This window comes from Pelodiscus sinensis, chromosome 13 (genome assembly GCF_052426305.1).
Source record: "Pelodiscus sinensis isolate ZL-2025 chromosome 13, ASM5242630v1, whole genome shotgun sequence".
Lineage (NCBI taxonomy): Eukaryota > Metazoa > Chordata > Testudines > Trionychidae > Pelodiscus > Pelodiscus sinensis.
Genome location: NC_143064.1, coordinates 44,754,526 through 44,872,007, shown reverse-complemented (window position 1 = coordinate 44,872,007; position 117,482 = coordinate 44,754,526). Strand labels below are relative to the sequence as shown.

General features: G+C 50.1%; 4 protein-coding genes and 1 long non-coding RNA gene across 7 annotated transcripts in view; 3 read left to right on the top strand and 2 right to left on the bottom strand.

The window, feature by feature from the left end:
• Positions 1–1,720: 1,720 nt before the first annotated feature.
• Positions 1,721–46,515, top strand: LOC102450226 (uncharacterized). Its single transcript, XM_025178669.3, has 22 exons — positions 1,721–1,851; positions 3,122–3,247; positions 6,266–6,427; positions 9,288–9,377; positions 11,428–11,567; positions 12,498–12,642; positions 14,175–14,285; positions 19,295–19,433; positions 19,995–20,128; positions 22,820–22,886; positions 24,744–24,926; positions 26,160–26,293; positions 28,319–28,403; positions 30,488–30,694; positions 31,897–32,012; positions 32,960–35,956; positions 37,687–37,986; positions 38,536–38,645; positions 41,061–41,107; positions 42,513–42,568; positions 45,825–45,882; positions 46,307–46,515. The coding sequence occupies exons 1-22, from the start codon at positions 1,744–1,746 to the stop codon at positions 46,444–46,446; spliced, it is 5,655 nt and encodes a 1,884-aa protein (XP_025034454.3). The 5' UTR covers positions 1,721–1,743; the 3' UTR covers positions 46,447–46,515.
• An 823-nt stretch (positions 46,516–47,338) lies between these two features.
• ARL13A (ARF like GTPase 13A) lies at positions 47,339–66,214 on the bottom strand. Its single transcript, XM_075896749.2, has 9 exons — positions 65,766–66,214; positions 62,602–62,672; positions 59,188–59,437; positions 57,410–57,515; positions 56,990–57,195; positions 55,882–55,975; positions 55,561–55,768; positions 51,180–51,278; positions 47,339–49,208 (listed from the first exon to the last, which is right to left on the bottom strand). The coding sequence occupies exons 1-9, from the start codon at positions 65,822–65,824 to the stop codon at positions 49,132–49,134; spliced, it is 1,170 nt and encodes a 389-aa protein (XP_075752864.2). The 5' UTR covers positions 65,825–66,214; the 3' UTR covers positions 47,339–49,131.
• Positions 66,215–74,148: 7,934 nt separating this feature from the next.
• LOC149523668 (uncharacterized) lies at positions 74,149–86,567 on the bottom strand. The gene is made up of 4 exons (XR_016350573.1): positions 86,159–86,567; positions 78,847–79,105; positions 77,325–77,464; positions 74,149–77,219 (listed from the first exon to the last, which is right to left on the bottom strand). It is a non-coding gene; the product is annotated as an uncharacterized LOC149523668 (long non-coding RNA).
• XKRX (XK related X-linked) lies at positions 78,404–103,341 on the top strand. 3 transcript variants are annotated; one of them, XM_075896747.2, is made up of 4 exons: positions 78,404–78,687; positions 90,673–91,562; positions 95,833–96,092; positions 101,865–103,341. In XM_075896747.2, exons 2-4 carry the CDS (start codon positions 91,228–91,230, stop codon positions 102,608–102,610), a joined length of 1,341 nt encoding a protein of 446 aa, XP_075752862.1. In that variant the 5' UTR covers positions 78,404–78,687; positions 90,673–91,227; the 3' UTR covers positions 102,611–103,341. The 3 variants fall into 3 exon arrangements, with proteins under 3 accessions (XP_075752862.1, XP_089637786.1, XP_006137495.2); XM_089781660.1 differs by lacking the exon at positions 78,404–78,687 and adding an exon at positions 90,181–90,268; XM_006137433.3 differs by lacking the exon at positions 78,404–78,687 and having other exon boundaries at positions 90,506–91,562.
• A 4,428-nt stretch (positions 103,342–107,769) lies between these two features.
• Positions 107,770–117,482, top strand: part of NOX1 (NADPH oxidase 1) — a 10,589-nt gene continuing 876 nt past the window's right edge. Inside the window, exons 1-13 of the mRNA XM_006137429.5 lie at positions 107,770–109,624; positions 111,595–111,690; positions 112,096–112,206; positions 113,136–113,220; positions 113,699–113,844; positions 113,961–114,142; positions 114,462–114,597; positions 115,462–115,554; positions 115,741–115,976; positions 116,099–116,261; positions 116,504–116,650; positions 117,097–117,221; positions 117,466–117,482. The exon at positions 117,466–117,482 is cut by the window's right edge and continues 876 nt beyond it. Of these exons, the coding sequence (XP_006137491.3) occupies positions 109,580–109,624; positions 111,595–111,690; positions 112,096–112,206; positions 113,136–113,220; positions 113,699–113,844; positions 113,961–114,142; positions 114,462–114,597; positions 115,462–115,554; positions 115,741–115,976; positions 116,099–116,261; positions 116,504–116,650; positions 117,097–117,221; positions 117,466–117,482 (1,582 nt within the window). The 5' untranslated portion in view covers positions 107,770–109,579. The remainder of the gene's footprint in view (positions 109,625–111,594; positions 111,691–112,095; positions 112,207–113,135; positions 113,221–113,698; positions 113,845–113,960; positions 114,143–114,461; positions 114,598–115,461; positions 115,555–115,740; positions 115,977–116,098; positions 116,262–116,503; positions 116,651–117,096; positions 117,222–117,465) is intronic.

Genomic DNA, 117,482 nt, shown 5'->3' with positions numbered 1-117,482 from the left:
GTGTTTGTATTACAAGAGCTCCTAGCCCCATTGTGCTCCTTGTTGTGTGTAAACAGCCCTAAAGAGCTCTGGGTGCTGGAAGCCCTACACCCAACCCTGGAAGGCAGAACGGAAGCGCCCCCCTCCTTTCTCTCATTAACACTCTGGTTTGGCAGGATTTACTTTGCCTCACAGGGCTAACTGAAGTGGCCCCCGCCTGTGGTATGGCTACAGCAGCTGGAGCCCTTGCTCTCTGGCTGGTTCTGTCCAACATAGAAAACCTGTACATGCCACAGCTGAGCTACTAGTCCCTCCTCTCCAGCCAGGGCTCTGTGCTTCTCACGGGTGCCAGACGGGGTGCAGGTTGCTTGGAAAAGGTCAGGAAGAGACACCACCACACTTCTCCAGAAATGGGAGAAATACACTTGGAGGATCCCTGTATCCACAGGCCTCAGAAATGGGAAGGTTTTGCATTATGCCAACCAGTGTCACCCTACTAGTATCATTGTTACGGGGGAGATAAACCAAGTACCCCCAGCAGCTGCCCCACTCATTGCCAGGGAGAGTAGAACTGCTGCCTGAATCACCTTGGCGGCCGACAGGAGCGGTGTTGGCTAGTCTACCCAGCCGAAAGGGAACCGGCCTAGAGGAATGGTCTCCGGCCCCCACCCACTTCCATCATCAGGGTTTGTCTCAGCCCCGTAGGAGAAATAAAATCAACTAGAATGTGAGTGCAAACAAACAGGGTATTTATTCGACAGTTCCAAACAAAGTACATGAGAGTTAAACCAAAGGATTAACAACCAAGGACCCCCACAACTAAAGGTAAGTAGCAAGAAGTGTGATGTCTGACTGGGACACAGGTGAGTTCTCCCCCCTTCCCCCACCAAGGACAGGACCCTGTAAGGAAATGTAGGATTAGGGAATCGCTACCATGTCCTGCAGCTTGAGCACCCTCCCGGCAGCAAGACAGCTCCGGATCCCGTCTCCAGATGGTATCACCACTAAGGGGTCATCCAGCAAGATTAGCTCTTCTCCGGCAATGGTTGGCTCGCTCCCTCTCCCTATGTCATCGTGGGTGTATGCGTGTCCTCAGAGAGGAGGGATGGCAGCTGGTAACGCACCCCTTGTGTGAGGGTAACTCACCTCCCACCACGACCAGACCTATACGCGTGGTGCTGGTATGTACCTCTAAGCAGCTCCAAACTCTGCCACTCAGAAGGGCAGCCCCTTAGAACAGCTGGGCAGCCCTTAAACAACCTGTTGTTTCTGGGCAGAACCCAGGTCAGGGGTCCGTCTATAGTTTCCCACCCAAACATCCAAAGAGCGTGAAAGTGCCTTCAGGGGAGGAAGGAGAAGGCTGCCAAGATGGAGTCCATGTTGTTGTCTGGACTTTCCAAGGTGGTGTACCAGAAATTGTTAAGCACCAGAATCTCCCCTCCCCCCACAGCGGCAAGCTACAAATCACACAGGAGTTCGGTGCCACAGCCTGCTTTCCCTAAGGGCAGAGCACTGTGGATGGGACATACCACCCTCTGAGGGCTCGCCGGTGACACAGCAGTCCGTCATTCTGGAACAGGGAGCAAGTCTGCTCCATGACTCTGTCCCATGAACTGGGGAAAGCCCCATAAAGCGCCCGGCTTGAGGGAAGCCAGGTGATTGTGATAGAACACTCGCCGGGCAGGCGTGCTCAGCAGTTCTAGAACAGCTGCTCAAAGGCCCCCGTTGGGGCCACAGCGCGGAGGTGGCAGTTGGAGGTCAGAGATGGCAGGTCTCAGCCGGAGGATGCTGAAGGCGGCCATGGAGCACTATCTCTCTGCTGGCTCCCAGACTGCAGATGAGGTGTTGAGGCCAGAGGAGAAGCTGGGAGAGGTGAGTGCCAGGCACACAGAGAGGGGTGAGGCCAGGTGGAGAAGCTGGCCTGGAGGCATAAGGCTTTCCTATGGAACTGTCCGTAGGTGAGGCAAGGGGGCATGGGAGCGGGCACTGTGAGGTGCAGGTGGGCAGTGCAGGAGGCTGGTATGGAGTATGGTCTCTCTGCCAGTTCCTAGACCATAGCTGAGCTAGCAAGGGGGTGAGGGAGAAGAGATGGGGTGTAGATTTTGGCTTTCAGGGCTGGGGTTGGGAGAGGAGGCGGTGAATAGGAGTCCAGGGGAGGGAAAAGTGATTAACGAAGTGAACCGTGATGCTTGTGGCTGGCACTTCCCTCCCAGCTGCCACGCCCCACTGGTTCCTGAATGTAATGATAAACATCTTTACAAATGTGCCTTTGCTTCATGGGTTGCTCTGAGTTTACTCTTCGTGTCACCTGTTGTTACAGATCAGATTTTAAATAAAGACTTGGGGGTAGATACATGGCTGGTCTCACTTAATCACACTCACCCACAGCTGCAAGGTACTTCTACCCACCAAGCTCAGGCGGCTTCATATCAGGCCTTTAGCCATTTCAGTTCCTGATGTGAGGGTAGTCAGCACACAGATGCCTCAGTGCCCACAACTGCACCTGCAAATTCTGTGCTCAGAAAGGATATGTCTACACTACATGGCTCCGCTGACGGAGCCGTGTAGATTTGTTTATTGGGCAAAGGGAAATGAAGCGGCGATTTAAATAATCGCCACTTCATTTAAATGTACATGGCTGCCGCCCTGAGCCGACAAACAGCTGATCAGCCGTTTGTCGGCTCAGCACGCTAGTCTGGACGCTCCCCTGCCGACATCAAAGCCCTTTGTCGACCGCCCCGGTAAACCTCATCCCATGAGGAATAACGGGGCGGTCGACAAAGGGCTTTGATGTTGGCAGGGGAGCGTCCAGACTAGGGCGCTGAGCCAACAAACAGCTGATCAGCTGTTTGTTGGCTCAGCATGGCAGCCATATAAATTTAAATGAAGCGGTTATTTAAATCGCCGCTTCATTTCCCCTTGCCTACAACCCTCATTACATGGCTCTGTCGATGGAGCCATGTAGTCTAGACACAGCCAAAGAGAGAGCCGCCTTTAAATCTCTCACCCTTCGAGAGCTGGGCCCTTTGTTCCGTGCTAGAAACTCTTGTTGGAGTTGTGACCGGGTGGTCTGTGATCACTGCAATGCAAATGATTTACTGACGTGTCAGCCTGGAATGCCATGACTGTCTTCTCTTTCTAGATCAGTCACAGACAACACCTACTGGGCATAGGACCTACCCAGCTCTTGGACATGCCACTTGGTGCCAAGCTCCCCTTGCTCCCAGGCTCCAATACGTTGTTCTACCGCACAAATCTGGGTGAAAAGGTAAAAAAAACATTGCATATGGAAAGGGAAAAACAATCTCAGTTTCCATACCCCTCACTCCTGCCACTACACGTGCAGGGTATGAACAGCATGGAGCTCTGTATGTCAACAGTGTGCTACACCATGTGAAGGACAGCACATAAAAACATGGGTGGCCAATGCATCATTCAGTTATCCTAGCAAAATAGAGTTTCTCAAGCAACATAGAATAGCCAAATACATAGATTTGTTGTGGCTTTAACAGACAGAATGTCCTGGTATTTCTGAGCCAAGTTATTGCTCTTGAGTACTTATTCAGAAGGAAAAGATGCTGAAAGTAATCAGTGGAAACCATCAAATCCATGTCACTGGAAAAAGGAAGGAATTCCAAGTCGTAGTGCTCCCTGAGACCCAAAAGGCAGCAGGGCTTAGACCCAACTCAAGAGTTTTTATCATTATGTAGCCACTTAGAAGCCCTGGTTAGAAGGAAGTCCTGTGATCATGCCCTTTGTAGAGCAGGGGTCTCCAACCTTTTTAAGGATGAGATCACTTTCTGAATGTAAGTGCAATCCAGGATCCACCTCAAACCCAAACACCCTTGTCCCACCTCCTTCCTGCCCCTTCTCCAAGGCCCCGCCCCTGCTCACTCCATCCTCCCTCCCTCCCCCATCCTCACTTTTCTCAGGCTGGGGGCAGAGGGTTGGGGTGTGAGAGGATGCAGACACTGATCTTGGGCTAAAGGGTCTGGAGTGTGGGAGGGGTTCTGAGCTGAGCCTGTGGCAGGGAGTTAAGGTGCAGGAGGGGGTTCAGGGTGCAGGCTCTGGGAAGGAGTTTGGGTGCAGGGGGACTCATGGCTAGAGCAGGGATGCAGAAGGGATTCAGGACTGGGGCCAGGGTTCGGAATGCAGGCTCCAGCTGGGTGCTGCTTTCCACAGGTGTCGCCTGGGTGGTGGTGCAGGGGGCTAAGGCAGGCTCACCCCTCCCCCGGTCCTGTACCACCCCCAAAAGCAGCCAGCAAACATTTTCCATCCCTGCCCCCCCTGCTCTGTGGAGATGGGGTACAAGGTGGGGGAGGGACACCCTGACATCAGCACTTCCCCCTCTTCTTCCCATGCCCTGCACAACACGCAGGAGGATCCCGGGGGGCAGGGAGGCGGAATCACCTCCAAGGTAGAGGGCAGGAGCAGCACAGCACTGCTGAGAGAAGCAGATCAAGTGCAGGCCCTGGATAGCCTCCCGGCCAAACCTGTCAGGATCACCCATCAAAGGTTCCAAGATCTACCAGTAGATCCTGATCTACTGGTCGGTGACCAGTGCTGTAGAGGAAGGCTACTGGCCATGCATTATGGACAGTGCCAGTGCTTTGGCTGGAATTTTCCACCGAGCCTAAGGAATTTGGATACTTAAGGATCCTTTGAAAACCCCAGCCTACATGCCTACAGGGATACATCTCAGTTACAGGATATACCCCAAATCTGTAATAAGGGGTCAGCACTACCAATTCTGTGTCCTCTCTTCTAGGCCAGCGTCAGTGTTCACGGAAAGCTCAGACGTAGCGGTCTCTGTGCACAGCCTGGGAAGACATGTGTTCTTCTTTCTGGAACCACTATCCATGCCTCAGTGGTTGGAGTGCTGAAATCTGTAGGGCTCATGAGAAGCTAACCAAGGTGCCGGCTTGTTCCTCAGCAGGCATCTGAAATAAGGAGACACCCTGGTAGACATTGCTTAGCTCAGAGTTTTCCCACCCCTGGATTTGATTCAGAATAGCATAAGTCTGGTGAAGAGGGTTTGTCAGCTTGCTACAAATGTTAGCTCTTTTGATCTCAACAGTATTCGCAATACTGAATGGTCCTACTACACAGGAATCAACCTGAGTGGAGCCAAGCTACGCAGGGACTCCCACATTTCATGCAGGTGGAAAAAGGTCTTGGAGCACCTCTCTGCCTTGGTGGCAGTCAAGAGCTATCTTCAGCTGGGCCCTGACTTCCCACTTCCACTAGCACATGTTGGGATCAGCACAGATACATCCACTCTCGGATGCAGAGACCACACAGATGGGCTCCATACCAGCAACAGTAACTACACACACACACACATGCCCTAGATAGGAGAACACGCCTGTCCATGTTGACTAAGCACTTTGGGAGACTTAGTGTACCAAAAGGTGGCTCTGGTCCTTGTCAGATCTCCTCTCTTCTCACTGTTTTCTTTTTCCTCCTACTGGTTTACAGTCCCAGCCTTCTTCCCCAGTCAGTCTCAGTTCCTCTACTCCCCACCACCACATCAGAGGTCAGTGTCCAACACCCTCTCTCAGCCAACCAGCTCCAGATTCCTCTGTGTTTCCCCTACTGTCTCCCAGGACAAGTCTTCTTGTGCAACCAACCTCAGTTTTCACTTTATATATTGTTTTCAAGCAACGTATTGAAAACTGAAGAAAAAGAACATCAGAAGAGTTTTGCCCGTAGTGTTTTTTTGGAATGGCTACAGAATATTATATTAACTCAAAAGAGTTGAATAAAATATTAGGGTCTGATTTTCAAACCAGGTTTTCATTTTTGCAGGTCTGGGCTTTCACCTACCACGAACAGCATCCACAATTTTGCCACTGCAGTGAAAGACATGAAGAATTTCCAGAGAAAGACCTGAACAGTTTGCAAATGCACCATTGGGCACCATTCATTACTGGGGCAAAATTGTGTCTATAAGAGTAAATTTTGTAAATGTCAGTAGAGCAACTGAAATTTTCTATAAATATCCAAAATCATTAGTCATTGCTGTTCCACAGCCACTAGAGCAGTCATCCAAAAAGCCAACAAATTTAAAATTAAGACAGGTTATTCTCACATTAAGAATACCACAAATAAAGCATTCTTTTGCCTGAGTAAAAATCATACCTAGTGCAACTCCTGAAAGCAGAAACTAATCCAACCCCTGTTGTTTGAAAGTGTTGACTGGTATGTTTAGGAATGGTGAAACTTCTTTATCTCTTTTTCAGATAGGTGTTACTCTGTTAATATTTTTGAATATGTATTTTCACAGCTTTATCAACCACCTAGTGGCTTTGACCTTGGTGATCCTTACTGTCACTTAATGACTACAAAATACAGAAGTCTACATGATCCACATTTGCGTTCCTATTATAAGCGTAAAAATAATCTACGGCGATTAAAGAAAGGAGGTTATGTCACCAACGACAATAAAGTAGGTTAAATAACAAACGTGATGAGAGCTTCAGAGGGGTAGCTGAGTTAGTTTGTTACTGGAAAAACTTAAAAAACAACTAATAATCTAGCAGCGCCTTAAAGACTAACAAAATATGTAGATGGTATCATGAGCTTTCATGGGCACAGCCCACTTCTTCAGATGAATGTTTATGTAAATTGCATTTTCAAAGCACTCGGCGCAGGTCTAATTCTGTTCCCATTGAAGGTAAGGGCAGCTCTCTTTTGGATTTTCATGGAAACAGAGTGAGACCAACATTCACCACTTTTGAAATTCCCATCCCTATTATTTTAGAGTTTATCTTGCCTTCCTAGAAAACATATGTAGCTAGCATCAGTGGTGGGTAAATGGTCAGACAGGCAATACAGAGCCACCGTGCTGCAAGGTGGGAGTATGTTACTTGGAGAAGAAGCATCATGTCCCCTTAGCCATCAGTGGTGGCTATCACACCAGCCAGCTGGGAGTTGGAAATGCTTCATTTTCTGCTGGGGTGCGGTGTGTGGGTCAGGGTGCATCTTTCCTATTGCTGTCTATGGACAGATTCTGTCTGGCAGTTTCAGCAGAGGGGCTCTGTCACGGGTTCATCTGAACCAGTGGAGCATTGCAGGAAACAAGTTGCTCCTTTTAATTTTCCAGCTCAAGAGTCCACTTGGGTTCTAAAGACTGGTTTGCCTCAGGGAATTTCACTGGCTTGGTCAAGAAGTGTAGTCAAAGGTAGGCCCCACACCAGGCCGAGCTTTTAGTTTAAGATGGGGAAGTCTTTCCTCCTCTGTCCCAGCTTCACGCAAAACTACCCCTGGAAGAAGCAGCCTGCCCTTTTTACCCCAATTGGCTTTTTCCTTCTCTGGCCCTTCTGGCCACTGGAGGACCAGTTCTCACTAGTTCTACAAACACAAGATCCTGGGTGGCCTTTCTAGGCCACCTCTTTAACTCACCCCTCTTTTCCCCTAGAAGAACATTTTCCAGCATGAGTCTAAAGGCTCAAACTCCTGGTAGTACCCTCCACAGATACAAAATTTGTATCTGCATCCATAGCTGCAGAAATGAGCTGAGGCTATCCACATCCACATCTGCAGATATAAAGTGGATATCTGTGGATTCGTGGGGCTCTAATCAGAGGCTCCCTATTCCTTCTCCCCGCCTGCATGCACATGTGCCACAGGGCATGTCTACACAGCAAGGCTAAACTCGAAATAAGCTACACAACTTGAGCTATGCTAATTGTGTAGCTTAAGTGGAAATAGCTTATTTCGACTTTTGCTGCTGTCTATATAGCAGTTATTTCGAGACAGAGCATTCTTCCCCCAACCTCCCTTACTCCTTGTACAAGAGGGTTACAGGAGTCGGAGTAAGCAGTCCTTCAGATCAACATTATGTCGAAATAACTGCTTGTGTGTAGATGCGGACTATGTTATTTTGGAGTAACTGACATTATTCCGAGATAGCACTGCTGTGTAGACATAGCCACAGAGGGTAGGACTGAGCTCACAATGTCTTGGTGGAGCCTTGCCATACAATACTGTGTGCTGTTTTCCTTCTTGGTGTGCCTAAAGTGAAAATACAAGTCATCATTTGCACTGGCTCACACATTCATTTGCAATCAATGGTACTGAAGCATGTGTCTAAAGTTAACCACGTGTGCTTTGCTGAATCAGGCCTAGTTTCTGAGTTTCCGATCATACTTATAGGGAAGTGCAAGAAAAATTGTTAATATCACAGTGATCGAGTTGCAGAGGTAAATCTGAGAGTTTTTAAGGCTGACCCCTAGAGGTAAAAAATCTGACATATTATTTAGAAGACTAAGAAAGCAATAATTAATTATTTCCGGTAAAACCCATCCAACACTATCACTAAGAGCAATGTAGAGTTATAGGGTCATGATCAGTCCATTGAAGTCAATGGAGTTGCTCTCTCTTGCTCCAGACTTGAATTTAATTCTTAAAAAGTACAGGGACAAATGAAAAGCAGTGTACAATTAGAGCAGTGTAAAGGGGTTTTAGTGTGACAGAAGTCAGACCTAAGAAAGCAAAAGGGGAAGGGTTTAGGTAAAAGACCCACCAGCCAGTGCTCAGTATTATGGACAGACAATTCACAGAGCTCATATGGATATTGATTGTTGCCCAGCTTGGACATGACATAGTTCTTGTACCTTTCCCTGTTGACATATGGAAGTCGTGTTCACATTCCAAAGGCCAAGAGGCCTAAAGCAAACTTGACATTTTGAAGGAAAGATGATGTAACCACCTGCAATTTTATCTTTTAAATAAAGCTACACAAAAGATTTGTTTTTAGAATGAGAATTATTTGCAGGCTTTCTTTTCCCTTTGAAATAAGAGAATACCATAAATAACGTCCCTTTTCTCTGTGCAGTTTTGTGACCAGTTCTATAGCCTCCTTTTTTAAAGGCAGCAGACTTTATCTTATAATAGTCTGGTGAGAAGGACCCATGAATGTGACAACAGCCGGAGAAGGAGATGCTATGTCAGATAGCCTAAGAGCTTTTCTTTTTAAACTCTATAAAATATAAAGCTGTAGCAAAAGCTCTAAGCCTAATCCTGTACAAATTAATTCTATGACCACACCATCAAGCAGAAAGAGGGGAAATTAAGGAAAATCAGAGAAAGCTTTTACACTTGCTTTATAAGGCTGGATCCAAAAGACCTGCATGCATGATCTCTCAGCGGTCACTCTTTTGAAATAAGTCTGTGGCTTGCATAGCAGCAAATTCTCCAGTGGGAAATTGACAGTAGTAGTAATATGCATTTGCCATGAAAGTATTTTGATTCATGCCTTTATATAGTAAATAACCATTTTCTGTGCAACATCTTTTTCTTGTTAGGTTGTGTGTACACTAAAGGAGTTCAATGAATACCGGCAGTATCTGACAACCCTCAAGATAGAGTTTGAAAAAAGTTATATGAGAGAACAAGTAAGTTAATTAAAGTAATTAAAATTCTGTTTTGTTTCAAAACCAAACACAAAATAGCAGTCCACTAAAAAAATTGCAATTACCACAGAGCCTCCCAAAGGAGTTGACTAAATGGTTAATTCTGAATTATGAAGCCAGTGCATAGCAGAGTACATGGCTTACAAAGGTGATATCTGAGCACGGTTCATAACTCCACTCTTTTTTATGGCAACCATCTGGGCTGAAAGATAATGGTGTAAGCAGCAAAGCGGTTCAGTTATTGCAGATCATGCAGCCACATTGCAAGGGGTGTGACAGCCCAATTCTCGAGTGACAGTCCAGGCCCAAAGCCAGACGGTGAGGCTGGCACATCCTTAGTGCCTGAGGCCTGCTGTGCTTTCCTCTTCATGTTTTTCTCTCAACCACCTTGCTTCAGCCCCATTGAATGCATTGCTAACAACTTGAAATGGGAGGGTCTTGGCAGCTGATTGACAGACAACATGCTAGGAATTGGTTCCACAGCTGAAGCTTTAAGGGTAAAAGGCGAAGCTCGTAGTACTTCTGCTCTACTCCCCAGCTGCCTCCCAAGCCTGCCTGATGTACTCAAAAGCACAGTAGAGCCCCTGAGGCAGCAGGTAACTATTAATAAAACCAAGAAAGGGCAGCACTAAAGATCAGACCTCTCAGAAGTCTGAAAGGTGCGTCTACACTGCAGGGCTTAACCCGAAATAAGCTACACAAATTGAGCTACGTCAATTGCGTAGCTTATTTTGAAATAGGGAGTCTACACAGCACTTATATCGAAATAGAGCACTCTTCCTCCGACTTCCCTTACTCCTCGCACAATGAGGGTTTCATGAGTCGGAGTAAGACGTCCTCCAGCTTGACAGTATTTGGACACTATTTCGAAATAACTGCCTGCTGTGTAGACGCGGACTAAGTTATTTGGGAATAGCGCTAGTTATTGTGAAATAGCGTTGCAGTGTAGACGTATCCACGCTGCCCAGTTTGACGGCAGTCACTCAGAGAGGAAGGGTTCCTCCTGGGTACGCGGCAGACATTTACAGAAAGGGAGTGGAAAGAGCCCCAGAGAGCTCTGAGGGCTCAGGGTGGGGCAAAGAGCCCCGGGGGGAACAAACGGACAGGGCAAAGCTGTGGTCACTGAGCTGTGGTTGCTCATTCCCAAAGGGGAGCATGCCACAGAAGTGCAGCAGCCTATTGTCACCAGGGCCCCCAGGCCAGGGCACCGCAGAGGCCTGGACCAGGCCCCAGCACTGACACAGGCCTCTGCCCTTCAGGTGCTCTAGCGTGTCAGTCCAAACTTATGAGGCTCCGCCCTCCAGCAGATCCCCAGTAAGTCTTCCCTTCCTGGGGCTGCCGATAAAGGAAGCAAACACAGACTCTCAGAGTAGCTCTCAGACGGCTTCCGCAAAGCGGTGGGCCCATCGAAGCTCACCGGCGAGCATAAAGCAATGGTCCTATCACAGGGGGTTGTGCACTAGGCCTACGCTCAGCGGGCAGCTAAAGAGTTCTTGCCCTCTGGTCAGTCAGCCCATTCTCCTGGCTGATCCTGTCAGCAGCTGCATGGGGTTTCTCCCCTTTAAGCTCGTCTGACCAAGAGTTGGTGGGGCAGGTCCGCCTGAGCCACACTAGCTCGTTAACTCTGTGGGGCCCAGCATGGAGTTTGTATACCCCATCACACCAAGAACTGCATATACATCCCTCCTTTCCATGTCATTTTGGTGGCAAAGGGGAGGGTTCAGCCCTCGGCACGTTACTTTTCTCTTAAGTATTTTGAGTTTCAGTGCAGAGATAGGTGCCTGTAGAGTGACCAGGTGTCTGGTTTTTACCAGACACCTGGCCGAAAAGGGATCCTTCCAGCCCGCTACAAATGAGCGAGCCAATGAGGGAGGGTGAAAGTGAGCAACAGAGGGACGGGGAGTGGAGTGAGCCTGGTAAGACCTTGGAGAAGGGTGTTCGGTTTTCTTTGGTAAGAAATTTGGCAGCCCAGGTGGCTGGTGAAAGCATTAAAGCTTTAAATAAAGCCCTAAAATCCATTCTTCATTTTCAGAAAATGCTTGAACAACAAGTGACAAAACTACAAGATCCCTTTCTGCTTCCTGAGGGTGCTGACACCTCTCACTTCAGAGAGTGGCTGCTCCAAGAAGAAAGAGAAAATTTACAAGACCGAGAAAGACAGATAAGGGACAGGTAACAAAGAGACAAAATAGTTTAGAAGTTGGAAGTGGCTGTGGGGGCCTGCATGCAACTCCATGCAAGGTTGGGGCCTTAGTTTTATTTTATAACCTTTTAAATTATAAAAGAACAAGAAGTTTTACCTGGTGTTGCTCAGGCCTTTAATTCAAATACTTTTTTTTCCCATTTAAAATCATTGTTCTGGGGTGAGGGTGGGGATGAGGGATTCAGTATGCAGGCTGACCCAGGGAAAGGACAACCCCAGCCCTCTCTCAATGCAGCAACTTGGGGCCATGTGAAAAGCACCTCTCCTTGGCTGCTGAAAGTGGGCACTGCCAGGGGAGTGGTGCATGTCCCCCAGCTGGGGGACAGACAGACACACAGACAAACAGACAAACTTTCTGAAATATATAGTAGATAGCTATCCTTTTCTCCGCTCTGGCCCCCTGCTGGTCCAATGGGGTCCTGGCTGTCCCAGTCTCATCTCTGGCGCCTCTCAGCCTTCCTGTGGTCATTCTACAGTACACCTGTCCCTCCTACCAGACCCCTTCCTTTCCATTTTATGAGAAAATCGATTCCAGGCACATCCCATAGTCTTGGCACAAGCAAACCTTTACCTTTTTTTATATTATGATAAGAAGAAAGCTGCACACCAGATTTGCTTTTCTTAGCTCTTACCATTTAGGAGGAGTTCTTGAACAAATGGACTCATAGCCAGACAGATGCACATTTCTAAAATACATAGTAAGAAGATTAACTGTATTGGAATTGTTAATTTACTGGGTATGAATTATGTTAGATATTTGTGAAGTCAGTTGTAAATTCCTCATCTGACTTAAGCAAACAGAAATCAGACAAAGAATATAGCAGGGATTGAGCAGAAAACTGACTAGGTAAGGTGATTCCAGCTGATTCTTACCAGTGATTTACATTTTTTCTTTAAAGATATGTACAAATGATTAATAAAGAATTGGAAAAAATTAAGTGTATTGCAGAAGAAAAACGACTCCTTCGACAGGCTGAGGAAGAGAAAAAGCAACGTGAAAAAAAGAAAAAGAAACAACCTATTCTTCATATAAAAATGGAGGAGGTTAGAAACAAGAAATTGAAAGACACCATACAATTTATACGTACACAAACACACACCTTCATGAAATTGCTATCAATTTTAATTATTTGTCAGTTGACAAGAAGTTTGCCAGCCAGTCTATGAAGAATTTTAAAAAGTTGACGAACGTGGCTCCAATCATGCACATATTTATGCATGTGCTTTATGTTAAGTGTCTGAGCAGTACCATTGGATTTGATAAGGCTGCTCACATGCCTAGTATTAAACATGTGACTAAATGTTTACAGGATCCAGGTCTATGCTGGAAGTAAAAAAGAATCTGTAAATATTTAAGCCCAACAGGCAGAGTTACATTTCAGTACTTTATGGCCCTGATTTCTAGACACTGTTCTTTTTTAGGCCTGCTTTTTGCAGGCTCAGATCTTACCACAGGGGTGGGGAATAATTTTTAAAAGGGGCGGGGCCTTGGGCAGAAGGGGCGGGCCAGGATACTTCTAGTGCTTCCCCCCTACCCTGATTGGCCTAGGCTGGGGGAGCGCGAGACGTCCCCTCTCCATCCCTGCCCCGCCCCCTAGAGAGAAATACCAGCTGTTTTTAAACAGCTGGTGTTCCCTCTAGGCACCTAGCAGGAGGAGACCTCCTGCGCTCTCCCTGCCCCCAGACCAATCAGGCCCGGATTGGCCTGGAGGCAGGGAGCACACAAAGCTCATCCTCCCTGCCAAAAGTGCGCGACAGCTAGAGATAAAAGCTGGTTGTTTAGCTGGCGTGTGTCTCTAGCCACCATGCGCTCTTGCGGGAGCAAGGAGACTTTGCGCGCTCCCCTGCCTCCAGGCCCTGATTGGCCTGAGGGTAGGGGAGCAGTAGGGTGGCTGCAGGCTGGATGCACTGGCTTGGCGTGCCAGATCTGGCCTGCTAAGGGCCCTTTGCCCTCCCCTGTCCTACCATCTAGTTATGTACCTGGCGTGAAGTCCTGGCTCCTATAAGGCCCAATTCCCAGTGAATTCAATGAGGCAGGATTTCACCCCAAATTTCAGCTCACAAACGGGTGTTTAGAAAACTAAATAACAGGACTGGTGCTTATGACAATCTGTAGGGACAAAGTGAATACAAATAGCATTTTTCTAGATACGGAATTATGACTACAAGCAAGGCGATCACGCTGCACCGAACAAGGTGTTCCTAGAGCTCCATAGTCCAAGTGTCAGAGCATGTAGCTTTGCAAGTCAGGGATTCTAAACAGATCGTAGCTGAAAGAAAAATCATGAAGAATGCTTGGCATTCTGCTATCCCACCAGCCCCTGCCAAGCCAATAATATTTCTACTGTTTGTAGAATTTAGTATGTTGGGGAAATAATTTTATAGGTATCAAAATTATCACTGTGGCTACATCATTGACTGCAGTGATCTGACTGTAGGAATGATTTTGGCCAAAAGTGTTTAAAATGTATAGATAATGAACAGAAAAACGTTAAACAAAGCAGCAGAGGAGTTGTACACACAAAGTAAAATGTGCATATAATTATTGCATGATAAGATACATCTATGATCCCTAGGAATGGAAGCAAAAAGAGATGTTACTTCTGCTGAAAATTGGTGAGGATGTGAAACGAGAAGCAAGAATTGAGGAACTGCGAAGGAAGAGAAGAGAAGAGAAAGCTAAAAAGGTGAAGAGAAGAGAAAGCTAAATTTCTTTAGAATTGACGTGCCACATTATATATAACTTTTACCTATATGGTGTTAAAATATAAGCTTTTTAAAATCTCATGAGGACTTCCCAGTGCTACATTGGGTCCCAAAGCCAAATACATGATTAACCTCACACATGGTCAGGAATTCCATTTACTTCAGTTGTTAGTGACTGTAGTGTACTTTTTGGTTTGCTGTAATTGACATTGGCAATCCGCTATGACAGGGATGTCAGAACTTTATAGACTAAGGGCAATCTTCTGACTTTCTGTTTGACACTTGTCAACTGGCACTTCTGTTCTTCTGGGTTCTCTGCTGTGTTCATTGATGTCCAGAAGGAGGCACTGGTGTATAGCATAGTGATAGAAATGTAGCCGTGTTAGTCTGGGGTAGTTGAAGCAAAATGCAGGACAATGTAGCACTTTAAAGATTAACAAGATGGTTTATTAGATGATGAGCTTTCGTGGGCCAGACCCACTTCCTCAGATCAAATAGTGGAAGAAAGTAGTCACAACCATATATACCAAAGGATACAATTTAAAAAAATGAACAAATATGAAAAGGACAAATCACATTGCAGAACAGAAGGGGGGTGCGGGGGGGGTGGGAAGGGGGAGGAAGGAAGGTAAGTGTCTGTGAATTGCTGATATTAAAGGTAGGGAGAGTGGGATGTTTGTGAGTTAATGGTATTACAGGTGATAATTGGGGAAACTGTCTTGGTAATGGGTGAGAAAGTTCAAAGACTTGTTAAGTCCTTGTTGGTAAGTGTCGAATTTTAACATGAATGACAGTTCAGAGGATTCCCTTTCAAGTGCAGATGTAAAAGGTCTTTGTAGCAGAATGCAGGTGGCTAAGTCATTTAGAGAGTGTCCTTTCTGGTTAAAGTGGCAAGAAACTGTTTTCTCTTTGTGATCTTGTCTGATATCTGTTTTGTGGGCATTAATCCTTTGGCGAAGTGTCTGAGATGTTTGTCCAATGTACATAGCAGACGGACACTTTCGGCACATGATAGCGTAGATTATATTTCTGGATGCGCAGGAATATGTGTTCTTGATCTTATAACTCACTTGGTTAGGTCCAATAATGGTATCAGCAGAATGAATATGTGGACAAAGCTGGCAACGGGGTTTGTTGCAAGGGAAGGTACCAGGGTTGGTATTAGTGTGGTATGTCCTGTGGTGGTCTGTCTTGTCCCGGGGTCTCTCTTTCTGCCCCACGTCCCCCACAAACTGGATACAATTTTGTGGTGACCTTGAGGCTTTTTTTCGCCGCCTCCGTCTCCGAGAATATTTCCAAACCACCACTGAACATCAATCTGACCTACCAGATCCCCCCTACCAACACCAAAGGAAAAATAATTCTAGGTGGACTCCCCCTGACGGTCGGAATTACAATCTGGATTTCTATATACACAGCTTCCGCAACAACGCACAGACTGACATTATTCGCAAACGACAACAAGCGACACACAATCTTAGCCGCGCTGAACACCATGCCATCCAGAGTCTCAAAAACAACCTGGACATTGTAATCAAACCAGCTGACAAAGGGGGTGCTGTGGTCATTATGAATAAGGCCGACTATAACCAGGAGGCAACCAGACAACTCTCGAACACCACATTTTACAAACCTCTCCCCTCTGATCCCACCTTGGACTACCAAAAGAAACTACACTGTCTCCTTAAAAGCCTCCCCACAGCTACTCGGGAACAAATCCTCACAGAATCACCTTCTGACCCCCGACCAGGATTGTTCTATCTACTTCCCAAGATCCATAAACCTGGGCACCCCGGACGTCCCATCATCTCTGGTATTGGCACGCTCACTACTGGTCTATCCAGCTATGTAGACACTCTTCTCAAACCCTTCGTAACCAATACCCCCAGCTATCTCCGAGACACTACTGACTTCCTAAGGAAACTACAAAACATCGATAACCTCTCCAATAATACCATCCTTGCCACCATGGATGTAGAAGCTCTATATACCAACATCCCACATGAAGACGGTTTACAAGCAATTAGAAACACTATCCCAGAGGACACTACTGCCAACCTGATAGCAGACCTATGTAACTTTGTTCTCACCCACAATTATTTCCGGTTTGAGAACAACTTATACCTCCAGATCAGCGGCACAGCCATGGGTACACGCATGGCCCCACAGTATGCTAACATCTTTATGGCTGACCTAGAACAACGTTTCCTCAACTCCCGTCCCCTTTCACCCCTCCTCTACCTACGGTACATCGATGACATCTTTATGATCTGGACACATGGCCAAGAAACACTGGAGATATTCCACAGAGATTTCAACAACCTACACCCCACCATCAACCTCAGCCTGGACCATTCTACTCGAGAGATCCACTTCCTGGACACCACCGTACAAATCAACAATGGAAAATTAGACACCACTCTCTACAGAAAACCCACTGACTCATACAGTTACCTACATGCATCCAGCTCCCATCCAGAACACACCACACGATCCATCGTCTATAGCCAAGCCCTTCGATACAACCGCATCTGCTCTAACCCCACTGACAGAGACCAGAAGCTTCAGGATCTCTACCAAGCATTTATAAATCTCAACTACCCACCCAGAGAAACAAAAAAGCAAATTGAAAGAGCCAGACGAATACCTAGAAACCATCTACTTCAAGACAGACCCAAGAAAACCAACAATAGAACACCACTTGTCATCACCTACAACCCCCAACTTAAACCTGTCCAACACATTATCAATAAACTACAGCCTATATTGGAACAGGATACCATACTCAAAGAGGCTCTGGGAGACAGACCCATAGTCTCCTATAGACAACCACCTAACCTCAAGATGATTCTTACCAACCACCACAGGACATACCACACTAATACCAACCCTGGTACCTTCCCTTGCAACAAACCCCGTTGCCAGCTTTGTCCACATATTCATTCTGCTGATACCATTATTGGACCTAACCAAGTGAGTTATAAGATCAAGAACACATATTCCTGCGCATCCAGAAATATAATCTACGCTATCATGTGCCGAAAGTGTCCGTCTGCTATGTACATTGGACAAACATCTCAGACACTTCGCCAAAGGATTAATGCCCACAAAACAGATATCAGACAAGATCACAAAGAGAAAACAGTTTCTTGCCACTTTAACCAGAAAGGACACTCTCTAAATGACTTAGCCACCTGCATTCTGCTACAAAGACCTTTTACATCTGCACTTGAAAGGGAATCCTCTGAACTGTCATTCATGTTAAAATTCGACACTTACCAACAAGGACTTAACAAGTCTTTGAACTTTCTCACCCATTACCAAGACAGTTTCCCCAATTATCACCTGTAATACCATTAACTCACAAACATCCCACTCTCCCTACCTTTAATATCAGCAATTCACAGACACTTACCTTCCTTCCTCCCCCTTCCCACCCCCCCGCATCCCCCTTCTGTTCTGCAATGTGATTTGTCCTTTTCATATTTGTTCATTTTTTTAAATTGTATCCTTTGGTATATATGGTTGTGACTACTTTCTTCCACTATTTGATCTGAGGAAGTGGGTCTGGCCCACGAAAGCTCATCATCTAATAAACCATCTTGTTAGTCTTTAAAGTGCTACATTGTCCTGCATTTTGCTGGTGTATAGCAGGTTTCTTTGTTTTTTTCCTCATAGGAGCATTTGAAGTTTCATTCATTTCCAAGGGCTAGCCTCCACTAGAACCGGATGCAGCAGCACCACTGTAGCACTGCTACAGCCCATGGGAGAGAGATCACCCTTGGCATAAATTATTCTACCTCCCTGAGCAGCGGGAGCTATGCTGGCAGGAGAGCTTCTCCCGCTGACATACCACTGTCCACACCAGTGCTTAGATCCATGTAATTTACGTCGCTTGGGAGATGGCTTTTTTATACTCCTGAGCAACATAGGTCATACTGAAGTAAGCACTAGTGTGCACAAGCCCCACAATTATATTTTTGAATTAGAGTGACCACCCGATATTATCAGAACCATCCCAAAATTAGGGGCTTTGTCTTATGTAGGCAATTATACCACCCACCCTCTAAAAAAAAGTGTGCTGATTTTCCACGTGCTATCTGGTCACCCTAGAAGGTCACCCCAGTATTCAAAAGCATTCCCTCCTTTTAATGTTTCAAAATGATGCGCATATTAGAGTATATTTTTTTAGTATTTCTCATCCTTACACAATACAGTTCATTTAATTTTCAGGGTATAACAACCAAGAAAATATAACTATATTATATCTTCTACATTTAATTTCAGAGATTTCAGGGATTACAATAGAATAAGAGACATCAAATTAAAGGAAGACATTTTATCTAAATGTAGAGACAATCTGATTCCCAATCTCATCTCTGTAATTTACTTTCTTTGTAGCTTAATTAACTCTAAATTCGCAACATGTCCCCTTAAGAAAATAATCCTACAAGCTTGTTTGATTTTGGAGACTAACCTCTGTAATGAGACAGAAAGGAACTCCAATTAACACATTTGTAAATTAATGAGAGATTCTTGACACAGTGACTAACAAACATTCCCATTTCGGTTCCACTAGGAATTCAGACATTGATTTAAATGTATTTAGGTTTTTTTTATAGACTGTATGTCACATGTATTGAAATTGGAGTTACACTTCTATTGTCCAAGTCTCTAAGTGGGGTTAGTGTTGGATAGGCACTTTAGGGAGCTGATAGATAGATATTAATTGTTGGTGTTATTAATTAATAGTGACAGATACCAGATTTTTAATTTAAAAATTAGATGGAGCCATGGGTATTAAAAGTCACTAATACATTCAAAGTACGTTTAATGTCTCTACATATCATACTGATAATTAATACGTTGATTGATAAAATGTTATAAAAGTTTGTTCAAACTTTTATCAAAATACACTAAAGAACATTCTTTTGCTTTATGTAACAATCTTGTGTTAAATGTCTCTAACATTTTTCTTAAAATATTTTAGAAACGAATAGTGCTAGAGAAAAAAATGGCATATCACCTGAGAAAATTGCAAGAACATGCTAATCAAAGGGTAGAATTTGAAAGTCATGTAAAGTGCCTGAATACGCTGTTATCTGAAGACCCAAGGATTAAAAATCAAGGTATGTATAAGCATCATGTAATACAGATAATGTGCAGAATTGCCATTTGCCTCTATCTTGTCTCCCAGGCCAGCAAATATGGTTACTTTACTACCACTTCCAAAATGTCACCCTATCTCTGAGTCCCTTTTAGAGGAATTCCTCAATTAGTAGAAAGAACTGAAAAGAGAGTGGAGGGGTATGGGAAGTAACCCAGTAGACACGGTTTTCTAGAAGATTCCTGCTTTGTGCACTAGGTACACACTTATGCCAAAGGCATATAGGAGATATCTAACAAGCTGGCAGAACGCTGGTAAGATTAACATATTTCAGAGAGACAACTGAAGTAAAGAAGGACAAGAGACATGTAAAATATTGTAAATTGCATAAATTGAGAAGTGGTGTGGTGGAAACAAATCTTTATTGTTACTTAGTTAAGAGGGTTGGCATAATTTGCATGTGGTGCCTCTATTTGTCAGGAGTACGTTTCTGACAATTCTTTTTGCATTCCCATAATCCCACTTCCTCTATAGAACAAGGTATTTGACATTATTTATTGATCACTTTGGGTTTTTCTCTCAGGCAATGGTGCCATGAGTCCCTCTCGTCGCTCTTCACTTCTTAACAAAGAAGAAATTTCAAAATCATCACTTTCTTCAGTAACATCTCAACCTACCTCTGATGCTGTCATGAGCAAGACCAGCAGCTCCTTAAAGGTAGGAAGCCACCTCCCGGACAGGTCTCAAATGTAAAATTAAAGCTCACATGTTGAAGCATGTAGACGTGTTTTGTATCTAAAGGCTACATGTTGTTTATTCATAGATTCAGAATGAAAGACCAGATCATCTAGATGAATCTCCTGTGTATCCCAAGACATTAAGTTTCACCAAGTTACCTCTGTGTTGGGCTTAATAGCTTCCTTTTGATTATAGCATAACTTCCAAAAAGACATCCAGTCCTGATTTTCATTCATCAACAGATTGAGATTCCACCATGTCCATGTTTTGTTCCAATGATTAATTCCTCTCACTGGTTAAAATTTCAGAGGTAGCCGTGTTAGTCTGTGTCAGCAAAAACAAGGAGTCCAGTAGCCCCTGAAAGACTAACAGTTTATCATGGTATAAGATTTCACGAGTTACAACTCACCTCAGCAGATTGCAGCTCACAAAAGCTTGTGCCATAAAGTTTAGTCTTTAAAGTACCACTGGTACCACTGCGCATGGGCAGCGCATGCGCAGATCGCTCTGTGCATGCGCAGATCGCCTGAACCCGGCTCTTCCGGGTTACAATCTACTCGCTACGGGTGAGTAGATTGTATTATCTGTCGAGCCCTGTTGATTAACATTTGTATCTAACTTCTAATTTGAATTTGTCTGGCTTCTGCATAGAGCTATTAGTTCTCATGATACTTTTCTCTGATAGATTAAAGAGCCCTATATTACGTTTTTTCTCCTCGAAGAAACTTATGCCCTAATCAAGCCACATTTCAATGTTCTTTTTAATATGCAAAACATATTGAACTCTGTAAATCTCTCATTGGAAGTCATTTTCTCTAACTCTTAATACTTTTTGTGGCTCTTTTTTGCACCCTTTCCTATTTGTCAAAATTCTTTTTTAAAAAGTGTACAGCAGAACTGGATGCAATAATCCTGTATCAATCTCATTAATGTCATATATGGAGGGAAAACTCATTTCTTTACTCCTACTCACTATGCCCCAGTTTACACATCCAAGGATCACATTAATGCTTTTTTTGCTACAGCACTGCACTGGGAGTTCATGTTGAGTTGATTGTCCAGTGTTGTGACCCTTAAATCATAGAACCTTGGGGTAAGAAGGGACCACAAGGGTCACTTAGTATAATCCCCTATAAAGATGCAGGATTTGTTATGTCTAAACCATTCAAGACAAGTGGCCGTCCAGTCTCTTCTTGAAAATCTCCATTTAAGTAGCTTCCACAACCTCCCTTGGCAGCCTGTTCCATTGTCCCACTGTGCGGAACTTTTTCTAAGATTTAATCTAAATCTGCTATGCTGTAATTTGAACCTGTTGCCTATTATCCTGCCCTCTTTGTAACTTACCTCTGGATCCTTTCCAGCTTCCTCTACATCCTTTTTAAGCACTGGGGACCAAAACTGGACACAGTACTCTAGCATAGGCCTAATCAGCATTGAGGAGAGCTGTACTGTCACCTCCCAGGTCTTGCAAACAATGCATCTCTGTTAACACCACCTAAACTTGTATTTGTTTTTTCCCCCCAGCAGCTTTGCATTGTTGACTCATGCTGAGGTCAAGGTCCACCACAACTCCCAGATCCTTCTCAGCAGAACTTCTGCAAGCTAGTTATCCCTCATTCTGTATTTGTGCATTTGTTTTCCTCCATAATTGCAGCACCTTACATTTGTCTTTGTCACTTGATAATTCCTTGTTTTGTTCATTCCCTCTGAGGAACTTCTTTGTAAAAGGGAATTAGAAATGATCATAAATAGCAGCTGCTAACGAGAGTCTGACTTACCTGAAGAGTGAGGAAAGGGTTAAGCTACTGGAGATGCACCTGAGGGAGGGGTCTTGGGCATTCAGCCAATGAAATGCAGATAGGAATTTAAAACCGAGAGAGAGGGGGTTTTCTTTCTCTCTTCTTTGTTTGAGATCAGAACAGTTTTTTCCAGGTATGGAGGGAGACAGGCTTTCCCAGGAATGGACTTCTTGAAATGTGTAAGTAGGGAAAAGTTTAGATAGTTTGTCAGGTTTTATTGTTTTCCTTGTTTGTAGGTTTGGAAATCATGTTTGAGCTGGCTAATTGTTTTTCTCTTTTGTAACTAAGGATTATGACCCAGGGATTTTCCCTGAGTCTATTTCACTCCATGGCTATTTAACATCCAGTCATTTACTATGCTTGCAACAATAGTTTGATAGTAAAAGTTTTTTCCTTTTTGTTCTGATTAACTGGTATAGGTTGATTGTTGTGCCTTAAGTTTGCAGTTACCTAGGGGGAGAAGAGCCCCATTGTTCTCTGAAGGATTCCCTCTGTTTTTCCAACTCCAAGTAAAATGGAGTATGGGGAAGGGGAGGAGGTTTGTCTTAGGGAAGGGATTCCCAAGTGATTTGGAAAGGGTTTATTTTATGTCTTTAAGTACTCTTGGGTGGTGGCAGCAAATTTTTATTTTTTGTCTTGGATCTCAGGAAAACTGAGACCAGACAAGTTTATCTCTGGGAGTTACAGAGACAGGTTATACAGAGTTTATTCTACTAGCCAGCCCTCCATCTCTACACTCAGAGTGTCAGGTTGGGGAATCGAGCCATGACAGAACCCATGAATCCTGTTTGTACATGACTGATGTAAGGTAGGGAAACATTTGCAAAATTCATAATACATCATTGTTTCTTCTACATGTTTTATTTTGCAGAAAAATGTATACTCTGATATTGATGAGAAACTTTTGGACAAAGAGCCAAGTAGGGAATATGAACTGGGTAAGTCAGTGGTCTCCAACCTTTTTACACCCAAGATCACTTTTGAAGTCTCAGAACAGGCAAAGATCTACCGCCCCGCCCCTTCCTTGAAGCCCCGTCCCTTCCTTGAAGCCCCGCCCTCTCTATTCTCCTGTCCATCACTTGCTATCCCCAGCCCTTGTACACTCTGTTAAACAGTTTTTTTAAATTATGCAATATATAAAATTAAAATCACATTTATAGTTATGAAATAAATGGTCTGTTTTTAATTCATGCTATTTAAATGTCAAATGAAGCATTTACAATTATACATTTTGTTCTCTGCTATTTCGTAAATCTAAAATCAAGTATTGATAATTATGTATTTTTTCTTCCAATAACAAAGTCTCAGTGTGAAACCTGTGACTGAACAGTATCTGCCAGTGTCTTGAAGTCTGGGTTGTAGTCTGAGATTGCTAGTCGTATACAGTCCATCAGATGGGCATCTGTGATCCTGCGCTCAGCCTGGGAAGCTTGCTCCAGCACAGTTGGAGTTAGACACAGCCTCCCTGGGCTGAGCGCAGGGCAGCCGGGCTGGAGGGAAGAGAAGTGGCTGCCCGGCCAGCTGGCCATGGCGCTCAGCCAGGGTGCACCAAGCTCCACGTGGGCAGGCGCAGAAGAGAAGCCGCCAATCAGATGGTGTGCGGGGCAGCCTCTTTCAGCTGAAAGCCACAGTCAGCTGGTTGGGGTGTTTCATCCCTCCCAACCTCCGAGCTCCCACCATTCCTCGCAGCTACTCACCTGTGTTGTTGCTCGGTGAGTAGCTGCTCCTCAAATAAGGAAATCTAATGTAAATGTACTTTGCATGCGCGCAGTTCAGAGAGGGCTCAAGAGCTAATCTTAGAGCCCCTGAGATCTACCGGTAGATCGCCACAGCATATTTAATATTCCTGTGCTATTAGGCTTGGAGCTGTTAAAGCTAACACAGGTACATGTGGAAGGAGACAGGGCCCATATTCAGGTCCACAACCATGCTCTCCAAGTGCAGTTTGCTCCTTTGTGGATGGCCAGTGCTGGGACTGCATCACCTAAGTAATGAAGATTTAAATAGAAACTCAGTGGTACATAGGCCTTAGCTGGCATTCTATGGTGGTGTAAATTTCACTAAGGGTACGTCTAAATTGCAAGGATCTATCGGAAAAAGATACACAAAATGCACTCTGCATTTTGTGTATCTTTTTCTAATACTTTTGTCAGAAAAGGCTTTTCCGAAATTTGGCCCATCTAGACTGGGCCAAATTTCAGAAAAAAAAAACCCTCTTTCAAAAGCCCCCCATCATCCTTGTGGAATGAGGAATACAGGGGCTTCCGGAAAAAAAAGTGGAAGAGCAAACACATTCCCTGGCTGCAGTGGAGTTTTTTTGGGATACTTCTGGTATCCCGAAAAAACCCTGCAGTCTAGCCATACCCTAAGTGAATATACTGTGCACCACAGACGTTTTTACTTGCTGTCTATCAAATAAATCCAAATTAATGTAATTTCTTTGTTTGGCTGAATTTCCTTTTTCTAAATACCTAGAAAATTCCATACCAAAAACTAAACTAAGGTTGAAATAGCAAAATGAAGCACCCCTTACTTCGTTTTGTGTGTACAGTCAGTTTACCTTGATTTTAATACATATGGATGAGTTAAGCTAATTACCTATCCCAATAATACATAGAAAACCATAGAAAAGTCCTTCATCTTTCCTTTTTGCCTAACAGAAAATCCAGTTTCTGAATGAATGTATTTGAAGATAAATGCGTGAAAAAATGAAATAGCACCCGTCTGTTTTCTCCCTGCAGTAAATGCTCCAGGCCAGGTAAGTAAACCAATAATCTTTTTCTCCTCTACCTCAGGCCAGTCCCCCTTGCCCAGAAGCAGCAGCAGCATCAATGACAAACTTTCTGTATCTGCCTCTGGGGAGTATTCCCAACAAGCAACCAGTAGCACTCTCGGTGATCTTTCCATCTCTGCCTCCGTGGAGCACTGCGCAGAAGCAGTCAGTAGCAGCACGAGCAAACTCCCCATTTCGTCCTCTGGTAAGTGGCCCTCCATTATGGAAGGATGCCAGTCTCTGCCATCGGTACTGTTGAAAGTTTCCATTAAAAGCCCATTTTTGATGCTCACTAATGGTACCGCAACTGACTTAAATAGCACAGTATAAATATTCAAAAGCATGGTACATCTTTGAGTGTCACTTTTCTTAACCATGAAAACGCTTGTATTTCAACGACCATGATAAAAATTTTGAACAACTATAAAATTAATGTTATATTGTCCTTTGGAAGTTGCTAATTCTGATGTCTGTGTTTCCAAAGACATTTACATACTCCCTAAAGCAAAGTGAGACAAAGTCTTACAAATGAAAAAAAAAAAGGCATAAACCATGAAGTGGTAGAGTATTGTACAGTAGTTGTATTTTCATGTGATTTATGAACATTCTGTATAGTTCACTCATTGTTCTGTTAGTACAGCACCTAATACCATGGGGTTCTGGACCATGAATGGAAGGTCCTAGGAGCTACCACAATACAAACAAATAATAATGACTTCTCCCTTTGTGAGTAACATACTCATCTCATACTCATCACCATAGACTTTTTTAAAATCGTTTTCAATTCTCACATCTTTCTATATATAATACTAGTTGATTTACCCAGCATTGCTCAGGTCGTTAACGCAAATAAGTTTTATTTTTCTTCATTTAAATCATTGTTCTGGGGTGGGGTTGAGGATGAGAGGTTCAGTATGCAGGTTGCCCTGGGGAAAGAGGACCACCCCAGTGCTCATTCACTGCAGTAGGTAAGAGCCAAGTGAGAAGCACCTCTCCATGGCTGCTGCAGCTCTATCAGGCACTGCTGGGAGAGAGGTGCATGTCCCCTAGTGGGGGGACAGAAACCCACAGATGGACACACAGACATAGTCTATGAAATATAGAACAGACGGCTGTCCTTTTCTCCATCCATCCCCTACTGGCCCAGTGGGGTTATACCTAATCCCTATCTCTGACCCCTTGCTGCCTCCTGTGGTCATTCTGCAGTGTAACTATCCCTCCTGCCAGACCCCTCTCTTTCCATTTTATGTGAAACAATTGAATTCCAGGCACATCCCATTATCCTGACACAACTAACCCCTGACCTTGTTTTGAGCTGTGATAAAAGGAAGCTCTTACCATTGAGGAGGAGTTCTTGAACAAATGGACTCACAGACACACATTTCTAAAATATATAGTAAGATTCAGAAAGTTGAAAATTATTCTTAATTTTCCCCAGGAACTAATCTCTCTCGTCAACCTTCAGTTGATGGAAAAATTTGTACGATAACTTCACTCTCTTCAGTAGTCTCTCAACAAGGCTTTGATGAGATTGCTAATAACGTCACCAACGAAAAAAGAAAATCTCTTCGGGTATGAAATGATTGTACTTATTGATCTCAAATATAAAGCGAGAAGTAACAGATTGTTGGATGCATGTCGCTGTTTCATGTATGAAATTTATTGAGCTTGTATAGTCTTAGCATGCTGGTCATGTTCAGTCTTTAAAGAAATGCTGTATTCGTGTTAGTTTTGTGATGCACATTTGTTTGGAAGGAAGCTGTTGCAAACTGCATGGGAGTTTGCTTGCTGCTGTAATCTCTCACACTAAGGTCAACTCTTGTGGCATTGTTTCTTGTGGTAATCAGGCACTGGTGACTTCTGAAACAGGATTTGCCTGCATGTTCTTTGTGACTGCTTCTGTTCATGGATTAATGTATATAGTGTTAATAAGTCACACTAAGAATCTACCCAAATTCCATATTAATGATTTCTCCTTCAATGGGAAGTAAACCTACAAGGTACATAGATCTGTTACTACTTGGTTAAGAGTTGACAGTGTTTTCCAAAGGGACTTGATGCAATGGGGGGGAGGAATAGCTCAGTGGTTTGAGCCTTGGCCTGCTAAACCCAGGGTTGTAAGTTCAATCCTTATGGAGGCCATTTAGGGATTTGGGGCAAAAATTCATTAGGGATGGTACTTGGTCCTGGTGGGAAGGCAGGGGACTGGACTCAATGACCTTTCAAGGTCCCTTCCAGTTCTAGGAGACAGGCAATCTCCATTAATTAATAGATCTGCACTCTGTTGATTCCGTCTGCCCCTGATGTTTCAGACTAGATTAGTTCAATTTTGGGAGCCAGCTCTCCAGGAAGGTATTGATGTGAACAGGGTGTTGAGCTATGCATTGTGCAAGGAGAAAGACATTTGGAGACTCTCCCTGGTCACCTGTAACTCTTGGGGACAGGTCTATCAAGGAATCTATGACTCATTACTCTGCATTCAGATTTATCTGATGCTGGTGTCTTAATCTGGGGATTTCATGGCTCATTGTCTTGGACAGATGCTAGTGCTGATGGCATTATGTCACCAGTGTGGCAATTGCCCAGTGCTCCTCTCGAAGAGCATTCAGAAGATCTGAGGAAAGAACCAATTCAAACTTAAAACTCCACCACTCTTTAGGTTTCCCTCCCACAAGACACTGTTGAAAGGCAAAGCCATCCCTCTTTTTTTGCTTGAGAATAAGAGAGAATTTCGGGTCAGCACAAGAAAAGATATTTAGTTCTCAATGTTTTTATCCCCCAAAGGAAGGGTCATTTTAGAGCCATTCTGGATCTTCAGAACCTCATTACATTTCTCAGTTGGGAGAAGTTCATTAGGGGGATTCTCAATCCTGTAATTCCCTTGGCGAATAGTTAGGGTTGCTTTGGTGCTCTTGCCCTTCAGAACACCTACTTTCATCTCTGTGAAGCTCCCCCATGGAAAACTTCTTAAGTCCATTGTTGGAACTAGCCACGCCCAATACAAGCTCATCCCTTTCAGGCTGGCTTCTTTGTCAGAGGCTTTAACAGAGCACAGCAGTAGGGGCTGCCCACTTTTAAACAGGTTTTCCAGATATTTCCTGACTGTAATTACTGTATTGTAAACGGATCCTACTCGGAGTGATTCAAGCTCTATGGACTTGCTCCCGTTTTGAGAGTTTGGGCCTGCACTCACATTTTAATATGCATTGGAACTAGAGGACTTCAGATTCTGATTTCAACCTGCTTTGGTTTTTTTGCAGCTCTTTTGTCCCACATGTTACAATGGAGTTAGTCTTCTACGGGCTTAGTTTCTACACAGATTTAGAATTAGCTAGGCACGTTCTGAGACAAGCAAAAGGTGCAGACTGTGTCATTAACTGTGAGAGATTATTAGATTTTTAATTTGAAAACCAGAAGAAACCATAGGTATTAATAATTTCTAATTCATTCAAGGCATATTTGATGCCTATACCTAGCACAGTGGTGTCTACTATAAAAGTTTGAATGGAAACACATCGGAATATCATTGCACTTACATCTTTTCTTTTGCTCTATGCCATCCCTTTAAAAAGTTCACATTTTTCTTAAATCTCATAGAAACAAGAAGAGCTGGAGAACACCATGGAGCTACAGGAACATGATTATCCCAGGGAAGAACATGGAAATCACAAAGAGGGCCTAGGTGAGCTATTATGGGAATACCGAGAAATGAAATCCCCAGGTCTAAAAGCATAAGATAATAAGTGCAGTCACTGCAACTGATGTTGCCTCTGTTTGTAGGTATGGTCACATTAGTACCACTTCCAAAATGCCTCCTTTCTCCGGCAGCTTTTGTATAGGGATTCCTCAATCAACGGAAAGAGCTGAAGACTGATTGAGGCAACTTATCCTTTTATATCTTCCTAATCCTGCAGGAGGGTGAAGTACGGCCAAGTAGTCCCAGTGGACCCTGCTGTCTACGGGATTTCTACCTGTGCACTAGGGACTTGCCTCTACCAGATGTACAGGGGGTCATTTTTTGAGGAGTAACGTTACTTCGAACCAAGGGGTTTGGTGCGTCCCAGCGCGCACTTTCACTTTCGAAACAGCTGTTGATCGTAGTAATGAGTCGGCAAGATCATGCTAATGAAGCGCAGGATATTTAAATCCCAGCTTCACTGACTATTTCGAATCCCTACATTTGCATCCCTAGGGTGCCAGTGTAGACATACCCTACCTCTGCTCGTGGGGCTGAACTGCTTTCAGCACTTGCTGTGCTTAAGACCCTTTCCCCACAAGAAATGGTCCATCGGAGGGAAATAAATGTCAATTTTGATTTTTTTATTATTTAAAAATGATTTGACCTCGTGACATTTGGCACCTCGGCTGGGAGTGGAGCTGGCTGCTGGACTCCATCTGTAGGTTGACATTTGCCTCTTAGTGCTGTGGGATCCCTTTTGAGTGTGACTTGGTTTATTTGGCCTTGAAAAACCCTCCTGGCACATGGGCACAGACTGGCACAAAGGTGAGTGGATTTAGGCAATCTTCAAAGCTTGCTGCATGCAGTACGCCTAGCTGAGCCAAACATGCATCTCAAAGGACTCAAGAGCTGTGTGGCTTATTCTCCCATGGGCTGGTAAAAGTGACCCTTCTCTGGTCTCTCCTTTCAACCTAGAAGGAGCACAGCGCTGAGAACTGGGTGGGCCTGAATTCTAGTTCGATTTCTTCCAAGGGCTGGCCTGAATTCTGTGAACTTTACAGTCTCCCTGGAGCTGTGCAAAATTGTTTTGACAATTAGTTTATCTGCAGAAAAATAGTCTTTCCGGTGGCTGAAAACACATGTGAATTTGGCAACTTGTTTTGGCTCCAAAAATGAAAAAGTGCAAACAAAATCTAAACCTTTTGTTGCATCATTTTTTCAATGACATGTTTTGACTTTGTTTCAAAAATAGCTAGATTTATTGTTTAAAAGCCACAGCTTATGGCTGCTCTCTCAGGCCGAGAGCTGCAGCACCCACTTCTAGACTCAGCCCTCTAGCTAAGTCATCGGCCGTGTTTCCAGGAGTACGCATCTCTGTCCAACAGTCCAGCCACTTCCCTGTGGCAAGTGCCGGAGACCTGGGTCTTCCTACTACTCTAGGCCCCAAATCAGGCATCCTGCAAACAGCAGCCTCCTACGGGTCCTCTGTAACTTGGTCAATGCTGCTCTATTTCCCTGGCCCAACACCTTCTTAGCCCTTATTGCAGGGTCTCAGCTGCTTAGCCTTGGGAGCCAGCCACTGCTCTGTCCAAGGTGCTCGCAATCTCTCAACCCTCTGGGACACAGGCCTCACTCCCTGGACTCCGAGCAGCAACTGAACTAGTCTGCCCTGCAGCTCCCTTTTTAAATAGGGGCCTCCTCCTATTGGCTGCTCTCCTATTGGCTGCTTCCCGCACAGCCCCTCTCCTATTGGCTGCTTCCCGCACAGCCTCCCCAAGGTTCTGCCCCACGTTGGCAGAGAAGGAATTAACAGACACTCCAGCACTCTAGAGCTCTGTGTACATACACTGTATATCCATGTTTGTTATTTATCTTGATTTTGTACATATGGATGGGCGAATTTAAGTATCTATACCAATTTTGCCTCCAGTTCTTAGAAAAGTTAATAACTTTTCCTTTTTGCCTCACAGCAAAATGAATACATTCCTTTCTGGAAAAATACTTTGAAAGTCAAACAGTGACATTTCCCTTTAGTAAATGCTCCAGCCATCTTAGACAAGCTTTGATAATCTGTTCTTCTCTCTCAGGCCAGCCTGCCTTGCACGAAAGCAGCAGCAGCATCAATGACCAACTCTATTTATCTGCATCTGGAGAAACCCCCCTGCAAGGAACTAGCAGCTACACTAGCAAAGTTTACACCGGCGGTCCCAGCGAGAGCAGCAGACCTGAAAACAGCAACCTTTCCGTCTCTGCCTCTGTGGAGAGCGGTGAAGAAGCAGGCAGTAGTGACGCAGGTATGCTGCCCTTTGCTTGCTCTGGAGTGTGGCCCTCCCTTGTGGAAGAATGCTAGTCCCCATTACAGTTATCACTTAAACAAGCTTTCCGTTTGCATGCCAATTTTGATACTCACTCCTGCACATTCAATTCTGCCAAAGCTGCCTTCACTGTAATGGCACAGATTTATGTCATTGTAAACATTTCCAGGTTGTATGAGGCAGATGGGGCCAGATTCTTGGGAGATAAGTTGTGAGGTGGGGATCTTACTTCCTGGCCCTACTCTGGCTGGGTTCATTTATGGAAGCTGGGGATTGTTGGGCTGTTCATTCTTGGAATACCATCACTCAAAATTCCTGGCCTTTAAACATGAAACTGTTAAAACAGTTGAGTTAAACTGGTGCAGTGCCTCTGTGTGTGCCCTCACCTCATTTTCAGAGTGGGGAACGGCCATATAGCTTACCTCAGTTAAGAAGCTGTTCAGGCTGAACCAAAATAAGTGAGACTCGTAAACCAAAATAAGAGCATCCACTTACATTAAAATGGTTTAAAATCACAGACTGGGTTCAATTGGCTTGAAATTTACAAAATAAATGTAAAATGTACAAAATAAATGGTTTAAATAGTGAAGTTCTGTGGTAGGAGATGAACATTTTATTACCACTTTAAATGAAGGTTGGTCTATGTTTCTCACTCATTGTTCTGGGTTTGAACAGTGCTTAGCATACCAGGATCCTGGCCCATGAAAAGCAAGGGGAATCATAAATAACTCCTTCATTAGTGATCAATACATTCGTTCCAAACTCCTGGCAATCAACTCTAGCCCTCAGACCATCACGTTGTCTATATATAATCATTAGAAATCATAGAATCATAGAATAATAGGACTGGAAGGGACCTCAAGAGGTCATCGAGTCCAGCCCCCCGCCCTCAAGGCAGGACCAAGCTCCGTCTACAAATGTGATGTTCTTCAAGTATGTCTGTGTGGATCCAACACCAGATGCACATGCACCTAAATCAGAATCTTTTGAATAGCAGCGGGGAGGATATAAGGACATTCATGGGCAGATACGGCCTCAATAGACACTGCTGTTCAGAAAATTCTCATCTGACTTGCCCGGGACACTTGCACCCCTGGAGTGGGATCCACATGCATAACAACAGCTCAAAGAGCCGCAGCCACTGAAAGGAAAGAAATGATTCTTTATTCTTTTCCCCTCAGGTGCGATCCCTTCCAGTCGACCTTCACTTACTGGAAAGTCTTTCCCACAAACATCACCAGTCTCTCAGAGCTCCGATGAGATGGCTAGTCACATCACAAACAAAGCAGAGTTCCAGGTAGGAAGTCATTGAAGATATTTTTAGCTTCATAGTTGAGATCTGTAAAAGCTGTGTGTAGCGGTGTTCCGTGTATGAAATGTACGGTGATGTAGGAGATGACCAGATGACTAGCCTGCATCCCAGAATAGAAATGGGTCTTTCCTTCCTTTGGCAGTTTCTTGCAGGTGCAAAGTATGGTTTAGGGTTTGAGACATGAGCTGGTGAAGCCAATAAAGGTCTTTCTTGTTGATCTCAGAAACTACAATCATTTTTTCACAAACTGAGAAGGGACAAAATAGGGAGAAACAGAATGGATTCACAAGACTGAGGAGTCCTAAATGACTTGAAGGGAACTGGAATAGCAGGAGGAAGAATTGCTCAGTAGAACTGAACAACAAATAGTCTGGTAGCACTTTATAGACGAACAAAACATGTAGATGGTATCATGAGCTTTCGTGGGCACAGCCCACTTCTTCAGATGACTGGAGTTCTGAGTTTGGGAAATGAAAACTGGGATCTCAATTCACAGTGAACTTAACCTTTTTCTCTGTGAACACACTGATTAAGATCTAATCACTGTTTGAAATTCTGAGCATACACATTTCTGCCCATAATTGGCTCGGCTTTCTAAACTTCACACCCCAGAATTCCTTTCAGTATCAAATATTTTTGTGATTCAGAAGTGTATAGCTAATAGAGAATACCCACATCTGTCCGACATGGTAACGTTTCTGTTCCAACTGGATGACCTGCCCCTTAAACACAACTTCTTCCCAAACCATTTTTCATTTTGCAATTAAATGAATCTCTGCCACAGGTCCAAATTCCGTTTCTGCCCTGGCAGTATTTTACTTACATGAAAGTTCATAAAAAGCAAACAATACGTTATTTATACCACCTTATGAACAAACAATTGGAGTGAATAAGCACATAAACTTGCCCATTATTGTTTGTTTCTATTACAGGACGCCATAACTGAAGAACTGAACAATAAAATCAAGACTGTCCTGGCACGGGTCGTGTCTGAATTAACAAGCATCTTATACCCCGCAGTAACTGAGTATGAAGAGAGCATTAGAGATACTGTATATACAATCTCTGAAGAGTCAACACTGTCTTCAGACAGCTCTAGTAGCTGTAGCACATGTAACGAAGAGCTCTTTGGTGCGTTTGCAAGTATTCCAACCTCCAGTACCAGAAAAACCATCTTTACAAATATAAGTATGAAAACCACCAGTTCACCAGGAAGGACACCATCTCCATTGCAGTCTCAAAAATCATCTTTCATGTCCCTGTCAAACAGCATGCCAACGTCTCTAGAAAGTGAATTTTGGAAAGAAAATGTTCACAAGGGGAAAACAGCAACACCACCTCACTCTCGTCCTGAAAGTACTTCGAGATTGCGCCGGAAAGTACTGCGCATGGGAGCTGTGTCTGAGTTTCCCACAAAGACTTTCAACACAGAGAAGTTTCCTGTTGGTCAAACTTATTTTAAACGTGAATCATCCATGAAAGATGCAGAGCCAAGAAAAGGTCTGCTTGGTGAGGATAGTTTTTCAGACTTAAATCGAGATCTTCCTGAAGGAGGCATTTTACAAAAAATGTTTGACAAGCAAAGAGCAGCAGACACAAACGACAATGACAATCTGAGAATGCTGCAGGTGGCAGAGAATGTGGTCAAGGAAGTTTTTAGGAGAGTAAAAGATCTAGGTGATTCCATCAGCCTTTTAAAGAAGGCTCCCGTTGAGCTTAGTGAAAGATTGTTCTGCAGTAGTTTTAAGAGAACTGAGTTTCCTGAGACTTTCGATAAAGATTTCCAGAAAGAAATTGGATTAGTTGCTAGAGAGATTGTAGCAACTGTTTTCGATAACTTTCACAAGTGTTTGGTATGCAGCCTCACTACAGCATCAGATGAAGAACCTGTCATAAGGAGGAAAGACCAGGCCCCTTCCAGAAGAACTAGCAGAGTTTCCAAATCAGAAAGAAATAAGCTCTTGCATGCTGAATCATCTGCTTATGACCCAACATTTTCTTTGTTTACTGTTGATAAAATAGCCAAAGAGGCTGTCGAAAGTGTTGTGTTCACACTAGAGTCATTTGTAGCCTTTCAGTTTAAACAGGACTTTAAATGTAAATTCTCTGAAATAGTGAAATTCCCGGTTGAAAACATTCCTAGCGCACAACAGACACCATTCTTAAGGCCTCTCTCATCTCAGATAGCACATGAAATAGAAGCCTCATCTAAAACATTTGAACGTGAAATGCCAGGAGTTACAAGTAAAAGAATGTTAGACCAATCGCAGAGTTCGTCGGATGTATCAAGTGTAAGCAGTATGATTACAAAGGAAAGCATAGAGAATGCTATTGGCCAAGTGCAAAGTTTCCATTCAGAACTGAACATTTACGCCACAATGGCTGTTAATAATGTCCTGGACATCTTCAAGCGGAAGCTAGAAAAAGAAATCAGCCAAAGACAAACTGTCCCATTTTATGACGACTCCGAAGAAAACACAATGGCAGGTGAGATCATCGGTGCTGTATTAGATCAATGCGCTCAGCGTCAAACTGAAGTTACTTTGGAGCAGAAATTTGGGACTCTTGAAATGGAAAAATCTGGACGAGCTTTTAGAAATAGTAAAACTCTCAGTCAAGGTATTGCAGCATCTGAAGGAATAAAACTGCCTGCTAGAAAATTAAAAGAAATTAAAAGAAAAGAAATTGATCTAAGGGGAAACTTTCCACCTATCAATGTTCCTGGAATGGTGATTTATTCTGAGGAAGAAACTGAAGTGGAAGAGGATATTCCATCTCATCTCTGTCCAACAATCCATAAGTGCTCAGAACAGGATGCTTATACAACAGAGGTGACCAAAAAGTCTACTTACTACATATCAGCTCCCACAAGAGCTTCTAGACCATCGCTGGGAACAATAACTAAACAAAGGGCAATTAGCTCCCGGATGACCCTACCCCCTATTGGTAAGCAGTTTTCAAGAAAACCCTTCTCTCCCCTGGTCACAATAAAATGTCCCAGAGATGAAGCAAAGCATAGGCAGGTATATGAAGGACATTGTGAGTTCATGCCAGCACATGAAACCAAGTGTCAGCCATCACAATCACTGGATGATGCGTTACCTGCAAAAGGAGTTGAAGAAATAATAAGCAGAGTGGTGACTACAGTCTTAAACTCAGTTTGCAGCACAAGCCTGGAATACACAAAAAGTTTATCGAAAACGGAAGTGAATGAGATTACGGAAACACTTAAACAGTCGGTAGAAAAAATAATGTCCACGAATAAAATCAGTCTTGTTGGAGCTGCAGATGAAGATCAAGATTTAAGTCCAGAGCATGGAGATACTGTCACTCACGTGGTTGACAACATTTACAGTAATGTCTTGCAAGAATCTGGATCTCAGACAGCCCTTGATCAGGATGTGACAAGTTCCAGAACAATTTTTCCTGAGCAAACAGATAGTATAGTACTTCATGAAATCTCCAGTGCCCATCTATTAGATTATTTTACTGAAAACCTCAGTGCTACAGAGCTTGACAGTACTGCTGGCAAAGATCTTTTACCAGTCTCCATTCAGATAAATATTGATTCCGGAAGTTCTGGAGAGTCAATGAGAGTTGAAAATGAAAATAATAATGCAGTAGAAACCGTGCTGCAAGTGGAAGAACTACCAATTGAAATAGTCCCTTATATTGGAGACAAACCATTAGAGGTAGATCCAAACCTTATTGCAGACCATTTAGCCGTTATTTCCATAAAAACAGACGCTATTGAGAAACTGAATGAAATACGCCAAAGTCACTCTAGAATGCAACTGCTAGATCTAAGAAGATCATCCATATCTAAGCACAGTTTGCTAAGTTCAGGTACTGATAGTGATATAGAGAGGAAGAGAGAAAGACGCTCCTCCGTGAATGCTTTAGGACGACTAGACGTCAAACCAAAGGAAGTAAGTCAAAAGAAGGAGTCATTTTCATATGCAGATTAAGAAATTATTTATCATACTGTCATGATAATCCTGATCCAGGAAAATATTTAAGTACGAGACCCATGGAAGTCAATGAGACTACTTGTGATTTTAAGCATCTCATGGGATTAGCACCTAGGGCCTTAATTCAGCAAAGCACTTGAGTAAAGGCATAATATTAGGCATATGCATCTGTTCTGTTGAAGTCAGTGGGGCTAGGAGAGGCTTAAAATAAAGCATATGCTTTAACAGATTTACAGAATCAAAGCTAAATCATCTGGTTGTGCGCATTGTACTTGGACTTGCTAGCTTATGCAGCCTTCATATTTTATTCTCATCTCTTTTCATTCAGAGGTTTAAATACAATAAAGTAGAAACAGTACACTAAGAGAATAATGCTGATTTCTACCCAGGAGTTTCTTCGCCATGTTGGTAGCAAGTCTAGTCCGGATGGTAACAGAGAAGTAGCATGCCTAACAATGTTCCCTCTAAGCTTTCCCATCCATGTGCAGAATACATTTTGTCATGTGCCTCAAGGCATGTGCAAATGTGCACCACCAGTAGAAACACATACTTCTGGCGCTGCTAATCAGCTGAGTGGCATTTGAATCTCTCCTGGGTGCCTGCACAAGTGCTCACCTTACAGGGATCACTGGTGTCTAGTGATTAGTGCAGGGAACTTAGAGTCAAGACTCCTAGATTAATATTCCCAAAACAGCTCCTGACTTCTTGTGTGAGCGTGAACAAATCACTCAGAGCCAGATTCTGATGGCCTTATTCAGGCTGAGTGGTACCACGTAACTTGGTGGCAGCATCTGGCACTAAGCCCCTCTCTGGCCTACAGATTCTTCATTTGTCTCGTAGATACTAGGCATGAAATCCTGTCCCCACTGAAATCAATGGCAGAACTGCCACTGGCATCAGTGAAGACAAGATTTCACCCTACCAGTGTCTGCTGTTTCCTCTCTTATAGTTACCTTTCCTGTAGTCATTGCCTCAGCCAGCAGCAGGGACCGAGGATGTTAAGAAGCGGGTAATTGACTCATCGTGTAGCCGATACAATTTGTACTGACTACACGATGAGTCGATTACGGGCCCCGCTGCGGCTCCGAGTTTAAAGGGGCCGGGTGGCAGCCTGGTTCCTACTACATTTAAACTGCAGCAGGGGTAGGTCCCAGACCACTCTTACTACATTTGAAATGCAGAGCTGCGGTGGTCCGGGACCTGGCGTGAGCCGGGATTGAGCTGTCCCGGCTTATACTGGGTCCTGGACCACTACGCCTCTGCCTCCCTTTCTCCCCACCTCCCCTGCACTGCAGAGACAGTGCTGGGGGGAACTGGCTTTTAAGTCGGCTCCCCCCAGTACCGGCTCTTACTTCTCCCCCTTGCTGCTTCTGTTACAGAGGCAGTAAGGGGGAAGCAAGTTGTCAAATAGTGACTCGACTGCCTGATATGTCTAGGCTTATTGGTAGTCAACTACTCGATTAGTCGCTTACATCCCTTGAGGGGACAGCCTTTATTTAAATATAAAGTCCTGATTTCAAATCCAAAGTCCTGATTTTTCCTGTGTACCCAAGGAAAAACAATGTATCCAGAAGCAAGGCTGAAACTCACTCAAATGTCTTGTTATCTAATTAGTGACCAGTAGACAAATTGGAAGAAAAAGGACTCTGAAATACAGTTCCCTTCAAACGCTCTCTCTTCAACAACAGGTTGTTTGCAGAAATTCATTTCAGAACCTGAAGAAACCTGACGTCTCCAGGGTGGAACTTCTAAAGGATGTCAAGAGCAAGGATGACCTGATCCTACGACTCGTCACCTATGATATTGAACATGATCAGGAAGAGGATATTGAAAAAGTCGTAAACGTTGACTCTGCGTTTGTTTTTGAGAGCGAGTCAGATACAGGAATGGAAGAGGAAGTCACATCTTTTCACAAGAGTAACCCCATAGCTAGTACACAGGATAATTTAACCACTTCCCAAGGCCCTGAGAAAGTGAATCAATACAAGGTGAGTGGAGTAAATGAAATCTTTACTATTTCACCTGATTACACTGGGTCAAGTCTGGTTCCCACAAAAATCAAGACTAAAACTCCCAGGCTGCATCTAGACTGGCATCTGCTTTTGCGGCAAAACTTGCCAGCTGTCTACACTGGCTGCTTGAATTTGCGCAAGAACAGTGACAATCTCATGTAAGATTGTCAGTGTTCTTGCGGAAATACTATGCTGCTCCCATTCGGGCAAAAGCCCTCTTGCGCACTTTTGTCTGTCATCTTGTCCCACATGGAATCTCACTACCCTGTCTTATAGCATGTATTCCTAACTTGAGTATTTGTCCCTGGGATTATTTTTGATCTAGCTGTTGCCTAAATTATTTTCTAGCTTTTCATTAGAATTCGCCATGGGTTCACCTCCCATTATTGCACTGAGTCTCCTGTACACAGCAGTACTATTCAGGTGATTTTACCCTGAATTAAAGAGAGGCAAGGGATCGAAGCAGGAGAGATGAGTGAGCCAGGAACTGGAATATTGTGAGAAATAAATATCAATATTTTTCAGATTACGGAAGAAACTAACTTGTCTGTCCCTAAATTGAAAGTGACTTTGGCCAGCTTCCCCTTGGACACAGACCTGCTGTCCGCTCTAAGAAAGGACAGCCTGCATTTAAGGTAACTATTTCAGGGCTAACAAGAGGGGGATCTGGGCTTAATGGTGGGGGTTTCAATAGGTCCCACTCCCAGGGCAGGGCTGTCCCTACATTTTATGGGGCTCTTTCTGAAGTGACACAGGGCTCCATGCAATTCTCTGCTCACCGGCCCTGACTGCTCTGCAGCACAACAGGGCCAAACTCCATGGCGCTGATTCCTGCGTTCCACAGCAAAGCCCATTTATTCTGTCACCAGGAAATAGCCTTTGCTTCCATCTTTTAATTAATAATAATAATGGAGATTGCCTATCTCCTAGAACTGGAAGGGACCTTGAAAAGTCATCAAGTTCAGTTCCCTGCCTTCACAGCAGGACCAAGCACCATCCCTGACAAATTTTTGCCCCAAATGGCCTCTGCAAGGATTGAACTCTCAACCCTGGGATTAGCAGGCCAATGCTCCAGCCACTGAGCTATCCCTCTACCTGCTAGCACACCTGATGAAGTGTGCAAGTGATTCATTCTGAGGACTGGGCTTTTTGCTATGTTCCCTAGACATCCCAGCCCCACATGGCTTAGGGCAGCCACGGCAGGGAGGCGCTGTGGGGGGTGCGCCTTGCACTCAGCTCTCACAGAACTTCCTCCGCTGCTGTGGACGTTACAGGGCAGGGAGGGGCTCAGTGTTTCTCAGGAGGGCAGGGGGCTAAAAGACACCAGCTGTCAGTCAGGGTAAGCTATTCATAGTTTCAGTATTGAACTCTATTTAGCATTGCGGCTCACGTGCTGCGGCCCTGCCGAACCACACGCAGAGTTGGTAGGGGGCATGTGCACTCTGACCATGTAGGGGCTGCTGACTGCAGGACCAGTCTCTAGTTACTTATACCAGATTCCTGTAAGTTTCCCCAATACCACAGTAGAGATCAGTGCCCGGGGCAGGCTCCCTGCCTTTCCCCTGGTCATGCCTCCTTTGCTAGCACCAAGGTGAATGGGAGCTGGCATAGGACCCCACGTAGCAGCCCCATGCTCTCGGGTCCCGGGATGTTCCTCCTGAGGCTAGACACATCAGGGATCCAGCTAGTGGCATGGCACAAAGTGACTGCACCCTGGTGTCGGAACCCCTGCCCAGCTGCTGGCACAAGCTCCCCATGCTCTCCCCACCTAGCACTTCCAAGCAGTAGAGAGCCCTAGATGGGTCTAGACGCAGCACTGAAAAGGGAGCTCTGGGATCTGCCCTCGGACACCTTGCGTGGCCTGAAATGCTGCTGTTAGCAAGGCCCTGTCTACAAGCGTAGCCTGGCGCTGCCCTCCCTTCTGGGTTTTAAAAGGGTCGGGGGTCGGCTTGTTCACCTCCCTCCTTCTGAGTTTGTTGCAGCTTTTCCGTGCTTCTTCCTTACCAGGCAGCTAATTAGCTGACAGCCAACCTTGCAGTCAGGGGTCCCTGAAGTCAGAACTAAGATGTGCCATTTCTGAAAGCACTCCAGTGATTTACGAGCATATGACTCATTGAAAGTCAACAAGTCATGGATCAAAATCCAGGTCATGGGTGGTTGGTGAAGGAAGGGCTGGGGGAGGCAAGCTTCCAGCCCCGCCCCTTCTACTGAGGCTCCGCCCCTACAGGAGTCAAGCTGCCCCCCCCCCCCCCCCCACCGCACAGGGAGGAAAGAGAGCTTTAGCCAGGATGGGCAGGGATGGTGCCCCTGGCCTCTGTTTCTCTGGAAATGGGTGACAGGGAGGGATCACGTGGGGATTTCCTGTTCTGTTCCCTCCCTCTGGGGCACCTGGTTGGTCTGACCCAGTCTGGCCGTTCTTATGTTCCAATGAGACCCCAGTCTCCCCAGCCCTGGAGTACAGGGCGGGTGGGCGCTGGGGGACAGCAACACTCGACCCCCAGCACACCTACAAGATGCCTTCTGGGGGCAGATTGTGGGTGGGGCCAGGCTGGCGGTTTGGGAGGGCAGTGCCTTCCCCGGCCTAGCGTACCCGCTGCCCATGGTCCTGGGGCTTTTCGATGGGACTTTGTTCCTTAGGCGCTTTTGAAAGCACCATCCAATTTAACGCAGTGCGTTTCGGCCCCACATCGCCGCTGAAACACAGGGGCAAAGGGAGGCCTCCCCCCACGCCCAACACCGAGCAGGCCACCGGCAGAGCTGAAAACGGAACACGGAAGCCCTGGCTCTTACTGCAGGTTGCCTGTGAGTGGCGTGCTCACTGGAGTCGGGAGGAAGGGTTGGGCCAAAAATCCATGTCACGTGCTGTGAATGCCTGCTGCGGCACTTCCAGCCACTGATGGAGCTGCTGGCACCACGTGCAGACGGACCCAGCAAGGGCCGCCCAACCCAAAGAAGATTTGGGGATTAAAAATGCTATAAAGGTACCCACCCTCATTGCTCTTCAGTGTTATTTTTAGAGTCAAAATAACTGTGGGTTTTTTTCTGTTTAGCGAGAGTGTTGCAGAAACATGCCCAGTGCCTGAAACTCAGGACAAAGGTGAATATTTGATTTTTTTTTTTAACTTTAAAAGTTTGAAGTTTCTTCTTTTCCTTAATATTAATAATGATAGTGTGTGTACAATAAAATGCTGTTGCATGCAACAACAACAACAAAAAAACACTCCTAGGCTGCGTCTAGATTGGCAAGTTTTTCCGCAAAAGCAGTCACTTTTGCTCAAAAACTTGCCAGCTGTCTACACTGGCCGCTTGATTTTGCGCAAAAGCACTGATGTTCTACTGTCTGCAATCAGTGCTTCTTGTGCAAATGCTTTGACGTTCCTGTTCAGGCAAAAGCCCTTTTCCAGAAATGTTTTTGCGCAAGAGGACCAGTGTAGACAGCTAAAAACTGTTTTGCGCAAAAAAGCCCCAATGGCGAAAATGGCGATCGGGGCTTTCTTGCGCAAAACTGTGTCTAGATTGGCACGGACGCTTTTCCACAAAATGTGCTTTTGTGGAAAAGCGTCCGTGCCAATCTAGATGCTCTTTTCCACAAATGCTTTTAACAGAAAAACTTTTCCGTTAAAAGCATTTGCGGAAAATCATGCCAGTCTAGACATAGCCCTATGGTATAAGAACAGTATTAAGGTTGCAAAGTAAAGCACTCAGAAGTTAGGACACGCCAGAAGTAAGGTTGCTTGTGCAACTTTAATACAGCCCTTTATACACAGACACGGTACAGTCTTCAGATACTGTGGAAAAAAGCCAGTCCATGATCATGTAACCCGCCTCATTCACCCCCAGAGCAGGTCAGTTCTCTGCACTGAATCAGGTTGTTCCTTAGTAATTTTAAATAGAGCTTTGTGTGTGGCCTTTTCTAGGGGTTGGGTTTTTTAAAAGAGCCAACTGGAAATGCAAGAAATCCCATCAACCCACCCGCGTCATCAGCAGGGTCGGAACTTTTATGTCCACTGGTCAGACCTTTGCCACTTGAGCTACAGAGCACCTGATAGCCGTAGCAGGTGGGTTTACTCTGGGTGGGCCGGCACCGGGGGAGGATGAGACACTGCCAGTGGACAATTGCGCTATTTCTAGGATTAAAATCCACTGAAGACCTGCAGAAATGGAGCAGAAACTGTAACTGAATGGCCCTTTATGGCGTTTATTCTCTGTTCCCCCATTGTATTCCATGGATTACTACTGTTCCTTATTTACAGTGCAGTACCTGGAAGCTACGACCCCTTTGCCCTAGGCACTGCCAGGTCATGCCCTGAAAGTAAGAGACCCCACTGATCATGTAAGCAAAGCTCCTCAAGATAAAGTTAGTCCCAATGTATTTACACACATCTGGACACAAAAAAAAAATGTAGAGGTAAGATGCTGAATGATAGGAGGGGGATGCCAGGTCTAAGACTTTCAAGTGGACACTAGAGATGATTGAACAAACCGGGTGTTCTTGTTGACAGACCAGCGAGTGAACATGCTCCAAGCTCACACTAAAGACACGTCAAGGACCACCAAGGTAAATCGCTTTGAAAGAGTTTTATGAGAGGGGCTCCCTGCGGGCAGCTTTTGGCAACGAGCAGAGAGCAGGAATAGCAGAGGCGGCTAGAAAGCACAGCAGAGAGGGCAGGCGGCAGGCGGGGGGGGGGGGGTACAGCTGGAGAAAAGAAGGGGGAAGCACAGAGAAAGGGATGTGGTATGGAGAATGGGGTGGGTGGAGACCCCACACAAAAGATGGATCCAGGGTTTAGTGAAAATATGGCTCTTTAAATCAGTGGTTCCCAAACTTTTCAGCATCATGCCCCCCCTTCTGATTTTTGAAAAACCCTCACGACACCCCCCCCCCCAAAAAAAAACACTTGTTGAGAAAAAACAGTTTGGGAACCCAGGCTTTAAATGTTATATAAGGAGCTAACATTCCACCTTGCGACTCCCCTCGTTAGTCCTAACATCAGTGACAGCCCCTCCCCCAGAGACCCCAGCGCTGCCTGTTGTACCCTCTGAACCTGCAGTAGCAGCGTCCGGCAGCCCCAGATGCCTGAGAATCGCCAGGCCCCCTTTGCCCTCCCCACCCCATCTCTGGGCCTGGACCCCCTTCCTGGGGGTCACGGAGTCATTTTTGTCGTCAGAAGTGGTACAGTGAAGTCTGAGACCCCCTGGAGTAATCGATCCAAAGGGGTCACAAGCAGAGGAGAGAGAAAATACTAGGGAAAGGGTTGTGGCCAACCAGCCGCTAACTCAGCAAGTTATAAGCTTGCAGCATCTTTTCACTAACCCTCGCCCAGCCTTGGCCACAGATGCACCCTCTCTGCTTTATTGGGGAGGCAAACCTGGGAGGATTCAAAGGAAAAAGGCCCCTTTTGCCATAATGCCTCTGGGGAGAGGCTCCTCAGGCTAGTAATGGCATCCGAAGCATAGTGGAGGGTTTTTTATGCCGACGGTGAGCTGCAAAGAACTTCCAAAAATACTGCGTTTGTGCCTGTCAAGGGGCACCTTGCCCATCCGCCAGTGAGGGCAGCAATGGGCTCTTGGGGGGGCACCCTAGAACTCCCTCGCAGGGTACAGTGGCCTAACAGCCACAGAATCTATGCAGCACAATCTGCGTCCAGAGCAGCACGGCCTGGTGGTCACAAAGCTAATATGCAACCCCCCCCCATGTTCAGAGTAGTACAGCCCAGCAGCCTCAGTCAGTATGCCATCCCCCTGTATTCAGGATAGTATGGCCCAGCGGCCCCAGAGTTTATACACAATCGGGGTAGTATGGCTCAATGGCCACAGAGTCACTATATAGTAGACAAAGCTCCCCCACATTGGGGTATCTGAGGAGGGGGTAAGAGAGGCCCAGCGCAGGGCTCTCTTAGCAGTGGCATGGCCCAGTGCTAGCTTAGCGGGGAATCCCACCACAAGACCCTGAGCTCTTGGGGAGCAATCCCCAGCCCTGGGCTAGTTCCTACTTGACCTGACCTGACCTGACTGCCACCATTTGGTCCAGCTGTGCATCCTCCCCTGGAGCTCCTGCAGCACCTCCTCACCCTGCAGCCATCAGCGGTGAGTGAGCAGCTCCAGAGGCCTTTAGAGCCAGCCTGCAGTTGGAGCATGCCCAGCACGGCTGGGAGGGTGGGGCTCTGAGCCAGCTGGGCCAGGTGAACTCTTTGGCCCCAGTGCAGGGTTGATACACCCCATCACATTGCCCTTTTTTGCTGCTTTCTTGTAGCTGCAGAACGCTTGGAGAGGTCATTTAAAAACAAATAACCAACCCCCCCTTTTTTAGCCGTTGAGAAATATTAGGCATGTCAAGCCTGGTCTCCTCTGATTTCACTAGAGAACTGATTGGCGTCTTCCATATCTACTGTGAGCTTCTACAGCTGATGGGATGGTGATGTGGAATCATCAACATAAACAACCTGTCTCCCAAGTGTTCATTGGTCATAGGAATCAATAGGTGTAAACAAGACCACCTGAGTCTGGCTAACATTCCCTTCCCCTCCTGGTTGCTAGATTTTCATGCCTGTGAGTTTTCTCATTAGGCAGCTGCCAGCAGGGTGGACAAGGCCTGAATTTCTCAAGTGAGAAAAGAGAAAACAGGAAAAAAAAAAAGGAGAAATTCTTTCAGGGCTTTTTCATAAAGAAGCAATAAATGGCAGTAGCCCTAGTTTTTCCACCCTCGGCAGGTCCCTGCTAGCCAGATTCAGACTTACAGTCAGTGAGCGCCTAGAATTCCACGGGGGCTACACGGCATCAGCCCTCGTGGAGATCGGCCTTGAAGTCATGTTTACCCAAAAAGAGACAAATGCCCAGACCAATGACACCGACGCTCAGAGGGATCCAAGCCATTGGCCGTTACTTACAGTCAAGTAACAAGCTTGTGTTATTTTCAGAGTCCTGGCCCCATGGGCCCTAATGGTAGAAAACATGAGCCAGTTGCTACTTTTCCCATCCTTGAGTGAAAACATCTTCATCCCCCTGAGCTGCTTTCACCCCTGGCTGGTTTTCATAACAATTCGCTCACTCCACGCTAAAGCAGCAAACGCCTGGTGAAACTGGAGCCAGTGCGACAGCAGTAACTCATGTCAGTAAACACCTTACCTAAGGACTGGTCCCTAGAGAGGAGGGCTGGTATTACACAGTCCCTGAACGTGTTTGAATTGAACCCGTTAAAGGAACTCAGCAGGGTGCTGTCCTTTACCTGGCCAGATGGCAGCCTCCCTTCTTCAAGATCCCTGAGCGCTCATCAGGTAACCTGAGTTAGAAGGCCAGCTCTTGTGTTGTCCAGTAGCTTAGCACTTGTCTCCATTATGTGGTGGATCAATCTGTCCACTGGCTGTCAATTTATCGCGTCTGCTTAGACATGATAAATTGATCTCTGAGCACTCTTCGGTCAACTCCAGGATGAGACGAGTAGCCAAAGTCAATGGGCGAGCAGCCCTCACCGAGCGTACCACACAGAAGATGCTGCAGTAAGTGTGTCAACTTCAGCTACACTATTTGCGTAGCTGAAGTCATGTAGATTAGATCGGCGGCAGGGGTTAGTGTAGACAAAGCATTGGAGGCTGCTTAGAAAACTGTGACACCCTAATCCACCATTATTACATCCAGTGCCTCCAGCTTCACGTCTGTCAGAACTGACATCACCAGAACCACAGCTGGGGTTACAGTCCCACCCCCCACCCTCCCAGTTCAGAGCTTCCTTGCTGTTCACTCAGTAGCTGTACAGCCCTGAACCACAGGAATGAGACACAATCCCACACTGACTCTTTACTCTTCTCACGGTGCAGTGTACCTTCCTCTCCGAAGATGCTGGAAATAAAGACTCCTCGTTACAAGAGAAAACAGGTATGTAGGTATTTATACGACCTCCCCTTCAGTCGCTGATGCAAGCCCCCCCTCCAACTACTAATGGATTTTTGCCCCCAGTGAGGCAGGGACATCTGAGCCCTATTTGGGAACCAAAGCACAGGGTGGATTAAACGACTAGCCCAAGGTCTCACAGGCAGTCTGGGTTGAACCAGGAATCAAACCACTGGTCGGCCTGAAGCGTTGTCCAGCGTTCTACCGAATAGACCATTCTTCTCACCCCCCGCCAACCTTTCCCAGACATAGTTCATCCAATCTGGGATTACTAGTTATCGCACCATTGGCTATATAGAGCTTGGCCACGGCATATTCCTGGACTCCCTGGTTACCAATAGGGCTCATGCATGCACAGCTTATGTGAGGCCTACGGACATGCCATCGCCCACTTTTGCTTCCTCCACAGGAGTTGCTGATCTTTCAGATGCCACAGTTCCTAGGCAAGGGAGTTCAATGTCCAAGAAAGTTCCTGGTGTCCTGTCCACAATTTTCTCACAAGGAAGCAGCTCAAGTGACATTTCAACACCAGACCCAGGGAACCCTTAGAAAATTCCTACCAGATGCAAAGCATGTATATCAGAGAGAATAAATCGTGTATTATGCCGTGTGGGTGTCGGTCAGTTGCATTAGTGATTTATTTATATCTCATGGGGTTAAACAAAACCTAACAGAAAAGAGAAAAATGTGGGGAAACCAAAGGCCAAGTGAGTTGTTCTTTTAACAGGAAAGTGATGTCACACAGCCCAGCTGCCATCCAGCCTTGCAGACAGCTGGGCACAGCTGGGCACATTGTCAGGGAGCCCATCAGACAGATCAAGATCCTCTTTCAGAGCAGCAGCAAACTTCCTGTTCCATTCTTGGGTGACCATGGCCCCAGGCTGTGGGAGTGGTCCTCACTCCTCTGGAAGGAACATGGCACATTCAGCTGCGTTGGTAACCATAACGCTTTGTGGCTCCTGCATCCGAGGGAAGGGCCTCGCGTAGCCGTGTTTGCCACGATGCGTTCTGGTTTCCTGTGTCCCAGACAGCCAGGCTGTAGCTGGGGGAATTACACAGCCCTGATGTCATCTGTTTATCAGAGGTGCAGGCCCTGTCAGAATCTCTTTTGAACCCCCATATCCCCAGGTCTCAGGCACAAAGTTAAGATCATGTGACCAAAGGGAATTTAAACAACCCTTTTCTTTTAACAAGGGGCAGATAATACTCTGGTTGTCTCCCAGTGAATGGACCATGTATTTATATTTATAATGGAGATTGCCTATCACCTAGAACTGGAAGGGACCTTGAAAGGTCATTGAGTCCAGTCCCCTGCCTTCACAGCAGGACCAAGTACCATCCCTGACAAATTTTTGCCCCAAATGGCCTCTGGAAGGCTTGAACTCATAACCCTGGGTTTAGCAGGCCAATGCTCAAACCACTGAGCTATCCCTCCCCCCCCCCCCCCCAATGTAATGGGTGGCACTCCCCTCCCGCGAGCGTCCCCGTTCAGCAGGGGGCGGGCTCCTGCCCTGCTTCACTCAGAGGGAGTCTCTAAAAAGCCTTGCGGCTACTCAGCCCTCCGGCCAAGTCCCACAGCCTCGTGTGCACTCACAACCCCCTTCGAGGGCACACCTCTAACGGGCCCCTCTCAGTGCGCTCTGCAGTGTCTCTGAGTCCAGTCCAATCTCAATCTGTTTCCCCTCAGTCTCTTTCCCTGCTCAGTAGAAGAGTGATGCCTCCAGGTTTCTCCTCCTGGAGACAGTGTCCTGAACAGCTCCCTACTCTGAGCTGTCCCTGGTTGGGCCAGCCCTTTTAATCTTCTCCCTTCAGGTCTAGGCTGCAACTAAGCTTACCTGCAGCTTCTCTTATAGTCCCCCCTGGCTTTGGATTGGCTGGTTATTCTCTAACCTCCTGGAGGACCCCTCTATGGCCTAGCCCCATTACAAGCTACTTTGGCTATGTCTACACTGGTGGGTTCTTGCGCAAGAACACGTGCACACTACCATGTGCTTTGCACAAGAGCAATGTGGACACTCTTGCGCAAGAAAGCTCTGATGGCCATTTTAGCCATAGGGCTTTCTTGCGCAAGAAACCCCTGCCACGTGTCCACACTGCCTTCTTGTGCAAGAGGGCTTACACTTGTTAGAAAAGAGCATAGCTCTTGCGCAAGAAGCCCTGTCTTCCGACGCCGTACTGTAAATCTCCTTGCACAAGAGTGGGCGGGTAATGTGGCTGCTCTGTGGGTTCTTGCGCAAGAACCCAACAGTGTAGACATAGCCTTTGACTTTTCCCAATGGTTCTTGCGGATCACAAGCCAATGGGAACTTTGAATGTGACGAAAGAGTACAAACACCAACATTCAATCGTTGATTAATTCTCCTGCTCATATCGTGTTGAGAGCACACTGCAGTTCACCTGTTTCCAGGGACTCCGGGCTCCTACCAGTCCTGTGGCATGGCTGTGTGAAGGCTGAAGCAGGCAAGGTCAGAAGCCACTACATCATTCCAGCATGTGAGAGACCTTCTTCTGCAAAGTCTTCTCCGACCAGCTTTTTTTTTTTTTCCGGTTGATCACATAAAACTGGTGGGCTGGGCTCAGCACTCCATGCAAATGGCCAAGCTACATGAGCCGGCATTACATCATTGGGGAAGATATTGGTTGGTCCAGCACTTGACCTTCCTGTTCATAAGATGAGGGAACCACCATGTGCCTTCAATACACTGTTGCTGGTTCATGTCAGAAACATCCAGCTGGAGTGTTTGCATCTCAGGGGTTTCAGAGCCATGCGTATACATACAGTACTGAAGCACAAACAGCTGGCACCAAAATGCACGATTCATTTATAATCTATGTCAGCCTTGCTTGGATGCAGCCATGCACTCCTGGGCTGTTATCGCATCGTACGGGCCTATCCTAGGTGCAGTAATATTAACAGGACGTATGTGGCTTTATGCAGATAAAAGACGCGTGCCTTGCTGCCTGCGACTCCGCCTTCATTGCCCTGGGACTCTTGTCTCCCGAGCAGAGTTTCCATCAGTTTCAACAATCTCCCGGCCTTTGCTGACGCTGGCTGCCCATGGGCTTAGCCTTTGGGCCGTGGGAGGTTCTGAGCGGGAGCACCGATACGTTGCACTTGTAGAAGGGAAGACAGACCCTCACACCCGCCGCAACAACAGCGTAGAGCAATCAGCCATCACGTCCGCACGCCTGGTGGAGACCACATTCATGCGGTCAACAACATGGAGCCTTTCTTCAGGGAGTAACAGCAGAAGGCAGCTTCCTCTGCTCTTGCCTCATCTTCAGAGCCAGCATTGCCCTTCGATACAAGTCTGAGGGGAAATGAAGACCCTTCATTAATAACAAAGGAAAAATGATAGACCCTACTGCTGAGCAAGGCAACAGAACCCACCAACTTCTTGGGGGCAAAGCTGATCACCAGCATGCGGGACTTCTGTTCCAAAAGAGGAGATTATGGGCCTGACCCAATGCTCACTAAGTTAGAAGCTGTGGGCTTGACATGGGGCGATGCTCTCTGGTCTGTGTTATGCCAGAGGACAGACTACAGGGCCACAATGATCCCTTCTGGCCTCAAAATCTACATAGTCCATGGAAAGGCTCCCATTGACACTGATAGGCCCTGTGAATGTACTGAGCCAAAACCTCTCGTTTCTCAGACAGTGGAGCTCACCCCTCCTCCAAAGCTCCCTAGCCGCTCCTTCCCCCAGCCCTGCTCTAAGAAAGATGAGCCGCAGCAACTCGACTTCTCTCCAGCACGTGCAGCAGGAGGGTCTAGGAAAGAGATTCATGCATCAGAGGCTGGGGTAGCGTCCTGCTTGGCGCTCTGCCGCGCTTGAGCTAGCTCGGCGGGAAAGGTAGTTTTAGGTCCAGCGAGAAGATGACTGAAGCGTCTCTCTGTTCATCGAAGCACAAAGTGTCCGTGTGAGTCAAAGTAACCTCCAAAAACCCATCTGACACCTTAAAAACATTCTCCCATCCGGAAACCCCAACCAGACATGAACAATCCACTTCTACTAACGTAGGCAACAGTGTCTGTCTCGTTCACTAGCCACCACCATCAAAACAAGACGCCTGCCTTCTCGTGGGGAGAAGGTCTCTGAGGCTATGTCTACATTGCAGGCTTTTCCTGGCAGAGGGTATGCTAATGAAGCGTTCATTAGCATCTGTCATGTTGTCATTTGCATATTCTCTGCCAATGCTTTTTGCGCAAGAGGTTTTTGCGCAAAACCCAGCAGTGTAGACGGGTCCGTTTTGCACAAACCCCCCTTTTGCATAAGATCCTTATGCCTCAACAAAGGAGGTGTGGGCTGGAGTGCCATGCTGCTGTAGCCTCCCCAGCCCCCGGCATGCAGACCACTCCCAGATGTGGCTGTGTAAGGGCGGCCTTCCAGTCACCGCCTGGCTTTCACCAGCCTGGTTATGCTTCAGGTGACCATAGCACACTCCCATGCCTAGAGCTTCCCCCAGAAACATACAGCTTGTACTCCCAGGCAGTCCAGAAATATCAACTTCACTCTTCCTATAAGGGAGTACTAGGCAGCAGTGAGTCATGACCAATGAAGTTACAGACATTGTAACTCAAACGCACTGGAGTGTAGGAAACAATACAACCAGTGGATTAGCTGCAAAGAGAGAGGTTCGAAGTGACTACGAGTAAGGAGGCATACAAGTCAGAAATGGCTACTGGCTTCAAGAGGAGCGCTTGCTACTGCCCATGTTAACACACGGTGTTAGGGTCAAGCAAAATTTCTCACCATGTGCTTCCAGCAAGATTACTGACCAAGCTTTTCAGGCCAGGAGCCACCCCCAGAGTCCAACGGCTGTTTCCTTTTGTCTGCTCACATATGGAGCATGCAATGTGTGTGGGTGTGTCACAGCATCCGAGTTGCTTTGAACCTGTGTGTGTGTGTATTCAGTCCCTCCGCGCACATCTAGCTATCCCTATTAAACGTCGGTCTCCAACCCCCCTCCTCCTCCAGTGCCCATCACTAGTCAGCCTCCAACTTTCCCAAGCTTGCGGTGAGCTGCAAAACCAATCAAGCGGCTCTCTCTCACACCTCCATGCCACACCCTTCCCAGCAGTCCTCAGGCCAGCAGCAAACAGAGAGGGTTCCCCCGGGTCAGTCTGACACCCACCAGTAACTTAGAGCAATACAGGTCATAACATTTCACAAGCTTTCTTGTTCCAAGGAACACCGATGACAGCAAATCGAACCCTCCCCACTCGGGGGGCATGGACAGCACCCCCTTCTGCATACCCACTTCACCTGGAAAATACTGACCAAAGGTGCCCGAGGTGCCTTCCTTCCGTGGCTCCAGCGAGGACTCCTGGGACTTGATTTTATTCTTAATTTTCTTCTTTTTCTTCCTTGTGTTCTGCCCTGGATGAAATGAAATGACGTCAGATTTGACACTGAGACAAGGATTTGTGCGGTCATCACGCTAGCTGGGAAAACTTTGTCCAACAGCTTTTGAGATGATCGGTATTTCCTCCCTATGACACCTGCCAAGGATGGCAAAGATGTTCGCAAAGATTTCCTTTCCCGCCCTCTCTGCTCCACACAGCTAACTGCCAAGGAGCTGCGAGAAATGAGCCACGTTTCAAAACTCACTGTTCTGCAGTTCCTGACCGTTCCGTGTCCAGTTAGAGAGTGAGTTAGGGCACCAGAGCTTTCCAGGTGTAAAACATAAGAACACAAGAACGGCCAGACTGGGTCAGACCAATGATCCATTCAGCCCAGTGTCCTGTCTACCGACAGTGGCCAATGCCAGATGCCCCAGAGGGAGGGAACACAACAGGTATTCCTCATGTGATCTGTCCCTTCCAGAGGCTAGGGACAACATTCCTATCCATCCTGGCTAATAGCCATCGATGGACCTAACCTCCATGAATCTATCTAGCTCTTTTTTTTCCACGGGTTGACTGTGCACTGAGTGAAGAAAAACTTCCTTTTGTTTGTTTTAAACCTGCTGCCTGTTAATTTCATTTGGTGACCCCTAGTTCTTATATTGTGGAAATAAGTTAATATTTCCCACTTCCTCAGATCAAACCCCACGAAAGCTCATCACCTAATAAACCATCTTGTTAGTCTTTAAAGCGCTGCATAATCCTGTCTCTTGTTTCAGCCAGACCAGACTAACATGGCTATGACTCTATTCCAATCCCAACTAAATGATCCCAGATGGGGTTTTATAAGGTCAAGCCTTAAAAACTCTAGGAATGGAGATTCCATCACCTCCATAACCAATTCCAGTGCTTCAGCACCCCCCTAGTGAAGTAGTTGTTCTTAATATCCAACCTAGCCCGCTCCCCACTGCAACTTGAAACCAAAGGTTTCAGACTTGTGTTTTCTTAACCAAAAAGGCATCTGTGGGGTTGATCTAATTTACTGGATCGAAACTCCATTTTTAAATCCATACAGGTATTTCGTAGGTCTTCAAACTCAGTACGTGTTCCACAATATTTTATGAAAAGAGGGTGCATTTACAATAGGAAAACACTCCCCCCCCCCTCTTCGCCCCCCCCCCCCCCCACAAACTGTGCATTGCTATGGAATGGGATGGTAGGGTAACTATTTTTAAGAACGTAAGTTTTCTATGGATTTCCAGAGAAGTGGCACTCACCTGACTCTGTAGCAGCAAGTCTAACCCTGCTGTAAAATGTTTTGTGGCTTAGCAAATTTGCTAACCCCTGATCATGCTTGGATTGGACTTTCAGAAAGCCATTGATAAGATCCGTCACCAAAGGCAAAGCAAAGGAGTAAAGTAAGGAGTCATGTGATAAGAGGAAACACCCTCTCATGAATCAGTAACTGGTTAAAATAGGAAATAAAAAATAGAAATAAGTGGTCAGGTTTCACAGTGGTGAGAGGTAAATAGCAGGATTCCCGAGGATCTGTACTACAACCAGTGCAGTACACTCAGCTGGCAAAGTTCTCAGATGATACAAAGTTATTCCAAAAGAGACTACGAAGAGTTACAAAGAGTTGCAAAACTGGGTGACTGCCAAAGAAAATGGTAGATGACATTCAGTGTTGATAAATGCAAAGTAATGCACCTTGAAAAATACAACACCAATCATAGAATCTCAGAGTGTGTCTAGACTACAGGGTTTTGTTGACAAAAGTGGACTTTTGTCAACAAAACTATACCTGCGTCTACACTGCTGCTGGGTTCTTTCGACATAACGTCGACAGAACTCAGCAGTTCTGTCAACGGCTGTAAACCTCATTCTACGAGGAATAACACCTTTTGTAGACAGAGTTCCATCGATAGAAGGCATTATTGCATCGACACTGTCATGTCGACAAAGCGGCTTGCTTTGTCGACAGAACTGGATGTAGTCAAGACGCTCTTTGTCGACATACGTTTTTTCAACAGTATCTTTCGGCAAAAGCCTGTAGTCTAGACGTACCCTCAGAATCACAGAACTGGAAGGGATCTTGAGAGGTCATCAAGTCCAGTCCCCAATGAGACATGCAAAATGATGGGGTCCATTGAAGAAAGAGACTGTGAATAGTTCTCTGAAACTATCTGCTCAATGTACAGAGGCAGTCTTAAAAGAGAACAATGTTTGGAACTATTAGGAAAGAGGAGATAATAAGACAGAAAATATCATAATGCTGCTGTATAATTCCATGATATGTGCGCATCTAGAATGCCGCATGTAGTTCTGGTCACCTCATCTCAAAAATGATATATTGGAATTGGAAAAGGTACAGAGAAGGGCAACAAAATGATTAGGGGTATGGAACAGCTCCCATATGAGGAGAGATTTAAAAAGCCTGTTCAGCTTGGAAAAGAGACAATTAAGAGGCCTATACAATCAGGACTGGTGTGGAGAAGGTGCATAAGGAAGTGCTGTTTACCTCTTCTCATAACAAGTACCAGGAGTCATCCAATTAAATTACTAGGCAGCGGATTTAAATCAAACAAAAGGGAGTCTTTGTCACACAACCTGTGGCACTCATTGCTAGGGGATACTGGGGAGGCCCAAAGTATAACTGGGTTCAAAAATAAAAAGAATTAGATAAGTTCCTGGAGGGTAGGTCTATCTATGGCTATTAGCCAAGATGGTCAGAGACACAACCCCATCTCTGGGTGTCCGTACACCCCACACTGCTAGAAACAGCCTGGATGACAGTAGTTGGATAACTCAATACATTGCCCTGTTCTGTTCACTCCCTCTAAGGTGGGGGTGGCCAATAACTGTTGATGGGGAGGCCACTCCAAGAATTTGGAAAGTGTTCGAGGGCCACACCCTTCCATGATATGAATGGAGGAGGTGCGGAGTCTGGGATGGAGGTTGGGTGCAGAAGGGAGTTTGGGGTAAGGGATTGGGGTGTAGGAGCGGGTGTGGGGTCTGGAAGGAGTTTGGATGAAAGAGGCGATTGTGACCTTGGGCACTGGCCCGGAGTGCAGGGGTTTGGGGTTGTGACCTACAGCAGGAGGGGTTTGTGACCTGGGGCAGGGGACTGAGGTGCAGGGTCTGGGAGGGGGTATGGGTTCAGGAGGGAGACAGAGGGTTTGGGTTATGTGGGGTGGCAGTGGGTTGGGGAAGGGGGTGGGTGTTGGGGTGCCAGAGGCAGGCTCTGGCCAGGAGACTTACCTGGGTGATTCCTGGCCAGCAGTCCAGCACATTTTTAGGCAGCCTGCCTGCCTGCCCCACTCCTACAGAGGCTTCAGGGGCCATGTGTGTTGGTGAATACGCCTGAGGGGAGAGGTCCGTGCTGCTTTACATGCTGCCTGTTCTTCAATCAGGCAGCGCCCATTGGCCAGAAATTGCCCAATGAGATTGTGCTGGGGGCAGGAGCAGTGCCTGAAGCACCACTCCCTCCTCCCCCAGGCTCACAGCTGAGGAAGGGAAACGGCTGCGGCTGCCGCGTTTGTGAGCAGTTTGCCCAGCCCGGCTCTAAGCCATCTGGCATTGGCCACTGTCAGAAGACAGGCTAGTAGAAGCCAGATGGACCATTGGTCTGACCCAGTCTGGCCGTTCCTATGTTCTTAGGCTTAGCACGTGCCATTCAGGGAGTAACTACATCCTGGCCACAGAAGAACGAGCTCGGCAGAGTTTGCCTCACGTGGACCAGACACTGGCAGGTTCATTGGCAGGTGGCCTCCCACCAAGGCACTCTCTGCAGGGCGACTCAGAGGTTCAAGTTTCACTAAACCTGAGCGTGTTCCTTATCTACGGCAGCAAACCCTTGTCGGGCCCTGCTACGGCCTGTGTAGTGGCTGCACCAGGAGTCCCCCAATTCCATGGTGTGGGATGGGGAACAGGCACTTCCTGACACCACCACCTGAGCTGGGAGACAGACTTAGCAGAGGTCATCAGCCCCAGGAGAGAGGGTTGGGAATGAGCCCTTCCCCCGGCCTCCATGACAACCCACCCTCAGAAAACAACATGCCAGGTGAACTTCAGAGGCCCCATGTGATGGGAGCACCCTGGAGGGCCCTGCCCTGATTGCAGATTTGGTTATAAACTGGACCCCCCCGCCGGCCTGAGTGTTGATTTGTTTACACGTGCTGTTCCGAGCCCCCTGGCTTGAAGTGGTTTCCGTTATAGGCAGGGTTTAGTTCGGTTCAATGGCTCTCAGCATCCCTCTATACCCACAGTTGCAACACCCCTGCTAGAGCCTCCGTCCAGCCTACCAGTGCTGTTACCTGCTGGGGGAGGCGCTGTGCCCGGGCGGAGCAGCTTCTCCTGGCCAACTCTGTTGCTGTGGAGGAGCCCAACGGCAGCACTTGCTCTGATCTCTCCTCCCCGTGCTTTCCCGTCCTCTTCGTCAGCCAGGCTCCCCGACTGTACCAACCCTTTCTTCTTCCCCTTCACCGTCTTCTTCCTTCGCGTGGGTGCCTTGGGGCCTTGCCCCTGTGCAGGGAAGAGGTGGGGGAGCCCGTTAGCGGAGGCCAGGTCCTGTCTGGTGGGGATAGTCCCCGGGGAGCAATATTCCTGGGGGAGGGATCCATAGAAGGGCTGGCTACCTGTGGGAGGATGTTCTGGATGGGCTGCAGTGGTTTGTACTCCCCTATCTTGGTGCTTCCTTCTTGGGAGCTCTCCCTTCTGGCCAGTAACGCCCTGGGGACAGGGACGCGCAGACAAGAAATTAACAAAACACACAGTTCAGCCTCCCCCTCTGCAGTATTCTCCCTCCCACAGCCCTTAGCTGCAGTGCCCCTGCTGCCCGGCCGTGGCAAGGAAGGGCACCCCGCAGACAGCTGGGATTCAGAGACGAGGGCGCGGATGCCTCAGAACTACACGCCCCAAGTGAAATCCTGTGCCCAGGCTCTCGCCCCATCGGAGTAGTGGCGTGGAGGAGCTCAGAGGCTCAGGTCCCCCCTGACCGTTGTGTAGCATCCTCTCCAGCCAGCCATTCCATGGAGCCAGACCCAAGCCCCTGCTCAGCGTGTGACCAGGAGCCCTGCTGTTTGCCTGGGGGTGCTTCTCTCAGCTCCCAGCACACACCCCTCACTTCCCTGGGTCACCTCTTGCACACAGCTCTTGTTCCTGGGGGGGCCTTACCAGAGGCCCCAACCTACTTCAGTTGTAGGGGGGCCTTGCTGGAAGTTCTTGCTCCCCGGGAAGCACCTGCCCTCACCACTGTCACCATGCCGACTAAAATGGCCGCCTCTCTCACGCTCCCAGATTAGAATGTTTGCACACACGGACTCAGCTCTCCAGGCCCCGGGGCGGCACTGTGCAGCCCCTGCCGGGAGGCAGAGCTGTGCAAGGAAGTTCCCAGGGTGTCATTCGTCATTAGAACGGCATTCGTCACCGTGTATCACGTAGGATGGGGGCAGCGCTGTCATTACAGAGTGCTGCGCTGCACTTTTCACGGGGGCATCACCCTGGAGGCCTGATTCTGCTCCCATTTTCACTGGGGTAACGCCGTGGGCCTCACTGGAGTTATTCCGGACTTACACCGGTGCCAGGGAGAGGAGAGTGAGAAACGTACTAGTGCTACTGGGGGGGCGGGCAGCCTCTGGCTTCGAAGGAGAATGAACCTCCCTCTTTAGGCTTGCTGCGGAAACACACTGATGTCAGACCCAGGGCAGGGCATGACCCAGAATAGTAGCTCTCCATAGAGCAAACCTCTGCCCCCGTGTCTGGCTGCGGGCCTGCACTGCTTTGCTGGGAGCCTGTTGCTCTCGGGGGGCCGGCGGGTCGGGGCTGTCTTGCTGCACCCGGGCACTCAGGACGCTGTAGTTGATGGCAATAGTGCGCAGGAGCCAGCGGAGCCCCTGCAGGATGGTGCGGGACTGGCTTTTATGGAGACTGCTGGCTGCTGAAGATGGCTCCTGTGGGCAGAGAAAGGAGAAAGCTCAGGTGAGTCTCTGCAGCAGCAGCATGACAGCAAAGCAGCAAGGAGGGAAAGTATCTGAACAACTGCGGAGAGCAGCTCACGGCAGGGAGAAGACCAACCCCCCTTTCTCCGTGTCTCACAGGCCAGTGCAAGGGGGTGCGGAGGTGAGGAAAGCAGTGAATTCAAGCCGGGCTACCCCCCACACTTACGATGCGGCACAGCGACTTGTTTTCATTCGCAAGCTTCTCCAGGCACAGGCATTCGATCAGCTCACTCGGGAGGAGGGCGTCAGGCCTGTCCTGTTTATTGGCCAGCCTGGGCTCATCCATGCGCCATTGGGGAGGGAGGAAGGAGAGAGGAGGATTAGCCCCCACAGGCCAGCACCGTAGCTCAGTGTTGTCTCTCTTCTGCCTCGCTCCTGCGGGGAGTGGACACAGGCCTCTGCTGTGAGGAGCTCGTCCGGGGGGGGGGGGGGGGGGGATTGGCGTGATTTGGTAACCCTGCCGCTTGAGGCTTATTCCACGGCAATATGCCAAAGTCCACCAGTTTCACGTGGGAGCTGGCAAGGGGCTGGTTCGGCCCAGCCCTCCCACGCTCTGAGACGGGGTCGAACAAAGCCACCCACGCCGGCCTCAGACACGCAGACAAATCTGAGGCAGCGCAGCTTTTGGCCACACCTGGCACAAGCCCCAGAAGGGTCCCCAGAGGCCTGGCAGGGTCAGGGGTTAGTTACGCAAGCGTCTCATCTCTCGAGTGGGAGACCAGCGGCGAGTTTAGGGACCACTGGGGCAGAGGGATGGAATCCCCTGCCTGTCACCCACTCCCTCATGGTTCCTCATGAAGAACAATGATTTGGGGTCGGCTTTGTTCATCCCTAGCATGCGCTTCACTCTGGCCCCTGTTTGAGTCAATGGCAAAAAATACATTCCCCTCAGTGGGATCAGCATTGACCCCTCCCCTCAGCACTGCACCTGGCCCCCACCCATGTCTGTCCTGCTCTGCCTTAGCCCCCTGCTTCAGACCGACTGCCTTGTCCCACCCATGCCGGCAGTGCAGACACCAGGCCCGGGGCAGACTCTGAGATGGGACTGAGGGGCTCTGAGTCTCAATCCCTGAGATGACCCATCGTGCGACAGTAACAGTCGCACTGAAAACCCGGATACACGTCACCGAGACCTAGTGGCGACCGACACGATGAAACAGCTGGGCCATCCGCTCTGTGCGGGAACCTCTGGTCTCCCGCCCCTCTGCTCTATTGTCTCTTCAGCCAGTTTAGATTGACGGCTCCATGGAGCAGAGACCTTCTCCCCTGCGCTCCTGTAACGTGCCAGACGCATCTCTGTGCAACGTAACTAATGAGCATCACTACAGCACCTGCAGCTCTACCCTGCCACAAGAGTAGCGAGGTCATAAGAACAGCCAGACTGGGTCAGACCAAAGGTCCACCGAGCCCAGTGTCCTGTCTTCCTACAGTGACCAATGCCAGGTACACCCACAGGGAATGAACAGAACAGGGAACCCCCAAGTGATACTTCCCCTGTTGCCCATTCCTAGCTTCTGACAGAGGCGAGAGACACCATTCCTGCCCAATAGCCATTGAGGGACCTATCCTCCATGAATGTATCTAGTTCTTTTTTGAACCCTGATAAATCCTGGCCTTCACAACATCCTCTGGCAAAGAGTTCCACAGGTTAACTGTGTGCTGCATGAAGAAAAACTTCCTTTTGTTTCTTTTAAATCTGCTACCTATTACAGTCTGCAGAACTACCCTCCTTTCACTGGTCTCACCTACACTGTGCTTCTGAGCACCCCACCCACCCTAACCCAAAGGGGCAAGTCCTGGGGGTAAGGGCGAATTCAGCCTCCTCATTTGTTCCCCTCATCCCTGCTGTTTCAGCTCTGGACTCCCTTGAGGTCCCTTCCTCAATGTGCAGAAACCCCATTTACTGGCCAAGGAGCACTTCAGTGCAAGGGGAGGCAGCCTTACAGTAACAGGGGCTTCCCAGAAATCCGTGGGTGTGCCAGAAGACGACCCAAGATCCTCTTGGCCTCTTCCATCCGCAGCACGTCACTGGAGTCCAGGACAAAGATAATCCCGTGAGCGTCACCATAGTGACTACGCCATGTGCCCCGCATCCGCTGCCCCCCGGATAGGTCGACAAGGGAGACTTCAAAACGGTCCACCCTGAGCTCTGTCTGGTGAGGCTTCGTTGTGGGGAGCACCTCACACGAGAGCACTGCGGAGAAAACAGCACCCACAAAAATACACACGTAGCCCTCAAAAACCACTGACTGTGCTTATCCCTTCTTCCCAGCTGTGGCTCGTAGCAAGGATCCCGGCCTTAGCATCAATCCCCTTCTGCTACATCCCTGTTCTCACTTGTGTGGGGGTATGTAAGGGTTAAGTAAGGCCCTGGGTAACCGTTACCATGGCAGAGAGAGGAATGGCAAAGACAGCACTATTTCTTCTGCTTGACAGATAACGTTTGCGTCCCTTTCCCTTCCTGCTTCCTGTTAGGGTAGATAAGAGTGTACAGAAATGTGACTTTCTAATGAATACTCCATGTAAAGCATGAGTTCCCAAACTGGGGGGCGTGCCCCCCTGTGGGGGCATGAAAAAATTCCAGGGGGGGACGCGGGGTGACCCAGCCACACTCTTCCCCCCCCCCGTCAATCCCACCTCAACTTTTGCTGCTATTTTTTTGGGACAGGGGGTGTGAGGGTTTCTCAAAAATCAAAAAGGGGGGCGTGATGCCGAAAAGTTTGGGAACCACTGGTGTAAAGGTCGTGTTCTCTTCCCCCCCTCCTTTCCCCTCCCCAATACATAAAATGTGTTCAGGGTCATGGCTCCTGATTTAGTAGGGAGTTGATGCTGCAAAACCTGCCTGGTAAGCTCAAGGTGCTGTAAAGGGAGACAGGTATCATTACATTCACTGTGTGGCTATTACTTTGGCATTCATGCTACGAAATGTGGCTTTGGGGGGAGTTGTAGCAGATGTGTGTGTTTACACACCAACTGCGATAAAAGGGCGTGATGTAGTTACTCGGTGCTCACGCAAGCGTTTTGGGGTTCAAGGCAGAACAAGTATGTGCACTACAGAAGTCCATCTACTCCATCCGCCTCTAGCTCCTCCTGTGCGTGTCCAACAATTTGAAGGGGATACACTGGCAAGTCTGGGAAATGCCAGGAGTATGTTCCCGAGGGACAGCTTGGAGGGAGGGGGTTATCCCAGGCCCTTAGCTAGCCTGTGTCAAAGAAGACTGGTCTGCTGGTTAGGGTGCCAGCCTGGGAGACCCAGGTTCAATCCCTGCCTCTGCCACAGGTGGCCAGTGTGACCCAGGTGAGTCATTTAGTCTCTCCCTGCCTCCATTCCCCACCAGGATAATGGCATGGCCTTACCTCCCAGGAGCCCTGTGAGGGCAGCTGCATTGCACATGAGGAGGGGCTTGGCTAGACCAGCAGTGGGGCCAGCTAAGCACTGTAGGAAGGCTGAGCCTAGGCCTGTGGTCTCTGTCAGCTAAGGCTGTTGGAGATTTCCTGCCTTAAGTAGGTGATTCAAGCAGGGGGAAGTGGGCCTTGGTTAGCATCCTGAGTTTAGGCTATTGCAGCACAGACATGGAGCTCCGTGACAGCCTGTGAAGAGATCTACCTTAATCCTGGCAGGCTGGCCTCAGGGCATGGCCTAGGGGAGGAACAGCCCCTCCCGTCCTGCTCCCTGCTGTATGGCAGGCTGGGCTAATCCCAGCAGGATTAAAGCCACCGTGACTCTTGATTGATTTAGAGTGGCCACCTGGCTCGGCAGGAATCCCAGGGACTTTTGAGGCCTGCTGATCCCCCAGCCATGTCCCCACTGAGAGGAGACCCCAGTACTGCATGGCTGCTGCAGTGGCTGTCTTACTCCCAGGCCTGCCGAAGGGGCCATTGTACTCCAGACAAGTCTAAGTGCGTCATGCTGTCCTCTGGCATCCTGGGTAACAGCATCCTGGGTAACAGCCTGAAGCAGAGACAGTGAGTGATGAGCCTGCCTGGGCTGGCTGGCATCCCCTAGGCTGCACTCGGATGAACAGTGTCGATTGGCTACCTAAAGTTACGTAATAGAAGGGAGAAAATCAGACCCAGCTACCCAGGCACCACGGTGCTGTGAGCGTCCAATTTTGACCTCCCAGGATTGGGATGCTGCCCCTGCAGAGGACGGAGGGAACAGCTGGAAGCACAGAACGTTACATCCCCTCTGCGGCGGGGAGGTTGGACGTTATTTGCAAAGAACAATAAACTCTTGGCCTCTGGCATCCTGCCAGCTCAGCTGAGATTCAGGATATTCAGGTAGACACTGCGGCAAAGCTGAGGCAGGTACTGCAGGTGGCAGCCCAGGCTGCAAACCCTGCCCAGGATCGTGGTGATGTACGCAAGTTGATAGTCCAGAGGCAGGCAATATATGGCCCATGGGCCAGATCTGACCCACCCAACATTCGGATCCGGCCCACCACGATCCTCTGGGCTGCCGATGTCCCGTGGCCCTGCAGAACCCTCAGGCAGGCTCCGTGCAAAGCGGTTGGCTGCTGGGGTCACGTGCGTCTCCGCACAGCGTGTGCCCCTCGGCAGGCGGGAGGCCTCTGTGCCCCGTCCCACTCCCAGCACAATCCTTGCAGCTCCCATTGATTGGAAAGTGGCCAATGGGAGCGGGCCATGTTTGTGGGCATGGACGGCATATAGAGACTCCCCGCCCCTAAGGGGTGCGCACCACACAGAGACATGCATGCTGGTCCCTGCAACGGGCCACTTTGAGTGACATGCGGGGGTGTGGCAGGCAGGGAGCCTGCCCGAGGGTCCCACTGGGCTGCTGGCTGGGAGCCGCCTACAGTAAGATCCTCCTGGAAAGAGCCTGCACCTGGAACCCCACCCCCTCCTGCACTCCAACCCTCTGCCCCAAGTCACAACCCAAATCCCTGTACCCCTTCCTGCACTCCTGCCCCAGGTCACAACCCAAAGCCTCTGCACCCCTTGCTCCTGGTCTCTATTCCCACCCAGACCCTGCACCCCATCCTACACACCTCCCCCAGGTCAGAAGCCTCTCCTGCACCCAATCCCCACCCAGACTCTGCACCCCCTCCACCACCCCTATCTGGAGCTCCTTTCTGTGCCCAACCTCTGTCCCAGACCCTGCACCCCCTCCATTAATATCCTAGAAAAGTGCAGCCCTCGACCACCCACCAAATACTTGGAGAACCCCCCCCCCATCAAAAATTCTTGCCCACCCCTATGCTAGTCCATTCTGCTGCTGGCAGCTTCAGTGCTGCTGTTACTGGAGATAGCTAGATTGAAGCCAGCTCGGGCATGTCTCACCCCTGACGGCAGCACAGACGTACCCCCAGGTCCCAGCAGTAACCGGAGCCCCCTCACCTCTCTGTATCTCCGTTATGAGGGAGGTTTTCCCCGTATTGTCCAGGCCCACAACAAGGAGGGTCACTTTCCTGGAGAGGAAGCAAAGCCAAGTTAGCCTGCACAGAGGAGACATCCTCCCCTCCAAGCTATGGAGCTGTGGGCTCCAACTCGAACCGGTCACCAGTCGCCGTCTCGTGAGGAATTATCGCAAGAGTCATGGTTCTAGTTCTCTCTGGGATAAGCCCCCTGAATTCATGGGGTGAGAGCAGGGAGGAAGTTGACCCTTTGGGGACAGAGAGGCTAACTGGTGACAAGGGCAGGGTCAGAGAAGAACACAGAAAAGAGGCCCCGGGTCCCTTACCCTGTTCCCTAGGGCCAGTGCAGGACTGTCCCTTCCAGCAGGGTTCTCTCGGGTTCCTTCCCTGGCGCGAGGCCTCTTGCCACTAGCGGGACAGAATCCTTCTCAAAGCCAGGGGCCTGCCGAGATCTGCCTCCTGCAGCTGTCCTCTGGGGGCTTGTGACAGCCGGGGCTTCCTGCCACGGCCTGGGCGTGTCTCCCTGGACCAGCCCCTTACGTGGGTGTCCACAGCAAGGCAGAATTCCCATCGCTCCTGACACACTCGGAGCAACGGCGTGTACCAGAATGGGGGTACGGCACGCCAGCGCTGTCGCCCACTCCCAGCTTCTGACCAACAGAGACATCACACACTGGCACCTGGGCATGGGAACGTCCATCAGACCCACTTCCCCTCTCACGCCGTAACCTCCTGCTGCATCCATGTCACTTCACCTCACGCTGCTGAGCCATGGGCCAAAGGCCACCTAGACTGGGGTGCCTTCCCCTCCTCTTTTATTCTTCTTTACCCATCGTCCCAAGGGACACAAGCCCCAAGGGCAGTGATGACCGGAGGGGGCTTGAAGGGACTCCTTGTTTTGGTTCTACACTAATTCTGAAGGAGATTTGGTCAGTTCCCCTCCCTCTGCTGGAGCTTACCCCTTCCCTGGACACCACTAATCCCCCCGACAGAGCTCACTTATCCTTGGGGCTCAGCACCCTGCTGAGGAGCTCTGTTCCTTGCTGACCATAGTATCAAAGGAAGGCTATTTTCAAACGCATTCCTAGGGGAAGGAGTCCCCCGTTCTCCCCATTCAGTGATTGTACTGGGGGCGAATGCCTGATGTTCCTGACCCTGCACCTCGTGCTGGCATTTGCACCTTTGCAAGGCTGCCTACGAGGGCCGGCGTGAGGCATGTACAGTCACTTCCCTGCACTTTATTATTGGCCCTGCGCCCCCAAGCAGCCCGTCCTACCTGAGGCACATCCCAAAGCTGCGGGCTGCGCCTGGCAGTGGCAACCCCCACACCCTGGGACCCCCAGTCTGTGGAAGAAGAGGAGGAGGCTGTGGGTGGTAAGGCCAGCATGTGACCCCGCGCTACCAGCCTGAGAGCTCTTCGCGCTACTGAGGCAGCCACCGCCGCAGCCCCGCAAGGGCAGAGCGGGAGCCCTGGGGCTGGTGTGCAGCTGACAGCAGCCCCGGCTGCAGCAGCGCCCCATTCGCACTAGGCCGCACAAATCGTCGCGCCAGCCCTGCTGCCTACAAACCATTCCTGCTGACGTGTGGGAGTGACGCATTCTGACCCTGATTTTGTTTACAGGGGAAAACAACTGAATTGTATCCCCAGCACACACATACACCCCACTCCAGTAATACATGGCTCATCGCAGGCTAAGGGAACACTTTTGGGGGACCTCTGCAGTGCAGTACTGGTATATATGCATGCATCACTGCGTGAATAGTTTTTAAAGCAAGAATCCCAGAATTCCTAATATATATTACAAAATGCAGAATTCAGCTGTCATTGAAAGTAACAGCATGAAACTCAGCAAAGACTGAACGTTCTCTGCTATTTGCTAGCACTGAGGTCTGTTTTTTGAGGGGAGCTATTCCAGTGTAAGTGGAGAAAACTGTATTGCTTGGTCATTTTAGGTCACAGTGGATAAGACACTGGACAACAGAACTAGTCAGAAAAACTGCCACAGAGCCTTTTCCATCAGAAGATTCAACTCCATCTAAATCAAAACTCTTTGCAAAAGCATGTCCTGTTCACTGAAAGTTTCTTCCAAAGAAAAAGCAAAAACGATTCCAGCAAAGACAAAACATCCCTTTCCCTCATCTTCCCAACTAAACATTTTGATTTTACTTTTTTTAATAACTTGGTTTCGAAAATGTATTATTCTGTATTGTAAAACAAAGTCAACATTGAAACATTTGAGATTTGGTGGAAATGAAACATTTCAATCAATCCAGAATGAAAATTCTTCAGGGTTTTCCTCTATGGAGAATTTTGAAATTTTCAGGTTTGTTTCCGTTTGAAATGAAGCAAGATTTTGAAATCTTTTGTGAAATGGAATCTCTGCCCCCTGCATGCATAACATCGGGAACAGGCCTGCCCAGGGCGGGCGTGAGATAGGGTCTTGAAATCTTTCCCGTATAGTTTTCAATTTAATAAAATATTCTACAATTAATAAAGAAAATTGTAACAATAACACAGTTTTGATGGGTAAAGCCAAGAGCTTGGAGTAGGGTTGCCAGGTGTCCGGTTTTTGCCTGGACAGTTTGGTATTCAGGTCCCTCATCCAGTAAAAAAACGCAGAAAATACTGGACATGTGAAATGTCTGGTATTTCCTGTCTCCCTCGGACAGAAACCTGGCGGGGACAGTTCTTCCCCGCTGCATCTCAGGGGTCAAGGAGTGCGGAGCCATTTAAAGGTGCAGTGACTTTTTTTTTCTTTTTTTTTTTTTGGCTCAACCAAGTTTGCCATGTTCAGGATTTTTGTTGAAAGCATCTGGCAAGCCTAGCTTGGAGACATCACAATCAGCCTGCTCCCTCTTTGGCTGCACAGACAGTCTGGAGGGTTGGAGGAATGGTGCTTTCTCCCAGGCACTGAAAGGTTTTATTATTGAAACAATCACACACATGGCCAGCATCAAGGCAGATTTCCTCAGGGTGCCGGACACTGGACCGATCCCTGTCCCAGACAAAGCAAGGGTCAGACATTCCATCAGTGACCCCAGCCCCTTCCAGCCCCTTCCAGTCAAACCACTGATGGATTTCTAATGTAAAGCTGTGGGTTGTTAACAGGCAACATGTCATGACGCACTGGGGCGGCAGGGCCTTACCTGATTGGTTCCTGTCGTGCCTGCAGCCGCGACCAGCAATGGGAGAGGAGCTGGAACATCCTCTCTGCAGAGAGGGAAGAGCCTCTCCCCTCTGGGAACTAGGAACACCAGAGAAGTGAATAGCAACCTCCCTTACTGCTGTGCCAGCCAGCACAGTCACCAACGGAAGAGTCCGTCACTGAAACAAGAACAGAGCCACCAGAGACTCCAGCCTTACCCCAGCTATAACACTGCTCATCTGTCCCGAACAGCCACCCACTGGGCTGCAGATATTGTTTTATTGGGGTTTCTCAGGATCCCTAGGACTCTCCCTCTTCCGCACACAAACAAGGCTGGGCTCCGTCATCTCTTCTGAAAAGGGGAATTTCGGGCCAGTGCGGCCATTCCCAGTTGTGGGGCAGTGGAGCCGTATTAGGCTGATTCTTCCTAAAGTCTCTTGGCTCCAACTGTGTGTAGAATGGTCATGAAGCCACAAGAAATAGCCCGTAAACTCTTTCAGGCAGAAACCACCTTTGTCTTGGGTGTTTGTACACATCTTGTTCCTATTGGCCCCCCGGGTGCTACTGTCGTACAAGGAATAAACACAAGTGGCCCAGTTTTACAGGCCCAAGTAATTCAGAGCAGCCTCCAAACTCCGAGATGTTTCTCTGAACTGAACCATCAGCAGTTTGTCTATGGCTGGCTGCTACACACTGAGGCTATGTCTACACTGGCATGTTCTTGCGCAAGAACATCTTGTGCAAGGGTTCTTGTGCAAGAAGTCTTGCGCAAGAACACATCCACACTGCCATGTGCGAGATGTGCTTTGGCGCAAGAGCATCCATGGCAGTGCAGATGCTCTTGCGCAAGAAAGCTCTGATGGCCATTTTAGCCAGAGGGCTTTCTTGTGCAAGAAACACCTGCCGCGCGTCCACACTGCCCTCTTGCGCAAGAGCTGTTGTGCAAGAGGGCTTACCCTTGTAAAAAAAGAGCATAGCTCTTGTGCAAAAAGGCCTCTCTTACCACGCCGTACTGTAAATCTTCTTGCACAAGAGCAGGCGAGCAGTGTGCACGCTCTGCAGGTTCTTGCACAAGAACCCGCCAGTGTAGACACAGCCTGAGTGTCCACCTGAGAAGACAGGTTAGTAAATATCACAAGCCAGCTCTTCAGTTAGTGAAAATCTGTCACTGGGTTTTTCCTCAGACACTGCTACCTGCTCCTCTTGCCCATTTGCCTCATCTCACCTGACCACCACCTCTCCGCCTTGTCTCACATGACCACCACCTCTCTAAGCATAGGGGCAGGTTCTCAGCTGATCTTAATCAGCGTAACTCCACGGGAGTCAATCACTGATTTGCACCCGTTGATGGCTTGACCTGCTCCTATGCTGGGTGGAGCAGGAAGGTGTGGGGACAGGGCAAAAGGGAAAGGAAACATCTAAGAAAATCAAAATTAAATTCCTGTTTCATTGCAAAATTTCAAATAAAAGGCCCCATGAGCGCAGAATAACCCAATAAACAAAACTAGCTGCAGCACTGTTTGTATAGTGCCTAGCACCATGTGTTCCTGCCCAGTGACTATGGTTGCCAAGTGATATCACCGCACAAACACAGACATTTCTTAGTCACTATAATTTCTAATACATGAAATGTTGCTGCTACAATAGTGACAACAACTCCCCTGCAGTTTACCTGTCATTATTTTTCTTTCCTAATGAACAGCAGCTGATCACACTTCCCTCGCTGGAGATGGCCAGTTGCTCACTGCACACAGCACACTTGAAGCAAAGCCATCGATCCTGCTCACTCGCTTTGACAGACTAACTCCCATCACCAGCCAGCGGAGTTCTCCGAGGCAAGCCAGGGAGAAGCCTCAAGCACCCGATTCTGACGCCCGTGGACACACTCAGATCAATGAGTCTGTTCATGGACAGCGGTGTAGGGACATTGAAATCTGGTCTTGGGTCCCAGTGGGGATGCAGAGAAAGACAAGGGCACCTTGTTTTGTGGCAGAGAAATAGCTGCCCCCTTTTTTCTTTTCCCTTGAGCAGTGGCTCGAGGGATTTTTGAGGCCTGTCAGGTATAATCATTCCCCAGCAACCCCTCAGTCTCAACACTTCTACTCAAACACGTGGTAGCCCTGGACAACCACCTGTTCTTATACAGCAGAACCAGCCCTGGCTTCCACCTCTGTGCCATAGCTAAACCCCTGCAGCCAAATGCCACCATCTTTCCCTGAACTTTCTTTCAATGCCCACAGAATGACTACAAACTCCTGGTCTGACGAGAAAAAACACCCCTCCCAGCAGTACCTGGGAACCCACAAAATGTTCCTGAGCTGAGAATCCCTTGGAATTCCTGCCAGGAGACAAGCCGCTCTCTCACCAGTTAGCCTCTGCTGCCCGGCTTCTGGTCACTGTCTCCTTCATGCCGCATTCAGCTAAATCTAATCTGGATTTAAATTAATCACTCCCTGTAGCCTCCTTAATCCCAGGATGGGTTCAGACCAGGAGATTAGTGCATTATGGGAAATGTAGTTCAGAAGGTTCAGCTTCTCTCACTGTGACTCACAGGTGGGAGGGAGAGGAGCTACTACAGTTCCTGCAAGGCCACTGAGTAACGTAGCAATCAGGTCCCTCTGTTTTTAAATGGCTTGGAGAAATGAAGCACTGATTGGCCACCACGGTTTTCCAGTTAAGAGAGTATCTGTTGTAACCGATCACCACACTGGTGATCTGCTATCACTATTCATACCCTGTAATGACTGCAAAGAGCAACAGCCATTCACCCCACATATGGAATCCTTTCTTGGGGAGAGGTGCTTTTGCCGCCCCCCACTTATTACACACAAGGTATAACAGGTTCTCGTGAATTCACTATTCATTGTTCCTATCGAATACAGTATAAGGCTGAACAGTCTGCGATGAAGTGAGACATGGTATCCAAATCAGATCTAGCAGCTCAGACAGACCACCAGCCAGAAGCAAAGGATCCAGGACAGGAGGAAACCTTGGAGCCTACAGGCAAATGCAAGGAGACAGCTCCCAATGCAGGAAGATGGATGATACTCTAATCAGTGAAGGGAGCCCAAAGTACAGCCAAGTATACAGGGCCCTGCTGCGTGTCCCAGAGCAGAGGCAGAGCCTGGCCATGACTGGAACGCACAAATAACAAGGGATGCTCAGGGAGAGCCACTGGTCAAATTCACCGTGGCAAAGACAAGGTGGCCACTTGGGTGGAATTAGACTGGAAGGCTGGCTGGTGCAGGTGAGCGCTCACTAGATCACATGCACCCCAAGCTGTCACCATCCAGCTGCTGCTGTTCCGTGGCCTGTCTACACTGGACCTGCAGGAAGCAGTGCACTTCTTACTGGGTGGGTGTAGAGACAGGGCTGCAAACTTCCTCATCACACAGAACTTCCCTCCCTCCATCTGCCCTCCCCTCCTGGCTTGCTCTCTCTCCTCCTCACTCATTTTCACCAAGCTAGGCCGGAGCGGGGGAAGAGGGGGGTAAGGTTTCTGGCTGTGGGGTGGAACCAGAGATAAGCGGTTTGGAGTGTCAGCAGGGCTCCGGGCTGGGATAGGGAATTGGGTGTGAGGGAGGACTTTGGTTGGGGGTGCGGGTTCTGGGGTAGAACGGGGGGCGAGGGGGCGCCGGACTGGGGGGTGTGAGGGAGGGCTTTGGCTGGGGGTGTGGGCTCTGGGGTGGAGCCAGGTATGAGGGGCTTGGGGTGCAGAAGGGGGCTCAGAGCTGGAGCAGGCGGTCGGTGTGCTGGCTCTGGGAAGGAGTTCATGTGTGCGAGGTGACTCCAGGCTGGGGCAGGGGTTGAGCTGCAAGGTCCGGGCAGCACTTGCTCTCTCTCCCAGAAAGCAGCCGCCAGGTCCCTGCGGCCCCTTGGTGCAGGGAGGCTCCGTGTGCTTCACGTGTCCTGCAGGAGCTGCCCCCACAGCTCCTCTTGCTCATGGTTCCAGGCCAGTGGAGCTGTGCGGCTGGCACTCAGGATGAAGGCAGCGCACGGTGCTTCCCCGAGCCCAGGAGCTGCAGGGACCTGGCAGGTGCTTCGAGGAGCTGCATGGAGCCAGGCCAGGGAAGGAGCCAGCCTTAGCCCTGGGCCCTCACTGCCCCACTAGCCAGACTTTTAATGGCCCAGTCAGCGGTGCCGACCAGGCCCGCTAGGGTCCCTTTCCAGCCAGGCATTCTGGCTGAAAACCAGTCGCCTGGCCAGGGCCCAGGCATAATTTTTTTCAGGCCTTGTACAAGCTTGTAATCCGGCCACTTCTCACACACATGCCTCAGTTCGTATCATGGGCCGGGCTCCAGAACCTCCGGGTCCCAGTAGCGTAGGGATGGGGAACCTAAGGCCTGGGGGCCGGATGCAGTCCCCGACTTGCCTGGATCTGGCCCTTGAGGCTCAGGGCTCCTCCTCAGCATTGGGGAGCCCGCGCTGGCACTACAGCCCCCTGCCATCCTCCCGCAAGGTGGGAGCAAGCAAACTCAACTACCCAGGACCCCCTAGGGCCTGGTGTGTGAGGGGAATGGGGGAGAGTCTTTCTCCTCAGTTGGGGGCCACCTCAGTGAGGGTGAGGTTGTGTTTTTTCTTGCTTCTCACTTGCGTGTGGCCCCCGACTGATTTTTCTGTGGATCAGCGGCCCCAAACCCAAAAAAGGTTCCCCTCCCCCCATGTGGGGGCTCTGCACCTGGCAACCTATGGAGAGATCGTAAAACCACCATCATAGCTGGCAAAGCTTCTGGTGATGTACCGGGGGCAGCTAGTGGAGGGACACGCCGCCCCCAGAACTGTGGCTGAGCCCCTTTGGCTGAGCAGTGAGGGAGGCTTATGCTGCCATTGCTCTTGCTGCATGTGTTCTGTGGACAAATGGACTTTTTCGGGCTGGCTTGCCCCCGATCTGGCCCTTTCCACCGGATGCTTGGTGAAAGGATGAAAGCAAACGACCACCCAGCGTGGTACAGCAGGGTCAGCAAGAGAATCTGATGTTCCCTCATTTGAGAGAGCACCCAAGAGGATCCAGAGCAGACCTATGAGGGATGAGTGGAAGAACTGGGCTTGTTTAGTTTGGAAAAGAGAAGACCGAGAGGGGACATGATGGCAGCTTTCAGGCATCGGCAAGGGTGTAACCTACCACTGCTAGGGAAATCCAGCCTGTTGAACTGGCTGCAAGCCTTAGACTACAGTTACCAACTGCCTAGATCAGCCGTTCCCGACCTTTTCCAGATGGGGACCCATCTGACAATTCAGGAAGACTTGGTGACCCAGGGCAATTCAAAAACGGGGGGAGGAGAGGAGGCAGAGCCACCTGGGGAGACACTTGGCAACCCTTTTTGAAATGTAATGGCGACCCATATTTGGGTCCTGACCCATAGGTTGGGAAACCCTGGCCTAGATGGAGCGGGACTGGATCCCTGGGCTCCATGGGATACTGCACACCTCGACACCAGACTGATTGACAATGCATTGAAAGCACAGGAGGATGTGGGCTGAGGAGGAAGTACAGTGTGAGGGGCAGACGGGTGATGATAAACAGGCTCCTGGTTCTGCAACCCTCAGCCTCTTATCTCTCCCCACCTGGTTTCCTTGCCACACGCCCCTGCTTCCTGCCCCGAAAACTATTAGTCCCTCTACAGACAAAGGACTTAAGAAAGCTCCATGGAGTGCTATTAGCCAGGGGGTAGAAATGGTGTCCCTGGCCTCTGTTTGTGGAAGGCTGGAGATGGATGGCACGAGACAAATGGCTTGGTCATTGTCTTCGGTCCATCCCCTCCAGGGTACCTAGTGTTGGCCGCTGTCGGCAGACAGGCTACTGGGCTAAATGGACCTTTGGTCTGACCCAGTACGGCCATTCTTATGTTCTTATGTTCTAAGCTCAGGGCTCAGGGTTGGCGGTCTCACTGGACCACCCTGATTTTCATGCCAACCTGCTCCTGGGTGGCCAGGCTGGCAGCTATCCTGCCCTAGACGGCCACTTTCCTGTGCCTAGTGCGGAGGTTGTGGATGAGGTCCACAATGTCCGCACTAGACCAGGCGGGCGCCTGCCTCTTGCGTACCTGGGCAGGCTCCCGGGAGCCGCCAGCCTGGTCCCGGGAAGAGGCGGAGGGCTGGGTGGCAGCGGGTGGCTGGCTCGAGCCGTGCCAGGTGCAGGGTCTGCTGGCTGGGTGCTGGCAGGCTTGCACCTGGCACGGGCACTGTAGCCAGCCCGTGCCCGTTTAAGGGCTCCGGGGCCGGGAGGGGGGCAGAAGAGTTTCCCTGGTGGTGCCCAGAGTGGCCACCAGGGAAAGCTGGGAAGGGCTAGCCTCCCACTAGTTCGAATTAAGGGCTACACAGCCCTTAATTCGAACTAGTTAATTCGAACTAGGCGTTAGTCCTCGTGGAATGAGGTTTACCTAGTTCGAATTAAGCGCACCGCTAGTTCGAATTAAGCGCACCGCTAGTTCGAATTAAGTTCGAACTAGCGGTTTGCATGTGTAGCGCCTATTAAAGTTAATTCGAACTAACGTCTGTTCGTTCGAATTAACTTTGTAGTGTAGACATACCCGGGCAGAGCCAAAGGCCCTGCTGTCATGTGGAATGCTGTGGGTTTTCCCGATGCCCGTCTTGTGTTAGGACGGGTATGGCTGGGACTGAAGAGGAGCCCCTGAAACTGTCGGGTGAGGGGGATGTAGAGGACAGAGATCTGCCCCAAAGCAGATGGACAGAAGGATCGTTTTGCAGAGAGACAGGAAGGAAGGGATCCGAATGATTCACATAAGTGGTTTCAAGCCAGCAATGCTATTTTAAACGGCTGAGGCCAGCAGAGGAAGAGGGCAGGGATGGTGGGGAGCGTATAACGGAAATTCATGCTGTATAGCTCATGAGGTACCTGGAATATAACTGTCCGTTAATGACGTCGGAGCTGATCTTTGATTTCCGTGTGCTAGAGGGGTCATTGGAATCATCTGAAATGCAGCCTTCTATGAGAACCTTGACAGCTTTCTCTCTGCTCTGATGTTGGTAACTGAATAGCAATAGGCAGGTCCGTAACCAGCATTGTCCAGTGAAACCCATGGAGCAGCGCTGATTTACTACGGCAGTAACTCTTAGCACTTCAGGTTTTTGCTTTTGATCCAAAGATCTCATCTCAGGGAATGAAATTAACCAAGCCAGGTCTCTGTCCTGAGGGGGTTACATACCTGGCCAGATGGGTAAAAGGAGAAACAGACCAGCAGATCCAAGGGAAAGGGGAAATATGCCACAGTTTCCCCTCACTGCACCTGCGTTTCCCCTCACTGCTCTAGCAATGGGACGCTCCGCCAGGCTTCCGCTCTCCTGGGTGGAGACCTGCATCTTTCTGCTTTCTGGCTTTCTTATCTCGAGCCTTCCCAGCGTTGTCCCTGCCTTCACCGTGTTAGCCCAGCAACAGACAGTCTGAGCAGAGGTACTGGCTTTCTCTTCCAGGACCATTACCAGTTCAGCTGCCCGTCGGTATATTATAGCGGCCTACCACACAGCACTTCCTGGGCAAGCCTCTTTGATTCTGAAAGTAAACAGCACGACCGAGAAAATGTGCCCCAAACAGGAAAAAAACTGCGCAGCTACTAATAAGCTTACTAGAGATCACCCTGCAGCATCCACCCAAGGAGTAGCCTTGTGGTTTCAAGTTTGCTTCAGCGCACAGTGTTATGGGGCATCTTTAGACCCTGTCCCTCCATCACCTCCCCAAATATTGAGGCCCTCTGTAGAACGGGGGCCTGGCCATTTACTGGATCAGGAAGAAGGCCCAGAGCTAGTTTAAAACCAGGCTATTTATCCAAAAATATATTGTCTGCTGGTGCCTGGACTCCCTCCACCTTTGAACCAGTGTACAAGCACCTCTCTAGGCCTGGCTTCAAAGGGCTGCTAAATGGAGGAGTTACGTTAGTCTCTCCCTTCGCCTAGAGACATTACATACAATTCTACAGCACTGCCTACACTTCCTGCACTTCTGATACAACGGCCCCTAGTGATATTTACCTTATTCAATAAGGTTTAAGCTAATTTGGTCAAAATCATTCAGGACAGGGCAGGAAATTACCAGTCTGGCACCGCTGCCCTGGGAGATTATCAGTGTTTGTGGTTATGTGGGCTGATCCATTGGAGACGTCACTCCATTGACTCTTTAGGGCTGAGCCTGGGGGAGGATTTTGCATAATGGCTTTGGCGCTAATGAGCAGACTGCAGGCAAGGAGCAGGGAACGGACTCCCGAGAGAACAGTTTTCGGACGAGTCGTGATGACAGAGAGGCAAGCAGAGCAGGCACAGAAGACGTTATTGTTCATTAATGGTTAATGCCAGCATTGTATTCAGCAGAGAAAACATGGACCCACAGAACTGCAGACACAGTTCACGGAGCATAGTGGAAATCCAGAGCTGAAGAGAGTTTAAAGAGGTGGTGTTTCCGTCTTTCTAAGCACTGCAGGAATTGGGGCAACCTTCCAAAAATCTGAGGCGCACACTCACCAGCTCAAGAGCAATTAGGGCAGATTTGAGGGGGGAAAGACAATACTTGGGGCTCAGAACAGGGACTCTAGGGGCATCAGGGCATGCAGGTGACAATGGGACTACAATGTAGGGACTAGCTGGGGAGGGCTGGGACTATCTTCATTCTCTTTTCAGCAAGCCGGCGTCCGGCTGCAGCACAAACAAATGCTTCCGCTTGTCCGGGATTAATCAAAGCTCAGAACAGGCATAAACAGCCCCCCTGCCCAACACTTACATATTTCTTGTTACTACATATGGTCAGCCCCTGCCGTCGTTTGTCCCCTGACCACTAATCTGCGAATTGTAGGGAACTCATTCTACATTGGGGGTGTTGCAGCGTCCCCAGCGTCCTTTCTCTGGCACACCTTGCTGTGTGCCTGTGTGGAATGGATCGGGAGTCTAGGTCACATCCATGTCCAGGGAGGGGGCAGTTGGTTAATGAGTAACACAGGAAGTTTCCACAAGGATGTTGTTGCTGAATAGAGCACATACACCCGCCCCTTGCTTAGGTAAACATCCACCAGCAACTCCAGCTGCTTCTTTCATGTGCCTCCCGAAGAAGGGACAGTGCACTCACCAAGCCGCTTCTGAGGCGGTGATCACACATCACTTATTTCAGAAACAAAAGACAGGACGATGCAGCACTTCAAAGACTAACAAGATGGTTTATTAGTTGATGAGATTTCGTGGGCCAGACCCACTTCCTCAGATCAAATTGTGGAAGAAAATTGGCATGACCGTATATACCAAAGGGATACAATAAAAAAAAAGCGGTGAGGAGTCCTGTGGCACCTTATAGACTAACTGAAGTGTAGGCGCATAAGCTTTCGTGGGCAAAGACCCACTTCGTCAGATGCATGTAGTGGAAATTTCCATATATAAAGATGCAGGCCAGGATCAGGCTGGAGATGACGAGGCGGATCCAATCAAGGAGGATGAGGCCTGCTTCTAGTAGCTGATCTGGAGGTGTGAATTCCAAGAGAGGAGAAGCTGCTTTTGTAGTTAGCGAGCCATTCACAGTCTTTGTTTAATCCAGAGTTGATTGTGTCAAACTTGAAGATGAACTGTAGCTCAGCAGTTTCTCTTTGAAGTGTGGTCCTGAAGTTTTTTTGCTGCAGGCAGGCTACCTTGAGATCTGCAATTGTGTGTCCAGGAAGATTGAAGTGTTCCCCTATAGGTTTTTGTATGTTGCCATTCCTAATATCAGATTTGTGTCCATTGATTCTTTTACGTAGGGACTGTCCAGTGTGGCCGATATATGCAGCAGTGGGGCATTGTTGGCACATGATGGCATATATTACGTTGGTAGATGTGCAGGAGAATGAACCAGTGACAGTATGGCTGATCTGTTACTAATCGTGCTGGTGTAGCCATGCCGGCACTCCTTCACCACACTGCCCCAGCACCTGGAGCAGGGCACAGAGACACTGCTCCGCTTCCCCTGGGCCACAGAGACGTACGTGCTGGCGGCTGCAGAACCAAGCATCAGGAAGCTGTTCTAGCCCCATTGCACCACCAATGATGGTGGCAACAGAAGCCCCCACAGCATTTTAAGTTGCCAGGGTGGCAGGTGGGACTGGGGCCTGCACCAAGGGAGAGTGTGGAGGCAGCGGGTGGGGTTCATGGGGGCAGTAGTGCCTAGAGACCTCTGCCCCCCCAGGAGCCACTGCAGAGAGGGCTCTAGGTAAGTGTGGTATCCCACGCCCTCTTGTGCACCCCACTTCCTCCAGAGCCTGTACCCTCTGCCCCCACCCCACCAGCCCCCAAACTCCCTCCCAGAGCCTGCACCCAGGATGCCCCCCGACTGCCCCAGGCCTCAGCCAGCACCCAGACTCCATCCCAGAGTCTGCACCCTGCACCCTAATCCCCTGACTCCATTCCAGGGCCTGCAGCCCAGATCACCAACTGCACCCAATCCCCAGAACTCCACTCTTCACGCCCTCCTGCACCCACACTCCCTCTTCACACCCTTCCCTGCCCTCCCAATACCCTGCTCTAGTCCAGAGCCTGCACCTAGCACCCAAACTCCCACCTGGAGCGCCCCTCCTCCACCCCAATTCCCTCAGAGCCTTAAGCAGGTGAGGGGGGAGAGAACTTGAGTGGAGGAGGGGTGTGGGCTCTGGGCATTCTAGACACCACCAAAATTTCTGCAATCTTGCCACCCCGATCCTGGATTACCTACTGTCCCTCAAGCAACAGGGCCTCACAACGTCACCTGCACAAGTACACCTGGCAGGCCGGTGGCCATCTTCACCTGTCACCCAGGCACAGAGAGCAGGGAGGTGTTTGCTAACCCAGTGCTCAGCTGCTTCCTGAAGGGATTAGACTGGCTTTACTCACAGGTACGACAAGCCGGATCTTAACTTCGTCTTCACCAAGCTCCTCGGCCCTCCACTTGAATTTCTAGCCACCTGCCCTCTCTCCTAGCTCTCCTGGAAGACAGATTTCCACTAGGAGGGCCTCCGAGCTAAGGCTGCTTATGTCCGAGCCCCCGTCCATTCTGCTCACAGCCTGCCTTCCTCCCCAAAGTAGTTTCACAATTTCACGTTAATCAGGACATGTCCCTGCCCGTGTTCTTCCTGACACCCCATGCAAACAACAAGAAGCGGGTGCTTCATTCCCTGGATGGCAGGCGTGATATTGAACACACAAAGCCATTCCACAAACCGCCCCAACTCTTTCTTACCATCGCCAAGAGAATGAGGAGCGTCCCCACAGCCATGCAGCACAATTCAGCCTGGATCACGTCCTGTAAACGGACATGCTATGACCTGGCAAGGTGCCACCTCAACCACTGCTAGCACATTCCACGATGGCGCTAGCATCTTCTGTGGCGTTCCTAGTGCACGTCCCTGTCCAGGCGGGGCAGCTACATGGTCCTCTGTTCACACCTTCGCTGCCCACTAGGCTCCCACCCAACACGCCAGGGATGCGGCTGCCTTTGGTAGAGTGGTCTTACAATCTGCAAAGAAGTGAACTCTGAGCCGTGCCCCCAAGGAACTGCCTGGGAGTCAGCTCTCAGAATAGACGTGAGCAAACACTTGAAGGGAAAAAAATGGCGACCTACCTCTCGTCATTGTTCCCCGAGTTGTGTTACTCGTGCTCTGTCGGAGTCATCTGGCAAGAAGGGTGCTGCTAGCGGAAGCTTTTTGATGGTTGTGCATGTGGCGTGCCCACGCCTATTGGAAAGGACAGGAGCAACACGTCCTGAAGAACACCGGTTACGAGAGGTAAGTAACTGCTCTTTTCAAAGGGAATTCAAAGTCCAACTGCCATGACTTCACTTGTCCCAGAAAGCAAGACATCCGGCTGCCCTACCCGTCCTCCCTGCAAGCGCCCACTATGGGTCCCCACGTTATGTTTCCTCACCAGTCTCCTGCCCATCACCGTCTCCTCCTGCTCCCCTCTGTCTGCTGCCTACATTCCCCCCACCCACTTGTCCCCCCTCATTTACTGCCCTGGTTCTCAGCACTCCCCACCTGCTGTGCTCACAGCCCCAATCCCAGCACCTCCGTATTCTCCTGTTCCCTGTCTGTGACCATTTTCCCTGAGAGTGGGGCGTCAGTCGATGGTGGCCATTTTTGATGAGGTCAAACCTTCCCCAAGAGTGAAGGCAGACACCAGCAATTCATGGGAACTGTCCCTCCTGCCCTCCTCAATCCTCCGAGACTCACAATAAAATCACCAGAGTTGGCAAAACTGCATCAGTGACCCTAAAATTCCAGGGCCAAAGCGAGGTCCCCAAAGTCAATGGGCCCTTTGCTTCCTGCCTGAATTTGGCCCTTTGCTTCGGTCTGTGGCAGGTTACACTGTCAAACAGCCTCGCCTTGAGCCTCTACCCAGCTTTGGTTTCAACCAAGCGTAGCAATCGTCGGTCGGATTCTGCTCTCGGCTCCGCCAGCATATGCCACATGGAGCTGGAGGGAAGCCGGTGGAGTTGTTCCTGATTTACTCTGGAGTGGGCGAGAGCAGAATCCCTGTCAGCCTCCAGGAAGAGGCCTCTGGGCTTCATCTCTCTTCTATTGTAGGAGCAGTTCCAGGTTTCCCTGGTAACCGTTGCCAGGTGAGACTGGGAGGTAGAATTTAGTCCCCAGGGTTGATAACCGAAGACGTTCCCCATTAGGGCTGCTAACAAGCTACATCCTGACCAAGCATCTAGTTTGGCTGCCAGGGGGCATCTCCCCCTTGTCACCGCCTGCTATGTGAAAGTCTAAGAGGCATGCGAAGGAGCCCTGGAAACTTCAGGGGCTGTTTAGCTCTCAGCCTATCAGTGCCTGAAAAGTCAGCGCATATTTTAAAAACCTCGGTGTATGTGTGTGCACAGCTGCGTTCCCAGAGGTCCAGTGAACCAGCTCAACCTTGACAGCCCAAGGACGGGTGAGGATGGCCAGGCACGGCTGATTCGCCCTGAGGGAGATTGCGTAGGAACCGTGAGTATGAGCTAGGAGGGGCCGGATTTGCTGTTATCTGGGGAAAATGGCTAGCAATGGCCCGATTTGGTGAGGATTAGCTAGAACAAGATAGGATTGGCTAAGGTGGGGAAGACTGGTTAGGGTTAATGAGGATTAGTAGTTAAAATCAGGGATTACCTGGCACCAATTAGTGATGATTACAGTTCACACTGGGAAAGGATTTCTTCATGTTCAGGGAGGTCAGTGAAGAACAAAAAGGAGAGGGAACTGTGTCCTGATTTGCTTAGTGGAAGAGGGAGATCTCTTCTCGAGGGATCCACCTGATGCTTTTATCAGATCTACAGAGAGTAGCAGGATGTATTCACTCTGAGCTCTGCTTGCTCTTTGGTGGGCATCATGTCCTCCTTTGGTTCCAATGCTGGTAGACAGTAGCTTGCTAAAACCCAGAGGGAAAGTGTTATTTTCCTGAAGTGCCTCTTCTAATAAATGCTAACCAGTCAAAGCAAAATTGCATGGCACATATAAATACCACTCTGTCCCTTTAAATTCCTGCACAGCTCTGGCTGCTCATGATAAATCGGATAATGGGGGCTTTAGACTTTGCAGACTAATTACATATAAATACCACATGGCCTGACTGGAATCAGAAGGTAATGGCTGCCTTTCCTGAGGAAAATTATGCTGATGGATCAAGGAAGGGCCTTCAACATCCCCATGCTAACTGACAAGAAATAGCCTTCTCTAGGGCTGCTGTAATAGAAGGAAGGCTGTCACTAACTCCTGTTAGCCAGAAGTATATATACCTTGCATGTGGCACTAGCTTAAGATCAGCTCGCTGTTGGATACTGGCACTCTGATCGTGTATCCTCCCAGCTCGGCACTAAACTGTCACAGAGCTGAGTTCTCTTTTCCCATCAACAGCTTTTCTGAGGCATTTTGGGAAGAAGGAGTTAAATTTTCCTTTTAAGCTGTCCTCACACACTCCGTGGAATGAAAGAAATCAGGGACCTGAAATCAAGTGTCAAGAGAGGAGCCGCTTCCCACAGTGTATTCGTCTTCAGTATCTGACCCACACGGCACAAACACTAGTTCATTTGTTGTGAAACAAAGACACTGGTGAGATGGGTAAGAAAACAGGCAGGCCTGAAAGCGGTCAGGCAAACAGTCCCCACTATGTGGAAACAGACCATGAGAAGAATCGGATTGTTGTCCTTTGAATCCATTGGGCTTTCCTGAGGGGCAGACAGGTGAGGGAGATGCACCTGTCTGGAGTAGGGCTTCACAGTCTGAGCATTCGGGAATGATTGTTATGTGATCCACATCCACAGATATTTGTCTGGGCTCGATTCACTTGCAACAGGAGAATTCATTTCAACCCCTGCTCTGGAGAGGAGAGAATGTCCAAGATATCCATAAAGGGCCTACTTCAGCCCCACCGGCTGGACCAGGGAACTAGTTCCAGAGCAGATTGCTGCTAGGCAACAGGAGCTTTCAGTTCCCCATGCCATTGCAGAAGTTCGGTAGTGTATTTCACAGCAAAGCTAACTTCATATGCAGCACCTACTTTTCCGTGAGACATCTGCCTTTTTTGTGTGTGTGATGGGTTTCACCTAGGGCATTTGCCCGAAATTAAGACACCAAACCTGTAACAGAGTCAGGACTAGGTGCTTTTTTCTAATTCTGTAGTTCTCAACCAGGGGTCCAGGTCCCCTTGGGGGGCCACGAGCAAGTTTCAGGGGATCCAGATAAAGCAGAGAGCAGGGCCAGCGTTAGACTCACTGGGACCCAGGGCAGAAAGATGAAGCTGGAGTCCTCCTCCCCAGACTGAAGCTGAAACGCCAGCAACTTAGCTTGAAGGGACCCCTGTGGTGCGGGTCTTGGCAATGGCTCCTCTTACCACCCCCTAACGCTGGCCCTGGCTTTTAATTTACTGGAAAACCTGTCGTTGTGGCATGGCTGTGCTATGGAATTTTTATAGCATGTTCAGGGCACCCCAGAAGGAAAAAAGTTGAGAATCTCTGCTCTAGCTCACTCTCTTCATTTCAGCCAGTTGTCTCTTACCCTTTCCTTCCCGTTGTTGATACAGGGAGACATTAGCATCTAAACGCTCTGTGCTAGACCCAGTTCCTCTCCATTCAGGCCTAGGGCATACCCCTCTCCTAACCTTTGATCACAATACAGAACTATGTAGCACTTTAAAGACTAACGAGATGGTTTATTAGATGATGAGCTTTCGTGGGCCAGACCCACTTCTTGTTAGTCTTTAAAGTGCTACAGAGTCCTGTATTTTGTTTCAGCTGCACCAGACTAACACGGCTACATTTCTATCACTATTCCTTGATCACAGGGATTCTGAGTTGCAGTGCTGGACCTGAAAGGTTCCCGGGCAGGAAAGGGTTAACCGCCACTCTGGCCCGGGCTCCATTCATGGACACCTCCTCCTGCTGCTTGCAGCAATGACAATAATAGGCAGGATGGTGTGAAAACTCTGCCTGGTACAGCGAGGTTAGTCAGATGTCCCATTTTTAAAGGGACAAGCCCCTATTTCAGCCCTCATGAGGGCGGCTCAACTTTTTCTTAAAAACAGGCAAATTGTCCTGTGTTTTCTGTCTTCCCCTCACCCCCGCCCCATAAATACTGGTGGGTCCTGCTGCTGGCCGATCCCTGCTCACCAGCTGCCCGTCCACCAGCGGTGAATGGGAGGATCGAATGGCCAGGGATGGTGGTAGGAGTGCAAGGCTGGTGGCAGGGCAAAGATGCAGTGTGCAGGGCTCGCTGCTCCTGCTCCCTGTGCTGGTCCACCAGCGCAGCCCCTCCTGCATGCGGGCTCTCAGCCAGCAGGGCCCTGGCCTCCATTAAAGATGGGAAGTATCGTGTAATTCACTGATCAAATAGTCGATGCATTTTTTCATCTACTATTCAATTAGTCCATAGGGTGGTGCCCCCTAGACAGCTGCCCCAGGAATGGAGCAGCAGAGTCAAGGCAGGCTCACTCCTGCCCTGGCCCTGCACCACTCCCAAAAGCAGCTGGCATGTACAGCAGTGGCTCCATGTGCTGCCCCTCATCTACAAGCATCAACCCCACAGCCTCCACTGGCTACAGTTCTTCGTTATTGATCAATGGGAGATGCAAGAGCAGCATCTGCAGGCAAGGACAGCATGTGGAGACCCCCAGCTCTGACTTTCTCAGGGGCTGCAGGGACATGTAAAGGGGAAGCACTGCCCTTTGCACAGCTGATTCCGGGCTCCATGCAGTGCTGCCCCTTTGAAACACTGCTGCGGCATTTCAAAGTGGCAGCGCCACATGGAGTCCATGCAGTGCTGCTGCTTTGAAGTAGCCCCTTCTCCCCCCCCCCCTTACTGCCTTTGTCTGATAAAGGCAGCAAGAGAGAGAGGAAGCAACTAGTCAACTATCCTATGTTGACTATCCAATAAGCATTTGCTTATCGGATAGTTGACTAGTCCTTAACATCCCTAGCCTCCATCCTGTCTGGCTGGGACTGGCTGCAAGTAGAAGGAAAAGCTACTTCCAGCCATGGGATAGGGAGAGAAAGAAGAGATGAGATCTGCAAAGACACAGGCCAGGTCATCTCCCTTCCCTGCGGGTGGAAGCAGCTCCCATCCCTGCCCTCCTGCACAGAGCCAAAAGGCTGCTGCTGGCCGTGTTCTGGTGTGAACCCTGGCAGAAATCTGGGAGGGGGAGTGTCACTCTACCTGTCTTCCACCCACCTGTTGCCTCAAGAAGACATAGCACCAGGTATCAGGAGAGCAGGGTCCGTCCCAGGGGCCCAGCCAGGCAGGGAGTGTTGGATCAGTCAGTCGCCTCCCCCTACTCTCAGGTTAAGAGAGACGTGTGGGAATGTGTGTGTGTCACCTCTCCTAGGCTATGTCTAGACTGCAGGCTTCTTTCGAAAGAGGCTCTTTCGAAAACATCTTTCGAAAGAGCCTCTTTCGAAAGATCGCGTCTAGACAGCAGGCGGATCTTTCGATAGAGGAAATCCGCTTTTTCGAAAGAGAGCACCCAGCAAGTCTGGATGCTCTCTTTCGAAGAAGGCCTCTTTACATTGAAGAACGCCTTCCTTCAAAAGAGGAACTTTCGAAGGAAGGCGTTCTTCCTCGTGAAACGAGGTTTACCGCCATCGAAAGAAAAGCCGCGTTCTTTCGAAATAATTTCGAAAGAACGCGGCTTGAGTCTGGACGCAGGGGAAGTTTTTTCGGGAAAAGGCTACTTTTCCCGAAAAAACCCCTGAGTCTGGACACGGCCCTAGTGTGTTTGGGGGGAGGTAGGGATGTGTACAGATCACTCCTCCTTGTGTGAACCCTAAAGCCTTAGGCTATGTCTACACTGGAAAAAGATTTCAAAATAATTTCTTTTGAAATAATAACTCCAGAAATAATTATTTTGAAATGAGCTTATTCCCTAAGGAAAGCAGGAGCTGTCGAAATAACCAGCCCCTTATTTCAAAATACAATAAAACTCCAATTGTCTGGCATCCAGTGGTCCGGCACTCCTGATAGTCCGGCACCAACTGGAACCCGGAAGTGCTCCAGCCAGCTGGACAATTGGAGCTGCTCCACGCCACTTCTCCAAGTCTGCTGCCACCGCTGCTAAAACTGACCAGCGGCGGACCTGGGGAAGCGGCACACGGGGTGCTGCCGGGTTGGTCCCAGCGCCACCCCTCACCCCTCTGCTCGGCGCCGGCAGCATCCTAGCTGCTCTGCCCCAGGGCTTCCCCAAGTTCGCCTGGTCAGTTTCAGCAGTGGCAGACTTGGGGAAGCCCTGGGGCAGAGCAGCTGGGGTGCTGTCGGGTTGGTCCCGCAGCGCCGCCCCTCACCAACACCCGGTTCGCCCCACGCCGCGCCGTTCCTTGCCCGATCGCCCACCCCAGACCTGCTCCAGACCCGTCACAGCCCCCCTGCCAGAATACCTCCTGATACTCTGGCATATCCGATAATCCGGCACCCCCTGGGTCGCAAAGGTGCCGGATTATTGGACGTCTGCTGTAATAGGCTTGGAAGAATGGACGCTTGCCTTGTTATTTTGAAATAAGGGGAGTTATTCTGAAATAACTCCTCAGTGTAGACATGCCCTTAAAGAAGGTAATTAAAAATAATCCAATTACACAGCATTTCTTTTTAATGGGGTCTCAGTCAGCCTGATCTTAATTTGAATACTCGTACTGCATAGTTAGTTTGGAACTTGCTTGAATGCGAGTCATTTTACCAGGTGTTCCATGTTCAGCATACAGAGATATGGGCACCCTAGGTACAGCCAGGATGCTCACAGCCACAATCTGGCTTGCTCCATAAAATTAACAGGGCCACATCAGATTAAACATCCAGGGACCAGAAGGATCTGTTAATTAAAGAAACAAACTCTTACTGCCTGATTTGTTGCATACAGCTCTCTCAAACTGGGAGTGCAGGGAGGCAACTGACTGATCTAACCCTCCCTGCCTGGCCCGGCCCCTGGGAATGGACATCTGGTGCCACGGCTTCCTGAAGCAAGTGTGCACTACGTTATTATCTGCTCAGTATCTAATTGGACACTGACCAGTCACACTCAGCAAAAAGCATTGCTGTTATATAAGGTCCGGCCCACAGGCTGCAGTTAGATCTATGGAGTCTTTGACCCCAAGGCTGTGTCTAGACTACATGGCTCCATCGACGGAGCCATGTAGATGAGGGTTGTAGGCAAAGGGAAATGAAGCGGCGATTTAAATAATCGCCGCTTCATTTAAATTTACATGGCTGCTGCGCTGAGCCGACAAACAGCTGATCAGCTGTTTGTCGGCTCAGTGCGCTAGTCTGGACGCTCCCCTGCCAACATCAAAGCCCTTTGTCGGCAGCCCCGTTATTCCTCGTGGGATGAGGTTTACCGGGGCTGCCGACAAAGGGCTTTGATGTCGGCAGGGGAGTGTCCAGACTAGCGCGCTGAGCCGACAAACTGCTGATCAGCTGTTTGTCGGCTCAGCGCGGCAGACATGTAAATTTAAGTGAAGCAGCGATTATTTAAATCGCCGCTTCATTTCTCTTTGCCCAATAAACAAATCTACATGGCTCCGTCGACAGAGCTATGTAGTGTAGACGTACCCGACTCCAAGCAGATGCAGAGTTCTGCCCATACAGATCTGATGGTCTAATGTTGAACATGACCAAAGAGCAATACAGCAGTCTCCAGGAAGTCAGAAAGAAAAATCCTATCAAAACATTTCTCTAAAGCCATTCCTATGCACTGTTTGCAAGCCAAATATTGCAGCATGATTTAGTGCAGGAAAACCCTGCACTGAAAGCGAATGGAAGCAAAAGTAAAACTGACCCATCTATGCTGAAATGCAAAAGCAGCAGCAATCCAGGCTGAGTGTTGTAAAAAGAACGGCTCCATTGTAGGTATCGGTACAGGATTGTTTTGCAACATGAGTAAGGAGTTTCTGGCTTGCAAATTATTTTGAACCTACATTCCCTTCGTTGATCTCTTTGTTCTGAACCCAGAGTTTAAATGTTGTTTTCCCTTATTTGTTGGGTGTTTACTTTGTTAATATTTGGTGATTCCCATTTAATCCAGCTCCCTCATTCTGAGCTGTTCTTTGCTTCTTTTCAGAGACTGGAAAGAGCTCCGAAACTTTCCCTCTCCTGCATTAGACCACAGGGCCACAGCTATTTAGCCATTCCTCAATGCAAATTCTGTTTACAGAGGGATTCCTGATGCAATGTGGGGAGGTCTGTCTCTCCACAGAGATCAAGCTGCCTCTACCCCTGTCATGACTATATTTGGGGAATCAGACAGTTTGTTTCTTGGCAAGACCCAATGATTTCCTCCAATGGTAATACCTTCTTCAGGGTCCTAGTGCATCAGAGTTTCCAGGCAGACACCAAAGGAAAGGAAAGAGGCTTGTGTTCAAACAGCCTGTGCTCAGCTTTCTGGTCTTTTAGCTCTTTAAGAGCCGCTTCTGTTCTCCATTTACAGCCGCTAAACTGTTGGGCATGGAATATTTGAACAAGAGACACCTATGGAGCAAGGAGTCTGCCCCGCCCCTAAAATCTCACTATACTTTATACCGCGAGAAAGTAAAGCTCAGAGAAAGAAGTCGGGGGGAGGGGGGCGGTATTTTAGGATTGAGCACAGAGTTGCACACTTCCTAACTGCACAGAACTCTTGCTCTCCCCCTGTTCCCGAGACCCTACCTCACTCTCCTTCACTGCGCTGGGGCAGGGAGCTCTGGTGTGGGAGGGAGCTCAAGGCAAGAGGGTGGGGTGCTGGAGGGAGCTCAGGGCTGGGCAGGGGATGTGGGGGCTGGGGTGGGGCTGGGGACGAGAGGTTTGGAGCGTGGGAAGAGGCTCAGGGCTGGGGCCGAGGGGCTCGGGGTATGGAAGTGGGCTCCCATGATCACAGGACTCAGAGAGCTGGGGCTTTAAGAAAAGTGCCAAATAGTGTGACTTTTGAGAAAGACGGATGGTCTTGTAGTCCAGGCCTAGGACTGGGACTCACCAGGTCTTGGATCAATTTCCTGCCCTGCTGCAGACTCCACAGTTTCCTCTTGGATAAGCCACTTCCTTTCTCTATAAAATGGAACTAATACTTTCTCCCATGCTGTCTGCCTTGTCTAACCAGTTCGCGGCAAGATCTGTGTTTCACTACAAGTCTGTAGAGTGCCTTGCATAATAGGGCTTCCAGGGCTACTGTGATACAAACAAGCACTAATTAGCATACCTGGAGGAGACTATGGGAAATGATCTTAGAGACCACTCACAAATAACTCTCTTAGCTGCTTTAGAACCATGCTAAGCGATGCCTGCTTTTTAAGCCCTGACTTTCATGGACAAACTTTATCATCATTTTGTACTTTCTTATGGGAAACGTTAGTCACCTCTTGTCCAGCTTGAAATAAGAGAGCCCCTCGTCCGTTCCATTTCTTAGATATCTGATGCCACCTGGCACTACGCTCAGCTGCTCATAGGTAGTGATCCCTTGTGCAGCATGACTACTGGCACGTCGCACAGCTCTCCAGATGGGAACTAACTCTTGCTTCACATGGAATGATTTATTTCTGTTCCCTCCTTCTGCTTGCACAACCATTCCTGGTTTATCTCTGCCCTATTTTGTACTGCTGCTCTGCCATAAACGAAGAATTCAAGGCTTTCTCCATAGGAACCTCACCCAGTTCAAAGTGCACAGATATACAAGCACATCTATGCTGTTGATTATAATGGGAATACTGGGTGGCTGCGTCTAGACTGGCAAGTTTTTCCACAACAGCAGCTACTTTTGCGGAAAAACTTGCCAGCTGTCTACACTGGCCACTTGAATTTCCGCAAGAACACTGACGATCTCATGTAAGATTGTCAGTGTTCTTGCGGAAATACTATGCTGTTCCCGTTCGGGAAAACGCCCTCTTGCGCAAATGCTCTTGCAATAGAGGGCCAGTGTAAGCAACACGGTATTGTTTTGGGCAAAAAAGCCCCGATGGCGAAAATGGCGATCGGGGCTTTCTTGCGCAAAACCGCATCTAGATTGGTGTGGACGCTTTTCCGCAAAAAGTGGTTTTGCAGAAAAGCGTCCGTGCCAATCTAGATGCTCTTTTCCACAAATGCTTTTAACGGAAAACATTTATGTTAAAAGCATTTGCGGAAAATCATGCCAGTCTAGATGTAGCCGGTGGGTTTGAGGACAGAATTCAGCCTGAGATTTTAGCCTGGGTTTACAATGCTGTTGTAGGATTTGCCTGTTAAAGAACAAAACTGGGTCAGATGTGGGTTCTGATCCTGGCCCTACCAGTGACTTGCTGTGTAAACTAAGACGAGTTCTCTTAACCTCTCTCTGTGCCTCACCTGCAAAATGGGGATGAACATACCAACCTTAGGGTGTGGGTTATGCAGCTGAATTGGTTCATTCCTGTGAAGTGCTTTGACATCCTTGCACACGAGGCTGCACTGGTGTGGTTAAATGCATAAGTAACTATATTTAATTTATTTATCAGTAAACATGGAAAGATGCCATGAGGAATCCATGACGATGTTGGGTAAGGAGAACTTGGGCATTGACTGCCCAGATGAAGGCAGGCTGCCTGGCAGCTTGCCAGAATCCTTAGAGTTGCATTTAATTTGCATCAACAGAACAGATTTGTATTGCTTTTATGGTAATGAAAAGGAGTGGTCATGATGGGCCCCAGCATGCAATGCTTCTTCAGTGCTCAGATGGAGGCCGTGCATTGCATGGTGGGACCAGTCATGTCCCCAGGCTGCACCTGGGTTGAAGGGGATGCCAGCTGTGCTTTGCACGTTTAGGCTTTGTGCTGGGGGGTGAATATGTAATGTCGCAATAAGGCATGAATGCCATTGTACTGTGATGCTGCACCAGCCTGAAGCTATTACAGGTCTGCTTGAAGAACAGACCCACCATTACTGACTATCCTTCTAAAATGAAGGGCAGGTGGAATAGTGTTATCAGGGGTGGAGGAGGAAACACTTGAAAACAGAGTTTCTCCGGCTGACCATCCAAATGAGAAAGGAGCACAGTAAAGAAGTTCTCTGGTTTCCATACCTTTCAGAGGGAAGGAGAGCCTCCTAGGATCCCGGCTCTGCTACTGAGATGCCAAGTGATTTTTGGCAACCTCCCAATGACTCAGTTTCCCCCCTGCAGACAAGGGACAACAATTGCCCGCACCTCACAAGGGTTGTAAAGGTTCGTGTCTGCAAAGCACAAGGAGGTCATTGGATGAAGGCTGCTGCAGAAGGAGCTGGGTGGTATTAGCAAGGGATACAGCATCACCACAGCTTACTGTGTTCCTGTCAGTTTGGATCAGCACCTTCCAAGCCTGCCTAGATGTAGTGGCAAACTGCTTGGAAAGCTACCTGTGGCTTCTGGGGCTCCCTAAAATAGGAAAAATTGGCCAATCGCAAACATTCCATGGCTGAGTGGCATCTCTCACAGCCAATAGGCAATGTCAACATATGACCATCGAGCACCTATTGAATTCTGGCAGACAATGAGAATGGCTGTAGGGCCTTTGGACAGTTATTGACTAGCTCAGGGCAGTACCAATGTTCATGCATTCAGAAACAGGTCAGATGGTTGGGAAGATAAGGAGTGATCCTTGCCTGAGGTCAGGGACAGGGTGCTGGTGTCACCCTGGGGTCCATGTTATTGGGGGACTGGTCACAGCTGTCAAATGGGAGATAGGGCTGTGGTGCTGTTTGCTAGCTACTTCCCATGTTCTCAGCTGTGAAATGTCCAGAGTTCAAAGCCCTGGCCTGCAGGATGGAGGGAAAGGTCCATTTGGTTGCCTTGTTTCAAGTCTCCATCTGCATCTGTTAGACAAAGAGCCATCCCGCTTGTCCCCAGCTCACAGGCATATGGAGAGACAAGGGAAAACACTCTAAACAACAGGCTAGGGGGGGAGATTGAGGTGGGACTTACAGGAATAGCTGTGAGATGGTGCAAGTCAAAAGAGTTTTAAGATCTTATCCATTTCCCATTAGATTATAGGATAAAAAAGATAACCACTTTGTTTACTATTGGACCCCCCCCCCCCGGGCCATTTCAGAGGCCAGCTGCTCCTGCCTGCCTCATTTTACCCCAATGCTGGCTGCAGCCGTGATTTCTATTCCCACACAGCCATTCCTTGTGCAGAGAACAGCGGGGCTCACACACGTAATACAGAACCTTCTGCCATACTTCCCCTCACCAGGCGGCTAACTCTGGAAATAGATCTGATCTCACTGTGCATTTTTCTGCCTCACAATTTATAGTTCTTCGGCAGCAAGCAACCTTCCCGCCCCCTGGTCTTTGGTGAGTGGGAACAAAGATCTGAGAGCTGATCTGCTGAGCTCTGCTCACATGTTAGCTGCTGCAGGCAGATGATGGTATCTTCCTTCCTCCTTTGCCATGCAGAGAAAGGGGTGCAGAGAATGGTAGAGAGCAAGAGGAATCTAACTTCAAAGGCCTAGCTAGGGTCTTCAGGGCAGCATTTTTGGCTCAGTTCACTAAGGAAAGCAGCAAGCAGTTGGTGCGAGTGTCACTCCACAACCATAATCACAGCCAGGTTTTCAAAGGAGCTTTGTGCACCCCACATGCTAACCGTTGTGGAAATCTAGTCCATAGTGTGTGAGACAATAGTGCCCAACCCCCTGGCCTGCAGACCAGATCCAGGCTACTTGCTGCGTTTATATAGCCTCCACAGTTTATGGCCATTCTGCAGAATTTCAGTTTCAGTTTTAAAAGTTTCTGGCTCTCACCATTGCAAAGAAAACCTTCCAAACACAAAGGGTGCATAACCACTGTGGCGTGACCTTCCTGGGTCTGCAGGCAGCCTGGCATGATGACAAAGGGGTGGGAACTACCCCCCCCCCCCCCGCGGAGTTTCACTAGGGGTTGACACTGAAGCCTTCGCAGGCTTTCGCTTTGCAGGTTGGCATCCACTCTTTCAATGCAGATGGTTGCAGTGGGTGGGTTGGAGGAGGAGGTGTGAAGCCCACGGGGGTGGGAGGGGAGCGGGGAGTTGTTGCAGGAAATCAAAGGCAGAGGGAAGAAAGCGAGGCACGAAGACAGGAGGGAGGGAGAGAAGCAGAGAAGGGGGGCCAGGATTAGCACTGGTCCAGGGTGAGTGCAGGGTGCGGGAGGGACCCATGCGCCAAGGCCCTGAGGCTGATGATGGGGGTACTCTGTGCCAGCCCCTCTTCCCGCCGTCGGGAGACCCCCTGGGCGGGCGGGGACCACCTTCGGGGCGCCGGAGTCGGCTCCCCGCCCCGAGCCCGAGTGGCAGCCGGGCGGGGCGCTAGGACCCGGGAGCCGCGCGCGGGGGCGCTCACACCTGCTCGGCCACATCAGCCGGGGCAGCCCGGAGAGCGCGCCCTGCCCGGCGCCGCGGCTGAGCCGCTGGGCGGAGCGGGGCAGCCTCGCCCGAGGGCCGCGTGCGCCCGGTCCCCGCCCCGTGCCGGGCGAGCCCTCGGCGGGCGGCTCCTGCCCTGCGCGCCCGCGCTCAGCCCGTCTCTCCTCTTCCGCAGGGCCCCGCTGAGGACGCCGCGGCAGCTCCCCGCGGGGCGCACGGCGCCATGGGCCCGGAGAGCGCGGCGCCGCGCCGGGTGCCGAGCCGTCCAGCGCCGGGACAGGGGCACCTGCCCGGCGCCGTCTAGCACAGGGGCCGCCGCCTGCCCCGGACCCGCAGCAGCAACTTCCCCCGCCGCCTCTGCGCTGGAGAGCCCGGGCCACGGCCCCGTCGGAAGAGGCGCCCGCGCAGCGCCTGGATTCTGTCTGTTCAAACGCCGGCCAAGCCCGCTCTCCCCAGCCCATCCTCGTGGGCTCGGATCGCCGCTGCCCAGTGGCTGGCAGGCGCCGCCTGGCTGCGGGGGAGTGTTCCAGCCCGGGCGCCTTTGGAGACTCATGCCACTGCGCGCTGCAGGTGGGAAGCAAACAGAAGGAAGTCGGATTTCTCCCCGTGGTCTCCTTTTCCCAGGCGCATCCCAGAGAGAGACATGGCTCCTGGGCTGAGCAGGGTTAACGCATCGCTGCTTTAAACACACCCAGGCCTCCAGACTAGCTCCCAGCCCTGGGTTCCAAGCATGGACAGCATGTGCGAGAGTCCCATCGGGGAATGTTCAGACCAGCCCCCCCTGGAAGAAAAAGCAAAGGAGCCCCCTGTGCCACCCAGGGCAAAGCCACCGTTCAGTATCATCTTCTCCACGCTGCTCTTCTGTGGGGAGTGCGTGGCGGCCGGGATCCTGTGTGCCTCCTACAGCCACTCGGACGACCACTTCTGGCTCACGCTCACCATCCTCTTCATGCTGTATCCATCCATCTTGATCCAGTTGACCCTCATTTTTGTCCACAGGGATTTGACCAGTGACAAGCCACTGGTGCTACTGCTGCATCTTCTCCAGTTGGGGCCCGTCATCAGGTGAGCAGCATGAGCACTGCACCACGCTCTGTAATCTACCCTTTCCCCAGCCCCCAGGAACCCCGGCCACAAGCGGAGTCCTGTCCTGGAGCACTGTGTTGCCCAGGGAAGCTTTTTGTACAGTGTTCTCCTAGGGGGTAACGCAGCTCTCCGCTGTTACAGCTCTGCCTTGCCAAGAGTTACTGTCTGGCCTGTGTTTTGCCAGTGGAAAGCAGCAGGAGGGCTAAAATTACTGGCATTACAGGGGCTTTCTTGGGAGTGGCTCTGGCTGTGGGTAAGTTCTTCCCTACCCTAGTCCCTGTGGGGAGAGGTGTAGGAGCTGTGGGGTAGCTCCCAGGTACTTCACTGTGGTACAAGTGCCAGGAGCTCACAGCTACTGCACTCGGTTCCCTGGTCCTTTTCCTCCCACCCGCAGCAAGGCAAGAGTAGTTAGGACAGAACTTGCGAGCAAACTGGTTTTAGCCTTGGATTCAGCTGCCTTACAAAAAATAGAATCTGTAACTTTGCAAAACCTCTGGGTTTGGGACACTTCAATATCCCAAAATAGGCAGGGGGCGGGGTTTCCTCTGTCTCTCTTCCCTACCTCTTCTACCCAAAGACAGGCTCAGAGGAATGAAGCCCTAGAGATTTCTCCTCTTCCTAACCTCAGTGGACAAACCACAGGCGCTTCCTACCCAGCCATCTCTCCCAGAGACAGTGGCCGCTGGAACATACCCATGCAGCTTCCTGCCCCACCCCCCTGACAAAATGCTTACTGTCTCCCTGGTCTGGGGTGAACTGTTTTCAGCACCCAGGCTCTCTTACAATGGCTCCCTTTTCATGATTGCCTTTTACACTTCCTGTCTTCTGACTAGTGAGCCTCACTGAGACAGGCCATTGGCTTATGAAGTCCCTGTAGTCACAGCTGTATGGCACAGGGTGAATTTTCATGGGGGTCCGTTTCTGAGCTGAGCTATAGTGTTCTGCGTGGATCCAAAATGTGTATCCGCATCCTCATCTGTGTCCACACAAATGAGCTGTGGATTTCTGGATTGACATTCACGGGTGCGGATCCCCGTGGCTATAAAGCAGAGATCTGCAAATTTGATGCAAAATTTGTATCCGTCTCCATATCTGCAACATTGAGCCATGGATATCCAGCGGCTATCTGCGGGTTTGCAGGGCCCTAAGAATAAGGCATGGAGGGTAGACCTGCCTCTGACTGAGGGGAGGCAGCAGCCCCCTGGGTGCTGGGGGAAGCGTGAGAGAGGGAGACATGGGACAAGGAAGAGAAGGGCCTTGGCGCAAATGAGTCTGTGTTGGAACAGAAAAATCCCGGGAGCCAGGAGCCACGCAGTCATCGGTGCAAGCGGGAGAGGAGGAGCTGAGTGCAATAAATGAGGAGGGAGCCTAGGTCTCATTCCTGGAGAATGACAGGGATGCCTCCTTCCAGACAGGAATGTTCCCCTCCCTGTGTGAGCTAGGCCTGTGCCAGCAAGACAACCTGTTGTTACATAGCCTAGATGATGGGGAAGCCAGGCTGGCTGTATCAGATCTCCCGAAAGAAATAATCAAGCTTTTAAAGCCAGTTTCTGTTTCCAGCTGGCTGGGAACGGGCTAGGTGTGTCCTTTGGCCCTGCCCTGGGTAGGCGTCAGTCATGCTGGCTCACACTTTGCCCTGGGATGCAGTCAGGTGTTCAGGTGGCTCCATGGCGAATTCTTGGGAAGGAGATAAGCAAGACGATATGGTGTAGCTAGCTCACAGCTAACTCAGAGCCCTCCACTTCATGCAGAGCCCCTCCCCCCCGAAGATTCGCCACTGTTAAGGCTACATCCTCTGACCGGACACACAGGTGGAGGGACGCTCCTGTACTCCTCCACTCTGATGCTCCAGCTCTAATAGGATGATGTTGACTGATGATCCAGGCTTCTGGGGACTTCCATCAGGCCCTTTGGTCAGGATTAGACTGAGTTATGTCATGACTAAACTTCCATTGCCAATTTTAACAGCAGCATCACTTGTACCAGCGAGTAGAGCTCACCCCGTGCCTAACTTCTCTTGCTGTGCAGTATGTAGCCGTGTGAAAGCGCACAGCAGCACCTCCCTACAGTGGGACGTTGCTGCAAATGTCCCCTGTTGATTTCAGCAGCAAAAGGCCGCTGGAGGAGTAGTGCCTGTAATGCCTTCGGTCGTGATATCTGCAAGCCGGTGGCTGGAGCGAGAGGCCCCTCGGAACACTCCAGAGAGCTGCCTGCTTCCTGCAGGCCCTTTCAGTTGAAGCCCTGGCAGCCAAACTGCTGAGTCTCACCCTGTTTCATTGAGTCATAAATTGGCTCTGGCTCACTGGAAACTGGTCCTTTCTGATGAATGTGGCCGCAGAGCTGAGTTCCAGACATAGCACGTAACCAGGCAAGGCTCAAAGCCCCTGCCCAAAGCGGTGCAGAGAGCGAATTCCATCTTGGGCTCACAAATGGCAGTTTCTCCTGTACCATCACTTGGCCCGATCAAGTGTTTCCTCTGTCGGTCCCAGAGCAGGTTCGTTCCCGACCTGAAGTGCTAGCTCTCTTCAGGAGCCATTTCTCTTTCTCTCCTACTTCTTCCCACCCCCCATCTTCCCCCCCCTCCAAAAACAATAAAAGATTTTGATGAATTTGGCGTCTGGGCAAGCGGAAGGCTGGCGTTCAGAGTCCTGCACCGATCCTGCCAAGGGCTGAGAATAATCTAGTGAGGATTGGGGGTTCCACAGAAAACCAAGTGCCACACGACTTCAGAGATGGATTGCGTAGGAAGCGTGTCCAGCGCTGGCAAAGTGAACCCCACATTCCTTCTACTTATGATACGAGTATTCCTCGGGCCTCCCCTCCTCCCCCACCTTCACTTATTCCGTGGGGCCAGTGAGGCCTTGGCTGAGGTAAATGCTCCAGGGAATCCTTTCCCTGGGCTGAAGTAGGTCACACATGGTGCAGAGCTGTCATGAACATAAGAACGGCCAGGCTGGGTCAGACCAAAGCTCCATCCAGACCAGTATCCTGTCTGCCGACAGTGGCCAATACCAGGTGTCCCAGAGGGAGTGAACCGAACAGGTACTGATCAAGCGATCTCTCTCCTGCCATCCATCCCCACCCTCTGACAAACAGGCTAGGGACACCATTCCTTACCCATCCTGGCTAATAGCCATTAATGGACTTCACCTCCATGAATGTATCTAGTTCTCTTTTAAACCCTGTTATAGTCCTGGCCTTCACAACCTCCTCAGGCAAGGAGTTCCACAGATTGACTGTGTGCTGTGTGAAGAAGAACTTCCTTTTATTTGTTTTAAACCTGCTGCCCATTAATTTCATTTGGTGGCCCCTAGTTCTTCTATTATGGGAACAAGTAAATAACTTTTCCTTATTCACTTTCTCCACACCACTCATGATTGTATAGACCTCTGTCATATCCCCCCTTAGTCTCCTCTTTTCCAAGCTGAAAAATCCTAGTCTCTTGAATCTCTCCTCATATGGGACCCGTTCCAAACCCCTCATCATTTTAGTTGCCCTCAGGCTTACCAGGTAACAATTTACATCCCCAATACACACAGATTTACCCTGTTCCTTTTCGGCATTGCAGCACAGCACTGTGGCTACGTCTAGACTGGCATGATTTTCTGCAAATGCTTTTAACGGAAAAGATTTTCTGTTAAAAGCATTTGCGGAAAAGAGCGTCTAGATTGGCACGGACGCTTTTCCGCAAAAGCACTTTTTGTGGAAAAGCATCTGTGCCAATCTAGACACGGTTTTGCGCAAGAAAGCCCCGATCGCCATTTTCGCCATCAGGGCTTTTTTGCGCAGAACAGTTTTTAGCTGTCTGCACTGGCCCTCTTGCGCAAAAACGTTTCCGGAAAAGGGCTTTTGCCCAAACGGGAACGTCAAAGCATTTGCGCAAGAAGCACTGATTGCAGACAGTAGAACGTCAGTGCTTTTGCGCAAAATCAAGCGGCCAGTGTAGACAGCTGGCAAGTTTTTGCGCAAAAGCACTTGCTTTTGCGGAAAAACTTGCCAGTCTAGACGCAGCGTGTGTGTTTTGGGGGCATATTTCCCATCATGCAAATAGTGTGCCCTGCCCCCGGGTGGTGAAGACCGGTGCTGTTTGCCGCCTTGTGCTCTCCCTCGCTAGTTGCCTCCTTCCTAAAGTGCTTGAGTGGAATCAGTGACGTCCTGCTGGGGGAGGCCGACAAGGAGAGGCAGAGGCGCATGAGGGTCCCCGGAGGGGTCAGGCTGGCTGAGCTGATGGGCTGCTTTGTCTGTGCAGGTGCATCGAGGCCCTGGTGGTTTACTGTTGCTCGGGGCGACAGGAGGAGCCCTACGTTACCATCACACGCAAGAAGAAGCTCCGGAAGGGCTGTGAGGTGGAGCTGGAGCAGGAGGTGGGCCACTCCATCCGCAGGCTGGTCACGCACCGCGATGCCTTCAAGCGCATGGCCGTGATCCAGGCCTTCCTGGGCTCCACCCCACAGCTCACGCTGCAGCTGTACATCAGCATCATCGAGAAGTATGTTCCCATTGCCAGAGGTAAAGGAGGAAGGGGGCAGCGTGGGGAATGACCAGTGAGGCACAAGGGGCAGGCCCAGAAATTTGAGTGCTTATCCAAGCCTGTCATAAGAACGGCCATACTGGGTCAGACCAAAGGTCCATCTAGCCCAGTAGCCTGTCTGCTGACAGTGGCTGGCACCAGGTGCCCCAGAGAGGGTGGACCGAAGACAATGATCAAGCGATTTGTCTCCTGCCATCCCTCTCCAGCCTCTGACAAACAGAGGCCAGGGACACCATTTCTATCCCCTGGCTAATAGCCTTTTATGGACCTAACCTCCATGAAATTATCTAGCTTCTCTTTAAACTCTGTTATAGTCCTAGCCTTCACAGCACACGTCTGGGCTGGGAGGGGACAGCTGTTGTACCGCGCAGAGCAGCGCTGTCCCGCGCTTTGGGAGAGCAGGTGAAGAGCAATGCTGGATCCAGATGACACTGGAGGGGAATGTTTAGGTAGCCAGCTCAGACACGCAGGTAACATTCTTGTGGAGCCTGTTTCATATCACAGAGAAGCTCCGTGGCAAGTAAGACCGCGCACTGCTGAATAGGAGGTGCAGGCGCTGGCTCGTACAGCTGATCTTGGAGTCCTACACTGGATAAATCCTCCACGCAGGGTGGAAAGGTCTCTAGTTCGGTCCCTAGCTTATTTTTCCATGCAGGACTCAACTCTCTCTCAAGTAGCGAGAGCCCCTCTAGGTGCGGAAGGACGGTCTAGCAGGTAGGGCACTGGCGTGGGCGTCAGGGCATCTGGGCTCAGTTCCTGTCTTGGCCACTGACTGCCCATGTGACCTTGCAGAGTTAGCTGACCCTGTGCCTCAGTTCCCCTGGGGTAATGCTTCCCTACCCCCATAGGGCTGCTGGGAGGCTAAAATCCATGAACTGGTATGAGTGAGCTACTAGTACTAGTAGCCCTGGGAGCAGGCTCTGGCAGGCAGGATAAGGGGCACCCTGAAGGTGGGATGGGTCGTGCTGTGGACCTCGCAGATAGGGCATTTGCCTGGGGAGCGCAGGGTGGTGGGTTCTAGTTCCCCAATCGAAGGTAGAAGGCCAAAAAATAATTCCGCATCTCCACTAGGTACACAGTAAGGCAGGGCTCCAGCATCTCCTTCCTGTGATACCATTGTCTCTGCCTCCTTTGGAAGCTGCTTCCATTCCAGAGCTCATCTGTCAGATATTTTTATCCATTTATTTTAAAAGCATGTTTCGTAGTCACATTTAAATCTTCCCATACAGTCTGTTCTTGCTAGTGCAGCCCTGACTTACATACATTTATATGATGTCCCTGGAAAAAAGGCATTACAGCTGTTAGGATCCAGGCAAGGAAACAGACGTCAAACCAAAATAAACCTTAATTTAAGCTAATAGTATAAATGATCATGAGGAAATTGGGTTTTATCTGATCAGTTGCTATGCCTGATGTACAGTGAGCACCGTGTTCAGTAGCTCGCGGCTCATCGAGTCCTGAGCACTACCGTCTCCGTCTCGTTTAATAGAATTAGAGAGTGAATGAACTCCTCTCGTGCTTTGAGCCCTTGGTGCTGCATAAAAGGGCAGGTGCAGTGTAAAGAGCCCTTAAAGGCCTTGCTTCCCCCATGGAGGAATTTCCCTGGTAGGAGCTGAAAGATAAGGCTACCTCCTTGGACCCCCCCAGCAAGTTCTGGTATGGAGGGCTTGCTGGGGCAGGAGGTAGCCGGGGTGAGGACATAGCTGAGAGCTATCTACTCCAATGTCATGTTCTGACGCAGCGGCTCTCAGCCTTTCCACACTGCTATCCCCATTTCAGGAGTCTGGTTTGTCTTGCATACCCCAAGTTTCACCTCACTTACAAAATCAGACATCAGAATGCAAAAGTTTGGCAGCGCACTCGCACTGAAAAATCGCTTCCATTCGCATTTTTACTATCTAATATAATTATAAAATCAGTTGGAATATAATACTGCACTTCCGTTTCAGCATATGGCATTCAGAGCCGTATAAAGAAGTCGTTGGATGAAACTTTAGTTTGCACTGACTTTGGCTAGTGCTTTTTATGTAGCCTGTTGCTTTCAAACAGGCAAATCTTTAGATAAGTAGCTGTAAGCCCTGCAAGGCCTCTGGATCGTCACAGCGGTACACATCTCCCTGGTTGAGAACCACTGAACTAACGTAAAATTGCTCTTTCTCACGGTTTACTAGCTCTGAATATGGAGGTTTCTATTGCTGTGTATGTCACACATGCCTTAAGCTGCTAAACAACTACACACCCAAAGGGGTGTGTATTAATTGGGAGAATGACAGCCAGTTTCCACTGACCTGCATGTCCACGTGCAATTTAAGATTTCATGCAATGAGCTGAATTCCAGATCACACATAATGCATTGCTGGGAACATGCTGATGGTTCATGGCGAGCTTTTTAGGTCGACTGTGCTGCCTGCCTTCCTTGCAGGACAGCTCAAACACCTTTCCCCTGGTGTTACTTTGGTGCGTAAGGCAGAGCCATAGTTGCCCAGGGATTCTGTGTGATAATGAATGAGAGGGGAGGCATCCCCTAGAAAATCTCCTTTAAAGTGTGAGCCCCACGAGGAAAATGTTTTGAGACGCTCTGAAATAAAACCTGTGACCGTTTTCAGCAACAGAGGCCGGCAAGTAACCCTAGCTCAGGGACTTGCATAGGGAGCTTGTCTGTGTCTCAGCTTGAATCTCCGCACCACAGTAGCAAAAGCACTGTTTACTCTCTGCACCCCAGATCAAAAGCAATTTTCCTTTATGACTGCAGCATAGTTTCCCTGACCCGTTGAACTAGAGTGACCAGCTGGATTTCCTGTATTTAAAGGCTGACTGTATAACATCGATGACAAGGCTCACCACTCCTCCCACGTGCTCCCCGGTACATTGGTCTCATGGTTTCTGATACTCTGCCTGCCTGCTGCTGAAACATGAGACCTGGCGTGTCCTGCGTTGACTTGCGCTGGCTCATGGGACATGAGTCACTAAATAAGGGTGGACAGAGACTTGCTTAAGCATAACTCTCCAAGCAGAAACCAGATTGCCCTGGGGCAAGTCTGCTGCCAGTTTCTTGCCTAGTGGAGAGCAGTGGTAGGTACGGATGCAGATTGTCACAGCAATTGTGCCTGAGGCCTGATTCCAGGGGCAGACTGGCCTGGCGGGATACCGGGAATTTCCCTGTGGGCTGTCATCCGGTGGGCCATCGTGTCCGCACGCCGTTGCCCCTCACTCCGAACGGCTCCACGTCTGCGCTGTACGCGGCACGCAGAGCCCGACCCGCCGCCTGCGCCGCATGCCGGACATGACACGGAAAGGGGGCGGGGCTTGAGGGGCACGCAGGGGTGACATCATGGGGGGGCCATTCTCAACCTATTTCCCAAGCCTATTTTGATTGCCAGTACGCTCCTGCCTGATTCCAATGCTCCAAGCCTCACTTTGGACGGGCCCTGTCCAGTTTGACATGGTTTCCCAACCTATGGGTCGCCATTACATTTCAAAAGGGTCGCCAAGTGTCTCCCCAGGTGGCTCTGTTCCCCTCTCCCCCCCCCCCCGTTTTTGAATTGCCCTGGGTCACCGAGTCTTCCTGAATTGTCAGAATGGCTGTGTCTAGACTACATGCCTCTGTCGGCAGAGGCATGTAGATTAGACACATAGGCAAAGTCAAATGAAGCCGCAATTTAAATGATCGCGGCTTCATTTAAATTTACATGGCTGCCGCGCTGAGCTGACAAACAGCTGATCGGCTGTTTGTCCACTCAGCACGCTAGTCTGGACGCTCCCGCGCTGACATCAAAGCCCTTTGTCGGCAGCCCCGTTATTTGTTTACCAAACAAACAAATCTACATGGCTCCGTCGACGGAGCCATGTAGTTTAGACGTACCCAATGGATCCCCACCTGGAAAAGGCTGGAACTGCTGAGTTAGAGAGACAGAAGCCGGGAGAGAGGCCAAGCAGGATCCCTGGCGGCCCTGCAGCCTGCCAGCCTGCCAGAGGTTCTTACACTGCACAGGTTTCTAGATTAAAGGTCTAGAGAACATGACCTATGAAGCCAGGCTTCATGAACTGGGCTTGTTTAGTTTGGAAAAAAGAAGATTAAGGGGGGACATGATAGCGGTTTTCAAATATCTAAAAGGGTGTCACAAGGAGGAAGGAGAAAATTTGTTCCTCTTGGTTTCTGAGGACAGGACAAGGAGTAATGGGCTTAAAGTGCAGCAGGGGAGGTTTAGATTGGACATTAGGAAAAAATTCCTAACTGTCAGGGAGGTCAAATATTGGAATAAATTGCCAAGGGAGGTGGTGGAATCTCCCTCTCTGGAGAGATTTAAGAACAGGTTAGATAGACATCTGTCAGGGATGGTGTAGACGGAGCTTGGTCCTGCCTTGAGGGCGGGGGGCTGGACTCGATGACCTCTCGAGGTCCCTTCCAGTCCTATGATTCTATTATTGTATTTGAGCATTGGGTCCTACTTTGAGCCAGCTCTTGCCCGGTCAGCAAAGCTGTGATTATGAGGAGAGCAGCCAGGCTGGGCACACGGGGCCCCATCACCAGCCCCTAGCACAAAGCAGGCCTAAGCTGAGCAGGCACTAGGGGCAGAATTTGCCCTAACTCAGGCTACGTCTACACTGCCTCTTTTTTGCGGAGGAGGCGATACAAATGAAGCCCTCATTAGCAACTGCTCACACTTCATTTGCATATTCTCTTCTGATGCTTTTTGCAGAAAAGGTTTTTGCACCAAAAAAGCCGTGTAGCCGGGTCCGTTTTGTGCAAAAAACCCCTTTTGCACAAGAACCTGCGAACCTCATTTGTTGCGGGATAAGGGTTTTTGGGCGCAAAACGGACCCATCTCCACGGCTTTTTTTTTTGCACAAACACCTCTTCCGCAAAAAGCATCAGAATAGAATATGCAAAGGAAGCGTGAGAAGCTGCTACTGAGTGCTTCGTTTGCATTACCTCCTCCGCAAACAAAAGGCAGTGTAGATGTAGCCTGAGAATATGCAAATGAAGCATGAGAAGTTGCTAATGAGCACTTCATTTGCATTGTCTCTTCCGCAAAAAAGAGGCAGTGTAGACATGGTGTCAGAGGTCTTAGGGCACATTCAGGCCTAGCTAATGCAGGGGCAGCCAAGGCTGTGGAGCTGCGGGCATCTGGGCTCCATTGACCCGCCTTTCTGGCCTGACTGACATGGAGGCTGTTAGCTGTTCGGATTAGGTTGGGGAGGGTTAGACGGTAACTCCTGCTGAGCACCCACTTAGCAGGTGAGGGAATGCAAAGTTCCCACTTTCTCTGGGCAGAAGAGCTCCCAGGTGGCTCCACTTACAGCTACAGGAACAAGCAAGAGCCTTGCTGAGGCGGATTTTGGGCACGCAGGACGTGCTGTCTTCACCCCGCCCGTTCTGAGACGGGACGTTCCTTTCCCATTTGGGATCTGTGGCTAACCAGACTGTTGCTGTCCCTCTCCTGCAGCTGCTGCCTGCCACAAGCCGTTCCTCCCCTGCCCCATGCCTGTCCCCCTGGGAGCCAGTATTTTGAACTCCTCGGTGGCAGTTCCATGCCCGCTCCCACCTGCAGGAGCCACCTTCCCCCAGGGCCTACTTGACCTGGACATGAGTTGTCCCCCCGACACCCACTGCAAGCTCACGCCAAGACTTTTGTGCCGTACGCAGGGTCTGCGTGGACAGTGGGGCAGAGAGGAAGGCATGCGCTAGGGCAACACATGTGCGTTGCTCTGTGTAATCCTGGTCCCCACTTTCCTTCCCTCCTCTGCAGCCGTCCTGATGGGCATCTGCCTGCTGTCGGTTACCTACGGGGCGCTGGTCTGCAACGTCCTGGCCATCCAGATAAAATACGACGACTACAAGATCCAGCTGCGGCCGCTGGCCTTCATCTGCATCGTCCTGTGGCGCAGCCTGGAGATCTCCACCCGCGTGGCCGTCCTGGTGCTCTTCTGCAGCGTCTTCAAGCACTGGGTCATCCCCATTATCCTCGCCAACCTGCTCGTCCTCTTGCTCCTGCCCTGGGTGCGGTTCTGGCGCAGCGGCGCCCGGCTGCCCGACAATGTGGAGAAGAACTTCAGCCGGGTGGGCACCGTGATGGTGCTGTGCTCCGTCACCCTGCTGTACGCCGGCATCAACATCTTCTGCTGGTCGGCCGTGCAGCTGAAGCTGGCTGACCGGGACCTGATAGACAAGGCGCAGAACTGGGGCCGGTTGGCCACGTATTACGCTGTGCGGCTGGCGGAGAATGCTGCCCTGCTGCTCCTCTGGTACTTCTTCAAGACGGACGTGTTTGAATACGTCTGCGCCCCGCTGCTGGTGCTGCAGCTGCTGGTGGGCTACTGCCTGGCCATCTTCTTCATGCTCCTCTTCTTCCAGTACCTGCACCCCTGCCGCCAGCTCTTCCAGCACAACGTCTCTGACTTCCTGCAGTGCGTCTGCTGCCGGCAGACGGCGCCAGACAGCCCCACCCAGCTCGATGCCCCGTGCGAGCCCAGCGTGCGGCACAGCATCGTCTGATAGAACGCGCTGGCCTGGTGCTGCCAGGCGTCTGGCTGTGACACGTGCCTGTTTACAGACCCAGAGGGGGCAGACAGTCTACGAAGCTGTGATTTACAAAGAGGGGGCTGGGCCCAGGGGGGCCTCATCACCAGCCACTAGCACAAAGCGAGGCTAAGCTGAGCAGGCACCGAGGCCCAGAATTCTCCTGGGCCGCTCACCCTGCAGATCTGGCCCCTCTGATGTCACGGGGGCCTGTCGACCCATTGCAGGCTGTGAACGGGAGAGGCGGGGCAAGGTCGCTCTCCATGACGACACCCACACTGCACGAGCAAAGGGCACACGCGTCCCCACCCCCACCCCCTCACTTGTCAAGAGAGCCCGTGTTTGGGGCAGGAGCCAGGTCCAGCCCCTGCCCCTGCTCTCCCAGCACTCCACCCCCCACCCATACACTGAATCAATTGCACACCACCCCCTGGGCCCCAGGGGCCACCCTCTGGTGCCATGGAAGTGCCACCTAAGTCCCTGCATCTTGACCCCCTGGCTGCTCTGCCCCTTTGCATGGTGCCGCATTTCTCAGCGGTTCCATGCCAGAAAGGACGCTGTGCGTGATTGTGCTCTGCCCCCTCCCCCTCCTCCTTCCCGGGGTTTTCTCCCTGGTTATTACTGTACGTTTGTGGAACTCAAAGGATGAATCTTGAAGTTGACATGGTGGGACATGGTCTGTGTTTTAAAAGAATTGGTGTCACTTCGGGGCTGGCGTCTCTGTCTTTTCTGGTTCTTTGCGGGCAGCATCACGCGGTCGGGTGTGAAAAGGCCGAGCGCTCCAGCCACTCCTGTGAAAATCAAGGGAATTCTCCTCCCTGCGCCTGTTCCTAGTGCTCCAGAGAGGTGTGTGTCATTCCTTTCTCTGTGGCATGTGGTATTGTTTGCTAGGTAAGTTCCATCCCAAGCTTGGTCCACACTGAGTGCTTGGCCCAACTCCCAAGATCTCAGCCTGAAAGACTAGGGGGTTGTGTCTAGACTGGCCAGTTTTTCTGGAAAATCAGCCACTTTTCTGGAAAAACTTGCCAGCTGTCTACACTGGCCGCTTGAATTCCCGCAAAAGCACTGACGATCTCATGTAAGATTGTCAGTGTTCTTGCGGAAATACTATGCTGCTCCCGTTCGGGCAAAAGTCCTTTTGCGCTAAAGGGCCAGTGTAGACAGCCCAGATTTGTTTTCCGCAAAAAAGCCCCGATGGCGAAAATAGCGATCGGGGCTTTTTTGCGGAAAAGCGCGTCTAGATTGGCACGGACGCTTTTCGGCAAAAAGTGCTTTTGTGGAAAAGCGTCCATGCCAATCTAGACGCTCTTTTCCGAAAATGCTTTTAATGGAAAACTTTTCCATTAAAAGCATTTCCGGAAAATCATGCCAGTCTAGACGGAGCTGGGAAGTCTGGCTTCAAACGTCCCTCTGTCCCACCCACATCCAACTGCAACATGCTATTTTCCAGCTTCCCTCCTCTAGCTGTTTGCTAAACCAGGGCTTTTCAAACGTTTTTTCCTCATGACCCAGTAGAGAAAATGGTTGATGCCGTGACACGGCATAATTTGACTAGAGTGCGGGCTCCGGGGTCGGGCTGAGCAGGGGAGCTTTGTGGCGTAGGAAGGGGCTCTGGCTTCGGGAGGGGGTTCAGGGCTGGGCCAGGAGGGGTGCTAAAGCAGTGTCCTGCCTCTCCTGGCATCGCAGACCGTGCTGCCCCCAGAAGCAGCCAGCAGCAGGTTCCCAGCCACCGGGAGTGCAGAGCTAGAGCTCCGAGCAGGGGCAGTGCATGGAGCCCTGTGCACTCTGCCTCCCCACCTCAGAGCTGAGTCTGCTGCGACCGCTTCTGGGGTGCAGCGCAGTCTGTGGTCCCAGGACAGGCAGGGAGCTGTCTTAGCCCCCCCACTGCTCACCTGATCCCCCTGAAGCAACAAGCCCCAGGGCCCGACATGCCACCCCCAGCCCTGGGTTGTGACCCGGCGTTCGAAAACTCTGGCTAAACCGATCTCTGGAGGGAAGGGCTCCCTCTGCAGGGAGAAGTGGGGAATGCGGTCTCGTGTGAGCGGAGGAGTCGGTGGATGGAGCGAGTTCCACATCTCAGGCCTCAGCACAGCCCCCGCTATCTGGGCGCCCCGCGGGTCTTCTCTAACATACCGCGGTGCGGGCCTGAGTCTCGGCAGCTGCTGCCCTGGAAGTCGGAGGAGGTCTGAGTGGACAGACTTGGGTCCCTAGAGCTGCTGGGCTTATTGCACCGTGACCTCCCCCCAGGTGACCACACACGATCCTGGGAGGGGGGCCGAAGCCCGAGCACACCTGAGTGCTGCCACCCCCAGTAGGGGGACCAGTCAAAGGCTGAGCCCCACCATCCCAAGGTGTGTGTATATGGACCGGAGGGGGGGGGCTTTAGCTTCAGCCCTAGCCAATGGAGCTCAGGTTTCATTGTTTGGGCCTGAGTCCCCAGCCCTGGTGACTCCATTTGAATCATGATGCACTTTGGGGTCCTGACCCCCTCCGGGAAGGAGGCGGGCATGCCAGCCCGTGCCTGCCTCGTCGTGGTGCTCTTCCCTCACGCTGTGAACGTCGGCCCTCCAGTCTGCCCTGTCAGCCAGTGGGCAGGAAATGTGGAAAGCAAGGCTGAGCAAACAAAACCAGCCTGGCCACCCAAACCTGCCTGGCCTCTCCACAGAGGCACAGGCAGGAGGGAGCAAGGGACAGCAGAAGCCAACTCTTAGGGCAGGTGTAGAAGCTTTCCTGGGGGGTCACGTGCAGGCAGGATGTTACTCCCATGCAAAGGCAATCCAGGTAACACAGGAGACCTAAGCCAGAGAGGACGTTTCTCCCCGAATGCCCCATAACTCCAGAGCCCTGCGGGGAAAGTTGCTGCAGAAGGGAGTGGAGGAATTGCTAACCTGCCTAACCTGTTCCTCGAGCGCGGGGCGATAAAACAAACAAGGCCTGGCAGTACACAGGCAGCCGGGTGCTGCCCAAACAATCCCAACACCTGGGTTAGTCTCGCATTGCACAACCGTGGCATGATACAAGTGGTGTGGTGTCTCAACCGGGGACGTAGAGCAGAGAGAACAGTGTTCTGGAAAAGCCAGACCCGCCTGGAGCACACTGATCAGCTCTCCCCGAGGCTAGTGCAAGTAGCTAAATACTGAGTATTTCCACAGCTGGCCTGGGGCGCTGTGCTCGGAGCGCCGGAGCCGGGAAACGCAGATGGGCAGGGTGGGACAGTGGGGAAGAAAAGCCCTTGGGCAAACAGACCAGTCCCTTTCCTGCTGAATCAGTCCTCCCGGCATCACCAGCATCCGCCTACCACAGCCCCTAGGTCACCCTTTCATCCCCACATGCCATCAGGGGAGCTGGAGAGTTTGGGTTCCTGTCGGGGGCAGGCTGCCACCCACCAGCATGGTCAATATTCACCCGAGGGCCTGGGTGAGCTCTCAACATCTGGCCCCTAAATACAAATGCCCAGAGAGAGATGAAGGGCAGAGCCTGTGCATGAGCCCCTGGGTGCAGCATCCTCAGGGTTAAGTTCCAATACCTGGGGCATTCGAATGGCCTCTCCTGTGGCCACCCCACGGACTGCCACAGGCCTGGGCCACACTGGAGGTTTGCCATGGGGAGTAGTGTCCAGACAGGAGCCTGGCTGAACTGGTGCTTAGCTCTAGGGCTGAGTGGCTGTGAAAATGCTTCAGTGCAGCCTACCCTGCGCTCTCCAGAGAGCCGTCTGTCTACACTGTGGGATTGTACCAAAGCAGCTACACCACCCGCTGGTCCCTGATCACTTGATCTCCTGTATAGAGGAGACCTGTGCTTTCCAGAGCCTCGAAACACAAGCATTGGGGTGGGGACACTGTCCACCTCAGCCCCATGCATATCAGCTGCCTCCCACAGACGCAGGCCACGCTGGCACAGAGCATGGGAGATGTGGTATCTAGATGGGGAGAGGAAAACAGGACCCATTGTCCCCTCCTCACCTCTCTGACCTCTCTGTCACAGTCTCCCCTTACAGAATAGGAGCAGGGGCATGCTACAGTAAAGGGAGGGTTGGGAAAAATCAATGTTCCCTGCAAGCTATGGGCTTGGGTGGCCACACAGGAGAGATTCAGGTGCTGCCCAGCTGAATCAGTCCTCCTGGCATCACAAGTAGAGTGCCCACAGCTGGCAGCATGTGTGGCTACGGTGGTGCACATCTGCACATGCCTTGGTGCCCATAACAAAATTTATTCTGCGCACGCATGGAAAAAAAAATAGAGGGGACTGTGGCTGCAGGCCCAGCACCTGCACCACAGACAAGACCGTTGTCTCTGGGCTGATTTGAGACTGCTAAGTGGTTAGGGGGATGCACGCTAGAGTGAGAGACACTGGCCAAGTACCAGGCAGTGTTGCACAGAGCACTGCTTCTACGGGAAAGCTTTGCGTTGTCCCACTCCACATCCAGCCACATCCACCTGGAGTTAGGGATTAGTTTTGTTACAGTAGCACCAAAGGGGGGCCCCAATGTGGATCAGGCCCCCATTTGTGCTGGGAGAGGTATATAGACAGTAGAATCTCAGAGTGACAAACACCACAACTGACAGATCAACCACCCACCTCATTTGCCACTGGACGTACGCCATCAGGCCGCAGCAGAGACAAAAAACCAAAATACAGTAGAGAACTGTCTTACATGTAAACTACTAACATTAAAGGGAAAGAGGTTTTAAAGGATTTGACAAGGGAAGGAAACTTTCTGTGCGTGTCATTTAAATTAAAATGGTTAAAAGCAGCATTTTTCTTGATTGCAGTTTCAAAGCAGAACAAAGCCAATGTTCAGCTGTTAAACTTTTAAAAAAACACCCATTATGTTTTGTCCAGAGGTATGAACATTTCAGGTACAAACATCCTCCCTTAGTGAGGTTTTCATAACTCTGAAGTTCTACTATACATAGCAAAGGGCAGTCTCTGTATCAAAGAACTTACAATCCAGACGGAGTGGAAACATTACAGCTGTGTCTAGATTGGCATGATTTTCCGGAAATGCTTTTAATGGAAAAGTTTTCCGTTAAAAGCATTTTTGGAACAGAGCGTCTAGATTGGCATGGACGCTTTTCCGCAAAAGCACTTTTTGTGGAAAAGCATCCGTGCTGATCTAGACGCGCTTTTCCGCAAAAAAGCCCCAATCGCCATTTTTGCAATCGGGGCTTTTTTGTGGAAGACAAATCTGAGCTGTCTACACTGGCCCTTTTGCGCAAAAGCTTTGCGCAAAAGGGACTTTTGCCTGAACGGGAGCAGAATAGTATTTCCGCAAGAAGCACTGATCTCTTACAGTAGGAAGTCAGTGCTTTTGTGGAAAATCAAGCGGCCAGTGTAGACAGCTGGCAAGTTTTTCCGGAAAAGCGGCTGATTTTCTGGAAAAACTGGCCAGTCTAGACACAGCTTCCTTGTACAAGGTTACCCAGCTGACCAGTGAGGTAGGCATAGAACCTAGGGGCTCAGATTCCAAATCTAGTGCCCGACTCCCACAAATTCTCCTTTCTGGGTGTCCACTGTCCTGATCGCTGTGGGTCTGATGTTTGAGCAGCGCGGACGGACACCCTAAGCGCCAGCAGAAGTCAATGAGATCTGCAGGCCACAGGAAGTGTGCAAACCAGGCCTAGATGCTGCTGCGTCCTGTTCTCTACCCCAGGTAGCAGGATTAGAGGGTGACTCCAAGCCCAGCTCCCACAGTAGCAAGATGAAAGAATTTAAGTGTAACAATTAGAAAGGCCAGGCACGTTCTTGAGTGGATCACTGCACAGCCCCCAGCCTGTTCACACGTCTGTCACTGCGGAGCTGTCCCCAGGAGGAAAAGCAGCATATCCCATTTAGCAATCACCTGAACCAACGATTTCAACCCCTGATACTTCCAGTTTTTCTAACTGCTAATTGGGATAACACCATTTATCCCTGAAGAGGACTTAGGGTTGCCAGATACTGTCACAAAAAAAATCCCGAACAAGGCAGGGAAAAAAAATTAGTTGAGAAAAAAAACAAAAAACGGGGAGCCAAAGTTGAGAAAAAAAAAAGGTCGCTGTTCCTTTAAATATCCTTGCACTCCTTGCTCCCCCACCCTCATCAGACGCGACAGGGCAAGAATGGTCCCGCCAACCTTCCGTCCAAGAGAAACAGAAAACACCGGACATTTTACATGTCCAGTATTTTCTCTTTTTTTTAACCAGACACGGGCCAGAAATAATGGACTCTCTGGGTGAAAACCAGACACCTGGCAACCCTAAGAGGACTGACACCCCTCCGGATCTGAATCAGCTGCTCTTTGGAGAAGTTCAAGCTAGCTGTAAACTCCCCTGTTCAGGACCATCTCTATGACTGGCCAAACCAGAACCCTGAGTCCAAACAACCCTACGTAGGATCCAAATCTGGATTTGAGCTTCCTAGTTCACACGCCTTGCTGAACATACACGCAAACACCAATCCCACACATCCCATCCCTGGTATTGCCAGCCCCAGGCATTCAACGCTTACGAGTCAGATGCTTCCATATCACGAGATTTTTCAACGTAAGAAATTGGGGGCGGGGAATCTTTTTATTTGGTTTTTTGTTTCTGAGCCACCGTGAGGTCACATCCTCCAGGTTCTCTTTGTGGCCATGTGGGCTAGGTTGGTGTTTTGCTGCGGGTGTTTCTCAATAGAGCAGTCAGGCCTTTTCTGATAAAAATCTGTTTGAGTTTAAAATGAACATGTTTAGCATTTCCTTAATGGACATCCAGCTGGGAAACCCCCCCCAGTTTCATTCCGATGGGCCAGGCAGGGCTGTGAATGCCTGCCCTCTTGCCAAGTCTATAAAACAGGCGAAGCCAGTGAAAAAAGAGACACAAAGAGATCCTGAGAGATACAGCGAGAGGCAGTAAGGGAACATCTGTCCGGACACAAAGACAGGTGGCCGGAAGAGAGACAACAGCACAGATCTGTGGAACCCCAATGGGAAACTGGGTTGTGAACCACTGGTTTCCAGCTGTGGTGATCGTAAGTGATTCTTTACTCATATCAATTATTCTTTTTAGACCGTGAGTGACATTTTTAAAAAAAGCTAGCTAGCACCAGCTGGCCATGAAGAAATGGTAAATACTGCTCATTTGTACACCTACCAATAGATTTACTGAATACACCTGAATGAAATAGGCATATGAACTTAAAAAAGATAGGCTTCAATTCAAGACACCACTTCAGCCCTTTTTTACCTTTAACAACAGGGATTTGAGCACACGTTAAGAATGTGCTTGTGAAGTGCTGTCCTGAATCGGGGTCTTATAAAGCTTCATATCAGGGTTTGCTTGAAAGCAGGATAAATAGGCTGGCTACTTAGGGGTGCGTCTCTACTGCAGTGTTTTTCCAGAAAAATCAGCCGTTTTTCCGGCAAAAATTACTTGCATCCACACTGCTATTGTGTTGTGGAGGGGTTTTTCTGATGGTGGTAAACCTCATTCTGTGAGGAAGAAGCCTTTTTCTGAAAAAGCTTTTTCGGAAAAAGGCATGTGTGGTTGCAGAAGAGGGAGTTCTTTCCAAAGAAGAGGCTGCCAGGAAATAGCACAAGTGCCCTGGTGGCCACTCCGTCCCAACTCATCACAACTTAAATGCGAGATAGCATCCAATGAATATGGACGCTATCTTTTGAAAAAGCACATCGTTTTTTTGTTGAGCTTTTGCTGTGTGGACGCTCTTTCGAAATAAGCTTTTCCGGAAGATCTCTTCCCCCATCATTCTGTTAGCTTAACTTTTAGTATATTTAAAGATTTCTTCAGAGAAAATCCTGTTGCCAGGTCAAACATTTTCTCTATTTCTCTTTCCTCATTCTTTATAGATAAAGGAATGTCAACAGAATAATTTTGGAAAGAATTTCTCTGCTCCCCTGCGTAGTTCCAAACCAAGGTCACGCTCTTATATGTTACATCGTAATTGTTTGCTGTGGAATCCCGTTTGCCATCTTTGTGAGAAAGAAACAGTGGATGTGTTAGAAATACAGCATTGTACCTATGGCCCTGGTCTACCAGGGTCACACACAGGGCCCATATTATACTAGTGCAAAGCTTGTTATAGGATTAAGATTTAAATAGTTCATCCATTTTAGACTGTAAGATCTTCAAGACAAGGACTGTCCTTAGGGGAGAGTGTGGAGCCTGGGGTAACTCCACCACAATGCCCCAGGTGTGGGGCCCACAGCAAACGTCTGCCTCAGACCCTGGCCCATCTCTGCTCCATCCACCCCACCCCCTCTCCACCCGTCTGTTGCCTTCCTCACCGAATTGTAGGTAAGGCTCAAGATTTCCCTTTACAAAAGCAGTGCAGACTCTTCCCCATTACACTGTCTTCATCTGTATGGCTGATAATACTGTTACTTGCCCCATACTTAAATTAAGCTTACCAGCCTGTAACTGCCAGGATCGCCTCAGGAGCCTATAAAAAAATCAGCATCACATTAGCTATCCACCAGTTCCTTCAGCTTAGCAAGCCCTGCGTCCTCCTCAGCATCCGGGCCCGTGACTTCCACGGTATCACCTCAGAAAATCAGGCCTTAGCCCTAGAGGCTGCAGGGCCAAGTCCTTCTCCCAGGAGCAGCAGCACAGCCCTGAGCTCACGCAGCTTCTGCTGATCTCTGGTGGCACCGTGACGCTTCAGAACACCAGGCACAACGCGCCTCAAAACAGGCACCAAAATCAGCCGCCTCTCGCGAGTGATCATCATTGTGCTTCGATGCAGCGATCACAGCCCTTTGGCCACACACTTGGCTAGTATAAACCGGTGCAGCTCTGCTGCCGGCAGTACAATTATACCCCCCGGCGGATCCAGCCTGCCTGAGTTTTATAGGGCACTAGCATGGCCCTTTAAGGGTCACTGAAATAAAGCAAAGTTTGTTGTCACCTCCTCCCCTCAGACACATGCCCTGCTTGTGTGGTGGCTTAACTGCCCTTTGACTGCCTTTTCTCCCCCCTCTCTAGGCAGCATGGCTGGGCCTCAATGTGTTCCTGTTTGTGTATTATTTCCTGCTGTTTGACAGGGATAAGAAGTACTACTACACCAGAGTGCTTCTCGGGGTAAGGCCCCCCCTCGCTCTCCCCGCCCCTCCGTTTGCCAGGCACCGAGCTCGTCAGCCGGGAGTGTTTCCCATCGCAGCCCCACCTCAGGCTGGAGATGGGCCGGGCGCATGACACCCCTGTCCCCCATTTCCCACTGGGGCTGCTCCGAATGCAGCACAGCGGGAGGCTGTTTGTAGCTGCGGCCCTTCGGGGGTTCCATCACACGACCGCCCGTCTGGGGCTGCCAGCCCGTCCATGGGGCAGGGCGCTAGCCAGCAGTGGCTGAGGTACCATAGCACCTCTCGGGCGTGGGAAGGGCCTCAGGATCCCGCCAAAGGCCAGGTGGTGCTAGCAGAGAGCACTGGCTACTGGTGAGACTGACCCTGTCTCTGCACATGCCCCCGCCCTGCTCTGCCTCCTCAGTCTGCGCTGGCCTGGGCCCGAGCATCCGCCAAGTGCCTGAACTTTAACAGCATGCTGATCCTGCTGCCCGTGTGCCGCAACCTGCTCTCCTTCCTGAGGGGCGCCTGCTCGGTGAGTGGCCAGCCCTGCCCCCCTCGGTCCCACCCCAACGCATGGCCTCACCTGGCACTCCCAGCCAGCCACACCCGCCACGGCCACCCACAAGTGACACAATCGGGAGCCGGGCTCAGAAAAGCCAGGAGATCGGCCCCCACGTCATTTACAGACACGGCCGTGGGTCTGTGGGTCTGGGCGTGAGCGAGAGAAATCTGGGCGCCTGCCCCGCTTTGTCTGCTGCCTGGCGGGGTGGGGTTTCCAGCCTCTCCCAGTTCTCACTGTCGCTGTGCCCCACGGCCCCTCCCTCGCCCGGCACTTAATTATCTCCCTGCTCCTCTTTGCACCCCTGCTCCGTCTGCAGCTGGACTTGGGGGGCTGCAGTGAAGTCCCCGCCCCTATCCCAGGCCAGAAGGGGCAGCTTCAAGGGCTCTCCTCCCCTCTGCATCCTTCGAGCTGGGTGCTGGGGTGGGGGGCTGACCCATGAGCTTGCTGGGAGTGGAGACAGGGAGCAGACTGGCCCATGGTGCAGGGGGAGGGCCAGGAGGGAAGAGACTGACCCATGGCTTGTGGGGGGGAGGAGAGCACCCCTCTTCCCTACTATGAGAATGGTGTTGTCTCCTCTCTTTCCCGTCCCCTCCCCAAAAGGTGCTCTGGCTCCATGGGGGATGGGGAGAGCTCCCTGTGCCACTGCAGAAGTTCTGATTGGCTGCTTTTCTTGGGGGGCAGGGCAAGCCTCCGATCCCAGGGGTGGGGTGCTAATGCCAATGCCCCACTGGCTCCAGCCGGGACAAGGTCCCCTCATTGGCTGCAGCGGGAGGCAGCGTGCGCCTGGCCCGTGTCCCTGAGCCTGCCCCCTGCCCCCAGGGCCCCTCCGTCCTGTGTGGGGAGGGGTGGCCCCTGCCCCTCTCACCCTGTGTGCTGACCATTTCCTCTCTGCCCGGCAGTGCTGCAGGCGCACAATGCGGAAGCAGCTGGATCACAACCTCACCTTCCACAAGCTGGTGGCCTACACAATTGCCCTCTTCACAGGTAACATGGCACCCACCTCGCTGAATGTGTTCCGGGAACCGGCGCCCCCGCCCGCACGGGATGGCTCAGGCGCCCCGCCTCAGGCAGAGAGAGGGTACCAACAGGCCCTGCCCGCCCGCGGGATGCTGATCAGGGTCTGAGCTCAGTCTCAGGTGGTGCACGTGGTGGTGCTGACGAGTTCACCGCAGGCTGTGCTGTCTTGGCTTGCAGCAGCGCTCTGGGAGTATGTTTGCACAGCGGTCAAACACCCGGGCCTGGCCTCGGTCAGCTGTCCTGGGTTCCTAGGCCTCGGACACGCTGTGTAAAGGCTTGGGCGGGCACTCAGACCCTGCCATGCTCAAGCCCGGATGTCTATTCAGCAGTTTTTAGCCCCACAGCCCGAGTCAGCTCAGCCAAGGCGGGTCTTTTGCTCCCGTGTCGACATGCCCTGGGTCTGTCGGGGTGCAGGTTCCAATCTCTCTGTGTCTGTGATGCGCAGTGGTTCACATCATCGCCCACCTGTGTAACTTGGAGTGGTACAACGACAGCCAGCAGGCTGCTGATGGGAGCCTCTCCTCCATCCTCTCTGACCTGCACCAAGACGGGAGTAACAAGTGGCTAAACCCCATCCGCTCCAACAGCACGGTGAGTGCTCAGGGCCTGCCTCGGGGGGTAGTGGCCCCAGGGTGCCCAGGCTTCATTCTGTGCTGCTTGCAGGCTCCGCGTGACCATCCCTGTCTCTGTGCTGCGTTCCCCTGCAGACGCCGGCCTACGTGGCGTTCACAACCATCCCGGGCCTGACGGGCGTGATCATCACGGTGGCGCTGATCCTCATGATCACCTCCTCCATGGAGTTCATCCGCCGGAGCTATTTCGAGGTCTTCTGGTACACGCACCATCTCTTCGTCATCTACTTCGCCGGCCTTGTCATCCACGGCATCGCGTAAGGCGCCACACAACAGCCACAAGGCACCTCCTTGTCTGTCTGCTCTCCACAGGTTCTACTCACACCACAGCCCTGCTGCACCGGATCGTGTGTCAGCCTCCCCGCTGCCCAGCCACATCTGTCCCACCGTCCTTTTACCCAGCCCAGCATCTGACTCTCCCATCCGCCCTGGTTTTCCACAGAACACCCTGCTATCCCGCACTCCCCACCTCTAGGCCGGTACTGCCGCTTGCTCCGCGGCTGAGCTGTTCTGAAGGCCAAGCAGGGAGGCAGGCGCGGGCCAGGAGAGCTGTGGTGACATTTTTCTCCTTCCCAGCGGTCTTGTTCGTGGGCAGACGGCAGAGAGCTTAAAGGAGCACAGCCCTGAGCAGTGCGCACGGGACCCTACGCACTGGGGCAGAGAGAAACACCCCCACTGCGAAAAGCCCGAGTTTGGGAGCATCCCGGCCGAGGTGAGACTCTTCCCAGCGCAGACGTTTGCTGACAGGAGGCTGTCCTGAGCTAACTGAGGGGCCTCTCCCCTGTCCCGTCAGGAGGGAACAGTGCAGCCAGGCTCATTTTCCATGGCGAGATGGGAGAGGAGCTCTCTGACCCCAATTCAGTCTCATTCCTGCCAACAGACCAGCCTCCCCCCCCACCACTTCCTAAAGCCTCTCCCTGCCAAGTATCCGACATAGGGCCCTTCACAGCCTGCCTCGGCCCTGCTCCACTTTTCAGAGCTGCTTGCAGACACCTCTGCCCCCAGATACACTCTTGGGCAACCCACCTCTTCCCTGCTGGTTCCCAGCCTGCCAGGATGCCAGCAGCAGCAGGGACAAGGGATAAAATTACCTGGCAAGAGCAGCTCCCACCTGCTGTGGGGGGGGGGGGGGGGGGGGGTAACTCAGCGCTAGGCAGTAGCCAGCTCGCAGAAGGGCTAAGAGGGGATGAGCTGGACGATCACTAAACAGACCAGTCTTCTCCCAGCACGACTGTCTGTGGGAAAGGGGGTAGATTGCCGGCGTGGCTAGCAGGGACAATGCCCGAGCCACGCTCTCACCCTCTGCCCAGACCGCATGCGATGGGAGCAACGTGAGAACCAGACTGCGAGTGGGTGGGACTCTACTCGCTAGGCGTAAGGTGCTAACGCCCACCCTGGTTGTCCACGTCACGCTGCCCCAGCAATGTCTCGTGTCAGGAAGACATTTCCCAAGCCACGAGGCCAGAGGGTTTGCTCTGGGCATCTCCGTGAAGGGACGTTGGTGCCCTTTGCTGCCAGCCCCGCCCCTCAGCTCCCGTCGGCGCCTCACAACATACGACGGCTTCTGTCTCCACAGTCCTGGCAGTGGGTGCTGGCCCCAATCCTCCTCTACGTCTTCGAGCGAGTCTTACGCTTCTGGCGCTCTCAGCAGAGGGTCGTCGTCACAAAGGTAAGAGGAGCCGCCAGCAGGGGACACTAAGGAACGGGGGCAGCAGCACTGCCGAGGGGTACTCCCAGCCACCCCACGCCCAGCAGGAGTCCCCGTCGCTTCAGCCCAGCTCTGCTAGGGGCGAGGCGTAGGTAGGACGGCGGTGAGGGGCCACACTCATGCTCTGCGGTTGTGCCTTTCCCCCAGGTTGTCATGCACCCATCAAAAGTGTTAGAACTACAGATGCACAAGAAGGGCTTCAGCATGGAAGTGGGCCAGTATATTTTCATCAACTGTCCCTCGGTCTCGCGCCTGGAGTGGCACCCTTTCACCCTGACCTCTGCCCCCGAGGAAGAGTTCTTCTCCGTCCACATCCGGGCGGCAGGGGACTGGACAGAGAATCTAATTGACACCTTTCAGCAGCAGAAACCGAAGACGCCCAGGTAGGCTGGGGCGGTACTAGAACCGGGAATCTAATAGACTGCAGCCCCAGGGAAGTTCTGATACAAGGGGATGCAGGAAGGCAGTTTCCACCTCTTACCAGGGACCTGCCTTGTCTTACCAGGATAGAGGTGGATGGCCCCTTTGGCACAGCCAGCGAAGACGTGTTCCAGTACGAGGTTGCCATGCTGGTGGGGGCAGGGATCGGGGTCACGCCCTTTGCCTCTGTCCTGAAATCGATCTGGTACAAGTTCCAGCATGCAGACCAGCGTCTCCAAACCAAAAAGGTAAGGAGTGAGGGGCGGGGGAGGGTTTCCCTATTGCTGCCTGTCTGGCCTGCAGTCCTCATGCATCCTGAAAGTGCAACTTCCCACCTTCCCTAGCACTGGCCTAGGCTAAGCTACAGCCTTCCTGGTGAATCCGCCTATTGTAATGGACTCTCCCCTCTGCTCCACCGCAGCGTACTGTGGCACGGCTCTCGCAGGCTCAGTAACGTCTCTCTCTTACTCTTTGTGCTGTGGGATCCCAGATCTACTTCTACTGGCTCTGCCGGGATACGGGTGCCTTTGCCTGGTTCAATGACCTGCTCGCCTCCCTGGAGCAAGAGATGGAGGAATCTGGCAAAGCAGGTTTCCTGAACTACAGACTCTTCCTCACCGGCTGGGACAACAGCATTGTGAGTCACAAACACCAGGCCGTCTGGGTGACGGTGTGCATCAGTCGAGGAGGGGCAGAACACGGGGAAACGTCATGGCGCTGGGGATAAGAACCTGAAAACACCATGGTCAAGGCGAGACACCAGAGTGGAGAGTCTCCCTTTTAACCCATCAGGGAAGGTGGCAGCGGTAGAAGCCAATACCTCAAGAATGAGCAGGGCCGGCCTACATTTTGGCACCTGAGGCGGGGAGCTCAAATGATGCCCCCAAGCCCCCTCGCTTGGGCCAGCAGCAGACACAATTTTCTACACTCTGGGTCCCAGTGGCGCCCCCCCCCCACAGTCTGACACCTGAGGTGGCCGCCTCAGTTCGCCTCATGGTAAGGCCAGCCCTGTGAATGAGGGTTCCCGCAGCCCATCTGTGAGGATGCCTGCCTCTTCTCACTCCTTATCTCCTCTACCTCTAGGCTGGCCAAGCAGCTTTCAACTTTGATAATGACACAGATGTGGTGACAGGCCTCAAACAGAAAACATCCTTTGGGAGACCCAGGTGGTGCACTGAGTTCTCTGCCGTGGCAACTGCCCACCCCCGGTGAGTGTTTAGTTCCTTGGCGACCAGGTTGCTAGAGCTGGAAATGCCTCTTCAAGGTCTGTCCCCTTCCTCCTGAAACTGTATCTGGGACACGGCCCCACCAGCTGCAGCCAATGAATCACTAGAATGGGGATGTGATCTGAAGATGAAAACAAGCGAAGGCCCACACGGCGAAGAGCCCTAGACAGAGCCGGGTAAGCAGATGTTTTCTCCCCAGCATTAATAGCTCCTGTGTTCTGTGCAGGTCTGTGGTGGGCGTGT

Coding starts and splice junctions, on each gene's coding strand:
- LOC102450226 (XM_025178669.3), top strand. CDS start 1,744: ATGGCAGGTCTCAGCCGGAGGATGCTGAAGGCGGCCATGGAGCACTAT. Junction 28,404..30,487: donor AAATCACAAAGAGGGCCTAG/GTGAGCTATTAT, acceptor CTTCTCTCTCAG/GCCAGCCTGCCTTGCACGAA. Junction 37,987..38,535: donor AGAAAGTGAATCAATACAAG/GTGAGTGGAGTA, acceptor AATATTTTTCAG/ATTACGGAAGAAACTAACTT.
- ARL13A (XM_075896749.2), bottom strand. CDS start 65,824: ATGTTCCAGCTCCTCTCCCATTGCTGGTCGCGGCTGCAGGCACGACAG. Junction 55,976..56,989: donor AGCCAGACACGGGGGCAGAG/GTTTGCTCTATG, acceptor CCCTGTCCCCAG/GGCGTTACTGGCCAGAAGGG. Junction 51,279..55,560: donor CACAGCGCCTCCCCCAGCAG/GTAACAGCACTG, acceptor CATTTCATCCAG/GGCAGAACACAAGGAAGAAA.
- XKRX (XM_075896747.2), top strand. CDS start 91,228: ATGGACAGCATGTGCGAGAGTCCCATCGGGGAATGTTCAGACCAGCCC. Junction 91,563..95,832: donor CAGTTGGGGCCCGTCATCAG/GTGAGCAGCATG, acceptor TTGTCTGTGCAG/GTGCATCGAGGCCCTGGTGG. Junction 96,093..101,864: donor GTATGTTCCCATTGCCAGAG/GTAAAGGAGGAA, acceptor CCTCCTCTGCAG/CCGTCCTGATGGGCATCTGC.